A 144179-nucleotide genomic window follows, 5' to 3' on the forward strand; every position below is an offset into this window, starting at 1 on the left:
CCTAAAATGGAACGAGGTGGACCACCCAAATTTATAGTCATCTATATTAGGGTCCTATACTATAATACCAAACATATAAAATGGGCAATTTCCAAAATTAAAGGGGTGGGCCAAGGTACCCCTCCCAAAAATTTTAAAGGGATGCACAACCGTACCTATGTCTTATAATAGGAAATGGACCAATATACATGACCATATAACCATATATGGTAATAGGACCTCATCCAAGGTGATAAAATGAGCCAAAATACCAAACACGTGGTTGTAGTAAAATTTGGTAATTTTGTGCCCCTAAAAGGGAACGAGGTGGACCACCCAAATTTATAGTGAGGGTCCTATACTATTATACCAAATGTTTAAATTGGGCAATTTCCAAAATTTAAGGGGTGGGCCAAGGTACCCCTCCCAAAATTTTCAAGGGGTGCATTAATATACCCATGTCTTATAAAAGGTAATGGACCCCTGTATACGCCCATATAACTATATACGGTAATAACATCTCAACAAAGGGGATAAATTAGGTCAAAAACCTCCGAAATTTGAAATTTTGGCAATTTTTTACCCATGAAAGGGAACGACATAGACCCTCAATACTAATAGAGGTACATACTATGGTCCTAGGCTACCATACCAAATTTTTAGATTTGGCAATTTCCAAAATTTAAGGGGGGTGCTCCTAGGTACCCCTGCCAAAATTTAGGGGGTGGGCCAAGGTACCCCTGCCAAAATTTAGGGGGTGGGCCAAGATACCCCTGCCAAAATTTAGATGGGGTGGTCCTAGGTACCCCTAGGTCATTGACCCCGGGCCAGGGACCATGGGTCTTGAGGCAGGGACCCAGGGGCCAAAAGTGTGCTCAGGTGGGGCAATTACTACTGTTACGCTTACGTTTTTTTGATGTTGACAAATCAAACAATTTCTAACGGTAAAAATACTGTAGATATAAACAAATTCTTTACAAGATTGGTGTCACAATATTTGTGTGCCATTTCTTGGTGTCATTGTTGTTACTTCCATTCTATACTATAACAAGGAAGTATTGTACTACGGTCAAAATGCCCAATGTAAATCCAGATACGACCAAATTTGGGTGAAGACCAACCATTTCCGTATTGATGTCTGTGTCTGTATGTATGTACGCTCAGAGAATATTTCGTCAACGATAAATCACGTAAAATATTATATATACACACGGCGCCCTGCACAACTTTCTTTTGGTTCAATATTCGTGAAGTACCTGTCATTGAACATGCATTATCTTGCAAAGGGTACAAGCTACGATAAAACTCACTACACGAATGAATTTCCGAGAAAATTGTACATGAATTTGATGTATCACCTGCACCTATTACTATTTAAAAAAACCGAAAGTTGAATCCAATATTGTGGATGTAAAATGGCGGCCGGGGTGGGTCACATGTGTCAGAGAAGCAGTACTTGATCCAATTTGTTTTGCATATGCCCACATTCAAGTCCAGTTATATCTAAAGAAACTAAAAGCAATTTTCTGTCCGAGCGTTATAGTAGTGTATGATTGAATACCGGATATATGAAGGCCAATGTTGGGTAAGTTATTTGTAAAAATGTAACACGTTACAACTTACTTTACTTTCCCTTAAAATGTAACACGTTACTAACGCGTTGCTTGCCCCAAAAAGTAACCGTTACCCTACTTCGAAAGTAACGCGTTACTTTTAGGTCCGAAACTTTGAATAAGTAAACAAAATCTTATTACTACAGTTCTCCGTACTGCTATTATTATTATTAACTAACTAACTAACTCTATGGCCTATGGAACCCGGAGGTTCAATGCCGCGTTTACATAAGCTCTCCACTGACTTCTATCCTTAGCTAAGTGCATCCGGTTTCTACTTTGTACTTGAACGGGTTACTACATATTTGATCAATGGAGCACTTTCTGAAATCATGATGCTTCTTCAAATACCGGGAGTGGGAATAGCAGTGACTGACTTCTTTAGCTCTTAAGGACAATACGTAGTATGACGTGGGATCAAATATGTTTTCCTCTGAAAGGTAGCTGCAGATAATCTAATACGAGAGCTATACTTCGAATATTAACTTGCTTTCACTATACTGTAACGAATATAGGTTTATTGTGTAGAAGAATATTGCAAGAATTATTTATATCTCTCTCTTATATAGTGATGATACATGCTTACCATACGAGGTAATATATGCATCCATATTAGATTAACATCAAAAGAATTTTTATTATATTAACGTATAATGACATTACTTCCCAACACACTGAGAATAATACTAAAGATAAGTTGTGTGTTTTAAAAAATTCTTATTCTTATTTATGTTGCTGTAGCATTTATATTATTTAGGACCGTTTAAACGACGATATTTTAGGACAAATTTGTGTTGAATATTTCTTAATAAAATATTATTTAAATTTTGTTAGTTCGAATTATCTTATGAAGAGCAATGCATGAATTGTATGAGTATTCTATATGAAGAGCAATGCATGAATTGTATGAGTATTCTATATGAGACGATTCCCATGTATATTGTAAGCTGTCTGAAACTAGAAATACAAATCATAACTATGTAGCAATTTCGCCAACTAACTGAACGGGACGCAGACAAGGTTGGACAACGACAAGGTTGGATGACGACAAGCTTGGACAACGACAAGCTTGGACACTTCTCAATTTATCCTCTTGCGCCAGACTCGAACGAATTCCTGAGGTGTCCAAGCTTGTCGTGGTCGATCCCGATAAGCCTGGACACATCTCATTTTGGGTCGCTGACGACAAGGTTGGTCGACGACAAGCCTGGACACATTCCTAATGATATCCAGGTTTATCGGGGTCGATCCCGACAAGCCTGGACACATATCTTTTTGGGTCGCTGACTACAAGGTTGGCCAACGACAAGCCTGGACACATTCCTGAGGTGTCCAGGCTTGTCGGGATCGACTCTGAGATGCTTTTACATATCTTATTTTGGGTCGCTGACGACAAGGTTTGCCAACGACAAGCTTGAACACAAAAAGTGTCCAGGCTTGTCGCCGTCCAACCTTGGCACGGTCCCAACTGAACATATTGCCTTCATCAGACACTGTATAAACAAGATTGGATGGCATCTAAATACAACGTTGCTTTGTTCAGCGATTTGTATTTCTAGTTTAAGTGATTTAGGATAGCAATGGTAATATGAACCAGTTAGTGAAAACTATAATTTATTTGCATAATGGATGATAAATTAATATATAATAGTGGTTTGAAAATGCAGTTTAAGAGATCCATTAACTTTAATGATTTTCAGAACAGTGAAGTAGTCTTTAAACATAAAACAAGCTGCGAATGTATGAAATAGAGAAGACAAGTTGAAAGAATAAACATTTTAATCATAATGAACTTGAATAGCAAAAAGACTCACCGTAGCTCTTAGAAAATATTACGTTCATAGATTTCAAATTAATGTTATTTTCAATTCTAGGATGAAGAAAAATCCTTAGTTGTTGTTGTTCAAGACTCCTTTTAATTCGATCAGAAGCTGAAGTTGGTAACGATGTCAAACCTTCATAGATTTTTGGCCTTTGTACATAGTGGGAAACAAATTACCTAAATATAGCGATGTTCCTTATATAATTTGCGTAGTAGGTGAAGTTGCCAATGAGGTCAAACCAACAAAAATTTCTGGCTCTTGTACATAGTGCGAAACAAATTGAATATAGCGATGTTTCTTTTATTATCTAATAAAGTTTGTTATAAAGTCATAATAAAGTTTCATTTCCAAAATCTCACAATATTCAAGTAAGTACACTTAACATTTTAAACCAAAGAAATATATGTAGTAACTTGCTAATGTTCGAGTAAGTAAAATATGTATAGTCCATTGCTGCATTTGAAAGCGATCATTTTAAGTTATATTAGTTAAGATAAAAACAAATTAGTTACTCATACGTTTGAAATCATGGGAATGCATTTATGCCAAATAACAAGCTGCAGAAATGACAAAGACATGTCAAATCTAACAGGATTTAAACAGACCAGCCACGCTCTCAGTACCTTAAGTAACATCGTAAAAGGACGGTTTGTGCACCACACGATTGGTGGATAATGGATAAGTTAATATGAAATACATGGGAATTGTTACCATTCCTCGTCAATATCAAAGCAAGTAACGTAAAATCTACGACTAAACGAAAACTCACAGTCGTACAACGAAAGGGATGTTTTTCGAACAGAGAATTTGTTATTCGTACAGGGTATGTCGTCATGACCGTAACACATGTGTGCAAACAATGAACAGAAGGTAATGGTACATAGTAAAAACCGATGGCTTTAATACGATACAATTTTACATTACCCAATCTACCTCAGCATGACCAGTTTAGCGTGTTATTTAACGAGGGGTACGGTTAACTCCATGCCCTGTTTCACCATTTTGACACAGAGTTCTTGTTTATTTGTCACTGTGTTGAAAACCAAGGTGAACGAATGGAGGAGCACAGAAATAGTAACAGCCATACATATCCCACATTGTTAGTAACACCCCAGTTACTATGGTGAAATGAAGCCTTGAGGTACTAATCTTAATAACTATATTTCTCATCAGTGCTCCGCCAAACATTTTGTTTGCTAAGAATGACTTATCAACAGAGGCAGAGCTTATTCAAAATCTTGTGTAACAAGCAAGTAATCTATACTATACTTGCATTTCACCTTTCGGATACAGAATAATAAAGATATAAGAATCTGACGTTGATAACTTAAATTAATTATTATTTTAAGCTATGAGCAAAGCTTTATATAGCATCCTTGATAGTTTTACCGAATAATGAAAAAGTGTTATATTTTCTGTTTTTTTTTTTTTTTTTTTTTTTTTAACCAAAATAACTTTGGAGTATGTGAGTTTCTTAAACTTGTGTTCGGTATATTTCAACCTAAAATTATTCATATGATTAGTTCCAAATTAAATGAGTTTGTTCCTAATGATCCTAGAAGTGATGGTTGCTTAACCAAAATTATTAATATATATTACCAGCAATATTTTGGAATAATCAAAAATATGGAAAAGGATTAATAAATTACACTATTGATAACCTACCAAACCAATCAATAAGAAACAAAAAACAAGCCATTGACTTGAGTTTTGAATCGAAATTTAAGAGTAGAATAAACAGTGTGTTGGTCTCCAAATGTATGCTGTAAATATCTCTTTTGGTTTTTCGATACAAGTATTTAAAAAAAACACCATCAACCTTATTGCATTAATATATCCTTATGTGTTTCTAAACAAACTAAGGTTCTTTAAAATAATCAACAAGAATCCCATATCAAACTATTGATTTTGGTCGTGAATCGAAATTTGTAATTAAAGGGACAAGGATGAATTTTGCCACATCTGAAATTTATTTTATAAATCTCTCTTTCTGTTTTTCAAAACAAACGATTTTCTCTTCAAAACAATCCATTGTATACGACTGAGGCTCCACGTGTTGTTAAATACACTGTAGTGTTCTTGGACGATGTACCAAACTGCGTCATTGTACAAGCTGTCATTTGTTCGCAGTATATGTTTAGATGTTTGTGTTGTCTTTGATCCTATTTTCGGGAAGCAAACCTAAGATCCTGTACAACGCAAGGTGTATATACATAACTCTCTCTCTCTCTCTCTCTCTCTCTCTCTATATATATATATATATATATATATATATATATATATATATATATATATATATATAAGTATTATATTCTAATACAAGTTAAAGATTTCCTTGTATTATACATGCATACATGCATACATATGTGGTTAAGAATTTATACTTTCTTGTAATATAGCTTGCTTATAACAAATCAGATATTTCACATTTGATAAAATGAACGAGAAAATGTCCGTGTCTCATTAATTGTACCGGTGCAATTTAAGATCATTTTTTTAGAATCTTTACACATATTTTGAAGAGACAACTAAAGAAACAAACACTAAAACTTTTCTTTTTTTTCGTGCCTGTTTCACATTATGGGATATTCAATTGAATCTGTGAAACAAATTGAAATTAGCTTATACCTAGACTTCACATATTAAAATCACTTTTGAAGAATTAGAACTAATTGTAACAAAGAAAACGGGTAAACACAGTAGTTCCCAGCCGTTTTTGACTGGTGACAGGTCCGTAGCCAGCCCAAAAATGTAGGGGGGCCAGGTAGAAGTTAGGGGGGGCGACCCAATTATATTATACTTCATCACCATATTATAGTTCATTTGCAAGCCTACCGTGAAACTTTCTTGGGGGCCAGCCAAAGTTTAGGATGGGTCGGCCCCCTAGCTCCCTGTGGATACGGGCCTGCCTGGTGACACACTTTACTGAACGCCCACGACATCGCAACACACTTAGTTATTTTTATTAATAATAAGATACATTATGGTAATGCAAGAATATAACCGCCTTATGAGAGTCGTTTTGACGTAAGATTAGCGTCATACTAGAAACTTTACTGCAGGAAACTTATGTTAGTCGAACTCTTTAGTATGGTACTAATCACACGTCAAAACGACTCATCATAAGGCCCTATGTCTCTAAGAGGTAGTGACTACATATACTGAGCATTGTTACTAATGCCAGAAGTGTTGATTGGAACAGTCTGCTTCAAAATTGATTTTTATTAATTATTAAATACTTAATATCTTTTAAATTTAAGATTTCGCGACACATCCAATGCCGCTGCTTGATTGCAAACGACTGGGTTAAAGAAAGATTGATAATATGATGCAATGGCTTCGTTGCAGGTGTTGTTGGCTGCACGCCAATTGTGTAGGTGTAGGTAACAAATACAAGGGTTTCTTCCTTGATGAATGTGTTTAAGTTCCTGGTTATGGGATAAATATTTATCTTGTAGGATGCAGTGGTGAATGAGGTCTTTTTTTGTTGTCTTCAAATGTTTTGACTGGTTTGGGTACAAAACCTCGCGGCCAGAACCTCGCGGCGACAACCTCGCGGACCAAAACCTCGCCTGGCCAAAACCTCGCCTCCCAAAACCTCGCGGCCCAAAATCTCGCCAGGCCGAAACCTCGCCTGGCCAAAACCTCGCCGCCTAAAACCTCGCGGGACAAAATCTCGCCAGGCCAAAACCCCGCCTGGCCAAAACCTCGCCGCCCAAAACGTCGCGGGCCAAAATCTCGCGGGGCCAAAACCTCGCCTGGCCAAAACCTCGCCACCCAAAACCTCGCGGGCCAAAATCTCGCCGGGCCAAAACCTCGCGCCCCAAAATATCGCCATACCCAAAATCTCGCCTGACCAAAATGTAAATGTTCCAACGATGATAAGAATGACGGTATAAAAGACGCTGTTTCAGAAGAAGTATCACGGGTATTTGACCAAGTCCCTTGATACCATGTGAAAATTCTATTTCTGTATTAGAGGATTTCAATGTGAAGGTAGGACGACAGGATGTTTTTAAACTGGTTATAGGGAAAGAAAGTCTGCATAAGGAAAGTAATGACAACTAACGAGGTTAGTTTCGTGAACTTTGGAACATCCAAAAACTTAAAATTTTAACAAAAATCTAATAATATTTATGAAAATATGAAACAATATATGAGTTTTTACGACGTCCCTTGATTATGTCCTATAGGTTAAAGGAGACGTAGATGACCAGGATGAAGGAAATGATCGAATAAAGAAAGTGGGAGGAAACGGGAATAACCCGAGAAAGCCCACGCACACGATGTTTTGTATATTATTATTATTATTATTATTATTTGTAACGTGGAATTGCATATTAGGAAACACATTGGGTAAATTTTAAAGAAAAGTTTCATTCGCGGCGAGGTTTTGGCACGGCGAGATTTTGGGCGGCGAGGTTTTGGCCCGGCGAGATTTTGTCCCGCGAGGTTTTGGGCGGCGAGGTTTTGGCCACACGAGGTTTTGGGCGGCGAGGTTTTGGCCACGCGAGGTTTTGTCCCGCGAGGTTTTGGCCACGCGAGGTTTTGGCCCGGCGAGATTTTGTCCCGCGAGGTTTTGGGCGGCGAGGTTTTGGCCACGCGAGGTTTTGGCCCGGCGAGATTTTGTCCCGCGAGGTTTTGGCCGGCGAGATTTTGGGCGGCGATGTTTCGGCAGCGAGATTTTGTCCGTATACCGTTTTGACTATAATGTTGAAATTCAGACTGGTATTGTAGACCATAGGCATATTTAATAGATGTCTACAGTTTATTTCATTCACCATAGCTACACTGTCAGTTTCTGCTGTTCAAGTTAATTTTTTTCGTGCTTTATAACGATTCTCTCTTTATTTAGAAAATTTGATAAAGACAAATGCATTTTCTGTAGCTAAGTGTGTATAGATTTTTAGATAACTTTGATTTTCATATATGTTTGTATTTAGTTAAACTTATAAAGACTGATAATGTTAATATATTAAAAGAACGATATCTGCTCCACACATTAAATTTTATCTACTGCTCCAAAATACAAGGAGAAGTCACAAGCATTACGATATTCCCAGAACCAAACAGCAGGCATGTGTACATTTCGTGATCGACGTACGCTGAGTGCTCATTGAACTGCGATAACCCCGTCACACAACAAGGCGTAGCCAGTAGCCTACTGATGACATTACTACCCCACTGGGAGTATTAAAAAAAAAAAAAAACACGCTCAAGGCTACATGTTGGCGCACAACACACTGCTACAATAATGGATGGGCAGGATTTATCCGTATTCCAAAAGGACATCATTATTGTGCCCGAGTAGCAAGTGCGTCAGTAATCCAAACAGCAGCACTTTTTTAGATGTTCCCGTTCCAGCAATGAAGGTGTGCAAGGAGTGTCAAAAAATGGGGTAACGGCCTCCAAGAGGCAGAACTGCAAGAGCGTGCGGAAGGTCACACCGCAAGGAAAGCGGTGCTTCTAACGGTTGATGACAGCCAAACGAATCATTAGTGCCCTAGAATTATATGAGCGATGTAATAATAGAGCACAACACCCTATCTCACGCAACTATGCGGCGTACACGGGGCTTCACGTATGAAGTTTCACAGCAGACGTCCCATTCCTCACGACTCGTCGCACTTGTGCACAGGAGCATGCTAATTGGATCGCGCATGGTTGGAAAAGGGTGTGTTGGTCCTATGAATCACGGTTTGGGCTTTACCATTTGGCGGGCGCGTGTGTGTGTGGTGCCAACAGCACGAATCTATCGGTCCTTCGTGGATGATGCCATCAGGAATATATGAAGGGTAAGGGGAAAAAACAAGGAATGTCCATGTATATGCTTTTTCGGGTGCTTTGTCCTATCTGTTGGCGACTCTTGGTACTATTTGACTGTATATGCCATGCATGCCTAGATGTAAAAATGTCCATGTAAAAAGGGGCGAAAGATTTAATAATCCTATTCTTTTTACACGGTTTTCAATGTTAAAACGCCGTTTTCTCGAAAATGTAGTTTTGTGACATTCCTTCTTTTTTCCCCTTACCCTTCATATGGTTTCAGATCTTCGCTGAAACACATCAGCAACCTTTAGAATTCATGCCACGTCGTATAAAGGCTATCTTTCGAGCAAAATGTGGCCCAACAAAGTATTATATAGGTATTCGCAATTCAGTGAGCACTCAGTGTAAGTACAAAGTCAAATTAATCCAAACGGTAGTGCGGCAAACTACTATTTAACACGAAGGCAGCCACTACGTCAGTATCTTTTGTCAGCTTTTAAAGACGAGTGCTCAACAACTTCTGCTACATGAACTGTTACTGTATGACTTAATACTCGGGCATAACACTGTAGCGGCAACCGAAAACATTTGTAATGCGGAAAGTAAATGTGTAGTGAACCACACCACAGCAACTTGTTCTTTACAGAAATTTCGTGCAAGTTGTAAAATTGTCGAAGATTAGCCTAGGTCCGGCCACCCCATGGTTAACAGATTTTGAGGTCATATGACACGTCGCTGAGGAAAATCCATTCACCAGCTCTCAACGATTGTCAAATCAACTCAGTATGACCTAGTCCACTGTAGCGGGACATCTTCACGAACTCGAGAAAATCACTAGAAGCTGCCGCATTGTGCCACGTGACTTGACCTCAACTTAGGTACAGGGAAATATAGATGAGTGCTGGCATCTGCTAGAAAATCTGCGAGATGTGCGTTTCCTGAAAAGGATTGTCAAAGGAGAACCGGTGGTCAAAGAGGGCCGTTTTAAGCATAAATGCATGCATTGTGTATGATAGAACTACGACGGGGCAATTTACTTCAATTTCGTTTCTAACATTTGTTTCAATATCGAATTTTATTCCAAATAGTTGGAGTGAATGTATGCTCCACTTCGGCAAACATATTCTAAATTGTTTAACCGAAAGCGAGCCCTGCTGTGATAGGATAACGCAAAATCACTCGGCTCGAAAAATGGAACCAACAATTCCGAAACTTCATGGCATCAAACTGATTCCATACCGAACATACGTATAGTCCTGACCTTACCCCTTCGGATTTGTACCTGTTTCTGTCCTTGGCGAACTTCCTGAAGTTACGATGCTTCACCAACTAGATGGAGGCGGAGGCAACAATGACTAACTTCTTTGCCTTTAAGGACAAGATGTGATATCAAGGTAAAATTGAGGAATTGGCAGAAAGGTGGTTGGCTGCAGATAGTCCAACACAAGGGGCTATAGTTTGAATGTTAACCTGGTTTCACTGAACTGTAATAAACACAGGTATGGTGTGTACAGAATATTGCAAGACTTATTGTATTCCCTTGTAGTTAGAAGGACATACATTTCATATTTAAATAGTCTTAAATGTAGTGTCATTTACAATAATCAATAATTTATTGGTCTACTTTGTACAAAATGTTGCTACTTCCAAAATTACTTACCTGGTAAAATATATGGGAACGGTGATGCAATTCAGGACACGGTTTCTATAATCGTATCAATTAGCATACTTCTTCGTTTCATTACGTTCTTTGGGCATTATAAGTTTAATGATGTAGGTAATTAAGCTTATATATATACGGCTAGCTTATATATATATATAGCTAGCCCTGGTTCATTAAATATTTTTCTTCCATTAATTTACCGTGTTAATTCGCACGGTCATTTTTTTAAAAATCTTTTGTTTATTTCGAAAGTTTTTACCTGTTGATTAGTTAATGTATAATTATCAGTTAAAGTTCTTATTAACGGTTCTTTACAAATGATCACATTAAATATTGAATGTCCATGAATCAAATTTCCGCTGAGCCCGTTTCAGATGTTGAACACACCTTTGTTAATTGTACACTTATTCATATTGGAAATATAAATTTATATAATGAAAAAATAGTAAAATATATGATTTAACTCTGGACTATGGGCTGAAAAGAAAATTACATTTGAATCAATCAATTATAGAAGTAACAACATATAATAATTTATTACATGGCCTGGCAACCAAAAGAACGAGGTATAAATCCCTATAAATGTATTCAATTATTTCATCAATGTGCGATATCTAAATTAATGTATGGAAGCATATATTACTCATCTAACATCCAATATTTTTATCAGATATTAGAGAAAAATCCAATATGAGGCTCCCAAAATTATCTTATTTTAACCTAATTTCAGTCCTAAATATGCTATATTATCGGAAGAGAGAATTTTCCTTTAGAAATTAGAGTGAAGAAAATGGCAAGGAATGTTGTGCTATCTCAAATGAGTATAAGTAAATCTTATTATTATATAAAAATTGAAATAGGTAGAAGTGTTGTTAACAAGAAATTCTACTCCTTAGAAATCTCAAATCTCGTTGATTCAAAAAGTCTATTCAAGTATTCAAAACCTTGAACCTTACATACATAAAATACCAACTTTACCGCCTGTGTGAAGTTGGCCCCAAAAAGTTTGGGCTACAAGAGATCTTTATTGGGTCAGAAAGTACTTCATTTGGGCTGTTTGGTCTAGCAAATTTTAGTGTTTGGGCTAGCAACTTTTAGTGTTTGGGCTACTCTGGAAACAAAGCTACAGCTTCACAAAGCTTGAGTGCCAAATTCACGTTAGGCCCCCAAGTATTTGGGCCAGACGACATTTTTATTGGGCTGGATAGTACTTCGTTTGGGCTGATTGGGTCAGCAACTTTTAGCGTTTGGGCTATTATAGTTTTCGAAATATGGGCTATTAAACTTTTTGAAATGTGATTTTTCCTGTTTCCTTTGTCGGGGCCAACTCCACTAGTATGATATTTCTCACAAATACGTTTGTTGGAATTGACAGTACTTTGTGTGGACTAGCAGGTTAGGAAGTTTCAAGATTTGGGCTGTATTTGAAACAGAATTAGATCTTCACAAAGTTTAGGGGGCCAACTTCATATTATCCCCCAAGTGATTAGGCCTTTTGTGAATACGTGGATAATATATACCTGTGTTTGATGCAGAAAGCTCCAGGTTTGATTCCCAATGGAGTCTCAAGGAGCATACAGTCTTCTAACTAGTCTCCATTACATTATTATTGTTATCAACAATTCTTTGTAATTTTTTAGCCGAATACTCATCCACATTATATTGTATATAGGGAAAGCAATAACAAAGCAATCTTTTTGTTCTCAGTTCGTTTATTTCAAAAGACTACGATGAGCACTTCATGTTTCTAGGGAAGTGCTTGAAACCCTCTGCTCCACCTTGCTGCGCCCATTGCTTAAACTGAGAAAACAAAACGAAATACAAATAATGAATTTGAAGTATAAAGCTTTTCTCTATTTTTCCACCTATTTATAAAAGTATCAACGCAGGTGGGTCAAGTTTTTGCTGGAGTCTTGGCAGTCTTGGTATTCTTGTACATTTAGTCTTGGTTTTGGTCTTGCATATGCTTCCTCGGTCCAGGGGGTTAGCTAGGCTGGGGCAACCGGAGCGATGTCACCGGTCCAAAGGCGATCAAGGTGTCCAATGTTACGGCCGTGAATAAATGGGAATCGTAATTACATGACCTACATTTTAATGGTTTTGGCTGACCACTTCCAACCTCTGACAAATGTAAATTTAGTACTATCGTAGAAATTAATAATGACGTAATTCTATATCAAAACCTCTGGCATAGTGTGTGGAAGATAGTGATGAGCGCAAGAGTCTTGGTCTTGCAGTTTTTGCAAGAGTCTTGCATGCAAGACCAAGACCAAGACCAAGACCAAGACCAGGAATCCCGGTGCAAGACCAAGACCAAGACCAAGCGGTGCAAGACCAAGACCAAGACCAAGCGGTGCAAGACCAAGACCAAGACCAAGACTATACCTGCAAGACCAAGACCAAGACCAAGACTCTTGCGCAAGAGTCTTGCACAAGTACGGTACTATTTGATTTTTTTATAGAATGTAAAAAGGAAGGGGGGAAAAGCATTACATCTTTCACGTGAACTTCTTTGCTCCAGTAAAAACACCGCCGGAGTGAATGTGTTCCCAGTAGTTTATGCAATCCATGTGAGTCGATCTGCTCCTGTAACAAATAGTTACAGCATGTTGTTTTTTGAATCCGTTGTTCACGAGACGGCCGACAGCATAATTCTATGAATTGTTACCAGATATAATAACTTCAGTGTCTGATTTACTTTGGTCATCATTTGATCATTCACGACGGCCCATGATTGGATTTTGAGAAATCATACGAAGAATAATTATGTCTATAAGAAGTGGATAAGCAAAAATAAACTAGAGCATGTTATGACCACGGTAGCTCAGTGGCAGAGCGATCACCTCTGGTACATGGGGTAACTGGTTCGATCGCAGCTTGCGCTATGTGAACTTTTTTTGGTGAACAAACACCCTGTGCGTGGGTTTTTCCGTTTCCTCGTACTTTCTTCATTCCACCATTTGTCATCATCACTGTTTCCCTTAGCCTCAGTGTAATAATCTTGAGACGTTAAAGTAGATATTTCACTTCATTTCAACGGCTCAACATATTAGTGGTGTTCTTCTTCCAAAACTAAAGAAATGTAGTCTTGAACATCGGTAATTCCGTACACCATAGGTGCCGACTACATGGGTATGGCCTTGGCTCTGAGGCTCAAGCATCCGTTGGAAATTTTTAATATGTGATCATGAAAGTAATATTGAAATCACATTTTCATGACATTGACAAGAACTTGCAATGTCCGCATGTGACCGCAAGTTTGATTTCGTAGGTGGATGCTTATACGTTGAATAATTGTTTATTAATATAACTTATAGCCTCCTTAGGTATACGGCAGATCTAGGATTCAACGATATAACATTATACAACAATAAATAATCTATATTCACAACTGAGAGTGATTTCGTACTTATTTCAAATAACTTGAAATTTGATGCCGTTATTATGTATTTCTAATGTAGGTTAAAAGTATTTATATAAATTGAGTTTACACAAAAGACATGGACAGTTGAGTCGTTTTCAGTTTTCACTCAAATTATTCTAAAGTATTGGGGCCGCGGTGGCTTAGTGGTAGAGCGTTCACCTCTGGTGCTTGGGGTCCAGCGTTCGATCCCAGCCCCTGCCAAGTGAACTTTGTGGTGGACAAACACTGTGTGCGTGGGTTTTCCTCGGGGTTCTCCCGTTTCCTCCCAATATCTTCTTTCCACCATTTTCATTCATTTTCCATCATCACCGTCTCCTTTAGCCTAGCCCGCATAAGCGTGGGACGTAAAACTCACAAATTTAATTTCCTTTCATATTCTAAAATATAAAGAGATTTGATTATTATTATTATTATTATTTTAATTTTATATCTCTTTTTTGGTCAATATTGCAAAACATATCATCATCGTCATAATAATAGCTATTCTGCCATTATTGGCAGGTCACTTGCTGCAGCTGAGAAGCTTCGATGACCATGGACTCAGCTAGTCTCTTCGTCTTGACGTAGCAATTTTCTGTTTTAATATCTTTCTTCAACTACAGTCTCCTTTGCCCCCTCCCTCTAGCACGTCCCTCATAATACAGTTCCTCCTCAGCCAATGTCCTCTTCTTAATTACATCTAAAATTCTTCTTTTCTCCCCTACTGCTACTATTTCTAAAACCTTCACATTCGTTTTCCGTTCAACCCAGCTGATTCTCTCCTTTTTTCTCCATGCCCACGTTTCGAAAGTCTAATTGTTTCCTCGTTTTTGCATAATGTCCTTGTTTCTGCAGCATACAGTACATATTAGAATCACTAAAACAAAATTTCAATATTTAATTGGGAGTTTGTTCAATACAAAGATGAGCTAATCGTGGTTAGAAAGGAAAAAATCTGACGCCTTTAGAGTGTAAAAGTAATTTTGCAATTTATGGTATTTCAGTAATCTGTGCTGTCTTGGTTTTCTTTCATGCGTCTCACTGTCAGGGGTAGCTTCTCCAGTTTGGGAACCAGTGGAGTATTGGATCTGTTAAAACATATAAAAATATTACGAAATGTTGTTATTTATATTATAAGTAGTGAAGCGTGATCACCCATAGAAAAAAAAGTAAAGGTTATCGCCTATGTTGTACAGTATCATCACACTTACACGAAGGTAAAATATATTACATTTAGGAACATACATTGTATTTCCCTCACTATTGACGCAATGTAGAATTTATTATCTCTTATATCCAGAGTAAAATTTACTTATGAAAAGCATAGATTTCTTAAAAGCAAGACTTGCAAGACTCTTGCAAGCAAGACCAAGACTGGGTGTGCAAGACCAAGACCAAGACCAAGACTGGATGTGCAAGACCAAGACCAAGACCAAGACTGAGGGTTCCAGTGCAAGACCAAGACCAAGACCAAGACCACCCGAGTCTTGGTCTTGGTCTTGCATTTGCTCATCACTAGTGGAAGATGGCAACATTTCATCTTTCTTCACCATTTGGCGCTCTACCGATGCATAGTCCAAATAGTTTATATGATAAGAAAAATCCTCACCTATTAGATTAAAACCTATTATTTCCGGCAACAAAATAGCTGAAGGTCTAACCCTCTTTCAAGTACAGCATAGCTCTTAATAGTCCAAAACACTAAAAACTTGCTGACCCAATCACCCCAAACGAAATACTATCTTGATTATTTTCCAAATCTTGATTATTTTCCAATAAAGTAAATTCCAATTAAACTTTCTTGTTATTGTTAATTATCCCATATCGGACTCCCGAAGAAAACTCATCGAAACAACTTATTGACCGTGCCAATAGCGACTACTCTGTCATGACTCCGTTTTCTTTCATTCAGAAATAGAAAAGAAAGAGAAGAAAGTAGAAGGGTAAAAGAAGGAGGTAGAAAAAGAAGAAAGAAAAGAAATAGGGTATTTTAATAAGAAACAGATTACTGGATAATTCCGGAAATATAGTAAGAAGTCGAGAAAGTCCTTGAAAGATGAATCATTCTAAATGTTATTAACGACTAATCAATTTTGGAATGCTTCGGAATAGACACATGTTCCCTCATACCACCCAGACCTAGCTCCAGGCACCGCGATCGTGGGGTTGCCCAGACCTAGACCTGGAAATGAGAAAAGTGAAATCATTCTTTGTACTGTTATTCCAACCGGTGATTGATAACCATCCAGCATCTGAACTCTGTTCCCTAGGATCGACCACACATATGAATTAGCCAAGAAAGAAAAAAAAATCAAACTTATGAACTCAATATAAATTTATGTATCGTATCAATAAATGTTTCAACTTCCTGGAAGAAAGATGTCGTATTTAGGCTCATCCTGCTATTTTTGTTTCACTCCTAGAGCCGATTTAAACCATTAGTAGCGGTCCTTCATGACCTAGGTTATTTACCTTAACACATATATTAAAACATGACACATATATTACAGATGTTAATATGACAAATGATATCACTAAAATTACTTAAATTAAATCTATCATGCATTCACACGCTCACTCACTCAGGACAGTGTATATATGTTTAAAGGAAAATCAACTAGCTACAAGGGTACAAACAGTTTATTACATTCATAGTGAAAAGAAAAGACAAAACAAATAATTATGAAGAAAATATTAAAAGCACAAGTTCTTGGTTATATATTAATAGAGTACATAGTGTTATATTTTAGTAAATTTTTATATATTCAATCATATTGACATATGGAAAGAAAAAGAAAAAATAATTACATGTATCATATCTTAGGCATGCTAAAGCAAAATTATGATTTGCGACATACGCAAAGAAGACACTTATTTCACTTTAAAAAAAAATTGGACAAAGAGGAAAGAAAAGAGAAAAAAACTTTTAGATGTATTAGAACTTATATGAGTCTCTACCTCACATTGATCAATAAAATATTAATAATTTTGAGCGTTCAAATCACAAATCACGCACTAGTCGTAGTGTCCAAAACATTTCGCTCCATTTAACTTAGTTTGTGTTTATATATATATATATATATATATATATATATATATATATATATATATATATATATATATAGTGGTTTACAAAAACCATTCATCGACTATATTTGGTTTGTAACTCTTAACAGTTTATATCTGCAATCGCACACTGCTACGTTTATACCCATCTAGGGATTTCGAGAAAATCACTTACACCAGAGGATGTCTCTCCTCTTAGACGGTCTATTTCCAAACTTATTAATTGAATAATTTCAAGTTATTTATCCAACACTGGGACACGTCACGAGACCTTTCCTTTAGATCACTTTTATATATCTGTATACATGGTTCGGATTTAAAAAAAAGAAAGAAAAAACAATCTTCCACAGGTGTACGGAGTATGATGGTTCAAATGGAGGACGAAAAAAAACTGGTCAAGTCACAGGATACATATGCAGGTGAGAAGGATTCAAGGTGCACTTTCCACAATGATTTTAGGTTAGTTGTTCAGGGATAATATTCGTTATGATGTGGGTTACATTTAGACCTGCCGTTACTTTTCAATACATGCCATTACATAATTACAGAGGTTATCATTTACATTGATTCAGAAGAAAAGGGAAATTACTTGAGTGCACGGCGGTATTCTTGACAAAATCTACATTCTTAAATTCGTCGGAAAACTCACTGGTAAACTATAGCAACCAATGCACGTTTAGGGGGACAGACACGAGCCCTCTTACATATATTCATATAATACATTTAATATCATACTTTCACTTTAAAATCATATTCACATACTAAATACATATACATTTCGACGTATTCATTTCTCTCTATATATATATATTTATAATAAATGCGCACACATTTAAATTAATCACCCCAACAATAATTTTTGAAAAGGTTCCAAGTACAAGAAAACAAATGACTTCCGACATTACATATGAAAAAGAATTGAATTTTTTTCACCTGATACCGCGCGTCTATAAATTTTAACTTTTATATAATCAATTCGTGCTTAAATAATGAAAAAAAAACTTTGTGAGGCAGGCACGTAACACAGAGCATTCCTAAAGATATAACTAGATAACCTAAAATACAATTTCTGGGCCCAGATCAACTACGAGGTAAACGAAAACCAAAACAGAAAGGAAAGTGACCAATGGATTAAAAAAAAACTTAAGAGGGACGACGGTGAAAGAACGTAGTCGAAGTGTCGTCAACTACGAAGTCTTTGTTCATTTCGGCGATAGGTCAAAATGTGATGGAGGACCCAATCACTATCTACTTTATCCATGAATTGTGTATTGCAACATCTCAGCTGGTAATTTCAGATCAGAGTTGTACGTTAAATAAATCGTAAGCGACAAGTTCAAAATCGGGGGGGGGGGGTTAAAAATTAAACAAAAATCTCGAAGTAAGAAGGAAGAGACAAGGGAGAGAAAGCGGCGCCAACGAAATGAGAAAGATTAAAGTACTACTCACTACACAGAAGAGTGATCGAATTTAAATATATAACAACTCATAGCCAAAAATATTCACATATGCCGAAAGAGGGTGGTTTACTTAGATACGTAACCTAGGAGGGAGTCCCTGCTGCCAAGGATGCAAGTTCTGTGTCCATCAGGTCCCAATCCCACAAGAGTTTGCTTGTAAGATTGAAATCCGATCCCCGTATCCGGCCCAGACCAGCAGGATAAAAGGAGAGGGGGAAGGGACCAGGTAACTGCGTCCCCAATTTTGAAATCTCTAAGTAAGAAAAAAAATATCCGACCCCTCAGAAGAACTAAGAAGGTTCAAGGACAGTAAAGAAACTAGAGTAATAGCTAAGATATCCCTAATTAGTGATTTGCCAAAATAAAAAAAATTAAATAAACTGAATTTTGGATCGGTGATTTCTATGGCCAAATCTCACCGATAGCTCCCCTTCGCAGAATGCGCTAAATTCTGAGGCATCGATTAATTTCCATCACTATCTAGTTTGGAAACTAAGAAAAGAAAACGAAAGTACTCAAGGGGGGAGAGGTCGATGCCCGGGTACGGGATAATAAATTTCAATAACTAATTGTTTTGATTCTGTAACCCTGTCAGAGCTGTCGCCTCCATGAACATTGTAAGCTAGCCCGAGTAGGTATCGTGAAGAAAAAAAAAATCTCACGGAGCAGGATATTCTATTTTAAAACCGACCAGAAAATATAATTCACTACAGCCCCGTTCTATAGCTACTATTGTCTTTTCATAATTTATTATTCAATATGTCTAGTCAGCGATTATATGATGCTACCTATTCTATCAGATGGTATTACTATGGTTGATTATTATTATAACACATTAAACTACAAAGTATTACCATAGTCCGACTATATATCGCCCTCCGGTCCGCGTGATATTATGGTGCAGGGGTCAGAACCCGAGATGTTTGTAGCTACACGTATCTATTCAATATCTATATATCAACACTCGGCGAAGTATTCACTGGGCTACTATATATTTAACTATATGGGTGTCCTATCTTCTATATTCATTTACTACAATATTCATATACTTCATATTCATATAATATTCATATAATCATCTTTTTCAGTTACTACGACGCTATATTTTACAAACACCCTGTCTCCTCTATCTACGCCCAGCCTATATACACATTTCATCATAACACTTTAAAATCTATAGTCACTACAAACATTTCCCATTCCGATCACCGCACGACAACCTCACTCGAACTCAAGACTCTTTCACCACACACACAATACTATGTAATACCTGGTAGCTTTATTAGGAACGAAAAAAAATCCTACGTATGTTCACTGAAAATAGAATTATCCGCGATAATATTTAATGTTTACGAAATTCTGCAGCAACAATGAAATTCTGCAGCCACGAAGGAAAAATGAACATTTAATATAATTTCAAAGCGAAGAACTAGCATCATATCGCCCGACTTCTGTTAAAAAATTACGTATTGTTTATTTACTTAAATATTTCGATTTCTAGCCTAAGCAGAATGTCGAAATTTTCAGAAAATATTAACTTTAGGTCACTTGACCTAACTGTACATCCATATGGGCTGTGAATTATACCTTCTAGGTTTTATTTCGAAAAGAAAGGTCAATTTCATGGAAACTAAATCACTAAGACATCGACATACGAATGGCGGTTAGTACTGACTTTCGACACTAGAGGCTAGCGACGATATAATCAACCCTTGAACAACTGAATGTGACCTTGTACACGGAATTATTGTACTATATTACGTTCCCTTTTAAATATTGTGTATGAGTTCACTTAATGACGGAATAATAAAAATTTTATTGCATAGTAAATACTACACTGTCCATATTTAATTATCTCACACACTCTTTCATCACTTAACTACCACTACCACTGATACTACATTACAAATATACACATACTACAGGGTGCGGCACGTAAAACCGGCCCGTAAAGTGAACACATAAAATGAAATGTAATGTATTGAATATGATTAACTACAACACATAAATGAAATGTAATGTATTGAATATGACTACTCACCTTCACAGCAGCCTTCACAGCAGGTGCTGAAAGTGTCCTCCGCCCACTTCAACACACATGTGAGCACGATTGAGGAGATTCATATATACCCTTGTCAGTTCTTGTGTTGTAATGCTATTGGTGACATCCTGGAACCTGGTCTTGAGTTCTTCAATTGTGTGTGGATTTGTTTCGTATACTCTTCCCTTTAACAGTCCCCATAAGTAAAAGTCACACGTGGACAAGTCTGGTGACCGAGGAGGCCACAAGCCTTTGATGATTGTCCTCTCTGGTGTAAACATCTCATGCACAAGGGACAATGATGCAGCTGATGCGTGGCATGTTGCACCGTCCTGCTGAAAGTAACATAACTGACGCTCCTCTTCGGTCAAGTGTGTATAAAACTCCTCCAGGATTCCCATATACACGTCACTGTTCACTGTCGTCTCAAAGAATATGGGCTCAATAACGCGTGTGGCGGAAATGGCACACCAAACACCAATCTTCTCATCATGCAAGGGTACCTGGTGGATTGCGTGTGGATTTTCTGTCGACCAATACCGGTTGTTTTGGAAATTTACGTACCCAGACAGGTGGAACCACGCCTCGTCACTCATGATGAGCATTAGTGGATCCAAGAAACCACTGGCAACATTGCTCAACAGCCATGAACAGATATGCACCCTCTTCTGCAGGTCAGGCTCCTTCAGTTCTTGCACAACACTTATCCGGTACGGTTTTAACTTCAGTCCTCTTAAAACACGTCTGCAACTTCTCTCACTCGCATGAACCTGTTGACTCAATCTCCTGGTTGACTTTCGAGGACTTCTTGTCATTATCTCCTCCACCTGCATCTTTAATTCAGGTGTGCAGACAGATGGTCGTCTGTTCCTGGGAGCATTTTGAACCGATCCTGTACGTCGCCACTTTTCAATCAATTCCTGAATCACCATTGCTTTTTGCTGGCACAGAACGTCCTGGAAATTTCTCCCGAAACAAATTCTTTGTTTTCACAAAAGATCCAGTGAGAATAAACCCTTCAACAACGGCAACACGCTCGGGTATCGAATACGGCATTATCACACACTGACACTCACCCGGCTTAACACAACGAGGCCTTTTTCTCAACTGGTTTCGACAATTTTCACTGGCTGTGGCTGCATCTGACTGCTGCAGGTCACGTAAGTCGACCCGACCTCGACACGCCATCTCTTGGTAGGAAGGTAGATTATTTAAGTGTTACCAAAAACACAATATACCAGAATATTACGACGGGCCGGTTTTATGTGCCGCACCCTGTACTTAAACTACAAGACACATCATGCCAATACACACCAATCATCACTATCATTAATACATGTTATACTAATAAATATACACAGACAACATTCAGATTTTACCATTTTTAAATCGGCTCGAAAGGAAAGGGAAAGAAACGAACAGGGCCAACTGGCCCTTGTATTTACTAAATCACATTCTTAAAATCAACCTGTTTAATCAATGCCCCGAGGGGACATATCGAAGTGTTGACTAACAATAGGACCCCTGCCCTGAAGGGGCAGGAACCCGGAACAAACTACATGTTCAACTCATCCCGCTGGAAGCCGTACTCCCAATTTGGGAGTCAGATAGGAGCCCTTACTGTAAATTTACAAGTGCATTATTCTACCTATCTTAACTACAACGAAATTAAATACCGCCATATATGTTAAAAAAAAAGAATCACTCGCTACCTACATAAACAAATCTATATATGGACAGGTCTTATAACCCTCAATTAGCAGGAAAATTGGAAGGTGAAAATATCAGGGGAAACACTAATCTTCAGAACCGGTTTTAGGAAAAAAAAAAACGGAAATCACACTACTTCTGAATCCTGTCCATAGCGATCGGAAGATGAAATCATGGCGTCACTATATTGCACTTCCTATTTCAGCTTTTTAGTCCAGTTTTTTACTATGAAATTTAATAGTTCATGGCTCCTCGAGACTTCCAGTGATTTTACGTGTTAAATAAAATCCAAATGTTACCTTGTTTGCAGCTTTTCTAGCTCCTTTTCGACTTTTTGAGCTAGAAGATCCGAATCCGGCGTCTTCAGTGAAATTCTTGCAGGGAATGGGAATAATCGCGCCCTAATATCATCGCGTGGGTTTATCCTCCAATCGAAACAAAGCATTTTGGCGGTGGGGCTTTGAAACGAATAAAATTTGGTAAAATCTGGATTAAACTAGATTTTAGAAGGACCTAGGTATCTAAAAGAGAGGTGAAGGGTGGTCCTGAAAATTCTGTCGAATTTTAGATTGGTTATTTAATCTGAAAGTTTCGTCCAATAGTGGACCTATGTTTTCAGATAGCACTGACACCGTAAGAATTGTAATAATCCATTTACATATCCATATACAAGACTTATAACTAATTTAAAATATAAATAAAGGTATTGACTCCCAAAACTATAATTCCTAATAAATTTTTTACAGTTTTTCATGTTAATTTGAAATAGAATAACGAACAATATTACGAATTATATGAACAGCCAGAATTTTTTTTTGTTAAACGTCAAGTACAGAGGGTGCAAAAAATTTTGGGCACCCTCCTATTAAAAACATCATCACATTAGACTGTAATGGCATATTACAAATATGTAATCTTCGGATGCCATGATCCCTGTTTTTCTTGGCAAAGCCACGAACTTTTTAGCACCTCCTCGTAGTTCCGAATTCAAGCTACACTTATCTCTCTCCATTCATGAAGGAGAAACTTTTGTTATTCGTCAAGCTCTAATATATATCAAAAAGGAAAATATTCATACAGCTTGTATCTACTTGGATTCACTTAGCGTATTAACTGTATTAACGAAATTCACTGGAATTCAAAAACTACTTGGAAGTTACTAAAAATCAAATATTTGTATAATAATTTATGCAATAACAACTACAGAATATTTTTACTTTTTTTTTTATGGTGGCTTTTAAAATACTAATATTATTGATACGACAGCTTTACTTTTGAACAGAAAATCATCCGTACCCTGCTAAAATATCGGATCTAAAAAATAAATATCTCGTCAAAAAATTTTCGCCAACAAATACAATATTGGAAATCAAAATTCATATATTTAAACCAACATGAAAAAAATTATATAGGTCTATAATACAAAACTTCAAGGAACATCCATGGCATTCAACTAAAAATTGGTCTCGAAATCAATCAGTTATATATTACATATTATATTCGATACACCATTTACACAAGGAAAATTATATCAAATAAAGAATACTTATCATTGCTGATGTGGCAAACTAATTGGAACGATAGAACCAAGGGCGCCCATGTTGTGTTTTTCAGGATGGGATTTTTGACACCGATTTCTCGAAATGGGATATAGGGAATTTTCGTTAAAATTGGCAGTATTTATGGCATTTTTCCGCTGACACCAAAAAAATTTCTATGGGTAAGTAGATAAATAGGGCCTTATGCAGAGTCGTTTTGACCAGTGGCGGCTGGTACTATATGTTGCATGGATGTGCACCGGATAATTTTAATACTAAAGATATTTTTAGGTATTAAAGCAGTGTATCAGTAAAAAAAATAAACCTTTGCTCTTGAGCGCAAGACAGTATTGATGCATTTCTAAAAAACTGAATTAAAAAAACTGAAAGAAAGAGAGAGATTTACATTTCCAGTTGCAGCGAACGTTGCCACTGGAAGCAGTAACGTTGAGCATATAGCGGCGAGTGCCTATCTCTTAACATGTGGTGCCTGCTTGCAGTTGCAGCTCGTTCCGCAACTGGTGTATCGTCAGCTTCTGTAATAGTTACGAATTCCTCCGCTTGGCAGCGCTTGACTCAATTGATAGGGTAACACAGACGCTTGGAAGAAAGAAGTTATTTACAAAACAAACTCGCAAGAACAAATACGCGTCTGGTGGTAGTATTGTTTCTTTCTTTCTTAATATCGGGGGAGTTTTTACCCTCCCAAAGTTGGGTGGTTGTGATTCTAAATATTAATTATGATTAAAGCAAAGGAATTATCAAGATATAAAATAATTCTGTATTTTAATTTTGTGCTCGTATCGTGCAGTTTTTAAGAATGTTTACTGCCTCAAGAACTGTCCCTATCGGTTCTCTTTCAAGCAAGATGTTTTCCTTTTTCCTGGGGGGTATTGTCCTATTACCAGCCATTAAATCAAGAGATTCCAACATGGAACACCAGGAAGTATGTCTAATGAAAAACTGAAGTATAAATGTAGTCTACGGGACTTAATACTGTATTTATGATATTTCTTCCCACTCCACCCAGTTAAGTAATTTGTAATTAATTTCTCATCAATACTTTTTACGGCCATATGCTAAAGAAGATGATGAGAATGAATGAAATGTTGGAATGAAGAAAGTGGGAGGAAACACACATACACGGTGTTCGTCCAACACGAAGCCCACTTGACGCGACCTGGGATCGAAGCAGGGGCCGCAAGTAATTTAGAATATAGGAAATAATTTGTGACACTGAAAGAATAATAATCTTACTATGCAAAGAAGTATACATATTCTTTTTGTGTTTAAGAGGTTGCTTGATTTTGTTTTCACAAAATTTCTCCAATTTAAAACATCGTTACAGTTAAGAACTGAAATAAAGAAGACACAACAGTCAAATATACATGTAATATGATGTACAGAATGAATAGTAAACCAAATCAAATCAAATGAACATTGATAATAGCAGAAATATCTAGTCCTTGCAATCGCAGTTCGTTCTTTTTTTCTACTTTGAGATATATACCTACCATTCCCAAAAGAGAAATTCCTATTTTCAGCATTAAATTCAGTGATTTCAAATTCACGGTTAATACCCATCGATTGAAAACTAACAAATCATTCCAAATATTAATATTTAGTAAATCATTTCTCGAAGGAGAAAAAGTCCTACCACTGGTCTAATTCCTAACTCTGTGTCTTTCATGCATATGATCCCGTGTTGGATTTCCGACGAAAAGCATAAAAAAATAATCTCAAATCATTCACTTTCAATAATCATCTGTCTTCTTTAGCCTAATTTGTTGGAATGTTAAACTATTTTTTAATTATTATTTTCGAAGGAAAACATCTTAGATTTCATGCCTCTTTATAATAGAACAGCAGACAAAAATACGTGGTTTCTGTAAATGGACTTTTTGTACCTTATATTCATACAAAGAAATGCTAACGAAATGCGCATTGTCGGAGGAGAGACGTGTTTCTGTACCCTAAAGAGAATAAGGCGGAAAATATTTGCGATAGCGATGCTTTTTATTCAGAAAAAACTTGGCGAGCAGCATTCAGATTTCAATGAAGTCATAGAAAAATTTGAAGCTCGAAAAGAACGAAGAAAGACCTTTTATTTTAAAATAATGCATAGTTTATTTAATTAAATAATTTTTGTTTAACTGCTTGCTTGAATATATGCAATTTCCTTGCTTTTTTTCTTCTTTTGGGGTTAACGCCATCATTCATGGCTTACAGCACATACTATATATTCGATTTATCTCTTGTTCAATAACACAAGTATAGATGTTTTGAACCTGGGTGCATAAGTAGTTTATGAACGTACATTGATAGTGGTTGTTTGAAATAAAGAAAATAGCTTATATATTAAATCAATATTAGAGAATACACTTTAATAAATAAATATACAAATATAGCTTTAAAAGACTTTCCTCTTCATATTTCCTGAATATTTTTTGGATAAAACTCAAGAACGCTGGGTGAGAGAAACACTTGCGCGTATTTGCATACTTTTGATATTGCAACCAGTGCATCTACAGAATAGGAATCTCTACTGGTTTTGACGCGTGATTAGTGCCATATTAAAGAGTTTTATTAACATATGTTTACTACAGTAGTCAGGCGTTTAGTATGTCGCTAATCATACTTCAAAACGACTCTGCATATGGCGGATAAAGTCTTGAATAAACGTGAAACTAATGCTAATTGTCAAATTTTATTACCATAAAATGCATATTAGTGTCAAAGTGATTTATGCAGTGATTAGTGAATCTCAAGAAACAGGGGCGGATCCAGAGGGGGGCGATCGCCCCCCCCCCCAGAGAGGAAAGTTTCTTATTTTATATATATAAATAAAACCCATCCCAAAGTTTGGAGCCCTTAAAACTAGTAGTATGACAACCCCCCCCCCCCCAGAAGTCGGTCCTGGATCCGACCCTGTCAAGAAAGGAGAGCCAAGGAATATTAATTGTATTCTGATATTTAAAAAGAAAAAAACAAAAGAAAAATGAAAGAAAGAACAGAATTAACGGAACAAAGTAAATTGACAAACGTCAACTTCCAAAACATTGAATACGAAATGACTCAAGAATGAAGTTTGTCTAGTTTTATTACGTTCAATGGAAGATCATGGCACAAAAGCATCATTCAAATACTACACTCATCAGCATTTTCTTCATCAACATTTTCAATTGTCTCTTTCAATTAAGGAAAATACGTATTTATAAGCTGTTTGATACACGTAAACTATCGGAATGTTTGGACTATTCACTCATATATTGAAGGAAATGACTGATATATAATAATTGCAATGTTCATGTTTTCTACGTTTGGAAAATTTTGTTAGCATGGGAAATTCAAGAGCAAAATGGGAATTTCTGCTTCAGGAGATGGGGTTTTATAACGTTTTAGGCTGGTATCACTGGTGGCATGGCGGCTTCCGTAAGAAAAGTATCAAGATATTATTGCCAACTAAACAGAGGCTTTTCAACATTTACCTATTTTATTCCTAGGAGAGAATGTTATCCACAATGCATTAGATACTATTGTAGCATCGGAATAAGTAGTCCGAAGAACGTCCTTGAATTTGAGATACCATTAAGCAATGGGTAGGTAGAGCAAATTTTTGTGCAAGGGTGTAAGTGTAAACATAATACAGTACTAAGGCTATTAACATATTGAAAGGGTACAGATCCATACATAAATTCATTGCGTATAGACTTCTTTTTCAAGAAATCGACCCTTTATCTTAATCATTTTTGGCTTATAGACTTTCATTTCTTTGTGCAGATTCACTTTAGGAGGATTTCAGTGTGCGTACACAATAAGAACTATTATGCAAAAGACACTAAGCAACGGAGTATGTTTAGTACAAGGGGTCCACAAGCAAATAAAAACTAAATTTACAGGATAAATGAATGATGCAAGTACTTAGACGTAACCAAATGTAACCTAAGCTAACCTAAACGGAGTACGTATGTTTAGTACAAGGGGTCCAGAAGCACTTAAAAAACGAAATTTACAGGAGAAATGAATGATGCAAGTACTTAGAAGTAACATAACGGAACCAAATCTAACCTAAGCTAACCTGAAGTAACCTAAACTAACCTAATATTAGTAAAAATAAACGAAATTCAATCATTTTTTGGAAAATTATGCGGGACCCCTACACTAATATAAGACTAATCTAAACTAACCGAATGTGAGCAGAAATTACCAATATTGTATTTTTTTTTTTTTTTTTTTTTTTGAGAAAAGAGCTGGACCCCTTCTGCTAAACATAGGCCACCTAAACTAACCTAATATTAGTAGAAATAAGTGAAATTCTATCATTTTTTGGAAAATTATGCGGAACCCCTACACTAATATAACATAAACTAAACTAGCCTAACCTAACCTCACCTTACCTAATCTAAACTAACTTAACCTTCCCTAAACTAACCGAATGTGAACAGAAATTACCAAAATTGTATCTCTCTTTTTTTTTTTTTTTTTTTTTTTAGAGAAAGAGCTGGACCCCTTCTGCTAAACATAGACCTAAGCAACTTGTGCTAGATGGCTGTAAACAGCACGAATACTATCTAACCGAGTCGGGTTAGGAGGAAAGGTGTTAGAACACAGGTCCCCAGGCCCATATCGGGGCTTAGGGGGCCGGAACCCCTACATTTTTATTGACCCCCTGAAATTTTCACGGTAGGCTTGCAATATGGTTGTAGGCCCGCTCCCCTCGTTCTTTGACACTGGAACTGGACTAGTCACTACTACTGCTACATCTATTACTGGTACTGCTACTACTACTGCTTCTCCTATTACTGCTACTACTTATATCGAGAATTCAACCAACTCCTGCGGGTCTTCTAACCAGTTCCTACTACTACTACTACTACTTATACTAAAGCTTCCTTACCACAACATTTACATCTTAAATCTTTATAACATGCGATTTCGATTCATTATGAACTACGATGTATCGTTAGAATCACGATGATTCGTTAAAAATCACTGGGGGGAGCAGGCTGTACTCAATCCGGAATACTAACCGAGTCAGGTTAGGGGGGAAAGTGCTAGAACCCAGGCCTATACCCACGGTTGGCTAGGGAGCCGGAACCCCTAAATTTTCATTGACCCCGTAAAATTTTCACGGTAGGCTTGCAAATGAACTACAATATGGTTGGATCGGGCCCCCCTTCCTACCTTTTTGGGCTGGCTACGGGCCTGGTCCCTCCATATATGTTAGTAGCTAGGGTGGTTTCTTTTTGTACCAAAGTTTAATATTTAATTCACAGAGTATTGCGGAGCGAGCGTCAGCGAGTGAAGGGTTAGAGCCCCGCAGGGCACTTGTTTTCTGTCTTTATTACAGCTAAATGGGAAGAGGGACCTGTGTTCTAGAACCTTGCCAGGGTAGGGGCGCAGCAAGATGACCGAGAGGGGGCGTGTCCGTAGGCAGCACATACAGTAGGTATACACATAAACGAGGATAGCATAAAACTCTTACCTTATGAGTTTTATTCTGTATTTGTACGTTACTAAAGACATTATAGGTAATATCCCGGCATGTTTTCATTACTTGCACATTTGTGTTTTAAAGTAACATAACTTTTGCAAATATGCGGATCCCTTAGGTCTCGGACAGTTTTATGGTTGCTCGTCATGAATTAGCACACTGATTTCAGATACTTCACTCTGTTTACTGTGGTTAATGGTTACCTTATGGGCAAATCCGTGCTGAACAGGTTAATGTATTTCTACGTAGATGGGCATCTCACAGGTAAGAACACAACATTGGTCTACTAAAATATTAGTACAAATTTGTTTATTATTACAAATAAGTAAATCTGCACCGAAAGTAGTAGGTAGGGGTGTCATGCAGAGTAAGAATTTTTCGCCACCTCATGATGACTAAAAATCATAGTTTTTTAAACATTGGCCTCTACTATACGGCGGGTTAACGTATAAACCGACACCCTCAGTCCGTTCTTATCAAGCAGAAGAAAACTGAAGTCCATGCGCTGAAGCAGTGTTTCCTTCATCAACTTTCCTTGATCAAAAAAATTGTAAATGTAATTGGGAGATGTGCTTTTTTAGTCTTCTACGTTCTTATGTACTCATAATAAACCTCGCAACGAATACACAATCTTTAATAAAGCTTTCAACTTTTATGCGGTAGGTTTGCTTCCAGTTCGCGGCAAATGGGTTTTGTGTTGGACAAACGTCGTGTGCGGGTATTTTCTCGGGATTTTCCCGTTTTCTTCGGTGTTCCATTTTCTTCATCCCACCATTTACATCATTATCATAATCACCAAGAGAAACCATATCAAAAATAGAAAACGTGTTTTATAGTTTTCAACGTGAGTTGAATAGTGTGCTAGGCTCATAGAAATAGTTACGACATCATTGGCGTGTGGGTGGGCCCGTGACTGGACATGCACAGCGATGAGGGCAGCCCCTTAGCGATGGAGTCCCTAACCTCTCCATTGCATGAGCCATATCTTTAATTTTTACATACTTTATTGACTACTGACATTGATTCCAAACTGAAAGTTCCTATTGCGAGCCGTCTCACCATTCTCAGCCAGAGATGTCATGTCTTTATCATGTATAGTGAACGACAATACCAATTTTTACAGCAGCGGGTCACGATTTATTTCTGGCGTTTGTTTCAGCAAAGATCGCATTCAACGGCTGTGAGAAAAATAAAAACTAGCTCCACATAGGGGTCAACATACTACCCGCTCTACTCATTCACCCATCTGCAGGGGCATCACACTACAAATGTGGTATCTAAGGGAATATATCAGAAGGCCTGGTAACACCTAGAAAAAACATATGTCAGTACGTTTGAGAGATCAGTAGTGGCTTTGCCACCATGAACCAACGCAGGATAGTAAATAAAATATATTTCAAACACATACTAGAAACATTTGCCTATAAACCAAAAACCGAGCAAGGCAGCAACACCAAAATTCATTCCTAATTATATCAAGGCATGCTCTTTCGGGACAGGACGTTTGGGCGCAAAGCCGTTTAGGCGCCAGACGTTTGGGCGCGAGGTACATAGTAAAAATCACAATTTACGACATATAAAGTAAGCTAGGCACTGAAAACTAAGCGCGAATCAAGATATATACATTTCCTACACTTCTATCTTTATCTCACCTCATTTATATATCTATTTTCTATCTCTATCTTATTTATTCATCTAAATTAAATAGTTTAATGCGTTTGTGGCATTTGTTGCCTAACCTCGTCATGGATTGATTTTTCGCTTGTTCACGATTCTTGTACTTCTGTTCTAATGTTGATCTAATTTTTATATTATATAAGAAAGCTAGGAAATTAAGGAAACAGACGAACTGTTAATAATTCTCTTAATGTTAATTAAAACATATTTATTTAATTTTTGTATTTTTCAAAAAAGATATTAAAATTTGTTTTCTTTCGTATTACGTTTGCCAAACTCTTCTCTTCCTTAAGTCCAATAAAGAACTACCAATAAAAGATTTCCGCGCACTCGAGTTGAGGGAAGTGGCCCCGCGTAGCGTAGTCGCTAACGCTCTCACCTTCGGTGCGAGCGGTCCCGGGTTCGATTGCCGGTGGGGGCACTCGGTCGAAAAAGTGTAACACGCTCTTTCTGGCCAGCCACCCTGAATGAGGTTTTCCTGGGTTTTTCTCATTCACACCAGGCAAATGCCGGGGCGGTACCTAATTTATAGGTCCAGGCCGCTTCCTTCCTTCCCCAATCCTTTCTTCCTTCCCTTTCCCCGGATAGTGTGCTCCCTCAAACGTGACAGGCTAAATGGCCTTAGATGCCGAGAGCCCAGAAATCTAAAAATCCTAAATCCTAATCGAGTTGTGGGAAAGATATTTCGCATACAGGGTGTCTAACATATTGAGTTTAGGAACTGCAGTATGCCTTATTTCTGGTATCACTTTTTTTTTTTATTAACATTCCAATATAAAAGTCAAAACTTAACACACTTTTTTTTTCGTCCCATTGTAAGCATTTAATCTGCATTAAAGAAAGTGGCGAAAGAAAAAAAAGAACGATTTCAAAGTGAAAAATAATAGTTAAGTGTACATATATTGGTCATTTAGCCACTAGAAATGTGTTTGACACTCACACTTATTGCATAACTACCAGGGTTGTCAAAAACCATGGTTTTTATTGAAAAATTCAAAAACTTTTTTTTTTGGTTTAAATAATTTGCTCTATATATTCATATCATATATGAACAGAAATAAGTCTGTTTCGCCTTGATGTTATTATGCAACAACCGGGTTATGCTGGAAGGAGTCACATAAACTTAAAGCGGAATAAAAACCGCTTCTCGAGTTACATCCGAGAAAAATTGTCCTCCATTTGAACTCAGAACCAGGACTAATTTTCCACAAATGCTATACGTCTGCCGACTCAATCACGAAGGAATCCTGATAAAAATACGTTGTACTGATCTTTACATGCTTCTTAATATACTGTCAGAGTCATTTCAGAAGGACAAAAAGATAAACAGTTGCACAAGTGAAACCATTATACAGAATTACATATGGACAATTTCAAAGTACTACGGAGTACAGAAGAACTAATTTAGATCAAGTTAGTTAACAACGACTTTTATTGGTCCAAATTAAAGAAATATAACGACTTAATTTGCATATCAGTAAGAAAAGTGAGTAAAGATACGAATTATTTGAGTCCACTTTGGCTCAGACTCATTTATACATAAATAGATACCAAAGATACTTCTCATTTCACTAAATGCCTCTCGTGGGGTCTGTATGACTCCCCCCCCCCACACACACAAAGTACGGCATTTCGATGTATTTTATCAATAGTAAAGATTGAAACGAAACAATATTTAGAATTTTTCTTTGATTGCAATTACATAACAATAATAACAACTACAAAAAAAAAAAAAAAAAAAAATAACAAAACAAACATTTATAAACTTATATTTGGTCTAGGAATTAATTCGTGCGGTTGGTACGCACACATTGAAGCTGTAGTACAAACACAAAATACATAAATACCGTAAGAAAAATATTGTACATCGCTAGCCACCACTTTCGCCCATCTGTCAGGCAATGTACGGATTCCGTGGCGAAAGAAGTCCTCATCCTTGGAAGCGATCCAGTCAGAGACCCATGTTTCGATATCTTCTGAAGAAGTAAACCGCTGTCCAATCAAATCGTTGTTCATGCAATCGAACAAGTAGTAGTCCGAAGGAGCAACGTGTGGTGAATACGGCGGGTGGAATAAAACTTCCCATCCGACATTTTCTAAATAGGTTTTGACCAGTTTTGCGACATGTGGGCGAGCGTTATCATGTTGAACAATAAGTTTATCATGTCTGTTCTCCCATTCTGGTCGTGTTCTGGCCAGAGCTTGCTTCAAACGCATTAATTGTCGTCGATAACGTTCTCCATTCATAGTTTCACCCGGTTGCAGCAGCTCATAGTACACCACACCTTTCATATACCACCATATGCACAGCATAACCTTTGCACAGTGAATATCTCGTTTTGGTTGTGATGGACCTGGTTCACCTGGTTTCACCCAGGCCTTTTTTCGTTTAGGGTTCTCGTAATGGATCCACTTCTCATCACCCGTAATAATTCGATGCAGAAACCCCTTTCTGCTCTGTCGTTGAAGCAGCAATTCGCAAATGGTTTTTCGTCTTTCAACGTCTCTGTCTTTCAATTCATGTGGAACCCAATGTGACATCTTTTGAATCATTCCCATGGCTTTCAAGCGTTTGGAGACTGTTGTTTGATCAACGCCTAATGCTGCTGCAAGTTGTTCCTGCGTTTGACACGAATCCTGCTCGAGCAATGCTGTCAATTCTTCGTCTTGAAATTTTTTTGGCTGTCCAGCTCGCTCTTGGTCTGCCAAGCCGAAATCACCACTTCTAAACCGTGCAAACCACTTCTGACACGTTCGCTCAGCTAGAGCATGGTCACCATACACTTCCACCAAAATACGATGACTTTCAGTCGCACTTTTCTGCATGTTAAAGTAATGCAGCAGGACACCCCGCAAAAACACTTTATCAGGCACAAATTGCGCCATGTTCACTTAACTACAAACTGGTGTTGTTGACGCTTTAATCCACTGCCCTATACTACGAACGATACGCGATGACAGGGGTTTGTAACACATGTGTGGATACACGGAACTGTGGGACGCTCCGTTCGTTGCGCCATCTCTTGTCCACCCGCACGAATTAATTCCTAGACCAAATAAAAGAAAGTTGCATTTGTAGTATAACCTTTTTGAATAATGAATGGGGAATTTAGGTCTGAATATAATACGAATAATATACGGGAGTGAAACGTGATAACCTACAAATGTATGTTCATCAACATTTTACAAACACTTACACTTTTACGAACATTTTTCGTTTTATGGTTTAAACCATTTTTTTTTTTTTTTTTTTTGAAAAAAACAGCTGGTTTAAACCACCTTGGTTTAAACCAGCCAACCCTGATAACTACAATGGAAGGCCTGCTTTAAGTTTTTTTTAATAAAATAGGCTCACTATGTATGTAATGCAGTCAATCATATCTAGTCTGGTCTACTTACCTTTGGCTTAAAAAGTTATCAAATAAAAAGCACACTTAACTTTGGTTGAAACTTAAATTTATGAAATTTAATTGTTAATTCAGTTTTTAGAATTTTTAAAATTCCAGTATTTCTAGTATGTAAAACAAAATCCAGTATAATTCAAGGACTTCCACTACAGTAGACACCTTGTGATATCTTGATTCGAACTTAGTACTCAGCGCCTAACATTATGACTTGTAAATTTAACTCTCGCCCAAATGGCTTCGCGCTTAAACGGCGGCGCTCAAACGTCACGTACCGTGCTCTTTGCATTGGTTATGGTTACAAGTTGGTGCGAAGTTGGCAACATGGCCATTTTTGGGTAACAAAGTAATCCATTTTTCACATACTTTAATTTTTTCCCATTTCTAAGGCCACATATCCATGTGCCAAAGGCTAAATGTTATATCTATTCTAAAGTACGTATGTGATGATTTCTCTCTTTCAGATATCAATCTACTGATTTGATTTCATACAACTTTATGTGGGTCTAAATATGGCACACACTTTTTAGCCAACGTTGTTGATTTATTGTATAAATTCCGAAACCCCAAAGAAATTTCTGACCTGGACCTTCATCTACTCCAAAAGCTCTCATAGGAAACAAATTTTGAAGGTTGTCAGAGCTTCCAGTTCAAAATGGGAGAAGACGTTTTCTACTCATTGTTGCTGAGACAGGAGTCATTTTGAAAACGCTCTACTACCATAGCCAATATAGATGCCCAACTCAAATTTGGCCATTCTTCATTATTGGTGTCAGGTAACATTTTTGCAAAATTTGAAACAAATCCGAGATAATGGAGTGGGAACTTTTTTTCAAAATTGGTCCACTTGACATGGAATGACCCTGTTAGATGTCCAAATAGAGGACAATTTCATTCGGATGTAAGCCAAGAAGCGGTTTGGATTCCGCTTTAAGCTTATGTGATCCCTTGCAGCATAATCCTGTTGTTGCATAAAGACACCAAGGCGAAACTGTTCCATGTGTGATATAAATACATAGAGTAAATTATTTAAACCAAAAAGAACTTGGTTTAAACAAACAAACAAACAAAAAAAAAAAAAAAACTTTTTGTGTGTGTGTTTGTGTTTACATGGTTTTTGCCAACCCAGTTTGGTGAAGATCTGGTGTATTAACAGATCGGTTATTTTCTCCTTTCATAAGTATAAACAGAATTTTTGTTCACAAATCTATATTGTTTTGAATTTGTGGTATATATAAAGTCAACAATCTATGCCTACTGTATTACTTGTTTCGTGATTACACTGAAATTTCTATATATAGGTTCGTTAAATTCTAACGTTATCTTTCGTTTGGATTCTGTAGTGCATGTATGTGAGAAACTGAAAATACATCGACAAGTGGATGAAAATACTGTAGGTTATCTGCAAAACAATAACAAATTATAATAAGTAAAATTCTGTTGATGTCAAGTGCACTTACACTAAAGTTAATTACAGAGAAAGGGGGAACTCATACACAGAGTAGCTCCCAAAAATATAAATATGGACTCGATGAAGTATCCGAAATATTGGATATTATTTCCTTTGTTTTGCATACAAGTGAGAGTATTTTCAAGTATGCATACAGTTATCAAAATTACAAATTAATTATATATATATGCCATAAAAAAAAAACTTTCAAATAGAGTAATATATAAATAGCCATGGCTTTGTAAACATACACATTCATAACATAATTAACAAAGACATTTATACGTTGTCTTCAAAGAACTCATTTAGCAAGTAGCAAGCATGTGAATACCTATCTATTAAGAAGTTATGAAGATCGAACTTTAACATAGAATACGATTTATTTTGCTTTAGAAAATCAGGTAACTTATTGAAATTTTTTGTGCAGTACAAGGAATACAAAGTAGATTAGTACGTTGTATTTGGTAATATGTATTCCATACGATCTATTAGAATTCAGGTTAGTTAAACGCTAACCAAAATTACAACTCCGAGGTGATCTGTTGTCATGAATTTAGTACTATTACTACCATTGTACTGTACTACCATTGTTTGTCAAAACATCCTTTGTCGAAATTTAATTCATATTGGTTAGTTCTTACATAATTCAAAGGCTTGTCTTTCCAGAAAAGAGGGCGTTTTGTGAAGAATTTTGAAGTCATTAATGCTATATTTGAATTATGTAAATCACTTGATAACTCAGTAACAGTTATACCTTCTTTGGCATCTCTAATGTGTTCTTTGATTGTACTGTCAACGTTTCTCTTGGTCATACCTATCTATGTTTGTTCACAGACGCACGTCTACTTACATATATCTGAATGCACTTTTGTACTTAAGAAATAAGTTTTAAATTTCGTTAAATGCTTTTCTAAATTTCTCGGTGCTGTGAGAGATAACTTAAAACTCGTAGTTTTTGCCCCACCTTCTGTAATTTGTATGGCAGTCTAGGCCAAATTGGAAGGAAATCCAATTGTTGGAATTTTTTACGTGTATTTATTCCTCTTCCATTCCTCCTTTTGAAAATTTGTTCCGATTTATTGCCTCATTTTTCCAGCCTATTCCTTGAATAATCATTTTTAACACGCAGATTGTGTACTACTTGTAGCTGTCAATATTCATGTAGACATAAAGTAACAAAGCTTTAACGTATTCATTTTCGTTTGCGTACTAGTATATCAATGTGCAATAATAAGTTTTAAAAAATAAATAACTGAGCACATCTTTTTTAATTGTTTACCCCAGTGTTAGGCAGCTTTTGCTTGGTACCTTTTGCAAGGAACGACAATTCGACGAAAAACAAGATACCACCGTGTTATATTCCTGTGTTTTACTTTGATACTTTATTTCCGAAAATCCTGTTTTTGGTATTTTTCTTTTGGTTTACTACGAAGTTGTCTGCAGTTGTTTCCTGTAATATTTAACACAAATAATGAAAATATGAAATTGTAATAATCTTGAGTACAAAACTCTCATTGTTTTTATCGCATCCATTTTGCTTTATTGCCACATCCCGAATCCAACTATTTCCTATTCATAGGCTGAAGAAACCCCTAAATATGTTAATATTTTTATTTTCTGGGAAATGTAGATCCCGTGATTTATGATTGAATTATAATTCAGTGTGATCCCTAAGTTTATCTAACATGCCAACATCCTTGTTTATTTCTGTTTGCCTGGTTTTAATAAAATATGACTCATCGTACGTAATTCTTTCAATTCGTAATGACTCCTTGTGTAAAAGTATTTTTGCCTTGTTTATGGAACATTTAGTTTCCATTAGATATCTTATTAAGCCAGACACTTTTATGTTTTGTTCCATTGAATCCATCAGATGTTTTTTTATTGTTATTGCTATATTTAATTTTGTCATGCCTATGTAAGCAACTTTGCATTGACATGTCACCAAATAAATGCCTGAAAGGTCTTGGTTGTCTAAGTAATAACTTCATAATTAGTTAAATATTTTACCAGATAATACGTGATTTTAGTGCTACTCTAAATCCAAAAGTTACCACTACCGTAAACTCAGGTTACTTGGAAAATCTGGGGCTATGTGAAAAACTGACATTATTTTTGTTACATGATATAATAATAAGAGAACTGTGACAGATATGTCGTTTTCTTGCAGACCAATGAAAAGTAGGCACCTAAAAGAGGCAATATCTATGGTCATAAGTGCTGCGTCTTACTTATAGACTGGTATAAAAATTCTCAGCAATTGATAGGTTTTTTTTAATTTTCTGTAAATTGTCCCTGTGTTTCCGTAATGAAAAGTGATTTTTACCTGGTTGCGCTAAATGTAATTGATTTAAGAAGTTTCGTAATGAGGCGAATTAGTTTTACATTTCTACTTCCTTTCTGGGAGAATCTGTGGCTTTTATTATTTTTTATTTCCTTCCTTTTTTTCTGTTAAAAATTATGATATTAGTCAGGGGATAGATAACGATGATGATAAAGTTTTGCGTGAACCTACCTACAACCGCAGAGAACAAATTGTTTTTTTTTTTATGACTTTGTAGCAAACAATTTCAATATGTGAATTTCTACCAGTAGGACCTAGCTTGGCATTTATTTTTTGTCCTTATCGTACTGTGTTACATTATTATTATAACAGTACCATATGATATTTTTGCAGAGAGTTAACGTGAATGTATACTTGTAAAAATGTTACCAGATAATTTTGTAAACCAATGTAAGGTAATTACTGATCTGATATATACATAAAGTTCATAAAATTATGTAGGACATGTTTTAGTCTCTTAAAAAAGCCTCAAGAGCTTACGCGTGTATTGGCATTTACCAAAATTTCTCTTGCATATTGTGAAAAAAAAAAAAAAAAAAATTAATTGCCACTGTAGTTAATTTAGATTGGTTTAACAATTTATTGTTAAAAAAAAGAGTATATTTTTTTAAACGTAAAACAGCCTAGGAGCACATTACTATGAAACAGGGTTGGCAAAAACCATGGTTTTTATTGAAAAAACAAAAAAAAAGTTTTTTTTTTTGGTTTAAAACCGTTTTTTTGGGTTTAAACAAGGTTTTTTTGGTTTAAATTGCTCTATGTATTTATATCACATATGGACAGAAATAAGTTTGTTTCGCCTTGGTGTTATTATGCAACAACCAGGTTATGCTGGAAGGAATCACATAAACTTAAAGCGGAATCCGAACGGCTTTTCGGCTTACATCCGAAAGAAATTGTCCTCCATTTAAACTCGAAACCGGGACTAATTGGGCATAAATGCGATACGTCTACCGACTCACTCACGAAGGACTCCTGATGAAAATACAGTGTGCTGATCTTTACATACTTGTTAATATAATTATCAAAAGTTATTACAGAAGGGGAAAAAAAAAAGTTGCAGAAGTGAAACCATTATACAGAATTACATATGGACAATTTCAAAATACTGTAGAGTACAAAAAAACTAATTTAGTCCAAGTAAGTTCACTACGACTTTTATTAGTCAAAGTTAAAGAAATACGACTTAATTTTCAAATCAGTAAGAAAACTGAATAAAGATACGAATTATTTGAGTCAACTTTGGCTCTGACCAATTTATACATAAATAGATACCGAAGATACTTCTGATTTCAATAAATGCCTCTCGTGAGGTTTGTGTGACTCCTCCCCCCCCCCAAAAAAAAAATACGGCATTTTGATGTATTTTATCAATAGTAAACATTATTAAAACGAAACAATATTTAGAATTTTCTTCGATTGCAGTTGCATAACAATAATAACTATAAAAAAAATCACATAAGAAACATTCATAAACTTATATATATATAACTTGCTTTTGTAGTTGAATCTTTTTGAGTAATGAATGGGGAATTTAGGTCTGAATTTAATACTAGAATATACGGGAGTGAAACGTGATAACCCACAAATGTGTGTTCTTCAAGATTTTACGAACACTTACCGTTTTACGAACATTTTTCGTTTTCTGGTTTAAACTAACCAACCCTGCTATGAAAGAAACATGGGCATGTTGCATATGAATCTTCTCTTGAAAGTGTGATCTTGCAAATAGTTCCTTCCAAGTAGCCTCAAAAGCGGGGCTACTTGGGGACAGCACATTCTGGCTGCTGGGAGTCTTCAATCTCAGTAAAATTTTGTTATGACTTCAGGAAAAGGTAACATGGACTAAGCTCTAGAAACATCACAAGAAGAAGAAGAAGAAGAAAAAATAATTGCAATAAATAACAAGGGGTAGCATGAAAAGAAAAAAAAAAACTTTCCAAGTAACCCCAGTTTGCGGTTCCTTTTGTATCCTATATGTAAATTTTGGTCAAATTGGGACGGCTATTTACTTACTTATTTTGGTTCCTTTGCCTTGTTCTTCTGTTCTTCTTCCCTATTACTCTTATAAATTCTTAGTGTATTTTTTTGCCATTTATTTAAAGTCGATCAGGAGTAACCTTTTTGTGTATTTTATGTGCCTTGATTATTTGCGCCTGAATGTCATTTTCTGGGGATAGTGATATATATATAGTAAGGAAAACAAAATATCCAAACGTTGGCATTAAGTTTAAATGAATGGGCTGATTTTTCATTAACGTAGAAAACCGAGGCACTTTGTTTCCTGTAAATAGTCGTGTGGAATTTATTACCTCATTTTGATCTTTATTTCCGTTGTAAATTTTAATTCTTCTAACAGCGTTTCCAAGTCCTTGCCGTTCCTATAGATAAACAAGGTATCATCTGCGAACCTATAGTATTTAACAAATTTAAACCGATTCCCCTCCCCCTCCATATTTTGGTTTCATAGTAATAATGATGATGTTGACAAGCAGCAGTGATCGGGCCAAGGACCCATAGCCAACCAAACCTTCTGTTTCCTTATAGTATTTATCAGGCTTATAGTATTTATCACCATAGTTTAAACCAGTTTTTTTTTTTTTTTTTTTGAAAAAAAAAACTAGTTAAAAAATGCTTTAAATAATGTGAACTTCATGGTGACGTTTCCATATATCAAACTTATTTCTTTTTCACCTTTTAATCAGGGCGTACTATGTCAGGACTCATAGTGGTCTGGTCTCTTTTAAATAGTTGAAAAGTGACCAAAATCTCATCAAAAAATAACTTTAAACCTTGATGTTAAACTTGGGCAAAATTGAATTTTACATTTTTTTTTCCAACCAAAATAGGGCCGGCTGGATCATAGGTGAAATATGTAATGTTTTAATATGTTAAGATTAAAAATTATTTTATTTAAGTTTGTCAGCTAATTATAAAAAATGGATTACTTGTGTTTAGAGGTTCATTATTAATTTCATATTTTGCACGGTTTTGTATTTCAACTTTGATTTGGATGGGGTAAGGCCATTGGCCCCCGAAGAAAATCTTGTAGGGGAGCCATCTCTCTGGTTGCTATATTACGTTACAAATTCTTTTTATTTGTATTAAGAAAATCTTAAGAAATTTAAGTTGTTTTTGTGAGCCAAAAGGGAAGCGAGCCCCTTTTCCCCCCTCCCTTCGGGCGCTTATGGATAAGGTCAATTTTCTGTATTTTTAATATGTTCAATAATACAAAATTAAAGTAATATAATTAATACATAGCATCTAGATTACCATTAACACTGGTAATAAAATTTTGCCTTGTACAATTGGTTTGTTAAAAATTTAGTCTTGGCACCACATAATTGGTAAACATAGGTATGGTTTCTACCAACATTCAGCGTACGATGAAAAGTAAACTGTAAACAGGTAATATATGTCATTCCTTTTAAACACAATAAAATCAAAGCAAATAATGTGGATTATGTTTATACCCTTAGTATGAACTTTTAAAATAAATTACAAATGTTAATTAAAAATGCATTTGCATACAAAAATGAAATAAAAAGCAGTGACAAAAATGTATGCACTAACAAGATTTTCATATTTTCACATACACCTATTCCTTCTTCATAAAAAAGTAAGTTATTAAGGAGTGTTTCCTACCCACCATTTTCTGCAAGTCATCGGTCTGTTTCTGTTCATCTTGGAAATATTTTCTTACTTTCTTCAACCCCAATGCAAAATATAAATCACACGAAAACATGACTTTAGCCCGCGAAAAAGTAACTTTTAGTGACAAACTTGAAAAAAAAAGTAACTCTTAGTTAAAAAAGTGACTTGCTATGAGCCCTGCAATATTCAATTCTCGGTTGAACCACAGTCCTTCTTTCAAGTGTAAACCAAGTAGCGGTTCAAATATCACTTTAAGCGAAAGTCTTTTCCTTGATAACCTCGGTATTATGTAAGGATGTTAAGCCTAAACATACGAAATTAAACCAAATCGTATATTTTTGCTTGCCTCAATGCCTGTGGTTTCGTAAAGAAGCCAGGGTTGCTGAAATATATTGATAGAAATTGGCAAATTTATCGACTGCCTACGTAGCTTCCAACATTAGCTTGGATTGGACTTTGTTTTAATTTTTTTTGTTTTTTGAATGATATCTACGTATTAAATTTGTAATTTAATACCTCATTTTTAGCGTACTTATTATGATACATTTACCTTAAAATTTTACATGCAAAGCAATAATGGGATTTTCCCGTTATTGCTTTACATTTAAAGTAATAACAGGATTTTCTCAATGACTAAGGCAGGAGTTTCCCGATTTATATATAATTCTGTATAGTCTTTTCACTTGTGTAACTATCTTTTTGTCCTTCTGAAATTATTGTTGGCAATTATATTAACAAGTATGTAAAGATCAATACAACGTATTTTTTATCAGGAGTCCTTCGTGAGTGAGTCGGCAGACTCATCGCATTTGTGGGCAATTAGAACCGGTTTCAAGTCCAAATGGAGAACAATTTCTCTCGGATGTAAGCCGAGAAGCGGTTTGGATTCCACTTTAAGCTTATGTAACCCCTTCCAGCGTAACCCCTGTTGTTGCATAATAACACCAAGGCGAAACAAACTTATTTCTGTCCATATGTAATATAAATACATAGAACAAATTATTTAAACAAAAAAAAAAGGTTCTTTGTTTTTTTTTTCAATAAAAACCTTGTTTTTTGCCAACCGTGATATTTATTCTTAAAGATAAAATATCTAGTTTGAAGACACAGTTCAAGATTTTTGTCATAAATTTCTAAATCACTGAATTTATTTTCATGGAGCCGTTGCTGAGCACAAATGATTGTTGTACCAAGAGAAGTTGATCTGAATATATCTACTATGTCTACGGATATAAACTTTAATTTATTGACTTTATTTAATGACCATAAATCCTTCTTTAATTCGTAACTTTTTGTAAATGGTATATTTGAAATGTTGCGTGTTGTTATATATTTACTGAGCATTTTGCTATCCTGTAAATAGGATGAGATTTCCGCGAGATTATTGGCCAAGTTGGTTTATGTAATTTGGATAAACTTGGCGCATTTATGTGAAGAATTTTTGGTAAAGCTTCATCCATCCAGGTACTTTAATAACCAAGACTTTTCCATCAAGGTACTGACCTTCCTTATGACTTCTGGTAAAAGGTTAATTGAAATTTCAGTGTAACTCGAACTGTTAATTTTGTTTATTTATTTATTTATTTATTTATTTATTTATTTTTTTTTTTTTGAATAATAACTTTTGTATATTATCGTATATGCGTTACCTTCGTCGAATCTATCACACGAACATTCGTTAGTTTTGTGCCAGTTTCTGTATTCTTTAATCAATGTTAAGGTTTTAGGTATGTTCCTTTTGGTATTTCTATTGGCTAGGAAATTTTCTAGAACGAATCTACATTCTTTTGTAAACGAATTTTTGGTTCTGGATTTTGAAATTTTACTTATTGTTATACACTAACAAAGATTTATTTATATAATACAATTTCCTTAAAATGAAATCTATTCTATTTTCTATTGCTGTAATGTTACACATCCAAACGAAAGCAGCAAACATTTTTAAATTTTTCACAAATATGTCATTTTAGGCAGTGTTGTAGTCTGTACCCATATTTTTTAAACTTCCAAACTATGCTAGGTGGGCTCAGTGGTAGAGCGTTCACCTCTGGTGCTTGGGGTCCCTGGTTCGATCCCAGCTCGCGCCGTATGGACTTTGTGGTGGACGAACACCATGCTCGTGGGTTTTCTCGGGGTTCTCCCACTTTCTTCATTCCACCATTTCATTCATTTGTCATCATCACCGTCTCCTTTAGCATAATCGTGAGACGTAAAACTTAAAGATTTCATTTCATTTTTTTTTTCCAAACTATGCTATGCATAAGCGTCGGAACTCGTATAGAACGGCTTTGTCCGTCCGTCTGCCGATAGGTATCTGTGCACAAAACGGTAATAGATCGAGATGGCACTAAGAGATGATTATTCCGAGCACACTACCAAAACCGGAAGTGATTCAAATTTAATATTTCTTCCGATTTCAATACTGATATCGACAGTAGAAATGGTAAGAGAGAAGCGATTTTTTTTTTCCAGTTTATTCAGCTCCCAAGAGTAGGCTCCATCTACTTCACTAACCTCTATTCCATACGGAAGTAGTTCAAATTAACGATTTCTGGTTTCAACGTTTATTGCTATAGAACGCAAAATTGTAACAAATAGCGAAAAGCGATTTTTTGCGAACGGTTCAACGTTTCAAGTAACGTGCCATGACAATACCGTACACACTACGAGAAATAGAAATGGTTTAAATTTATGGAAGTGGTTCAAATTTAATATTACTTCCGATTTCAATAGTGATTTCTACAGAGCAAACACGGTAAGAGATATCGAGATGTAGTTTTCTGTAATCAATTCACTGTCCCCAAGAATAGCTTCCATCTTCTTCATTAAACATCTATTCAAAACGGAAGTGATTTAAATTAGCCATTTTCGGTTTCAACACTTATCGCCATAGTACAAAAATAGTAATAGATAGCGGCAAACAGTTTTCTGCAGTCGATTCACCGTATCAAGAGAGCATATCGTCACAACCTGTAACACTTTACCAAAACCGGAAGTGGTTGAAATGTTACTACTGCATCCAGTTTCAGTACTTATTTTCATAGAGCAGAAACTAAGAGATATCGAGATGCAGTTTTTTTTTTTTTCCAGTTAGTTCAGTAACTTATTAGTAAACGACTCAGTTTAAATTTTCTTTATTTTACAGAATCATAATTAGCAGTACGGAGAAATTATTATGTATGAATTCCAGTTAGAGCTCTGTGTAAAATGCGAATGAAAGTGTGCCAATAATTTGTATCGTGTTTGTGAAAAGGAAAGAATTGAATATTAGTTCTTAATACTTTTGGCAAGCCAAAACAGTAGAAAATCTATTGAATGCCTCCCGTTAATCACAAGTGAAAAATTAGTATTGTTTATAGTCTCAAGGTGCAATCGCATAATATATTTGTACCATTCAGGAAAGTTCTGCATTTCAGTGTGTTTCCGTGAAATTTCAAAATTTTGAATGTGGAACGGATGTTATTCATAAAATATTGTATAGTCTGTCTGGAGTTATTTGTATATATATATATTTATTAATATAACAATCGTTTTTCTTTCGGTGCTTCTATACCACAACGATGGGTGCTGTGAGATGTGATGAGTTTGCTGTAGTTGCTTTAAAAAATGACAGTGAGGAAGGTGTTAATTCCCATTGAAACGTTTGGCAATGACTAAATGATAGACGTTTACCAAGATTAGTCCAAATCAATATTTGTAATCATATATCAGTTTAGTACTTTAAGTTGTTAATGCTGATAACTGTCAGATAAATTCAACGTTTAATATGTGAAAAAAATTATAATGATTTAGAGGGCATAATAATAAAATTGTAGGCTTATTGATAAGATTTGCAATAGTTTTACATTATTATGGATTGATTATACTTTACCAGTTTGAAAAAATGGGTAATGTAACTCAAAAGTTAATGATTCTTTTCTTTCAGACGTAACTTGAAGTTGTCATCCGGTAAATTAGCAAGATTTGCAGATGGCTCGGCTGTAGCTGAAATTGGAGATACCTCGGTAATGGTAACAGCTGTTAGCAAGACGAGACCTTCTCCGTCTGCATTTGTACCTTTAGTAGTGGATTATAGGCAGAAGGCGGCAGCGGCTGGAAGAATACCAACGAACTTTCTAAGGAGAGAACTCGGTCCTACAGAAAAGGAGATTCTCACTAGCAGACTAATCGACCGTTCGCTACGGCCACTTTTTCCGGAAGGTTATTGTTACGAGACGCAAGTGATGTGTAATTTGTTAGCTGTGGATGGAGTTCATGATCCGGATGTTATTAGTATCAATGCAGCTTCTGCTGCGTTATCCTTGTCAGACATTCCATGGTATGGACCGGTTGGGGCTGTGCGAGTGGGGCTTATTGACGGTGAAGTGGTGATAAACCCTACTAGAAGAGAATTGTCACGAAGCACTCTTAATTTGGTTGTAACAGCTGCGGGACAAAGTTTAGTTGTGATGCTTGAAGCATCCGGTGAAATGGTTCTTCAACAAGACTTCTTAAAAGCAATTAAAAGCGGTGTCAAAGAATGTCAGCAAATAGTTCAGTGCATTCAGCAGCTGCAAAAGCAACAAGGAAAGGTGAAACGACAGGTTGAAATGCTTCCCCCACCCCCGGAGGAAGTGATGAATGCTGTAAGAGCATTAAGTGAAATACGATTGAGGGAAATCTTTCGAGATTTCACACACGATAAACTTTCCAGGGACACTACCGTGAGTGCAGTTCGTACTGACGTTATTGAGAAATTGCAGGAAAATTTTCCCGATAGTGCAGTAGTGAGTGATGCTTTTAATAGAATATGCAGAGAAGTATTTAGAACATTAATTTTCGAAGATGGATTAAGGTAAGAGTAAATGTTTACTATTTAATACCTATTGTAGTTTATGTATATCATGAAATTACTTAATGAAACAGAAGGTTGCATATTAATAATAAAAATAATAATAAAAGTCTTAACACTCAACTGAAGTATCCGAATAAAAACGATTTGCAAACAGTTTCAGCGATAAGTTGTCGCTATCTTCGCTGTGCTTTTTCTTAATAATAATAATAATAATATAATAAAAACTACGTTGCTAGAATAACCATGTTTTTACAAAATCATCTTCACTGTTTATCAGCTTTTAACCTTAAATAGATATCAACTACAGGGTTAAGTTTTAATATTTTAGTAAAGATACAACAGTTACAAATATGCTTTTCGAGAATAGATAGTATGGAAAGATGTATTGTTCGTACATAAAAGAGTTAAAGATAAAACAGTTCGCATATTCTTCAACACAACAAAATTATGAGTTACTCAATAGCTTATATCCTTCGATGCACAATTTATTTAATTATTATCATCAACCTTATAAGGTTTCAGTTGTTACTGTTTTACAAGCGATGGTAGCAATTTCATATACGCCATTCAGGACATTCGCTATTTCTTCCATCTCTCAATCCACAATATTTTTTCCCAGTTCCAAATTTTACATATTATGTTGACGACACGAATGGACCTTTCACACTAATGCTAAGTATCGATGTAATATGTGAAACTTCGCCAAATCTATGTCTGTTAAAAATCCGCCATGTTGTACCGTAACCTAGATTTAAAGTTTCATTTGATGATGAACTAAAATGTTAGATTTTCTCACTGCTTGACGATCGTCCAGATCCTGAATTTTCACAGCATAAATCTCAGATTTAAAAGTCTCTCTGTGTGTGAAAGTTTGTAACAGTGCTGTTCATTTCACAAGCTCCTCCGAATCTATTTTAGGGAAACGTCATCCAATCAGTGGCTGTGATTTCTGGATAATTATATCCGACCTGACCAACTTTGTAGCCACTTTATAGTTAGTTTAGTTATACAGAAGTAACATTATTCGTCCTGTTGTCGAGATAGTGGTTTTCTGAGTTTTAATTATACATGTCTAAAATTTAAATTTTGAACGCTTTTTCAAAAATGAGAGAACAGTTTTTAGTCTTCACAAAATATCTTTAGTACCAAGCGGAAAAAATTATAAGTATTTATAATAATTTGCGTCAAAAGAGATACTCATGTATTGTCCTTGCTACTGTCTTTGTCACAAGTATTAGATCATTAATAAACTCGTGGTTTACTTGTTATATACATATCTTGACTTTTATGGTGAAGGGCTCAAATTGAATTCAATGCTAAACAAATATAATTCTCTTAAAGAATTACTTCTGTACACCAATTTCTGGGTTTAGGTAATTGAAACGTACATGGAAAAGAATAAGAATAGTTAAACATGTACAAAGTAGTTACATCAAATACAATGAAACTGCGGTTATTGACTTCCAACAAATTAAAATAATGAGAAATTGGATTAAGCGTATGAAAATTCGTTGTGGTGACACATGAGCTCTGAGTGATGTAATTCATTTGATAAAGACAAGAGCAAGAATTGTCGAAACAGACAAGACTAATTTTTTGTGGCATAATTCAAGGTAGTTGTAAGTACTTGTCATTCTTTAGATTTTAAATAAAAATCACTCTTTAAATATCAATATAATACAAGCACATTTAGTTCTGTCATTAATTCTTATGATTGTGATTGTTACCATATTATAACGATTTTTATTATTAGTTGTAAAAATAATTATTATCACTGTACTTGTCTGTTAAGTTTGTTAAAGAGTAAAAGTGTAATGCGTGATAATCTTATTATTAATGTAGGTAATATTGTACAACACTAGGTGCGATGGACGACTTCCAGATGAACTGCGAAAAATCTTTTGTCAGGTGGACATGTTTAAGCCATTGCATGGATCAGCATTGTTTCAGAGAGGACAGACCCAAGTAATGTGTACCGTTGCATTGGATTCTCCAGAGTCTGCTTTGAAAATGGATCCAGTATCAGTGTTGACAAGGTAAGGATTTCAGTAATTAAACCAATTGAGAATGCTCCAAGAGCATTACCAGAACGAACTTAAAATGAATTAATTTTTCTTATTAACTTCTACAGGCTTTATGGCAATTGTTCTATGTACTTTATTATTATACTCATTAAGCAGTTCTTGTAATATATGTATCCATTTATAATTTCCTTGAGTATTAAATTTTTTCCGCATGTTTTGTTTAGAGTTTTGTTACTAGTATGTTAAAATGTTCTACGAGATGTTGTTTTACAAAGACATGCTCAAAATGGAGGGCTCAAAATTGAAAACTCGGAAAATATCATGTCTGTATAACTTACAATTTTCCTTAAAGAATGGCTCCTTAAATCTCCCGAAATCCGCCCCCCCCCTTTTTTTTTTCGGGAACGGTAAGAGTGACGAGAAAAATTCCATAACTTCTTTCAGATAGTTTTTGATGCTCTATCGAACGGAGGGCTCGAAATTGAAAAATTCACAAATAACAGACACATACAGACATAGAGAATTGGGTAACAAACTTTTTAAGTTCGTTGAAAATATAAAAAAATTAAGAGGCCGCATTACGGCGAAATTTAAATACCGCTAATTTTACACTAATTGTGTGATATCTTCAAATAGATAAAAGATAATCGAAATGTGGAACAAGAGTGCCCTAGACAATATTATTTTACATGAGATACCGTTATCACGACTCACTTATCTGCTTTCGATTTCCAGCTATTTTGAAAATTGGCATTTAGTTTCGCGTTTCTAAATGACTTTAAACGGAAAGTTACTAGGTGACTCGTGATAACGGAATAATATTGTCTAGGGTGCTTTTGGTTCACATTTCAATTATCTTTTATCTATTTGAAGATATCACATAATTACTGTAAAATTAGCGGTATTTTAATTTCGCAGTGATTAGGCTTGTTAAGAAACAAAAACTTTTAAGGCTCTTTCCTAAGCCCACCCCTACTTTTTAAAATTTTAATGAATAACTTAGTGAAAGATATAAAAAATATGGAAAATGAGCCAGATAGTATCTTCAAAATGCTATTATATGAACTAATAATTTAATTTCCTTTTAGCCAATCGGTTAGCATGCGCGCCTTTAGCTTGGGAGACCTGGTTCCATGCCCAGTGGAAGCTCATGTAGTTCGGATTTCACGTTAAACTATAGGTTTACCTCATATAGACTCGCTGCTGAAAGGAACGCTAAAGACAAATTGAAGTGAAATAAAAAATGAACTAATAATTGTTTTTCTATTTATCTATATCTATCTATCTATCTGTCTGTCTGTATGTCTATATCTATATATATCTGGCGATCTAGGTGAAACTAATTTCCGGGCGTTCTAGTGTTAAGTTATTAACTAAAATTACGAAAAATTGGAGTGAACTTAAGAAACGAAGAGCCTTAATAATAAAGAAATTTGGGAATTGGAATTTATTATGTTCGATACATTGTTAAGTTATAAATTCTGCTCTTTTAATTATTATTATTATTAATAACTAGCAAAATACCCGTTCTTCGCACGGGTCATTGTGAACGTAAATGACTGAATTTAGATTTAAACGACATCGGAAATGTCACTTTCATGTCACTCAGCGACCCCGAAAAGTATGGATTCGACACTAATATAGGCCATTTTCGATCATTTTTAAATACCGTATACGCTCACGTAATGTCCGCACCCTAAGTTTAGAGATTTTGGGAGGGGGGGGGGGGAGTAACCCGCGTAATGTCCACACCCTAAAAATCACAGCTTGAAAATCTAAGTTACGTCTTGTATTTCTAATACGGTACCAATTTTCGTACTTATAGAACCAGACACTCTATTTAAAAGCAGGGTTGGCTGGTTTAAACCAAGGTGGTTTAAACCATGGTTTAAACCAGCTGTTTATTTTTTAAAAAAAAAAAAACAACTTTTTTTTTTAAAAAAAAACAACTGGTCTAAATCAAAAAACGAAAAAATGTTCGTAAAAGTGTAAGTGTTCGTAAAATCTTGATGAACACACATTTGTGGGTTATCGTGTGTCACTTCCGCATATTATTCGTATTATATTCAGACCTAAATTCCCCATTCATTACTCAGAGAATATACTACAAAAGCAACTTATTTTTTATAAGTTTATGAATGTTTCTTTTGTGATTTTTTTATAGTTTATGATTGTTATGCAGTTGCAATCAAAGAAAAATTCTAAATATTGTTTCGTTTTAATAATGTTTACTATTGATAAAATTCATAGAAATATCTATTTTTTTTGGGGGGTGGGGGGAGGGTCATTTACTGAAGTCAGAAGTGTCTTTGGTATCTATTTATCTTTAAATGGGTCAGAGCCAAAGTGGACTCAAATAATTCTTATCTTTATGCACTTTTCTTAGTGATATGCAAATTAAGTCGTCGTATTTCTTTAACTTGGACTAGCAGAAGTCGTAGTGAACTAACTTGGACTTAATTAGTTCTTCTATACTCTGAAGTGTTTTGAAATTGTCCATCTGTAATTATGTATAATGGTTTCACTTATGCAACTGTTTATCTTTTTGTCCTTCTCAAATGACTCTTGACAATTAGACAATTATACAGGGTGTTTCAGAACAACACCGACAACGTTTGGGAAGTAATTCCTGACACCAAGATAAAAAGTATAGACCAACTTGGGTGCACAAATGCTTTCTTTCGGTTAGGCTGCCGAAAACATGAAAAAAGAACTTTAGAGATCCATAGCTTCAAAACTATGGAACGTACAGTAGCCGGTTCAAGACTTCACTTAGGAACTAGTATTAGTTCTATCCTAATATCCGACTTTCAGAATCTTAAGGTACTCACGCAACAATTTTTATGGAGGGAGTTTGGTTACTGGCATATAATCTGTAGTACTTACCAACTACCTCTAGAAAAATAGTTGCGGAAGTACCGCAGGATTCTGAAAGTCGGATATTTGGATAAGGCATACACTAGTTCCTAAGTGAAATCTTGACCCGACTACTGTAGGTCCATAATATGGACCTCTAAAATTTAGTTTTTCATGTTTTCGGCAGCCTATAACTCCAAAAGGAAGCATTTGTATACCCAGGTTAATCTATACTTTTCGTCTTATCTTGGTGTCAGGAATCACCTCTCAAACGTTGTCGGTGTTGTTTTGAAACACCCTGTATTATAAGTATGTAAAGATCAATACAACGTATCAGGAGTCCTTCGTGAGTGAGTCGGCAGACATATCGCATTTGTGGCTAATTAGTCGCGGTTTCGAGTTCAAATGGAGGACAATTTGTTTCGGATGTAAGTCAAGAAACGGTTTGGACTCCGCTTTAAGCTTATGTGACCCCTTCCAGCATAACCCAGCTGTTGCATAATAGCACCAAGTGAAACAAACTTATTTGTGTACATATGTGATATAAATACATAGAGCAAATTATTTAAACCAAAAAAACCTGGTTTAAACAAAAAAAAAAAAAAAAAGTTTAAGCCAAAAAACGGGTTTTTTGGTTTTTTCAATAAAAACCATGGTTTTTGCCAACCCTGTTTAAAAGTTTCCAATAAATTATACAAAATAATTGTGGATTACTTTATTTTGTGTGAAATATAATTTTAAGCTAAATAAAGTAATTTATATACTAGCTACATATTCTTTATGGATTTTGAGTCAATCCCTTGAACCAACCTTAATAATAATTTCCAGAATAATAATTGAGTACCGGTACCGGTAATTTCTAGAATAATAATTGAGAATGTGCTTTTTAAAAAATAGATAAAGCACATTTTCATACTTCACACTATTTAAAAGAGAAGCTTTCCTTTATATTCGTGAATCGTAACGTCGGCGCTAGAAAGCCGATCAGCAGACGGGAGATAAGAACGAAGTGCAGTCCAAACAGGTTTTCTGCGCACCTGCATCTTAGAATTCGAGGAAATGCTCGCTTTGCAACGACATTCCTTTCCCCTCCTTCCCTCCTCTAATGAATCGCGTATTTCAAGCTTTGTTTTCATTCATTGTAACAGTGCCGATCGACTGTCTTGCTAGTAAATGGCATGCGTAGAATAAGGTATGGGGAAGTACAGCAGCTATACAGTGGCTTTTAAATTAAAACTTGTTGAATTTGCGCAAGAAAACGGAAAAAGATCTGCAGCAAGAGAATTTAGGGTGGATGAAAAATGCGTGCGCAACTGGTGCAAGCAACGCGACGAACTGACAACAACAAACAAAAACAGACGCGCGTTTCGTAGTGGAAAGTGCAAGTTTCCGAACATCGAGCAAAAAGTGGTTTCATATGTTCATGATATGCATACCCAGGGCTATTCGGTGACGCGGGAAATGTGCCAAATAAAAGCTCTTGCTGCAGCACGAGAAGAAATTTCTACTTCGCAATTCAAGGCAAGTGAAGGCTGGATGCGAAGAATGATGAAGAGGAATGAGTTTTCCTTTCGCCGGCGTACAACAATTTATCAAAAAATGCCTAGCGATTACGAAACAAAGTTAATGGACTTTCAACACTTCGTAATCGCAAAGCGCAAAGCTAATCAATATTTAACCCCGCAAATTGCAAATGCCGATCAGACACCCGTTTATTTTGATGCTCCGATAATTACACAATAAATGATCGCGGGGTGAAGTTTGTACTGATTTGCAGGTGTGAATCCGAAAAGCAACGCGCTACCGTTATGCTAGCCATAACTGGAGGAGGAGGAGAAAAAAAAAAAAAAAAAAAAACCTTCCACCGTATGTGGTTTTCAAAAGAAAAACCATGCCGAAAGAAAAACTGCTACCTGGAATTGTGGTACGAATTCAAGAAAAAAGGGTGGGTGAATGACGCTTTAATTCAGGACTTGTTACAGAGTGTGTGGTGTAAGCGACCTAACTCACTGTTATAGCTACGTTCTGTTCTTGTTTTGGACAGGTTCAAAGGGCATCTCACAGAGGCAGTGAAGCATTTTAAAACTTTAAGAACTGATCTTGTTGTAATTCCAGGAGGCATAATATCAGTTCTTCAGCCCCTTGATGTTTCCATCAACAAGCCGTTTAAGATTGCATTCAGGCGCAGCTACCGTGATTGAATGGCTTCTGGTGGAGGGGCTACAACGGCAACTGGGTGTCTAAGAAGGGCGTCAATCTCGGAAGTTTGACGTGGATTCTTGCTGCGTGGAAAAGCATATCCAGTAATTTCATTGTTAAAAGTTTTAAGGTAACTGGTATATCAAACGCACTTGATGGATCGAAAGACGATCTCCTTTGGGAAGATAAAGTGAACGAAGTAAACACTGATAATGACTCGGACTTTACCAACAGTTCGTCAGATGACGAGTGAAAAAAAAAAGTGCCGGGATTGCTTGTGTATTAACATTTGTTTCTTTCGAGTGGAAAAAACTGTTTACAAGTAATTTTAATATTTTTACATTTATGATTGTGTTGTGTTTGTAACTTTACATCAAGTGTGTGCTGACGTGCTTGAAAATTATATTCGAAGAGAAAATGAAGGTAAGATTTAAATAATTTATTTATTGATTTTAAATGCCATAAATTTGTTTCAATTAGTGGTCCTTATTTGCTTTTCGGTAATTATTTACCGACATTATGTAGGAAGTTCAAAATGAAATTTACTTCGAAAAAAATGTGACTGAAAATTGTGCGTTTTTTGAACGACCCGCGTAATGTCCGCACCTGCATTTTGACACCGTGATTTTAGATTTAAAAAAAAAAAGTGAAGACATTACACAAGCGTATACGGTATCTCCCTGTCCCCTAAATTGCACAATTAAGGTGAAATGATAAAAGCCCCCAGGCCCGAATCTCATCTATGTTGAAAATTTGCCCGAGGTCGATTCAAGATTTCTCAAGAGTTACTAAGTCACAAACGTAGTCACTTTCATTTTTATATACAAGGTGTCTCAAAAGTCCGCTGACATAGAGCAACTATGTTATTATTAGATTTACAACAAAATGTAAGAGGGGAAACCTTTTCCAAATATGTTTTCAATCTAAAGTGAAGAAATTTTTTAAATCGTGCTAGTCGTTTGAGCTGTACACACTTTATGCTCCCAATATTAAACGAAAATTCAACTTTGTCATTTATCTGGACCTACAACATAAGTGAATGAAGTGACTGTGTTTTACGCTAACGTGTCGATAGCCAGCCCCCATTTCAAACATGCCCCATCGTGGATTAATAGTGGCTCTCCAGTTTCCTTCCATTCTCTGCCTTTCACAATTTCATTCATTCTCATCACCACCGTCTCCTTTATCCCATATTGCATAACCGTAAGATGTAAAACCATGAGATTTGATTCTTTTTATAAAAATAATTGAAAATAATTTATTGAAATACATAGGTAAACATACTTACAATCCATTTTTTTTAGTTTCAAGTAGTTTTTATGATAATCATTGACGGAGATATGGACCCTGTGAACACCAGGCGTATAGGGAAATAATTATATACAAAAATATGCAAATAACTCAACCTACAGGAATGTACAATCTCATTTGTACAAATTATCTAGTCTTATACTAATTACTTAGAATTTCAACTAGCCAAATATAAAGATAATGATTTATTAATTTTGATCGGTAGAATCAAATCTTAAATTGTTCCTTTAATTGACTTTCCTGTATGCGTGAGTTCCATTTTTATAGTCTGGTTACCAATTTTAGATTGTCTTTGATATGTGGACTTATGCGTATGGTACTCTGTCACCTTAATATCTAAGAGATATTTATTATCAACAGACGTAATTACTCTCGCGACGCATCTGGCAACAACTTGTGGAGATTATAATCTTCCTGAAAGAAACAGACAACATAAAGTTTTGCACTCACATCACCCGAAAGTTTACTGCAAAGCCAGGATGATAGATCCATTTTCGAAACACGCACTTTTATTACAAACAATATCTTTTTTTAATATAAACTTTACTACATAAGAAATTAATATATCACAATAAGTGAAGATAATTTCACATCAAACGTTTTAACCTGTGAAAGTTAACTTATAATAATAATAATAATAATAATAATAATAATAATAATAATAATAATAATAATAATAATAATAATAATATAGAATATCATATGCGGGTGAAGCCTTTGTATTTCAAGTAGAGCATTTCAATATGTGTGGTGGGATTGAAGAAAACGCTTGAAAAAAACAGTTGGGATATAGCAGGTTTTGAATCTCAGATCTTCCGTTTACGAAGCGTGGAAAATAACTGTATCTACATCTAGTAGGTTCTGCTTCATTCAACTGCTTTTATCTCTGAAGATTATATCGTTGGACAGTTTTTCTACAGAATGAGGTCAAAATATGAACTTTCAAGAATTTGCAAGCTGAATGTTGATGTATCGTGTGAGGCTTGTGATACCGTTTTAAGCATTAAAGCACTTAAAATTAGAAAATCTGTTGGGAAAATCAATCAAGATCACTCAATCCTAGTTTTTCTCATTGAAAGTATTTCCATTCAGCTTCTTATCATGTATCATGTAGCGATAATTTCATGATTGTTCTGGAATGAGCTTGAAGCAGCAACAGAAAAAATTAACGTTGTACAGTCCGCAGCAAAAAACCTGCAACATGAGCATGTAAGTTTATTATGAAACTACGGGTAACAGTGGAGGGAATCAACATAACGTCTAAGTGGCATGGATCACGCCAGGAGAAACCTTGGCGTCCTCCCCTGCACACTTATTTTGGAGCAAAGGACTTCGTCCTTTCACAATAAACTTACATGCTCATGTAGCAGGTTTTTTTGCTGCGGACTGTACAACATTCATAGTCCACATGAAGTTTTATATATGAGTCATTGAAATATTATGTGCTGAAAAGATTTAATACCTTTTTAATGTGACTGAGTGAGACGTGTTTTTTTATGGCTGTTATTTTTTAACCTTTGTTCTGAGTTTCTCTCTGACGACATGTAAACTACACAGAACTTCGACAGTATGCATGTTTGGAGCTCCTGAACAATCTCGTTTGGCTTCGGGGTTAATGATGCTGGTTTAATTTCCGCTTTATTCCATTTTCATTGCCTTAGGCAATAAAAGTTAGTGCAATTAAAATGCGGACAATCTTTTATTGAAATACTAGAATAAGTGAATAATTATTTAAATAGTGAAAGAAGTTACTTGAGGAAAAATTATTCAGATAATTTCAGTAGTACTACTTACTAGTCGTAGAACGAATAATTAATATGTCAGTCAGTAATGTTTTACCCTCCCTCTTTCTTTCTTCCTTTTCTTGTTTTTTTAGTCCTATTTAAGTAGGTAGAAATCAGATTGCAGGAGACCATATTAACTTTTTAGCTTGTGTAAAAGCAGATTTTTAAATGCACATCTTATTCTAAATAAATAAATAAAACTTAAATCCTGGAATAAAGGAAATTTTTGATTAATATGAATCGAGATAGTGCAAAATATGTGGAAGTAGTTTACAGAAATGGTTTTATTCTCTTTAATAAGAAGAAAAAAGAAGGAAATGTATTGTACTTGCTGCACTGTTAATTTCTGTCTTATTTCAGCGGTGTTAAGGAGAAAAATTTCTTCCTGCACTATGAATTCCCTCCATATGCCACAAAGGAAGTGGGCAGAATAGGTCCTGTTGGTCGACGGGAATTGGGTCATGGTGCTTTAGCTGAGAGAGGATTGCGACCAATTATTCCAGAGGACTTCCCATTCACGATAAGACTGACTTCAGAAGTACTCGAATCGAACGGTAAGTTTAGATCATTTGATTTATTTATTTATTTATTTCGTTCTTGCGAAAGTATGTAAGATAAAAATGTATTTGATTCCAAGTTCTAGAAATAATAAACCAACAGAGGTGATAGGTATTTACGTGTTAAAGTTCATTAGGAAATGTTCATCACATCACTTTGATTTCTAAATCTTGCTCAAATTAATCGACTTCTACTAAAAAGAGATATATTTGTAAAGTAAGGGCGATTTGTAACGATGCTTCAACACAGTTCACTTTACGTATGGGCCTCCATGTAGAGTGCTTGTGTTCGATGGGTAGCCTAATGGGTAGAGTGCTTGTGTTCGATGCACATAGTCAGAGCTCGCTACCGAAAGCACGATAGCTTTTGTACAAACTCAGATGTTGCTTTGGATCCCACTTAAATAGATTCCAAACTTTGTTATTAGGTGTGAATCAAGATCACAATAACAATGTGTATATTTCATCAATAGAATATAATGTTATATCCTAAATGTAGCAAATGCTAAGAGTATTAAATACACTTACGTATTATTATTATTATTATTATTATTATTATTATTATTATTATTATTATTATTATTATTTCATTAAAGGTGTAAGGAAATATCGAAATAATACAATTACGGTACATTAAATATTAGACGTAGGAAATACAAAAGTACTTTCAGAAATTATTAGTGTCAGTTCATATCCTTAAATAAATGTCTCTTGCTGTGTGAAAATATTTTTGTATTAAATTTAAACTTAATCATAATTAAATACTACAATCGTACGTCATAGAACATGCATGCGCAAGTTGAAACAGGGGGTGGTTCAATCACAGAGAACTTACTGGCATTAAGGGCCGTATATGTTTTTCAATGGAGAAACTCGCTTATCGTACACTAACATCACAGGGACATAAAAACTGTTATAAAGGTAACCAACATACTTACTTACCAAAGAAAAGCAGAAAAATCTATTCATTTACAGTTTTAATGGTAAACTTGACCCTTTGTGTTCTAGACTAATCTCTCAGGTTTGGTGGTACACTGAATGTTCCAACGCAGATAATATTTTCAAGGTAGGCATCAGTTATCCAGGGGGAAAAAAAACAGTTTATTGTAAGAGATTACGTAAGAAATACATTTTCAATAATAGGTCAGGCGGGCCGGATGAAAGGGTTTAATGGGTCGGCTGTTGCACATGGCTGTCATAGAATTTAATTTTCAGGAAGCAAGGCACATTTAAATATAATTTAAGAAGATATAAGAAAAATCAAATCATTAAAACTCCAGCTCATTTCAAAGGAAAGAGAAGACTACTGAGTATAAATCAATGGACTAGAAAGTATGATGGAAAAGGTACCAAACATTCTTACAGTTGAGTTTAGTGCGCGTAAATGAAAAATATTTTTTTCTTTTATTTGTTGTCTAGGTTCTTCATCAATGGCGTCTGTATGCGGAGGCAGTTTAGCATTAATGGACGCGGGTGTCCCAGTGACGAGTGCTGCAGCTGGTGTGGCAATAGGTCTTGTTAGTCGTTACAAAGGTTCCGACACAAAACACATGGAGGACTACAAATTATTAACAGATATCTTGGTATGAAGTCGATCTTCGAGTATTAATCTGTAATATAGTCGGTTTTAGTTTTATTATATTGTTTTCTTACATACATTTTAATGATGAAAGGGGGTTATTCCATGTGAAATCAACCAAGCCCAAAACCTCATGGTGTCAGATTTCAATAAAATCTGTAGGCCTTTATGTACACTCATGTCCAAAATTATTGTCGCATGTCTATAAATATGTTGTTGTTAGAATATAATTTGATAACGAATTCACCTGGTATTTCTTGCAATGTTAGTATGTGTATAATCGGCAGAGATATGTATGTGGCAAATTTTATGTCAAAAAAGCAGTAAACAAAAACAATAAATCGAAAATAAAATTTTCTTGTCCATTTAGTAACGTTTTGCTTTATTCATTCTAATTTTCGTATTTATAATTCTTTTTCTATGAAATGTACCACAAATATACATTTCCCGATTATACACATAGTACCAGTATTAAAACTACCCTGCAAAATCATTATCAAATTATATTCTTACAAGAAGAGAGTTAAAGATATACGACAATCATTTTGGACATGAGTGTACATGTAGGTCTCTATGAGAGATGATCATGCACCAAATTGTAGCCCTGTACCCCCTGGAAATATTGAGTGAGATAGAAAATTAATATACCATTTTGAAGAGGAAAGAATAGGCTACAAAATAAGTCAGGAACATTTATTTGAAAATCAAATATGATTTTTCGGGAAATCCGAGAAAATTTTGGAGCAGTGATATCTCAGAAAGTTCCCATTTGATTTCCTTGAAGTTGGGTACCAAGGTAGCCCCATATGTTCGGCATAAGTGTGCCAAATGTCAACTTGGGCCAAGAATGGGCCTGGAGTCTACAATGATTTTCGTGTGACCATGTCGGAAGAGACACATGAGGTGCCAATCTCTTTAGCTTCTTTTTCTGAATTGGGGACGCACCAAATACCTGGAAAATCTGGTTCAATACGTAAATTGTTCCGTCAGGTGATGTGAAAGACTGATCAGGATTTGCACTAGGAGACTGCCCATCAGACGATTCTTGGTCATCACTTGCCTGTACGTCAGCTGCTCTGGAACGGCGCCTACTTAGTTCCTTCCTGCACTTGTTGCACACCTTGCTCAGGCTCTGAGTTTTGAGTTGTGGAGCCAGTTCTGCCATCCAAGCTTGCACCGGGCGAAGTCCAACCCTCACTTTACTGCTATGACTGCCAAATCGATTAGTACAGTAGAGACTTCGCGATGCTGATATAGTGGAATTACCTAAGCAACAATGCAGCTTTTGAATGCACACAGGTAAGCTGCACCTGGATCACGGGACTATCCATTATTGATACTCGGAAATGCACTTTATAGTCACTGTGAACTCACTAGCTGTGCCTTAACACTATATAGACACTTCCAGCTAGACTTGTCCAGTGTAGAGCTAAGAGCTTACTGGCATGCAGTGTCAATGCACTCTGCTTTTATACAGGTTACGAAACTGCCAGAATGTTCCAGACAGTTCTAGAACTTTGTAGAATGTTCCAGATGATTCTAAAACTTTCCAACATGTCCCAGGCGGTTCTAGAACCTTCTAGAATGTTCACATATTTACGTCAATGCAATGTGCTACGATTGATAATGGAATGTTCCAAGATCCCCACAGGATTTCTGAATTACAGATTGCAACAGAAAAATATTACTGCTAGGTCAGTTACACCTTACTTCACCAGTACTGACGAATTGACAAGTTGTCACATTGCACCCCAGGTGTGTCTCCCGACATGGTCACTCACACGAAAATCACTGTAGACTCCAGGCCCATTCTTGGCCCATGTTGACATTTGGCACACTTATACCGGACATATGGGATTACCTTGGTACCCAATTTCAAAGAAATCAAATGGGCACTTTCTGAGATATCACTGATCCAAAATTTTCCCGGAATTTACCGAAAATAATATTTGATTTTCAAATGAATGTTCCTGACATATCTTGTAGCATATTCTCTCCTTTTCAAAATGGTATACTCTCTCTAACTCAATATTTACGGAAGTTATGACAATTAAATCTAACAAGGTTCTACAAAAAAAAAAAAAAAAAAAAAAAAAAAAAAAAAAAAAAAAAAAAAAAAACTGTACAATACAGGGGGTACAGGGCTAAAATTTGGTGCATGATCATCTTTCATCTTTCATAGGGGCCTACATGTACATCAAGTTTCATCAAATTTTGAGATTTTTTTTTCCTGAAAATTTTGTTGATTTCACATGGAATAGCTCAAGGGGAAGTGTACCGTACTGAGGATGAGTAATGTACGAAAATAACCGGTTTAAAGATCGTAATCCTGGTAATCATACCAGGTTGGTTGGCCTTTTCACAAGCTTATTCACTACGTTCGGGGCTTTAATGAGAACAATACATGTTTTGTCGAATTACGTGTAGCTGTGTTGGTCAGTTGTATTGCTGACTTCACTTTCTGTCTTCGTTTCGCAGGATTGTGTTCAAGTAGAAATTATTCTGTTTTCTTTTTGATTTAATATAATTATAATAAAGAAATAAATATAAAAATAGAAAACATAATATTCTAGATTTACATACGTGCATACATAAAGTACGTGAAATACAACGGCAAGTTGTCTATCTGTTTTATAGTTGAGAAATGTGTCATTAACATGATTCAATATTTTATATATATACAGGGTAGGCCATTTTAATCAATCCACGGAAATATCTGAAAAATGATAAAACATAGAAGAAATGTTTGAAGTACACGTTATATATTGCTAAGGGGGAAAACCAATTCCGCCAAAAGTACCCCTCCCCGCCCCGTAAATGGGGGTAACGGGGGGTAACTTTGAAATGTCAAATGGGAACATGGGTCGAGTAATACCTTGTTCGAAAGGTCTTGGGAAACTAAGTAAAACTGTACCAAAAGATGTTTCATATGGAGCACCAGTTTCAAAAGGCCGCCATGATATGGTTCGGAAAGTCCAGTACCCGTAGTGTGAAAACCATGGAAGGTAAATGAATTGAACAAAATTGAAATACGTAAATACCATAGGGCATATCGTATGGTGTGGTCCCTGTGATCCCAGTGGCCTCCCTGAAGGGATCTTGGGGGCTAACTTCAAGATTTCAAATAGTAACATGAGTCGAGTGGTACCTCGTTCGATAAATCTTGCAAAATCAAACATCTTGCAGGAGAAAACAATTGAGGTGAAATGGCAGTGTTCTCAAAAGGCAGCCGAAACACAGTATCCGTGTCAGAGAAAAGGTTTAGTACCCGTAGTATGAAAGCGATTGGAGATAAATCAACAGAAGAAAAACTGGAGTAGGTAACTGACGTAAGGCACATCGAGAGGTGTTGTCGGGGTGACTCCACTGAAAGGTATCCGGGGCCAACTTGAAAATTTCAAATAGCAACTTGAAGCGAGTAACATCACGTTACATAGACAAATGAATATCAAACAGCTTCTGTAAGAATATTTTCGACATGAGACGCCGTTTTCCAAATGATCGCCAAGACATGGTGAATGTGTCTAAGAAAACGTCTAGTGCCCATAGTATGAATACGGTTAGAGATAAATGAAAATAACGAAAATTAAATAGGAAAACCATGGAGGCGTTCCAAGGCTCGAGAATGATACAACAGAGATAAAAATGTTAGAGAAAAATTGCCATAATGTATAAAGAGAAATCCAAGTCCTGCAAAACAATCTCTTCCTGCTCTCTGTATGTGAGTGGGGTGGAAAGTAACTGTGAAAGTTCAAATGAGAACTCTACTTTAATTCACAAATTAAGGCTACGCTACATATAGGTATGGTGTGGTTGAAACAATTGTTTGTAAGGATGACGTTGTAGTGACTAAAAAAAGGTGAAATTTTATTTGAATGGTAACGCATATCTGTATGGCTGAATATGATTTGATGCGAAAACAGAAGGAACGTTATTCGAAAGAAGTCGAATAATGCAGTTGCTGGAACTTACAAACGTGTGAATTTGCTAATCTCCGTCGCCACAGAAACTTTTATGCAATGCGTGCTGGTTATTCGGAAAGCATTTCGGGGATATACGTACACACTGTTTCGTCCCTCAAGCTCACAATATGACATGAGTGCTAATAGTTAATCAAAATGTAACTCTGGCCATCCGCATTAACTCAGTGCACCAATTCTCTATCCCTAAGTCTGCCTTCCAAACAGCATTGGGAGGTCAAGCATACGCCCGAACCGTTGTCCGGTCGGACATTGAAATTTTGAAGTTAGCCCACAAGACCCCTTCAAGGAAGCCGCTAGGATCACAGGGATCACATCATTCGATATGCTCTATGATATTTACGTATTTCAATTTTGTTCAATTCATTTACCTTTCATGGTTTTCATACTACGGGTACTGGAGTTCCCGAACTATATCATGGCGACCATTTTGAAACTGGTGTTCCATATGAAACATCTTTTGGTACAGCGTTACTTAGTTTTCCAAGACCTTTCGAACGAGGTATTACTCGACCCATGTTCCTATTTGACATTTCAAAGTTACCCCCCGTTACCCCCATTTAGGGGGCGGGGAGGGGTACTTTTGGCGGAATTGGTTTTCCCCCTTAGCAATATATAACGTGTACTTCAAACATTTCTTCTATGTTTTATCATTTTTCAGATATTTCCGTGGATTGATTAAAATGGCCTACCCTGTATATATATATATATATATAATGTAGGAAACATCTTAGAAAGAAAATGCACTAACATATCTTAGCGTGTTGCTGTTCTATTACATGACAATAATTTCAATGTCTTGCTTATCCTCTGACGTCACCTTCCGCCTAATAGTTCCTTGAACTCAATTAGAAGCTTCAAGATATTGTTTGCTGGACAAGAGAATTAGCAACACACTGAAATTATTGCTATGTAATAGAACTCCAATATGGTAAGGGATGTTACTGTAATTCTCTTATTATCTTAGAAATTCTTGGATCGCATTTTCTTAACTTTCTAAATTACAGTAAATCTTCTGTCAAGTATCACGTCTTCGTATTTTTTTTCTTGGAATCGATATGAACGTCTCATAATGTTAATATATTTTAAACCCCTATTCGTGACCACTTCTTACCCAAATCATGGGTCGGTGAAGAATAATAAAACATGCACTCTCTCGTTAGCGTTCACTCTTTGCTTTCGTCTATGCAACAATCATTTTGTAACGTTAATTCTGTCGTGAGCAATCTGTTTCAATCTGATGTCCAATTGGGAATCCATTTGTTCCAATCGGGTATCAAAGTTATGTGCTACTCGTTCCAACTTAGTATCAATCTGTTGTGACATGGAATTCATTTGTTGTCCTAGCTGTTGTAAAAGTTTAATTACATCTGTTAAAGTTTCAGTTTCAGGAACATCAACTTCTTCATCTCCGGTATTCGCATTCATTATGGGTCTTCTGTAAATTTTTCTTTTATTACGGGGGCCGCGGTGGCTCAGTGGTAGAGCGTTCACGTCTGGTGCTTGGGGTCGGGTTCAAACCCTGCTCCCGCCAAGTGAACTTCGTGGTGGACAAACACCGTGTGCGTGGTTTTTCTCGGGGTTCTCCCGTTTCCTCCCACTTTCTTCATTCCACCATTTCACTCATCTCTCATCATCACCGTCTCCTTTTAGCCTAACCGGCATAACCGTGGGACGTAAAACTCAAAATTTCATTTCATTTCATTTCATTTCATTTTCTTTTATTACGAAGCAATAAATAATCCGTGATAGTTTACTAATACTTCTAACTGATCTCCAAGTTCCTGGGTTTCGGCACCATATAATATGTAACGTTAATTCTGTCGTGAGCTAATATATGCCCTGATTCTAAATGTTTATGCAATACACAAGATTATCCGGAATAACTCAACACAGTAATGCATTTCAAATATATATATTATTATCTTTCAACTTATGTCTTGTTCGACACTTTAAAATATTGTACATTCAGATTACACAAGATGGTTCCTCGTTACATCTATATTTTTTTAGTTACTATAGCAACGACATTAAAACAGGTAAATGAATCGCCATAGCAACGACAACAAGCAAAATCTCAATATAATACAAAATATTTAAATTATTTCTTTATGTAATTTCTTCTTCTTCTTTTTCTTGATAGCTTGTGCCTTTTAAATAGCTCCTTTTGCCCGTAAATAAAAATAATACTTAAAAGTACATAAGAAATATACATTATCGTTGTAATTTTGACAACAGCGCAGCATTCCATACAGATCAAGTAGCTACAATTCCTTCGAATTACTGTGAATCTTATGAAAGTACCGTATAAATTTTTATGTTTTTTTTTTTCTTTCTTTCTTTGCCGGAATGGCTATTTAACGAGTCAGATGAAAATAAGAGTAGTAGTAATAAAAAAATAAATAGATTTGAAAAGTCATTATAGTGCATATGACAACGAATTCTATGAACAATGATTATAAGGAGCGTATTCCTGACATATTCCATGTGCTTCCAGGCTTACTTAAGAAGGATATTGTTCGGAAAAGATTTGTCATCAGAGAGCTACAATTGATTTCTTCTTTGTGAAGAGTGAACTTAATTCCAAATAATAGAACACAGAGGTTCATATACTTGCAATGAAATAAAAGATGTGAAAATTTTAGTTCCAAAAGTACAGTTTTTCATTACTGCACGGTTTGTGTTTCATATCGTATCCATAGCAAAGTACTATGTTGAGGAAAATTTAAGATTTGTATAAAACGCAATGAGACCAATTGTTTTCTGACGCGACTGTACGTCGCAGCGCAGCGTACTGTACTTCTTCAGCGGGTTTGATGGAAAGGGAAGTAAGCTTCAAAACGTATCTAGTGTCAGTCGCCTACGAGCTTCTATACTGTTTGTATCGTGGTTTAAGTGGGCCTCTATCTGTAGACTCGATTGAAGCTTAATAATGTAACGTTCTATCGAACAGCGCTACGCCATTAAATTCTGTGTAGATCTCAGAAAATCAGCTAGGAAGACGTTCGCCATGATCCACCAAGTGTTCGGAAATGAAAGTGTATCAAAAGGTTCTGCTTTGAGATGGCACAAGTGCTTCAAAGACTGTCGAGGAAGTGTGGAACAGGAACCCCGCGCAAGACGTCCGTTCATGAGCAGAACCGACGACAGTGTGCAACATGTGTGTGATATATTCAACTCAGACTGGCGGTTAACTGTCTGAATGATCGCAGGCCGCTTAGGAATTGATAAAATGACTGTGCACCACCAGTACCAAGAATTTACTGAAGACAAAAATCTGTTGCAAGCTCGTTTCAAAAGTTTTAATAGACGACCAAAGACAAAATTGTGCGCTTCTTTGCAAAGATCTTTTGCAGCAAGTTCTAACAGTCTGAGTTTTTGAACAATGTGATAACCGGCGACGAAACATGGTTGCTCGAGTACGACCTGGAGACAAAATGCCGAATAGCACACAACAGCATTCTCTTTAAATAAAATAAAAAAAGCTCGAATGAAAAAAAGCTCGAATGAGCAGATCGAAGGCCAAGGCCTTGCTTATTGTCTTCTTTGACGCCAAGGATGTGGTCCACCACAAATTTGTACATGAGGGTGCTTTTTACGTGGAAGAGCTACAAAGGTTGAAAGGAAGGCTCACCAGGTGAGGCCAGACATTGCCGTTAATTGGAAACTGCATCATGACAATGCCCAGTCACAATTGTTTCATAGTAACGATTACCTGGTCCGAAACGGGATTGCAACGCTTCCCCATCCCCCCTACAGTCTCGATCTGGCCCTTGCTTTTCTTTTTATTCCACCGAGTGAAGACAGCCCTCAAATGACACCACTGTGTGACTGTAGCAGAGATCAAAGCGGCTTCGACGCACTGCTTTAAGGACATTCTGGAGAAGAACTTCCAGAGCGTCCAAGCTTAGGAGACTAGTTGTCAGAAGTGTGTTGACGCCCACATGTTCTATTTTGAAGCATTTTAATGATTTGTAGCGATATCTTTAATTCATTTATTTCCCCGAATTTGGTTTCATTACTTTTTATACAAATCCTGTAAAAGCCTCTATTAAGAATCTCCCTTTCTTAAAGACCAGTTTTCAATTGAACGAAGTGTTGCTTGCGTAAAAGAAGATTAATGCTTTTTTTTTTTTTTTTGTACGAATTTTATTTTAAGAGATTCTTAATCCTACAATGAGATTCTGTATGTTGTATATGATTAGACCAATACGATCTATATATTTTCGTAAAAATTACTAATTTTTGCGTAACTTCTCAAATGTGGTTGATTGATTGAGTGTAATTTTGTGCCCTTTAACTTCACTGAGGCTATATAAGTCAGACTAAATACCACGGGGTAGGATTTAACCATAGGGTTCGAACTCGTTACTATTCGCACAGAAAGCACGCGTACGTTCTCTACTAAGGCACTTTCTTACGATAACTGTGTGGTGTGCCCGAAGGAGTGCTTGTCACATTATTCTAAAAATCTCCATTTTAGTTGTATTCAGCATTGCCTCAAACACAGATCGAAATAGTGACGCAAGATACATATTCCGTATGTAAACATGTCTTATATTGTGTTTCATTTTACATTTTGGATTTTTTTTTGGGAGGAAAAGGGGGGGGGGGGCGTGGAAAACCTGCACATGCAGTAAAGACTGCAGTTTAAGAATTTTTACATGCACCGGATTTGTCATAGATTTTTTCTATATGTTACCTTTCCCTGTAAACTAAGTTTTTATAAAGCTTATTTTGTATATATGTTGAAACACGTGATTTGAAATATAATTGAAGACTCGCTCATTGCAACTCATGCTTCTGTAGTTGCTATGACGTCATTAGTGTCTCTAAATTCCGTTCCTTTCAGGCGCATCTTAAGTTTTGGGAAATTGAGGATAGTCAGTGATATCAAACTTCAGTTCACACAGTTTTTGCATTATAATGGCTGATTTGTGGCAAAGAGCATTGTCTTGCAAGAAGATGATGCGTTTGGACAGTTTCTCTCGCCTCTTTCCCTTCAATGCGGTATGCAATTTTTCCAGCTGATTCACGTATCATTTCAGCATTCAGTGTAATGTCTTTTTCCAGATATTCGCTCATCATTACCCCCTCATAATCCCCAATAATGACACTCGTCACTTTCCCAGCGGATTTTTCTCTGCGACATTTTTTCGACCTTGGTGCCCCACTATAGCACCACTGCATAGACTGAGTTTTGGTCTCGGGATCATACACATATAATTGCGTTTCATCAACAGTTACAATTTGGTTAATAAATTTGAAAGCATTCGCTGTAAAACTGCGCAACCCACTGTGCACAGTCCCGTCTTATCCGCTTCTGACCAGCTGTGAGGAGTTTGGGCACCCACTTTGCAAACAATTTTTTTCATACCAACTACATGCACGATGTAATACACACGCTTCACACTGTTCTCTAGGATCTTTGCAATACGTGACAGACCAGTTCGTCTGTCTGCAAGGATCATGTCGGGGGCAATCCAAATAAAATCGACCAATTTCCAGGTCAAAGGTTGCTGACAAAATTTATTTGTTTTTTAATTTTTTTTCTAAGATTTTACAACATTCAGGGAGTTAAAAACGAGTATTCATTTATTTTTTAGCCACGCAGGCTTGTTTGTAGCGGCCATTCTGTATAGGTTCGTGTGCGTATTTTGCACTTCTCAGAGGATTACGTTAAACGCTGTAACTTTTTAGATTTTAAAGATAGTGAGTTCAAACCAAAACCATATGAAAAATAATGGAATGGACAACATTCTATGTTCTGTGCACATTCAGACGTACTTTAGAACGTCGAAAAAAAGTTCTCAACACTGAGGTTGGAAACCTAGAAAAGGCCATTTTGGAATGTACAGTTTGAAAGAAATAAATGAGACTCACCTTCAATTTTTTACCTACATAGAAACAAAATATTAGACAACGTCCCAAACAAGTTTCAGATCTGAGAACCATATACTTGATTTTTTGGACATTTTTAAACATTGCGAATTTTCGAAAATGGTGTATTTTCACCATCAAATATCTCAGGAAGGACGCAAGTGAAAAGTCCCAAATTTTACATGTTGCTCACAATAATTTTACCCGTTGGAAATCCTTATTTTTCGAAACACTTCGTCACAGTTTCTGGTAACAACTTCTTTACAGATTGGCTTATCCAAATGACCGCATCTAGAACTGGGACGCGTTTAGCTAGTTCAGAGGCGGATGATGTAGAATTCATATTGCCGAGCAAAGATCGCATTAACAGCTTACGATAAAGTGTTTTAACATTCTGAATGATGCCCATGTCCATTGGTTGTGGTGTTTGGAGGGAATCAAGCAAGTCTGATGGTGGAAAGTTCGATATGAGGGTGACATATTGCGTTATCCAGAAAAAGCAAAACATGCCTGTTTTGCTTCTTCATTCTGCCCTTAAATGCTGTTAACCATTGTTTCATGATTTGTGTTGTCGTCCACGCCTTTTTGTTGGACCTCCAATCAACAGGTAATTTTTGTAGGTCCATGTTCTTGAAGCATCGTGGCTTAGCAGCCTTCCCGATCACTAAGGGTTTTTCCATTTCCCCTGATAAAATCACATAAAAAACAGTCAATCTTTCCTTGCATAATTTCCCTCCCGAACATTTCTCCCTTTTCAAGCATAGCGATTTATTCGGTAACGTGCGGAAAAATAGTCCCGTCTCGTCGCCATTTGCTATGTTTTCATTGTCATACCCTTCGATTATGGAAGATAGTTCAGCAACCCATTCATCAAATGTTTCACTACTTACATCACACGATTCACCACAAAGTTCGTTAAAAACTACCTGATGTCTTTTTTGGAAACTTTCTAACCATCCATTAGATGCTTTGAATTCAGTTTTACCTAGTTTTTCAGCTACCGTTTTAGCGTATTTCTGTAACATAGGGCCCGATATGCGATGATTTTTCGCTCTGACACTAACAAACCACTTCCATACAATTTCTTCTCTTCTGAACCCTTCCTTGCAGGTCTTCACGACACGTGATAGAGACTTATGACTCCTGCTTGGCTGCCTCAATTCCTTCTTTCCAGAATCGTGTTTTGTCAGTTTTCTCCTTCTCCCTTTTTGTCGGCTATCGCTAGCCGCTACACAAGCGGAACAGAAGTACGCCGACACAAAGAAAACTGGCAGCTGACTTGCTCCGTAGCACTAGCCGAAAATTGTGGGGGTGAATATGAGTAATGATTGGGAAGGTCAACACTGTCCAGAAAGATTTAACATAAGAATGAAGAATTTATCACAAGCAGTGTAACGTATATGTTTACCCTCTCACAGAATGTCTAAAAAATTTCTAAATGCTGTTGTCCCACAACTCAGATTTCCGCTAAAGGTTTATTTTGCTTTCTGTTGTCCGCATAACACAGTTTCGCCTAATGAAGAGACTTTTACACGTTTTTTACTCCAAAATTCATGAGACCGTGAAATATTTCCATTTAAGACAGTTTTCCGTTTGATAAGGGGTCCGTTGAAGGCAGGTTTTACTTATTTGAATATTAGTGTCGGACCAACACTGCTTCAAGAACGTTGTTAGGTTTACTGATAAAGCCAAAATTGATTTTTTTTTATCTTAAAGTTGTTAGAAAACAAAGATTTAATTGCAACATGTTTGTAGCTATGTACAAGATGTAAATTAATTCTAAGATGTGTTATGTAATCTATATCACATGTTTGAGAGTGCGTGAGTGTTCGTTTGATAAACTTGAATGTATTCAGCATGAATATTACTTATATATATATACATGCAAGTGCAATAATATTTGCTTTCGTTCCAGGGAATAGAGGATTATATGGGAGACATGGATTTCAAGTTAGCTGGAACCAAAAAAGGCATTACTGCTCTTCAGGCAGATATCAAGATTCCTGGAATCCCATTGAAAGTCGTTATGGAAGCAGTGCAGAAAGCGACTGAAGCTAAATCCAAGATAATCGACATTATGAATGAAGCTATTTCGAGTCCAAGGTAAGATGTCAGAAATATTCGCATTACACAAACATTCTTTTTTATACAGTGGCCCATTTTAATTTTTCCACTGAAATATCTCGAAAACCATTGAACATAAATGAACCGAACAAAAACTCAAATAGGAAATGCCATAGGACAAATCGAGTGGTGTTGTCGCGATACCCCCCAGGGCCGCCCTTCATGGGGACCCAGGGCCCAACTTTGAAATTTTAAATGGAAAGATGGGACGTGTGATACCTCGTTCGATAGACCTTTAAAAACCAAAAACCGTTGTGGCAGATTTTCCATATCGGTCACCGCATTCAAGATGGCCGCCAAGTCAATGCCTATATCAGATAAAATGTCCAATACCACTAATATGAAAACAGTTGGATATAAATGAACAGTCAAAAAGTGAAACAGAAAAATGCCATGGGGCACGTCGAATGATGATGTCCATAATGACCTTTCATGGGGGCCTAGAGCCCAACTTAGAAATTTTAAACGGAAATATGGGTCGAGTGATACCTCGTTCTATAGATCTTCAAACACTAAACAGCGTTCTGTCAAAAGATTCTTCATATGGGTCACCGTTTTCAAAATGGCCGCCAAGACATGGTACCTGTATCAAATAAAACGTCCAGTACTACTAATATGAAAACGGTTGGAGATATTTAAACAAAATTAAACTCGTATAGAAAATCCCAGAGAGTATTTATCATTCCACAGCTCGAGAATAATGGAACGGAGAAAAAAATGATTGAAGTATAAGTGACATAATGCAAAAGAGGAAATCTAATTCTTAGAAAATTATCTTTCCGATCTCCCTCCGTAAGTGGGTGAAACGGGAATGAATGGTAAAATCTCAAATGAGAATCCCACTTTTACTTGCAATAGGTATGGTTTGTCTGGAACATTTATGTGTACAAGTGACTGGTTCTACTTTCAAGGGTAACACCCACTTGTATTGCAAAGTGTGATTGGATGGGAAGAAAGAGGCAACTGAAATGAGAAACAAAGGTTTTAATAATACATTTTTGGAACTTGCAAACATTTTGCCTTCCCCCTTCGCCTCTGACAATTTAACGCAATGCGTGCAAGATGTTTGGAAATCATCTGCATCAGTAATGTACCGTTTCGTTACTAAGGATCACAAATTACCGCTGAAAGTTATTCGGAATGTAACTGTGGACAATATCTCAGTGAACCTCATATTCTATCACATACAAGAAGATGCAGAAGAGAAAGAATCGAACGAATATCATGCAGACGACTGTTGAACAAAACCAACGTTTGTACACATTGTTCTAAAATCGCATTGTTCTTTGTTTCGCATTTCAGTTGATTCATTTTTTCATCAAATCACTGCCTGTAATTAAAATGGAAGGTATCATTTAACACGAATTTTAATTACTTTTTTCCATTACAGAGATATCTATCTCATAAAAACACATTTCAAATAATTTGTTGCGTAGATTCACTTTGCAATAACTAAGGTTGGAGTGACAATTTTCTAGGAATTAGATTTCCTCCTTTGCATTGTGGCACTTTCACTCTAATCATCTTTTCCTGTGTTGCACCATTCTCGAGCCGTGGAATGATAAATACCCTCTTTGAGTTTCTATTCGAATTTTTGTTTTGTTCATTTATTTTTAACCGTTTTCATTCTCTGGGCACTGGATGTTTTATCTGATACAGGTCCATGTCTTAGTGATTATTTTAAAAACTGTGACCCATTGAGCAATCTTTTGCCACAGCGCTCTTTAGTTTTTTAAAGATATATCGAACGAAGTATCACTCGACTCACGTTTCCATTTAAAATTTTGAAGTTGGGCCCTGAGCTCCATGAAGGGCGGCCCTGGGGTGCACTGCGATAATACCATTCGATGTGCTCCATGGCGTTTTCTATTTGAACTTTTGTTCGGTTCATTTATGTTCAACCGTTTTCATATTAGTGATACTGGACGCTCTATCTGATACAGGCAACATGTCTTGGCTGCTATCTTGAATACGGTGGCCGATATAAAAAATCTTTTGCCACAACGCTTTTTAGCTTTTTAAGATCTATCGAAAGAGGTATTAATCGCCCGATGCTTCCATTTAAAATTTTAAAGTTGAGCCCTGGGCCCTTATGAAGGGCGGCCCTGGGGGGCACCGCGACAACACCATTCGACTTGCCCCATAGCATTTTCTATTTGGGTTTTTGTTTGGTTCATTTATGTTCAACCGTTTTTTAGATATTCCTGCGGAAAAATTAAAATGGACCACTCTGTATATATAAAATAATTATATCATACTGTAATCTAGCCTTGTTAATTTTCCAATAATACCCACTGGTATGTTTCGGGTAACGAAATTATTCTTATTCTTAGGAAAAGAAGTAATATACATTATGGTTCTTAAACATCAACAAACAGAAGAAATTGTATTTTTTTATTAGCAACTTCCTATAATGTTCTGTGTGATATAGAATTTTATTTTAATTCTTGACTTTTCTGTATGTAATTTCCACCACCACATCATCATATATTATTATTATTTACTCCAGAAACAAAGTGTTTTTTTTGTGTGTGTGTGTGTGTGTGTGTGTGTGTGTTAGAAAGTGACGGAGACCCAGAACTATATTTCTGAACTACTACTATATGCTGCCGTGTAACGTGGGTTGCTGACACCACGACATGGCGCGTCCTCAGGTTGCGAATCGAGGAGAATGCCTCTAGATATAGATGTTAGTTGCGAATATACTGAATAAGCAGTCGCAGACAGACGACAAGGAGTGGTCCTCCAGCTTGGGGGTTTGGGTAAGGCTAACAACCTCATTCTGAAAGGGAAAAAAAAACTTATTCAGAAACATTCACAGAAGCCTTGGTCAAGGACTGATAACTTGGCACGACTTCAACAAAAGAAAATGGACATGAAATTTGGAATATAGAATATTAGAAGTCTTTATAGGGTAGGTGCGTTAAAATCCATAATGGGTAAGTTAGAGAAATATAGGATGGACTTAGTAGCGGTTCAGGAAGTTAGGTAGGAAGGAAATGGAACTGTAAATTCCAGAAGTTTTACGTTCTTTTACGGGGAAGGAAATAAAAATCACCAATTAGGAACAGGGTTTTTCGTTCAAAACGAATAATATCAACAATTAGCGGGTTGAATTTGTTACTGACACTTTCTTTTATTACTCTTAAGGATCGGTGGTGTGATATTATTGTTTTAAATATACATGTCCCAACAGAAGATAAGGATGACGATATAAAAGACAGCTTTTACGAAGAAGTGGAACGGATATTTGACCAACTCCCGCGATGCCATATGAAAATTCTATTAGGTGATTTCAGTGCGAAGGTAGGACGAAAGGATATTTTCAAATCGATTATAGGTAACGAAAGTCTACATAAGGAAAGTAATGACAGCGGTGTTAGACTCATGAACTTTGCAACATCCAAAAACCTTATCGTGAAGAGTTCAAAATTCCCACATCGCGACGTTCATAAATATACTAGACCTCACCAGATGGAAAAACACATAATCCAATTGATCAAGTTTTAGTAGATAGAAAAAGACAATCTAGCAAAATTGATGTCCGGTCGTTTAGAGGGGCTGATTGTGACACTGATCAGCGATAATAAGAGAGAGATTATCTTTGAACAAAGGAAATAATCAATGTCTGAAAACGGAGAGATTTTATTTAAAGAAATTAGAAGAAAGCCAGGTAAGAGAGGAATACCAGATTGAAGCTTCGAATAGATTCTCGGCTTTAGAAAATTCGGAACGCACTAGTGTTGAGGGTACTTGGATTGAAATTGGAGATAGCATTAAAATTTCAGCGGAAGAAAAATTGGGACACGCGAAAACACATAGGAACAAACCACGGTTCGACCAGGAATGCATTAAACTAATAGAGAAGAGAAAACAGGCAAAATAATGTTGGCTACAAAATCCGAATGAAATAACTACACAAAATTTCGTAGACATCAGGCGGAAAACTTCCAGAACTCTTAGAACAAAGAAACGCGATTTTTTGAAATCTAAAATTAAGGAACTTGAAGATAATAGTAAAAATAGAAACATTCGGGACATGTATAAGGGAATCAACGAATTTAAGAAAGGATATCAAGCTCGTGCTTTGTATTAAAGAAGGCTGACGGAACAGATCTCACGGATACAGATAACATTTTAAATAGATGGAAAGGATTCTTTGACGATTTGCTTAACACGCAGCCAAAAACTAATATGCATGGAGAAAGTGAGATACACACCGCAGAACCGTATGTTTCAGAACCCAATCGAATAGAAGTAGAAAACGCTATAAAGAAATTAAAGAAACACAAATCTCCGGGTGTAGACAAAATTCCGGCTGAGTTAATTTTAGCTTGAGGCGAAAAATTGTAGAACAAGATAAACAAACTCATTCTCCTTATCTGGAATAAAGAAGAATTGCTACAAGAGTGGTAAGAATCAATCATTGTTCCAATTCACAAGAAAGGCACCAAAAATTACTGTAATAATTATCGAGGCATTTCTCTTTTGCCAACATCCTATAAATTCTTTTCAAACATTCTATTAACAAGACTGACTCCATGCGCAGATGAAATTATTGGAGATTATCAGCGCGGATTTAGACAAAATCGATCAACTATCGACCAAATATTTACCGGGGGGCACGGTGGCTCAGTGGGAGAGCGTTCACCTCCGGTGCTTGGGATCCCTGGTTCGATCCTAGCTCGCGCCGTGTGGACTTTGTGGTGGACAAACACCGTGCTCGTGGGTTTTCTCGGGGTTCTCCCGTTTCCTCCCACTTTCTTCATTCCACCATTTCACTCATCTCTCATTATCACCGTCTCCTTTAGCCTAACCAGCATAAGCGTGGGACGTAAAACTTAAAGATTTCATTTCATTTCAAATATTTACCATTTGACAAATACTCGAAAAGAAGTGGGAATACAATACCCCGGTACATCAACTATTTATTGATTTTAGAAAGGCTTACGACTCGGTTAGGAGAGAAACATTGTACAACGTTCTTACAGAATTTGGAATACCGGAAAAGCTAATTAAATTAATTAAGGTATGTTTAAATGAATTCCAAAGTGAAGTCCGGGTAGGAAAATGTTTTGTCCATGAGCTTTCACGTCGAGAATGGCCTGAAAGAAGCAGATGCGTTGTCGCCATTATTATTCAGCTTTGTCCTGGAATAGGCTATAAGGAAAATCAAAGATAGCAACCAGGTCCTAGAGTTGAACGGTGTTCACCAGGTTATGGCGTATGCTGATGTAAATATAATAGGTGATGATAGGAGAACAGTAGGAAGAAATGCAGAGATCTTATTAAAAGCTTCAGGGACATGGGTTTAGAAGTAAATGCAGAAAAAACTAAATACATGGAAGTGCGTCGGGACTGTAATACAGCAAATTATAGATGCGTTAAAACATTAAATAATACTTTTGATAAAGTGGATAGTTTCAAATATCTAGGATCAATATTAACAGACAAAAATCATATTCACGAAGAAATTAAATGTTGACTAAAAGCAGAAAATTCGTGTTATTATTCAGTTCAAAACCTCTTGTCGTCGCGAATTCTGTCGAGGAATTTGAAGTTTAAAATATATAAAATGATAATGATGCCTGTTGTTCTGTATGGTTGCGAAACATGGTCGCATACTCTGAAAGAAGAACATAGACTGAAAGTATTTGAGAACAAGATCATGAGGCGAATATTCGGACCCAAGAGGAACGGGAATGGGGAATGGCGGAAACTTCATAACGAGGAACTACATAATTTATACGGTTTACCCAACATTGTTAGGGTCATCAAGCCTAAGAGGCTTAGGTGGGCAGGTCATGTTGAAACGCTTTCGAAGTCTTGACTGAAAGATCAATCGGAAAACGACCATTAGCAAGACCTAGGCACAGATGGGAGGACAATATTAAGATGGATCTCGCAGAAATAGGAATACAAAGTAAAAATTAGATCCAGTTGGTTAACGATAGAAGTTAATGGAGAGCTTTTGTGAACGCGGCATTGAACCTCCGGGTTCCATAGGCCATAGAATTAGTTAGTTAGTTACTACTATATGCTGAGGAAAACACTACTATACGAAATATGATCGAAAAGACCAAACTTTCTAAATAGCGGGCTAGTGGCTGCTGGTGGCGTACCTCGGTTACCGCGCGTACATAGTGGCATATCTTGGAATATCGCTTTTTATTGGGTTCCATTATATGAGTTAGTGTCGAATAATAACATGTTGAGTGACGTAGTGCATAAGCTGCTTGTCGGATTAGTGAAAAAGCAAGAGTTTTACCGAGGGCAGAAATTCAGTTGCCGAAGGTCCAAAGACTAAACGACCTTCCACGTTAACAGACGATCAATATGCTAAGATTGTGCGTGTTGTAATTAGGGAAAATTGTCATTTAACTGTTTGTGAGATTTGCCATCAAATCTTGAGTGAAAAACTGGCAAATTATCTGGGAAAATATCGCACTTCCGGTGTGCCCCACGCAACTTGTTCTCGAGACTTGGCCCTGGCAGACCTTTTTCTACTTCCCAAACTTAAAACCCCTTTGAAAGGACGTCGTACACAGTACACAGAAGAAATTCAGAAAAATGCGACGACAGAACTACATACCATTGAAAAAGGTGATTTCCAGCAGACATTCTGGAATTGGGAGAAACAATAGTAATAGTATAGCAATAGTAGAAACAATAGCAAAGAGGGGAGTACTTTGAAGGAGGTAATGGTTGAAAGTTTGTAGAATTAGCAGTGAACCGAAAACAGCAAACGTTCGGTTTTTTTTTTCTTTCTTTTTTTTAATATTTTTTATAACACCTCGTGCTCTCTAAAGATATACTTATTATAGATTTTATAATATAAGCGAAACAGTTTCAAGGATATTACATCATTATATTTTAGAAAACAATCTGCTTCATGTTAGCTTTGCTTTGCTTTAGTAACTTCACAAAAGAAAGCAAAATCCCTGAGCAAAGCTCGCCAACTACTAAACATCTTGGCAAAACTGTTACAGAATTGAAGATTTTGGGGAAAATCCTCGTGAGTTGGTTACAGAAAAAACAATAACACTCATTTTAGCTGAATTGCGGAAACAATTCAAGATAGAAAAAATAGCATAATGAACACTGGCGCAAATCCCGGGAAGGATGAGGGGACATGTCCCCTCCAATCTTGGAACTGGGGGGATTCCTTTCCCCCCAATAATCCGATTTGAAATGTGTTTTTTGGGAAGAAATGTGATGATTTGTGTCCGATTGCCACAAAGGAAAGTGAGATGAAATTGATATCCACCCAGAATAAGCTTCATCTGCCCGCCTCCCAATGATGAAGATAACTCTATCCTCCATAGCATTGGTTTTCAACTTCATAAACATTTAGAACATCTAAACAAAACAAAACAAAACAAAAAAAGAAGAACGGTTTTATCGTCCCCCCAATGTTAAAGACAGATTTGTGCCACTGATAATGAATATGCTGTTGCTTCAAACTTGAACTCTTTCGACAATTCAGTTCACATGAGTGTTATCATTGTTTGTTTGTAACTAACTCTCTTGGTTTTAAAATGAGGGTTATTATTGTTTTCTCCCGAACTCTTCAATTATTATTTTTAATTAAAATTGCTTTGTTCAGAGATTTTTATTTCCTTTGTGAAATTTGGAAAACAGTGTGGCAATTAACTTATTTATGTATTGACAGAGAAATGATTTATAGATCAACGGTAAGGTACATGGAAGGTGCCGTGAATACTTGTCACCTTCCGAACCTGAAGAAATGGAATTTAATTGTATCAGATCTGCAAACGATTGAAAATGTTCAAATATGAATGGATCTAACTATTTCTTCATAGCCTCTGCATCATCGAGCATTGCCTGATTTTTTTCTTCCTTTGTTATTGATCAGAGACACTTCAAACTAGCATGCCATAGCAAAATGGCTCTTGGCCGCATCTAAAACAAGTCTTTCCTCAAGCTAGACATGCACCCTTCACGTGCCTAAATTTACATTTGGTGGAGCGAAAGGTTTCTTAGGCGAAAAATTTACCGACCGTGCCACTGAACTTGATGAGGTTGACGATCTGGAATGATGAGCTTCTGAAAGTCCGATGAAGAGTATTCATGTCAGATTGAACAGTCTCAAGCACTCTCTTTTACTTTTTGTAACCACTCCTAAACATATTGCATCCTGGAAATACAAATCCTCGGAAGTTAATAGCTGACGCTGGATGGAATCACCGGCTATACGGAAAACAAACTGATCTAGAAGATTGTGGTCGAGACAACAGGAATACTGGCAATAGGTTGCTTATTTCTTCAGATTTAAATAAATTCTATCACGATCTGTTCTTCCTGTTGCAATAACGAGCATTAAGTGAACGTTCTAGTGCAGTAGCGACTATGATCGAACACTTGTATGTACACGTGATTTGTTTTAACTACATTTTGTGTACAAAACATTTTTGTCTATCTTTCTGAACATAATGTTACAGTGAAAAAATGTTCTTTAATATTATTAGTATGTGAGAAGACACGTTCTCTTTTAATAAATACAGAAGGCTGTTCGGTTTATTTCGAACCGAAATAGAAAAGCCAGTGCCATCTGAAGAATGACGGTAGAACGATGCGTCTGATGTTGTAAGAAATAGTATGAAGTTATAGGTTATTGAGTGTCACCAGATGGCGCCTAAGTTAAACTGTTACTAAGAAGGATGTCATAGCCGTTTTCTATACTCGCTTTTCATACATTAATGAAACGTAGGGAGAATGGGTTCACACTCGGGAGTAAAACTGCGAAGGCTATTGTAGCTCGTTTCACAAATCAAGAGCCCGTGACGAGTCACTGGCGAAAAGCACTGGGAAGAGGGCTCCAAGAAAACTGATACCTGCAGTGTTGTAGGAGCTGCGCCAACTAGCGTGTCAGGGATATCCATTGACCTGACGTACGTAGGGCTAGCGACTCAGTTTGGCAGCTTCAACTCTCCTCTTCGGCTGAGGTACATCCGTATACCTGCTCCCGCGCCACATTGTGCAACGAAAAACGAGCCGTAGGGAATTGTATGGAAAGCAGTTGACAGGGCAGACTGACAGTCATCGCAATGGACGAAGCATACATCGATCTCATTGCTGCTGGTCACATTCGTGCGTTGACATACCGTGACAGCATGCCAAGGACCGCTGCAATTTTATTCGCCACTACCGGGAAAGTTTCCCACGTACATTTATGGTTGTTTCGGGATTCGATTATGCGGGGAAATTGATGATATGCAAGATTGATAAAAATGTAAAAGTAAATGCAAGATATTGAGGAATCAACTATGACACCTGTGTTTCGGATCGACATTTCACAATTGTAAAATGGCGCGGATGCCAGCCAGATGAGGTTCCATATGGTCAAGAGTTCAAGTCATATCACTAAAATATCTGCGTTTTTATCAGGAAATAGCACGGGAACTAGGAACTCGTGTCACTCCGTTTCAAGACATTCCTGTGAAGAGCCCCGATGAAAGTCCAATGAATTTCAGCGACTTTGGTTTGTTGAAAAGACGTCTCCAACACCGGTGTCCATGCACTCTCGCTGGTATCTGGAAAGTTTACAGGAAGGAGTGAGACTGAATACTCTTACCCATGCCTGACCAGAGTTTACTGCAATGGAAACTTTGATGTTGGGCGATAGACCACAGCACAGGAGATTCAATAGAATACCATCAGTAATGGGGGGTGAGGTTTCTTGTAAGGTGAGTCTCTTCCAAATCGGTCTAATATCAACCGATCAATCTTCTATAAACTTCGCCTTGACCCCACAGATGAAAGTTGCATTGAAGAAATTCAAATGATTGAGTCGAGTTAAAGTGGAGTATAACTTGTAACATAGAAATATTAAGATAGAAATAGATGCATGTAACATCTTATTCTGTAGACTGAGTTTATAGCTTTTATCACAGTATTGTGAGCATGTTGAAGAAAACTCTACTATATATCTTTTGCGGTGAGAATTAGTCTTTTTTGCTTTCCTCATTTATAGCTTTTGTTCATTGCTACTTTCAGGAAGGGAAGAAAAGCTAATTGGCCAGTTTCTGATAAGTTGGAAGTTCCTGTGCATAAGCGGGCGAAGTTCTTGGGAGTGGGAGGAAGAAATATAAAACACTTGATGGCTGAAACTGGTGTGCAGGTAATTTGTTTAAACAGTATTTAACATAATGTCCCACAAATGAAGTTTTCTTTTCTTATATGTGAGGTATCTAATAATTATAACAGGCTTTCCAATGCTCCTGTATTTCCTATTTTTCATATATATTTGCGCCTCTTCCTATAAACTCCTATATTTCCTATATTTTTGTTGCATTGCTACTTCCGCTTGTGAAAATAAGAATTTTCAGCTTCATAAGACTAAGTTGTCATACTCAATGTCGCAGGGACTTGGCCCCTATTTACGTGAAAAATTATTGTACGATGTTAAAACTTCTGGTAACTACTTCAATCTTGTTGTAGATGAAACAGCAAACGCAGCAACCGATAAACAGTTTGATATTCACATTCGATATTTTTCTTCTTCAACTAATTGTGTTATTACCTGTACAGTGTATTTTTGGGGCACGGTACATCTTTAGATCTTTTTCAAGGTATTGCGGAAACTATTAACATCTAAACTGCCTCATGATAAGATCCTCATGCTGGAAAGTGATGGACCTAATGTGAACGCGTCTCTTCGGCGAATGTTAAATGATTGGTGCCAAGATCAAGGGTTACCAAAGCTTCTGGATATTGGTTCTTTTACTTTGCACACAGTTTCTAATGCATTTCAAATGGAGTAAAATCATTGTCGTGGGATATTGAAGATTTTTGTGTGGATGTATTTCAATGGTTCAGAATGTTGGCGGCTCAACGAGAGGACTTGCTCTTGCCCAGTTAGTATTGGATTTAGGAATCCATTTCTTTCTGCGTCATGTTCCGAGCCGATGGTTAACTTTTTCTCCTGTGTGCAAACGCATCGCGGAGCAACTTCCAGGGCTACATAGTACTTTCTGGGGGATCTGCCAGCACAAGATAAAGCATGTCATGTTAGTCGTTACAGAAGGATTAAACAATTTCTGAGAGACGTGTACTTACAAACACTGATTTTCTGATGCAGATTCTTTTTACACGTTCCTTATGGTTGTTACTTAGTACTGGTGAGCTAGGGACGAAAACACTAAGAAACTCGTATAAAATTTTACAACGAGATAATTACCCATTTAGTTATATTTAGAGTAGAATGTATGTTCGTGTAATAATTGATGCCTTTCCATATGATATTTTTTTTTTTTTTTTTTAATTTCTACCTATTGGATAATTGAAATGTTCCTTCACGAAACATCCTATATTTTTCGTCGTGATTTCCTATATATATTTTCATTAGCATTGGAAAGCTTGCTATAATGATTTCACTTTGAGAAACCAGGCCAAGAATGGTGTATAACACAGATCATAATTCTATCACCTCGACCACTCAATCTATTCCATAAAGTGAGATCTGAATTACTGCTCGGATTTTCTGTTGGTCCCTCAGCGAGAATCGAACCCGAGTTATGCCTCACTTACTCTGCTACAACGGCCATTAAGAAAATTATTAGTTTCGAAATGAACTTCATGCTCATGGAGTTCGGCAGTGTTACTTCGAATACCACTAGCGTTGAAGAAAAAAAAAGTTAATAATCGCATATTTAGGTGCTAGACGTGTCGTTCCATTCTGTTTGTCTATTTTCAGCATACTTTACCGATCATGGAGCCTTGAATAAGTATACTAGAGAAAGAAATTTCAGTAGTACTTTCAGAAATTGAAAAAATAAGTCTGAAGATTTACAAAATTAAATCGATACTTAAACGTTGTCACAAGTCATGGTATATTCGAATAATAGTGATTTTTAAAATTTTGTTATATGAAAAATAAGATGAATTAATAAATAAAATATTGTCAGTTAACTAAATTGATCTCATTGTTGTGTATTTTATCGTCTATCACTCGTTACGCGATCTGCAATTTTGAAATACGTGTTCTTGCATTTATGCAATATCGAATGAATGAGCGGGTGGCTGCTAGTCCAAAATATTTATAGGCTCGTGGGTTCGGAGCCCATTCTAAATAATAGGCTACATATTTTATAATCTTGGCATTACATGTAGACAAACAATAAAATCAATTAAGTGTGTAGTTATGGAGAGCTGTAGCACAACATAAAATATTTTTGATTTCACGCATTTAATTTTACTAAAATATTTCCTGTTATATTATTTATTATTTCATTTAAATATATAGATTATATTTATAGGTACAGTGCGCTTGAATTGGCCAGGGAATATCTTGAGAAAAGAGAAGGCAAAATGTTCAAACACGAGGCTAGCCAATGAAAAGTACGAATATACGAGAGAAAGAAATAGTCATTTCCACATTTAATTTAGCATCTAGACTTGTTAAGTTATCGAGATAATTAATTTGTCGAATAAAGTTCACACGATAGCTTTCATTCGAGCCTGGATGAAGTAGAACATGTAGATAGTGATTAAAGATGTTAACTTCAGGTTTTACAATTTATGAAGATTTGTGGCTAACCAGATGGCTTATTTCAATAGTATATATAAATATATATTGTAATTCTGACTGTAGATCGGAGTTCAGATCTTCCCAATTATCTGTATCTTTGAAAATTATGTATCTTCTGGAAATGAAATTGTGCCTTTCTTGACCGAATACAATCTCTCTTACTTACTTAGTTAAAAGGTTAGGCCTCTCACTTCATTATCAAGAAGCTCGGTGCTCGTTTGCATAGCCGGTACTTGTGATACAGATTTGTAGTTTTCTTAATTTGGATCAGCTGAATGTTGGTACTTTTCTTATAGGTTACTAGTGTTGTTTGACTTTCTAACACTTCTTTCCATTTCCCGTTGTGTTAAATAAATAAATGAATGAATATAATTCGGTATAAATTCATATTTACCTGATGGTCTGGTTGTCTTAAGTAATAAATAATGAAAACATGAAAAATGCAACTTATGTGATTAATACGGCATGGGACCACTATTAACCTGCAAAGCAGCTCGGATTTGTCGTGAAATATGTCATAAAATGGTTGTCCGGAGTAATATTATACTATTCCTTATGAAATGCAACATTAGGTTCTTTAGCGTGGATGAAGGAGAATTTGCTCCGAATTCCGGGCTCTAGAACTGACCACAGGTGTTCAGTAATTTTTAGATGTGGGGATTGTTCGGATCAAGTGAGACGTTGTAATTCATCCCGATGTTCATAAAATCACGCCTCCACAGCTCTAGCATTGTAAATTGTCGCCTTGGAAAATTACATACTTCATTGGGTGGGAAAAATATCTGGATTATAGGACGCATGTGGTCATGTCACCTATGTCCACATAATCATTGGTAGTGTGAGCGTAACCACAGGATGTACGAAATAGCAGGAAGTTAAAGCATCGTAGAGAGGAGACAGCTTCGAGCACTTACAGTTTGGCCTGTTTTAAATTCAGAGGTTTTCCCATTTTACATAAGCACTTTCTCTCCTTTTCAACACTCCTTCGCTCTACAGTCAGTCTGTCTCATTTAACTTTGGCACGACCAAGCTCGAAATTGTTACGTAGACATTAGAGTAGGGTAAATAAGTTACATACGGAATAAATTATATATATATATATTTGGTAAGAAAGCTGTTGTGGATTTCTTTCGACTTGTTAAGAATTGGGTAGGTAAAGTTCGATTAGGCTAGGTCAATTTACTTAGGTTAAATTACCTATTAAATATTAAATTTATTAAATATTTTGAACTGTTTTCTACATTTTCTGTAATAGTTTTTGTTTCATTGAGCTACAGTCTGCGTTCCTTCATAAAAGCTCTCTCTCTCTCTCTCTCTCTCTCTCTCTCTCTCATATTCATAGTCAAATATTATTACACGTAATTGCACATTTTTCTGTGCAGCACTTTCGATTTTTTAAAATTACCATTTATTAGCTATCTGCCCAAAATAGACCTACTATAACCATTGACATACTTCATTCCCTGTCTTGTTCTAACATCAGGAACTTTCAATAAAATGTTTTGTACTATATAAGCGCTGGACAATTTATTTTCGAAGTTCTGTATTAGTGTCTGATCACGTAACATGCATCTCTTTTTAATAATATTTGGTTTTCAAAAGTAGTGTTTTCTAAACGTCTTTTGTATTCGCTCTAGTTTTTGAAAATGAACTTGGCTTAGAATTCCATACTGAACATGCATGTTCTAATTTTGGTTTTACCAAAATCTTATTCAATGAGACATATACGTCAGTATTATTATTATTCTTATGCTGAGTTAATAAAAACCCTAAAAATTTCATGGTATCTCTGGTTATTGCCGTTACATGTTCATCAAATAACAGTTTTTCGTCTAATACTACACCTAAATCATAATTAACTTTTTACAAGTTGATTCCGTCTATACAATATCTGGTTACTACATAATTTGTTTTTCTCGTATATACATAGCTTTTGTTTTACTTACGTTTATACACATGTTATTGTCATTAACTCAATTCGCTACTAGATTTATAGTGCTGTAGATGCTTTACATCAGTATAATCTCTGATAACCATGTACAGTTCAATATTGTCTACATACCTCAGAATACTAACGTCATGAATTAATTCAGGCAAATCATTTATAAAGATCGAGAATAGTAAAAGACCGATCGAAGGTCCCTGTAGTACTCCTCTTTGAATTTTTCCTGCATTAGAGTGTGTACAATCAATCTTTCCGTTCTTCCTGGCAAGAAATTCTGATACCGGTTGTGAAATCTTGGAATCAATCCTGTAGCTATAACTTCTCAGGTAAAAGATAATGTGGCATAGAATCAAATGTTTTGGTAAGGACTATATAGATAGATAGATATACATACTCGTATTACATCCAGTTGTGAGCTTAAAGATGTAGCCTTTGGAATTTGTTGGGCTGTTTGAAGAAGATTGGTGTCACTTGATTTATTTTATTTATCTATTTATTTTTAACAAAATCATGCTGGGGGGCGCGGTGGCTCATGTTCCTGGTTCGATCCTAGCTCGCGCCGTGTGGTGGACTTTGTGGTGGACAAACACCGTGCTCGTGGGTTTTCTCGGGGTTCTCCCGTTTCCTCCCACTTTCTTCATTCCACCATTTCATTCATTTCTCATCATCACCGTCTCCTTTAGCCTAACCGCCATAACCGTGGGACATAAAACTTAAAGATTTCATTTCAAAATCATGTTGACATTTTACTTTAAAATGAATATATTCTTGAATAATAGATTTGGATGTTTTACTGAAGGCTTTTATCATTGTAGCTGTGATAGTAATAGTGTTGTATATTGTATTTTTATCACCTAATTTGTAAACTAATATAATTGAACGATCTTTTTCCAGTTATTTGGAAATATTGCAGATGGGGGGATGTATATTTTAACAAGTTTTGATACTAAACTTTCCGTACAACCTTTTATTACATAACTAGGTATGTTATCAGATCCTGCAACATTCAAGGTTTTAATTTTCCTATTGCTTTAATTACGTCAGTCTATTTTATGTAGTACATCTATCAAATTTTACAAATATTTACAACTTACAGTTCTACGTCATTTACTTACATTATAATGCTGACAATTTTACTACTTAAAGTAATCTTCGTATATATCTCTCAAACCTTCCGCCATTATAGGTGTGTCCACAATAAATCATTACTAATACGAATTGTATTTGGAACATTCTGAAAAGTTTTTAAAATCACGCCAAAAGACAGCTGTGTTATTCATTAAACGTAAATCCTCGTTTTTATAATACTTTCTCTTTTGCTCAAAATATTTTCTCGTAACCACTTTTCTAAGTTGTGAGAATTTCAAATAACATTTTAGCTTTCCAGCCTGCTTATATTTTATGTGATTCTTTCTTTTCTTATTCCTAAACTTTTTAAGTTCCGTTATATTCCATTAGAAACTTCAGTTTTTATTACCAATTTAAAAATAAACTTTTGGCACATTTCCATTATGTTTTACATTAAAGTTTTGTATAAGAGTGTACATAGATTATTAGTGTTATGTGTTTCACTTAAATAAATTTCGTCATTAATTAACAAAAATGTAATGCATTTGCAATTTGCCATTTAATGCTTCTACTTTCATTTTCAAGTGGTATGAGGTTTACAAACATTTCTTTTTCTCAATTCAGTCACAAAAATGTTGAAATCGCCATTATGATTAATCTTGCATCACTGTCCATTAAAGAAATATTTTCTAAATCTCTTTAAATACTTCTATGTTCACATACTGAGATAAATAGTGCAGTCCTAATATGATTGGTTTATCGTTAGGAATTATTAACTTTACCCATACAACTTCTAAATTATTTGATGTTATACTGAATGAAACACTATATATGGTCCGTAATTAGTCAAAGGCAGATGCTGCGTCTTTTCTTGTAGAAAGTGCCGAAATTTCTATCTGTCCTAATTGCATTGGGATCATTAGAGGCTCATAGCATAGTATCTTTCGTAATGAAACCATGAATCGGTAAATGAAAGGACATCACACTCTGCTATGTTTACTTGGTTTGGAAAGTTTGGTATTTTTGTATTAAACCCCCAAATATTTTGATTTCCCTAGTTTTTGGCCTCTAAGTTTACATGCCTGGTACTCATTTTTTTAGCTGTATAATCACCTCCTCCCGACGTCACTGATTGTGTATCATTTATATTTGTGCTATTATTTTCATTGTTTACTGAATACACATTTTTCTAACACACAATTTTCCTTAAAATTTCGTAGAAAATACCCCTTCAGGCCACATATTTTCATTGTTTACCTTTTGTTAGTCATCGTCTTTAAGACTTAAATAAAATAAAGTATGTATCATAATTAGTCTTAAGTTGTACACACTTCAAGACGGTTACACCACTTCGTTCTTTAACGAAGTGCAGTAAATCGTCATAGGTAACTTTGGGTTGAATCTCGTTATAAACAAATAATGCTTGTTGCTTCACTTGGCTTTTAATAACTTCAAGTGCAGTATTTGATCTCCTTGTACCACTTTAGACTTAGCCGTGTTCTGTAAATTGCGACGTGACTGTTCTCCATTGCTTGACCTTCAGAAGCATTGGTAACCAAGGTTTGAAGTGATAGTACTGACCTGTATTTACTGCTGCTATCGGCAAAACAATCGATGTTAAGTGGTGGAAATGCTGATTCATGTCCTGGGCTGTTATCAGTTGTGTTTGCCTTCTCCTTTGCAACCTCAGCATAGAGTTTGCTGTTTAGGTTCGATGACAGCTGATCACGTATGTTTTTGTTTTCAGTCCTCAAAATATTTATTTGACTTTTCATGCCACTGACAGTTCTTTGAGTAGTTTGGTCATATCACTAGCCAGTTTGTTAAATATATATATATATATATATATATATCGCAAACTACAGTTCAAACATTTATCGTTCACAACTGTATTTGGATCATTCAGTTTCAACGATTCAATATTAAAGCTTCACTAGCTTCGTCACCTTCTTGTAAGTCCTCAGTAAAGTAAATAATGTTCTTTGTTCCTTGGTGTTCCTGTTCGTAGAGACGTGTCATCCGATATGGTGCGTCGATATCTGTTACATTTGAATACGGAAATTTACCATGAATCTTCATATTTATTTTTACCTATTTTCTACACATGTAGCAAGCTAAAACCAGTTGTTTCCCCCAAAAAGCTTCCTACAAAGATCGCACATGTCCTGCAGACGCCATCTTGGACGTAATCATCATCATCATTACTACTACAACAAAATAATAATAATAGTGATTAAAATCCGATCCTTTAATAAAAACAATATGATAGTTAAAAGTAATTAGAAGTTTAAAAATATTTAATATGTTTTAAATTGGAAAGAAACTTCTCGACGTGGTTGCAGAAGACCTGGAAAATTAAGGAACTTATTTGCAAGAACTTTGTGGTAACCGTACTGTACTAATGTATATTTTAGTTGGATTTTATCTGTTACAATTTACTTCCTCGTACTCGTGTTCTTTTTTACTCTTATTTTTATTCTGCATTCACTAGGTTTCTCAAATCGATGAGTCTACATTTAATGTGTTCGCACCAAACCAGGCTGCAATGGATGAAGCGAAAGAAATGATAGAAGAATTCTTAGCTGCTGAACGAGAGCCGACGCTTGAATTTGGAGGAATCTACACAGCCAAAATAGTGGAAATTAGAGATGTTGGAGTTATGGTGACTTTATATCCAACAATGTCTCCTGCGTTACTTCATAATTCTCAGTTAGATCAACGAAAGGTAAGCACAACAGTTTTTATTTGTTTGTAACTCAGTACTTCTTTTCAGCATTGAGGCTGTATGAGATGTGTACCTGCAGCATAAAGTGTAATCCGAATCATATGTACACGTCAGGAATCGAAGCCGAAGGCGCTAGTCATTTAACTGCAATGAAACTCGAATCGGCACGTTGTAGAAATATGAAAGGCCAGTGAGTTCCGTGAACGATGCACTGACGAAGTGAATCACGATGATTAGTGAAATGAGTTCTTTCGTGAATAGAACAATTTGGTCTGGTTCTGAACACTCTGCGGTTGGTGACAGGGGACTTATTTTATGATATTCAATAGTGGATGATTATTCTTTCCAAAATGTTTGTATATTTGCATTCTGTGTCAATTAATATCTAGTACTTGCATTCACATGCAGTTCACTTACTGTTTGTGGGAGATGACAATGCTCTTTTTTATTGTTTTTAATAATAATAATAATAATAATAATAACTAACATAACTCCTAGTTATCCTAGGAGTCATCCGCCTAGGTTTATAAAAATACAATATTAAATTTTTACTTTAAACGAATATTAAAGCTGAAATTGATGAGATGTACTAGTTATGTGTGCTGAATTTTAGGTTTATTTATAATGGTCCTCGCTTTTTGGATTGTGTGAACCAGTGGCTCTCAAAGTGGGGTCCGCGACGTCTAAAATTGAAATGCGTTTTAATAAAATGGAACTCTCCACTGTTATGCAAGAAGTATTTTTAAGATTAAGAAACTAGAACTGTGGGACGTACGAGTACAAAACAATAACTATTTATCATTTCCAGGGCTCAAGGATTTTATTGATTCTTCAGGTTGAAAACTCTCTGCTCAAATGCACAGAACGCTTGTAGGATATTTGAAAGCATTAGTTGCAAGTTTTTGAGAATATTTCCTTGTCCCACAACCTGGTAAAGGCTGGATTGAAAATCCTTTCACTAATATAAAAATCCATGACATATGAGGTATGAATCTGTCTAACACATAACAAAAACAGCTATTGGAACTATCCTGCGATATTTCATGGAAAAATGTTTTCAAAGAAAATGAACTTTGTAGCTTTTGGTTAAGTTTGCGCTCTAGGTATGAAGAGTTGTCTAAAAATCCATTGCAACATTTGATGCCTTTCCCTACCACTTACTTATGTGAGCAGATGTTTTCTGCTCTCTGCAGCATTAAAACCTTAAAACGAAATTGTCTTAATGTGGACTCGGAAATAAGATTGATGGTTACAAAACTTATTCCAGCTTTCAATGCAATTATGGAAAAACACAAAGTATTTAATTCCTCACATTAGTGACCCTACATTTGAGAACTTTGTTTATCAAGTGGATTACCTTTAAAAAAAATGATTATCAGTCTTGAAAGTTACTGTATTTTCAATTGAAATTTCGTTCAGTGGGAAACAATCATGTTGGTAATTCTAATTAGTATATTTTTAATACCATATGTAATTTCAGATAGGATTGCAAGGGGGTCCGCAGATCACTTTCCGAATGAACTGGGAGTCCGCGTTATCGGAAAGTTTGAGAACCACTGGTCTAAACGTTTGAGATTAAGGAGAAATCATATTTTCTGTGAACGTAATGAAGAATAAATCTATATCGCCAGTTAACAGACAGGTTTCTAAAACATTCTTCATGAAATACACAAATCCGAATTAAATTTAAATTTACGTAGTTAGGGGATATGAACTGAATACACTGGCATCGTTAGCTTTTATAGAGGGAAACATACTACATTTTACATGTAGAAGTTATTTTTTAACTGCATACTATGGTTTGGTTTGGCCTAATTTGATAGAAAAAATTTAATAATTTATCATACTCATATAGTGCAAAAAATTGTAATTCAAAAGCATACATGAACACAAGGGCTAACCCAAGAGGATTGAGAGATATATTTTCGTGACGTTCGAAAAATACATTCAAAATACTGGATTATAATAATATGAGAACAAACAATACTAAAAAAAAGCTATATGTTCTGAATAAATATTCCCCTGTTTTCCTTCACGAAATAAAATTTTATGTTTGTTCCTGCAGGTACGTACATCCTCCAAGCCATAACACAACAATTCTATAAATTCGACTGTTTTCCCTAAAAATACGAGGGCAAGTTTTTCAACTTTCCTTAGGCCACCAAAGAAGAACCACGTAAAATAGCGAAAGGCAGTTAAGCCAGATCTGTTCATTGGAGGTCGCACACCCGCCAAACGGAAAGCTAGACTCTGATGTTCAATCATTCTGGAAAAGGGAGCACCGTAAAGATATCGAATTGAATAGAAAAGCCCGCCAAGTTTGAACTACATGATATTATTAGATTTCTCCAATTCTTTGAAATCACGAGATAAGCCTTTAAATTTGTTAGTCTTTTTTGCTGGTCCGGGGTTTCTATGATTATAATTGCTTGAGTAGTTCAGAAACTATAACCCTATCCCGTTCACGAACAATATGATTTACATGTTCATCTAGTCGCCTTCCGCCACAGATTTCCACTGTTGCGTACTCTCGTCGTAAGTCTTTCTTTAAAGTCTCTGTAGCAATTGTACACACAACAATTACTTATATGAAGTTCCTGTCGTAATGCTTAATTATTCGAAAAGGAATAGGAGCTGTATTCTGCCCTTTCGCCTGGAGAAATCGAATTACATCGTGTAGTTCATACTTGGGAAGCACTTCGATTCAGTTCTATATATTTAGACGCTCACTACTTCACAATGATTGAACCCCCAGAGTCTGTCTTTTGGTATGGAGGTGTGCGACTTCCAACGAATAGATTTTGCGTATCCACATTTCACCACCTTACGTGGTTTTCCTCGAGTAGTTTAACGGAGGTTGAAAGAAAAATAAAACACGCCGTTGTATTTCACCTTCAAGTAACTCAAAGATCAAACGCAGTCATCTAATTTTATAGTGATCAGTATCAAACTATGTCATTCTTTGAAACAAAAATTGTGACAACTTCTTTATTGTTAACACTGTCTAAAAAGTAACTGGTTTATACTAGCCTTGCTATCTTAAACTAGAGATACAAATCACTGAGCAGAGCAACGTTTACTTAAAAATAATAAATGTATAACAGTTTTGCCAACTAACTCAACATATTAGCTAACTCACTAACTGACATTTATTATTTTTTAAATAAACGTTGCTTTGCTCAGTGATTTGTAATTCTAGTTTGTCACATAATTTAGTTTTTTTCTGGGTCATACTAGAAGGCACGTATGTCGTATGCAGAATCTCCACTTTTGAAAAAGAGTATAAGATAAGTGATTTACCACTGACTCCAGACTTTGGCAAACATTTTATATTATTTTTCATGGAAATGAAATTAAGTGCATATCGACAGTTCCGTGACAACTACATACGAAAAACATATAGCGATGGTATGGAAGCATAGTTATTGTACAAGTTAAAAGAATCTCAGATGAACAAAACGGGAACCTCGTGTCACCTTCGTTTGCCACATTATTGTCAACATTTAAGACACTTAAAGACACTTTTCTTGACCTACCATCATAGGCCATTCTTCATCAAATCGTTATAGAAGCAAAGTGATAGCTGTTCAGGATTCGAGAGTCCATATGATCTGTTTTGAGCTTGAAATATAAACAAACCCTTTTATTTGACAATTGAAGAACTTCATGGCTGCAAATCTTTTTACTACTGAAAATAACCCTTCTGTAGTTATAGTATGCGTAACACTGAAACAGAAGTTTCACTTCTATCTTCTACTGCTGCTTAGGGGTGAAATTTTGGAAAAGAATCAGCTTTTGTTAGTAAGTTCTCACTCATAGATCAGTTCTGGATATCGAGGACGTTGACATCTTTGAAATGTTTAATTCTCGAGCCTACATCACTTACTTCTTGACGAAGGGTCTTCAAATTGCCATAGCCTTAATCAGAAAACCTACTCATATCTTTGGACGACTTCTTCTTAGAATGGCCATTAACACATACAGATAAATATTTGTGTAATGCTTATTCACAACCAACTCACGCATCTCAAATTCTTAATAAACACATTTTCTCTACTGTGGTGTATTTTACAATGATTTAATAATTGTGACACCTACTGGGCAGTTTATGGTTTTGAATGTTTGTTGTCTATCATATGTGTATAACAACACTATGGTAAAATTGTTATTTTACCAGTATGGGTGAGCTTATTTATAAAAGCTTTCGGAGCTTTTCAATTATGAAATCATTTTAATTGAAAGTATTTTTGTATTCATTCCAGATTAACCATCCCAGTGCTCTCGGATTGGAAGTGGGGCAAGAACTGCAAGTAAAATATTTTGGAAGGGATCCAGTGTCAGGTACTATGCGGTTATCCAGAAAAGTACTACAGGGACCCGTATCGGCAGTCATGCGTAATCTTGGCAGCAGTAGTTCTAATGGTACAACGTGAAATTTTTATCAAGATCACAATATACAATCACGAACAAGTCCAGGAATGCGTGTTTCAGAAATATGCACATATAGAAATTCAGCAAATAGTGATGAAGAAATGTGTGCAGTGATCGGTACTTCATAAGAGAAAAATAGTGGAAACTGTTTTCTAAAATCTGATCAAAGAAACTGTAATGAAGTAACTTGTGTTATATATATAAATATAATAATTTGATTTGATTGTCTGTTTACCACTGTTCCTAGTCGATTCTCTTAAACAACTAAAGAAATGTCGAACAATTTGTTATTGTACATCTGTCTGCCCCTCTTATTCTCTCTGATTCAGAAAATGATACTTCAGATAAGCCCATAGAATTTGTACTTGAAAATGTTGCATTGGATGTTGAATGAGAACCAGACGAAGCAGGACTTTTGAAATTTATAACGTGATTGCCACGTATACCAAAAGGAAGTGTAGCAATCGGTCTGTTAATTAGGAATTGTCACTACTATGGTTTCAGTTCTACATAGGCTTCCGTAATAACTGAAATTTACCTGTGCTTTCAGTGCAACTTATTTCCTGATCAGCATTGCGGGAGTGTCTCTAATATGAGTAGTCTTACCTTGTATAACGAAATAACTGAATTTCAGCTGCATTAAGAACTAGATTATTGCGAAAGCTTTCTTTTGGTCACCAGCACATTGATATCAATCGAAAAAACAAAATGTCATGTCAATTTTATATTCTTCGCAGATTTTTATTATTATTATTCTAGAATTAACAGAAAGGTATACTATAGTTATCAGGAACTTCATTCTAATTTTTACTCACAGAAAGGACAGCAAATTAAAACAACGATAAGCCTATGAACTATGCATCATACTTTTTCCAAGAATCCTAGTTCATTATAGTTTAGAGAAGTGAGATGTTTACCTTTTTCTTTCAGAAAGGTTTCACAAAACGACAAGAGCTTACCACGTATTGTATGACTCCAGTTTAGCAGCATTTTAGAAACCATCGACAAGGGTGTCAGTGCATACTGAAACTGTTTGATTGAAGTTAAACTATTTCGTGATACAAAATAAGATTGTTCATATTTGGATTATTCATTATGTATCCCATAGCATCTATCGGCAATTCTGGGAATGTGTTTCCATGCTTTCTATTAAAAGAATGGAAAAGGGATAATAGTTATCTGTTAAGACAAAAGAAAATAATGAAATTATGTTAATATAGTACAAGAACAATGGAATCTAGACCTGCGTCTAACAATTTGTTGTTTAGTGTTCGTAGCAGATAGGACGAATCGAAGGATCCTTCTATTTAGTCGCTCTGCGATAAATCTGCTGTGGGAAACAGTATCTCCTATTTAGTATCCCACCGGTAGACCAACTGACACATCATGGCATTTGCCAGAGGTAATTCAGCGGAACAACAACTGAACTCTTCCATTTCCACTACACGGCGACTCTCCAAGTTGCTTAGTTGTGAAAAAGGTTAACACTGTGAACCACACAACGGATTCCCAAACACAACTACACTCGACTTTCAACCTGTTAGTAACTACAGGCTACAGGAACATACCCCTATTTTGGCTGTGCTGAGACTTTCAAAATGAGGTCAGTAAGCCCTCTATAGACAAGAAGTCAGTGTGAATTTCATTCTAATGCTTTCTACAGATGTTCTGAAATGCATTTCCACCAGTGTCGTGTAACTCAGCGCGAATTCAATATGAGGTATAGGCAATTGAGAAGAGATTATCCATGTTTCGTAATTCGTACATTCATAAAAAATACTAACGAATCACGTTTTATTATGATAAATCATGTTGAGGCTGTTCACCTCTGGTGATAGGAGTCTCGGGTTCAAACCCTGCTCCCGCCAAGTGAACTTTGTGGTGGACAAACACCGTGTGCGTGGGTTTTCTCGGGGTTCTCCCGTTTCCTCCCACTTTCTTCATTCCACCATTTCATTCATTACTCATTATCACCGTCTCCTTTAGCCTAACCGGCATAACCGTGGGACGTAAAACTCAAAATTTCATTTCATTTCATTTTGAGGCTATCTAATTTTTAAGGATTCCACTTAAACAATGGCTAATTGGAGAGCCTTCTTCTCTGGGTCAGTTCCAGCTCGCGTCAAGTGGTCTTTGCAGTGAACAACATCATGTGTGTAGATTTTGTCGGTGCTCTCCAGTTGCCTCCCATTTTTTTTTCGTTCCACCATTAATTATCTAATTATCATCATTATCATCATCATCTCCCTTAGTCTCGGTGCATAATCGTGTGACCTTAAGCTCAAAATAATAATAATGTAACAAACCGTATCGCAACAGAAAAACTATGTTGTGCAACTGTGTACTCCTGCATCCTAATTAATTTTTTGTATCATAATAGGTCGTGTCACTCGGGAGTTGTTTTCACTTTTTTACGTATCAAAGAGGAAAAGGAATGAAAGTTTAATATTGTTACCTGTCATTTTTTTTAAACCGCTGGTCATTCAACAAAAAATTTAGTGAATGAGATTTCTTTTTATACAGAATACGAACATATAACTTATATGAACAAATTCTTGATATCTGATGATATGATGAGTATTTTGTACTTTTTTTTTATTCAGTGGATATTAGCACGAAATTTGGTTTATTTATTTATTTATTTATTGAACAAATTCCCAGATACAGCATAACTTTGTAATTTTACAAAGAAAAATGTTAAACAAAAAACAAGACAAAGAAACAAACAAAAAACAAAATGACAGTGTCAACAAAGAGTGTAAAAGTAATATTATTTCGCGAAAACTTGTTTAATTGCTCTTTTCAAAGACCGGGTAGCTCGGAGAAATATCCACATCAGTTGTTAGATGATTGTAAGCAGGGTTGGCAAAAACCATGGTTTTTATTTAAAAAACAGTTTTTTTTTAACCAGGTTTTTTTGGTTTGAACCAGGTTTTTATGGTTTAAATAATTTGCTCTATATATTCATAATATATATGCATAGAAATAAGTTTGTTTCGCCTTGATATTATTATGCAACAACCGGGTTATGCTGGAAGGGGCGGAATAAAAACCGCTTCTCAAGTTACATCCGAGAGAAATTGTCCTCCATTTGAACTCGGAACCAGGACTAATTGGCCACAAATGCGATACGTCTGCCGACTCACTCACGAAGGAATCCTGATTAAAAAAAAAAAAAAAAAAGACGTTCTACTGATCTTTACATGCTTCTTAATATAACTATCAAGAGTCATTTCAGAAGAACAAAAATATAAACAGTGGCACAAGTGAAACCATTACACAGAACTATATATGAACAATTTCAAAGTACTACGGAGTACAGAAGAACTAATTTAGTTCAAGTTAGTTAACAACGACTTTTATTGGTCCAAACTAAAGAAATACACCGACTTAATTTGCATATCAATAAGAAAAGTGAATAAAGATACGAATTATTTGAGTCCACTTTGGCTCAGACTCATTTATACATAAATAGATACCAAAGATACTTCTCATTTCACTAAATGCCTCTCGTGGGGTCTGTATGATATGATGAGTACATATCATCCCCCCCACACACAAAAGTACGGCATTTTCGTTGTATTTTATCAATAGTAAAGATTGAAACGAAACAATATTTGGAATTTTTTTCGATTGCAATTACATAACAATAATAACAACTACAAAAAAATCACAAAATAAACATTTATAAACTTATAAAAAAAAAGTTGCTTTTGTAGTATAATCTCTTTGAGTAATGAATGGGGAATTTAGGTCTGAATATAATACGAATAATATATGGGAGTGAAACGTGATAACCCACAAATGTGTGTTCAAGATTTTACAAACACACACTTTTACGAACATTTTTTGTTTTTTGGTTTAAACCAGCCAATCCTGGTTGTAACAGTTCGGTATTCTGTAAAAAAGAGACCTGTATAATTCCCAACCTAGGACGGGCAAGATAGAATAGGTGGGCATTCCGGGTTCTGCGGGAAGAGACACATAAGGATAGTTCCTGAAGTAATATTTCCAATTTTAAGTTTCCATTAACTATTTTATGAAGACATTTCAGGTCAGAGTTATTTCTGCGTACTCCCGGAGTCTGGATATTAACATGTCGCAAAAGTTCCTCTTTAATAATATTCGAAGTGCGGGAACACGAAAGTGATAAAGAAATTAAGAATAGAATTGAGTCTAGAGAAATGTGTAGGTGTAGCTATGGCTGATATGGGAGAGCAGTATATGATGGATTCTTGCTCCACAATGTATTTTTTTGTTCTCGAGTTTAGTATGGCTAACGCAGAAAGAGCAATGTAGAGGGGAAATTTTATTAAGTCTTTGTTTTAATTGTTGTACACACAGCACGAAATTAGTCCAGGGTCATTTTACAACAGTCACTTTTGTCTTTCACGAATTCAGTATGATTGAAGTAATGGGAGTCATAAGGGTATTCTTATTAGGTTACTTTTTCGTTTGTTAGAGTTAAATATTGCTTTTTATTTTATACCCGTTCATGATACAATATTTTCATATAATTTTCGCTGTTTATCTGTTTACTGTAAAATTAATTAAGTTATTACAAGTGTGTTTGTGTAGACACACCAGTTCATTATGTATTTCTTAATTAAGACAGTGGTTCAGTGCTGCCTCGTGACCTTTCTTACGGCGCTGTTAATGGAATAGCTATAAACTACAGCTTTCTACAAGTGTTCTGCCAGAATTCCCTCGTCGCTGTGTGGATAGCGTACGCGCATTTGGCTCGGGAGACCCGGGCTCGATTTGCAGCAGGAGCTCATGTGGTTGGAATTCCACGTTAAGGTATAATTCCACGTCTCATATAGCTTCACTGCTGAAAGGCACGTTAAAATCAAATCCAATTTCAAAGTGATCTGTAACCTGTTCGAAAACTGCGTTCGTCTATACTAAAGCTGAATAATATATGTCCTTATCCTTTTGCGAAAATTTTGAATAAACTGTTGTAAGAATTCGTAATATGTTCTTAGAAATAAAAACATTTAAGCTTGCACACTAAAATTATACAGTGTTTTCAAGTTAAAGAAGTTACGAATAAAGAGTTAATTACAGGATATTGAATAAAGCCAAAAAATAAATAAAGTTATTTTTTTAAAAAAAGAAACCCAATGATTTATAAAATGCACCTAAAAAGAAAATTTTATTTTATTATATATATATATATATATATATATATATATATATATATATATATATATAGGCAAGATATAATTTTAAAAAAATAGGACTACGACTAAAATCATTGGCCGTGATTTAATATTTTATCCTTAGAAAATTTTAGCACTTAACCTAAGGAGAGGCTCCCAATGCTTTTGGTTTAACTCTCATTTTCATTTTACCACCACAAAAATAAATTTTTTTAACGAATTTTATAAAAGCGTTGTTTTTATTTTTAATTACTTTACTTCAGGGCATATTGCTATGAACTTTGATACATTCATAGCGTTACTTGATACACAGAATAGGAATGCGTCTCAATCACTTGGTGGGAATTAAATACAGCAGACGAAACAAGAAGGGGAAAAATATGTTTCTTTTAAATTACAGGCGTGTAGGAAGAAAATACGCTATATGAGGGATTCTTGTTACATAGAATATTAATACTTTGTTTCTTTTCGAATCCATTATACTTGATGTAGAAGTAGGAAGCACAGCGGGATGGGTGAAAATTCAATATAATTAGGTTTCCTTTGAATTGCATTAGGCACAAAATTTGTTATATTGGGAGTTTTTGCTACATAGAATTCGAATTTATTCCCAGTCGATTAGTAGTTGATTTCACTGGCGCAAATCTTGGGGGGATGAGGAAACATGTCCCCTTCAATCTTGGAATTGGGGGACTGTCCCCCCAATAAACCGAGTTGAATTTTTTTTGGGTGAAGAAATGCGATGATTTGTGTCTGATTGCCACAAAGGAAAGTGAGATGAAATTGGTGTCCCCCCCAGAATAAGCCTCAAATCTTCACGCCTCCCAATGTTGAAGACAACTCTGCTCTCCTGATTCTCCACAGCAATGTTTTTTCAACTTCATAATAATAATTTATATATATATATATATATATATATATATAGGAACGCTCTTACCCGTCCCCCCCCCCCCAATGTTGAAGACAGATTTGCACCGCTGGTTGATTTCGCTAGAATTTGGTATATCACCTAATAGTAAATCAACTATCATTACAGTATACTTAGGTAAAATAATCTGATCAGAATATTAATAAGGGAACTCGTCTCACTAGTAAGAAACTTCGTTCAGTAGTTAATAGACATTCTTCTTGTCACATTTTCCGCATAATGTATCAAATTGTAAGAAAGAGAATGACCAGATTAAAGTAATAAATTTCATATCTAAAATAAACCGTAAGTTGCTAATGTACACAAGTGTGATCCAAAAGTTACGTTTTGGACTTACATTAGGCTTAAGAGAAAACTGGTTCTTAAATTCTAATTCAGATAAGATGCTTTATCAAAAGCTTAAATTGTAAATATTTGGTATATTTTGCAATATGCAGGTTAAATCTAATACCAAATGTAATAAAAAATGTAAGTTTAATAATATTTGTATATTAAACTGTTACCTGCCGCAAACACTTTTACTATTTCTATTTTTTAGTGTTTAAATTCAAACCGTTAGTACATAATGAATGATGTACAAATAATTGGTTAATACATGTAGTGTTCTGTGTCGGCATCGTTGAATACGAAATATTAGAACCAGAAACCACTGTTATTTGACCTTGTAAGTATAAAATAATAATATACAGGAATAACCCTAAAAAAAAAGACAGTTTTAATATCATGGCAAAAATATTACATTGTTGGAAGAGTATTCGTAGAAGTTCACATTATGGCTAAATTACAACGTTCTTTGCATGACCTTTTGGTAACACGACACGTTCCATGACTTTCCTCTTTCACAGACAAGTTTCCTGAAATTACTTCCTCCAATTGTAGACTGATTGCGTTGTGGGTGGCTGTTTATTTATTGATTGTGTTCTAAAATGATGCTGTATGATAGTTTTTTTTTTAAAAAAAAAAAAAGCACACAAGAATCTCTCACAGCGGCCATATTGCTCGACTGACGTCAAGGAGACTTACGTTATGCTGAGGTCTTAAACCGAGGATTTACGTGATCGCAACGCAGTATTTACGATCAGTTTGCTACAAACGGCATAAAATATAATTTGTGATAAGCTTAACACGATGTGTTTAATTCCAGACAAAGTAAAAACGAAAATTAAAAAGAAAAACTTTGTGTTGTGCTGCGATCGTAGAGTTTTGAAAACATGGTATTTAATCGGCCCCTTACATTTCTTGACAACCCAGAGCCTCATTCTGAAATGGTCTTCGCAAAATTTTGCGAAACGTAGAGAGCTGACAAATGGGAAGAATGTAAACAAACTGGGAAAGGAGTATTGCCAGAAATTTCTCAGTGAAGAAAACCCAAAGGAAACTTGCAAAAATAAACCCATGAATCAGGGACTTGTTCGCTCTGTGTCTATGGTACAAATGGAAAATTCCATTACAAAGATTAAAAGTCTTAAGGCCCAGGTCTGAATTACATCCTTATCGAAGCATGAAAAAGTTTAAGTAAAGATGAGGTGCAGTAGCTTCCTTATTGGATATTGGAAATAGGAAATATGCCAAAAGTATGGAGAAGCAGTGAGTTCTGCCGGTTTTGAAGAACGAAAGTGATGTGCAAGAACGTGACAACTACAGGGGAATAAAATTTATGAGCCATGAAAATCTGGGAGAAAATGATTAAAGCAAGGTTGTGGGAAGAGCCAGAAATAGCAAAGAACTAATTTTGTTTCATACAAGGACGGTCGACAACGAATTCAATATTTGCACCTAGGATACTAGAGGAAAGGTATAGAGAATACCAGAAGAATCTTCATATGGTTTTCATCGACCTAGATAAAACATATGTTAGAGTAATTTTTAAATAAAAATCTCGACTATAAGTAGCGCTTACTGGTGAACTTTATCAGAATAGTGTATCAAAAATATAAAATATTGCTAAGGTTATTTTATTTATTTATTTATTTTTTATCTTTAAATCATACGAATTTACAAGCAAAATAAACAGTTCCCTACCAAACGAGAGTACTCGGAAAAATGTGTAGTACGGATTCTTTACTAGATAGCACTACATACTGAATATTATAACTGTAACTTTGAAATATATGGATGAGATCGGAAAATTACTCCCTTGCCGAAGAAGTCTGTTTTAGCCACATATTGGATGTGGGTGTCCACAAAAGTGGGCATTGTTGAATTTACAAAACCATGCCTTTCTGAAAAAGAAATAGGTTAAAAATGTCGCAGATTGGTGAAATTATTCCAACTCCAGCTGGAAATCGCAGTAAGTGTAAGAGAATATATATATCTCAGAAAAATTGATCAGATTGTGATCAGAAAAATGGAAACACCTGAACGAAATTGCAACTTACCAGATTAATATGGTGTCGGGCCACCTTTCGCCTTCAGAACACCTTAGGCATAGATGAAGGCATAGAGTTCGTGAATGGTAGCAAGTGGAATTTTACACCATTCCTCGTGCAGGGCATCGGCCAGTTCTGTGAGAGAGGATTGAGGTGGAAATCGTCGCCGGAGTCGTGTTTCCAAGACGGACCACAGATGTTCAATTATGTTCAGATCTGGGGATTGGGCGGGCCAGGGGAGGTGTTGAACTTCATCCCGATGTTCCTCAAACCACGCTGCAACGTCAGCTGTGTGAATGGGTGCATTATCATCCTGGAAGATGGCATCATTGTCCGGGAACAACATCCGGACCATAGGATGCAAGTGGTCTCCTAAAATTGCGACATAATCGTTGGCAGTGATTCGTCCGCTAAGTGTGACCACAGGACCCAATGAAAACTATGATATGGCGGCCCACAGATCACCGAACCGCCGCCATGTTTCACAGCTGGGCGGAGATACTGCAGATCATAAGCTTCTTCGGGCGTTCTCCACACATAAACACGGCCCGTGGTTGGAAATAGGGTGAAGGATGACCCATCCGACCATATCACACGTTTCCTCAACGGTCCAAGTTGCATGGTCGCGGCACCATTTGCGGCGTGCGAAAGCGTTATGGTCCCTGATGAGCAGTTTGGCCCGTGCAACACGACCCCGCAAGTTCATGTCATGTAATTCGCGGCGAACTGTGATTGCCGAAACAGGGTGGTGGAGGTGCTGATTGAGTTCCTCCGTCACTTGCTCCGCAGTGGCACGACGGTTCTGCGTGACAATGCGCTTTAATACCCGGCGTGACCTGTCACTCATGATTTTCTTCCGCCCACTGTTCCGCTTCCCCGATGTGGTTTTCCCGTGTGTTGTGTAGGCCGTCATCACCTTCGACACTGTCCCACGCGACACACCTAACACAGTAGCCACTGCCGTCACACTCACTCCACATAACCGCGCACCAACAATTTGCCCTCTTTGAAAATCTGAGAGGTCTCCCATTTTACACTACTTCTGTCTGCTGCAGCCACTGGACACCAAAGGTGGCCATTTTCCACTGGGCTCGCGCTCACCTGTCTCAGCTGGGCTCGCACTCACTCGGGCTCGCGCTCATCTCTCTGGACTGGGCTCGCACTCACTCGCGCTCACCTATCTGAGCTGGGCTCGCGCTCACTTCTCTCAACTGAGCTCGCACTCACTCGGGCTCGCGCTCATCTCTCTGGACTGGGCTCGCACTCACTCGCGCTCGCGCTCACCAGTCTCAACTGGACTCGCGATCACTTCTCCCAGTTGGTCTCGCGCTCACTTGCGCTCGCACTCACTAATCTTATCTGGGCTCGCGCTCATCTCTCTCGACTGAGCTCGCACTCATTCGGGCTCGCGCTCATGTCTCTCGACTGGGCTCGCACTCACTCGCGCTCGCGCTGACTTCTCCCAACTGGGCTCGCACTCACTCGGGCTCGCGTTCACTTCTGTCCACTGGGCTTGCACTCACCCGGGCTCGCGCTCACTTGCCTCAACTGGAGTTGCGATCACTAGAACTCGCGATCACTTCTCCCAACTGGGCTCGCACTCACTCGCGCTCGCGATCACTTCTCCCAACTAGGCTTGCGCTCACCCGGGCTCACGCTCACTTGCCTCAATTGGGCTCGCGGGTATATGATGGGTATAAAGAGGTATTAAAATCTAGACTTTGACTAACAGTAGGCCTAATTCAGTAGAAAATAGAGCTATTAATGCTATATATCAGTTGTCAGATATAAAAATAAAATAATAAAGATGTTGCAGGGTTTAATGTATTAAACGTGGGCGGACTTTGAGGAACTTGAAATAAAATGCTCCAGTTATTTAAATCTGGGTTCTGACTACTAGTAGGCCTAGTTCCTCAATAGAAAATAGGCTATATGACTAACGTCATATAGGAGTTATCAGACATCAGAATAAAATATTAAGTGTGTTGCAGAGTTCAAGTCTTAAGGCTGTCATCACACTTGCAGACCAATACTCATTAAATGAATCTCTCTCTTATTTACTAAGATCAAAACAACTTATGAACAAAAAAAAAAAAAAAAAAAAGCTTAGTGTTAGTAAATACGAAAGAAACTTGTTTGAGTGTTTGTCTGCAAGCACGACGGCAGCATTAAGAAGCAAAGCCTATCTGAGTATGATGATTTCGTAAAATTAAAAAAAAAAAAAAAAATCACCAGTCCTGTTAGCAAGAAAATTCTATTATGTAAGTACTCATGCCTTATCATGAAATTATTTTAATGCAGTTGATGAATTGTCAGGCTTATAAGAAAAATTTGGTTCGAAAATTTCCAGGGCCAAAATTAGGCTTACTGTCGCCCATGCTTCACACATTAAACTTGCAACATCCCTATTTTATTCTGATATCTGATAACTGCTATACGACATTAGTAGCTCTACTTTGTACCGAGTTATTTGGCCTATTTGTAATTGTAGTCAAAAGCTAGATTTTAATATCCAGGGCATTTTATTACAAATTCCTCAAGGTCTGCCCACGTTTAATACAACGCAACTCCGCAACGTCCTTATTATTGTTTTTTATACCTGATAGATAAGTCATATAAGATAGTAGCTCCATTTTCTGCTTAGGAAGTAACTAACACCTGAATTTCAATATTCGGTGAATTTTATTACAAGTCCTTCAAGGAAGCTTATGTTTGCTATCGGTGAGCTTTTGTCCATCACTGTAATATGAGACTGTCGGTGAGCTTTTTGCCGGTGAGCTTATGTCCAACACCCACATTACGCATAGCTATCTCTTGCTTTTAACTAACACACACTAGGTTTTAATTTTTTATTTATTTATATTTTTGTGAGAAGACAACTTTAGAAGTAAAATTAGAAGTAGAAATTTAGGGAGACATTACAGGTATTCAACATTCGTGAAATTACAGAACTTATAATAACAAGAGCTAAACGTTTCCCGAAAATCTGCTAAACGTTTGGTAAAGGAAGTAACAGGACCTGATATCAGTGACTCTGTTTGTTAAAACCATTTTATAATAAAACAGCTACCTCTGCGGAAGCTAAAAGCAAACCAAAAGGTAAAAGGGAACTTTATCTGATCCCTTTATATCGGTTTGAATGTTACACAACGAAATGATAGTACTTCAAAGGGTATTGAAATGTCAATGGTCTCATAGGCTCCAGTAATACTTGCAGGAGTTCCGGCCTATCCTACAGGGATGTGCTAATCAAAGCACTAAAAATTAGAGATTTTTGAGAAATGTTGGTAGTGTATACCTCCAGAGCAATAACTTTTATATATAGAGAAAAGGAAAAGTAGAAAAATATTTTCTAAATTTTTTAAAATGTACTTTTAATCGGAGGGGGCTTGAAAGAGAAGTAACACCGATAAAAATTAAAAGACTTTTTGTTGCTTCAAACTAAAAGAAGAAAACTTCCCTACTATATTAATTGTTGTATACAACAATCAGGGCCGGACTTCAGCGGATTGGACCGATTGTTCCCAGTTGGATCCCGCGCTAGAGTGTAATCTACTATTCAGTACCGTCTTAGCAGCATAATGTTCCCCTGTGGAAACCAGTGTGGCTCCTATGACTAAATTCTGCAAGTAATACATGCAATTAATACATTCTGCTCGCGGGTCCCTCTGCCAAGTGATCATCAAACTGTTAGATGGCTCTGTTACTCTTGGCTCGTGAAATTAACATATTGTAATACATGTACATCCATGAACATAAACAAGGGAGCGTATAGCCTGTTGGCCTCTATCTAGAATTTCAGGGAGTGAATAGTTTGTATTAACAAACAAGCAATATTTTCTAAAGTTAATTCTGGAGTAGTTTCTTTTTTCTTTATGTTTCCAACTTCCGATGAAAAAATAGGCCTATTAAGAGATATGACACCTCAATGAATACCAGGATGATATAGTCTTAATTAGATTTCTTTACTTGTTTTTCTGGAACCGGGAGTCCCACAATAGTGTTCCCATTCGGGCCTGCATCTTATAAGTCCATTAGATTACTTTTTCCCCTTACCTTGAAGCAAGAAAACTTTAATTTTTTAACTTTGTGACTTCCCTCAGGAGCAACCACTACTTTTAATTATGTATTTGAAAGGATATTGTCCTGCTAAAATACATTAAATATGAATATTTATTAATTTAGGCCAATTTTAAGAGTATTAAAACTGAAAATTTGAAAGTATGCGTTGATTATAGCCTGTATTTTGTTAAAACAACACCAAAGAAAATTAGAAGTTAATGAAAGCTCAATAAAGATGTTTATGAATGAAATTTACGTCATAACATCAGTTTGAGTCCAACAAGGGTACCTTTTTTGCGTTGGCCTTTTCATGGGAATGCACTTCTCAATATGTCATAAATTACTTTATAGAATTTTTCTACTGCTTTATTTGGATCCGTATATTCGTTTAGATATTGCCAATCTATTCTCGCTAACTCATTATAGAGATTATCATAATTTCCTTTCTTAAAATTGAAACCAAATATGTTTCTTTTTTTTTTATTCTAGATGATTTAACATGCGGAAAGCTTATACAAATAGATGGGTGGTAATTATCTTCTTTAATTAATGTGTGTGGTTCTCTTATTACTGTTACATTGGAAAGATTACTTATTACTAAATCTAATGTTCTCCCTAAGCTATTTGTAACATTATTGAGTGATTCCATGTCATGATATAACATAAAATGATAGAGACTTTGGGATTTACTCGTTGACTGCAGAAAATCAAAGTTTGTTCCAGTTATTTCAGGCAAATTCATATCACCTACAAGGAGAATAGTGCTACCTATCGTACAATTACTTTCGATAAAATGAAAAAAAATATTCGTATAATGATAGATGTGAGTTTGGTTCAAAATGCACAACACAGATATAAAGCGGTTTGTAATTAACCATAGTTTTCACTAGAATGCCTTCTGGGTTCTGGTCAGTAACAGTCACTTGACTCACTTCCAGGTTCTGTACTGCCAGCACCCCCCCCCCCCTTGCTTTACCACTTGTATTATAGTCCCTATCTCTACGATACGCTAGGTATCTGTTATCGAAATACTCTGAATCAAAATAATCACAAGACAACCAGGTCTCTGTTATTGCTACGATATCATAATTGTTCAATGAAATGTTGCTGGAAAACTCACATGCTTTGTCCCTAAATGATCTCGCATTCATATAATACATTAGAAAATTATCATTTTTTGCGTTATCTACAACACACTTGCTGTCATTATTACATAACACATCACTGCACTCACTTTGAGAAGTCTTACCTTGTTGAAGGTCATTCTCCCTTGTTTGTCAAGGGATGCTTCTTCCTCCAGGGCGTGGTTGACCTCTGCCCCTTCGAGCTGCATTCATTGTTTGTCTCAAAGCTGGAAACTCTTCATCACTCATCCTCACAGGCTCTGCAGGTGATCACACACTACAAGAAGCACCTGCAACTGCTTAATTTTTTGAAGTGTCTCCATTGTTCACACTCACTGAACACACACCAACTGTATCACTTAGATTTTTGTCATCTGTGTTTCGTAGGTCCTCGATAGTATAAGATTTCCCATCAATATACAACTTATCGAATTGCATTCGCACCCTTTGTCCGCGTGCCTTGGCTTGAACCCGGTATTCATTGAGTTCTCTTCTAATGGCTCTAATACTATAGGAAAAATCCTGACTTATACGCACAGGTGTCCCCTTGGCACGATATGCATTTTTCAGTATGGCCTCTTTCCTTTTGTAGTATGCAAATTTAACAACGATCGGTCTATTTTTGCCCTTACCCATTCTGTGAGCTCGGTCTATATCAAGCGGGTTCAGTTCAATTTGGAGTCTGTTTTTAATAAAAGTCAAACAACATCAAAATCGAGTTGTAACCAGGGGTAAAAATTAATCTGAAAAGGTTGAGGAACGCATGACATGTCATCCCTTGTGCCTATCTTTGTCCACTATATTTTTTAGGAAGTGGAGGGACGCCATAGATATTTTTGGAAGTGGGAGATGACGTCCCCCGTGTTTTCCTTCACTTCTAACTCTGGTTGTAACAAACGACACGCCATTGTTTCAGGGTACGGTAGCTTTCGAAAAAAGACTTTAATGAAAGGAGGTGTGTGTGTGTGTGCGTGTGATTTTATTTTATTTTATTTATTTATTTATTTTTTGGATGTTGAATTGTTATCTTTCTTTTTTTAATAGCCCATTGACTTATATGAGGAAGTATTTTTCTTTTAAATAGACGAGATTTTACTCATTCAATTTTAATAATTTCTTCTTCTGGCCTATTTAAGGGTTCCTTGCTTTAAAAATATTCAATGTTATATTGTTTTAGTTTTTATTTATATATATTAAAACTAGCAGCGTTCACCCCGCTTCGCTGCGGTCACCCCGGAACGCAATAAACTTTGTTACTTAGATAATTTTTACTTTTTCGCTTTCAAGTGATATGATAAAAACCATAGAAGATTGCAGTAAATCTTAACATTATATCGCCTGTCATTTATGTTAACCCGCCCCGCTTCGCTGCGGTCATCCCGGAAGTTTTCGCTTTCAAGTGATATGATAAAAACCATAGTAGATTGCAGTAAATGTTAACATTATATCGCCTGTCATTTATGTTAACCCGCCGAGTGACACGGTCATGCGGGTTGCATATAAATACGTTTATTTTTACCTATGATGAACTAACAAAGGATTTGTACGTTATGGACACTTGAATGGTCAATTATCTCAAGACACTGGTAATTAAAAATTAAAGTGATATGATAAAAACCATCTAGGGTCCAAATCCTAATAACCCCCCAAAAATAAAAGAAATTGGTTCAGCCGTATTAGCGTGATGAGGGAACAAAGGATTTGTGCGTTCTCTTTTATATAATAGATTACATAATACAGTGGTTAAATTTCGCATAGAATACATTTAAAGATCTCAAGAAGAAGTAGTCAGTAAAATTAACTGGCTTAAATTCTTTGTTTCCTCATATAAATTAATGGGCTGAATAACCATTATGATGCAAGTTATCAACATTCTTAAGAGCTACTCTTGTTTATTGGGATTTAAAAAAGCTATAATTAAATAATACATAATTATTTCGCTCGATTTTTCTATGAACGCACAGCTTCATTAGCTGTTAGTAAATAAATTTCCTACTTCGCAAGGTCAAGTAGTTTCCTTATTCTATGATCTCGCACACACACACACACACACACACACACACACACACACACACACACACACACACACACACACACACACACACACACACACACACACACACACACACACACACACACACACACACACACACACACACACAAAAAGCTTGGGTCATGTAAGTTGTTACTAAAACAACAAAAACAAATACCTGCCTCAAATACCATTCTCTCATAATATCCATGAAAAAGTCGGTTCTCTATCGAAAGGTGTTTGAAGTCCTCTGGACAATAAAATGACAGCTCAGACCTCAAGAATGTGATTTTTCATTTTGTAAATTTGTTTAATTCTTCCTTTACAATTCTGCACATGGAATGAATTTCCTATTTTTTGACTCTAAAGCAAATTAGTCCACGTGAGTGTGAAGTGAGCGCGGGCTCGCACTCACTCGGGCTCGCGCTCATCTCTCTGGACTGGGCTCGCACTCACTCGCGCTCGCGCTCACCAGTCTCAACTGGACTCGCGATCACTAGCGCTCGCGATCACTTCTCCCAACTGGGATCGCGCTCACTCGTGCTCGCACTCACTAATCTTATCTGGGCTCGCACTCACTCGGGCTCGCGCTCATCTCTCTCGACTGAGCTCGCACTCACTCGGGCTCGCGATCACTTCTCCCAACTGGGCTCGCGATCACTTCTCTGAACTGGGCTCACGATCACTTCTGTTAACTGAGCTCGCGCTCACTCGGGCTCGCACTCACTTCTCTCGATTGGGTTCGCGCTCAGTAATCTCAAGTGGGCTCGGGCTCACTCGGGCTCGCGCTCAATTATTGAGCCCGAGCCCGGTTGAGCGTGAGTGCCGAGCTCACGAGCGTCGGGCTCGCGAGTTTGGACACCTATGCTGGACACTGCTGTTCCACTGCGCCTGACGTAGTATGGAGACCGACCTAACACACCACCACCAGCGGTCCGGCGCTGCGGGCGCCACGACACAACTGCCAACCCATATATCTGACGTGTTGCCAACTACAGGTGTGATCAAAAGTATCCAGACACTCCCAAAAACATACGTTTTTCATATTAGGTGCATTGTGTTGCCACCTACTGCCAGGTACTCGTTATCAGCGACCTCAGTAGTCATTAGAAAGCGTGAGAAAGCAGAACTGGGCGTTCCGCGGAACTCACGGACTTCGAACGTGGTCAGGTGATTGGATGTCACTTGTGTGAGAAGTCTGTACCTGAAGTATGATGTATGATGTTGCATGAAGTATGATCGCATCCAGGCGAAACCGAGATTATCGAAATCGTTCTAGATTGTTTACCAACGGGTGATGCTAAATTGTTGCGAGCGGTTGAGCCTAAAAATATACAGCATCTAATTGTCAAAATTGCAGAAATTGAAGGACATCCGGAACAGATGGAACCGGTGACAGACAAGAAGTTTAAACGTTTTCATGTGCGCCAGGTGAAAGTCGTAAAGAAGTCTGAGAAAACGACGAAACAACTGACAAAAGATACTTCGTCACAAACTGAAGATGACGAAGGGAAAAAGAACAACGGAGAATCAAACGGAAAAGGAGAAAGGAGGGACAGATTCTCCAGAAACAGAGGCCGTAGAAAAAAATTCCAGCCGCGGAGATCTTGGTCCAACAATGGGAAACAGAATTGGGGAAGAGAAGATAATGGAAATCGCTACACTCCATACGGTGCGAACCAATCATTTCAACCGGGAGCTATGAACTATGCATATTGACGTGCATCCCAGTCGTGTGCGCCGAATTTGACGAACTTAGCGTTAGCGCAAGCTTATCCAGTATATGCCCCGAATTAGCCTCCTGGAGGGGAAGTAGCAACTCCCACGTCCACTCCTTCCCCAGCGGTGAACATGGCTATGTCCACTGGTTGGCCTTCGCAATATCCGACGTCTATACCACCGATGGTAAAGCCGCCGGAATCAAATGGAAACAATATGGGAAGTGCATGTCGCAGCCCTGATTAGGGGAGAGTGCGGACTGCGAGATGGATTCCTCAACTCCCTAGAAAGAACAAAGTAATTTATCGGGAAGTCAAATTTATAGTTTGGCCAGAACCTCGTTAACACTTTATCCAGAACCTCAAAATTCTAAATCAATTGTTTCGGCTAATTAGCAGCGCAAGATTTGTGTAATCATTCCTGGTGTGATGCACTTGGATGTACTCCAGCGAAACGTTTCCTATCGTATTCAGCATCCAAATATTTCAAGGATAATTTCATCTGGCCAAAGGAGTCTTCACAGGTAAATAAAGAGAAGCAACTTGTTATATCCATTCCAGCAGTAGTACCGAAGAAGGAAAGAAAGCAACTGAAACAACAAGATACAATAACCGAAGAATCGTTGGTCATGGTAAAAAAACATCACATTTCTTCAATACCCAAGAAAGTATTTGCTAAGTTCATGAATACCTATGTCGGGCCATATTTGGTAACGTCTTTATCTAGTAATTAAGCTAGGTTACATACACTGAAAGGTGAAGACATTGGAGTACAGAGCTTCGACAATCTGAAATTATTTCGATGCTCCGACCAGAAGAGGCAAGAATTATCAAAAGAATAGATAGAAGAAAGTTCTCTTCAAAAAAAAAAAAAAAAAAAAAAAACGAACTAAAGAAAGAACTTCGTAGACTAGATTAGGATGCTAGCGTATTAGAATATAGGGTGTTCGTATATTCATGTTTAGAATTAAATCAAATTTAATATTTAGGTTCCCTTTTCTTTTCTTTTCATTTTTATATCTTGTATAACACCGAATATGTATTGTAGTTGTGTTATCGAAAAAAAAAATCAACTTATCGAGAACTCATTAGTTCAGATTTTTTTCCTCTCCGAAACTCCCGGAGGATGTTACCTTATACTTTGGTATAATGTAACATGGTCCGAGAATTTGGAACATCCTATATATATTCGCAGAATTTTCGTTTAGTAGAGATTTCAAAAATATATAGCTCAATTTAGTGCAGAATTATAGGAGTAGGTCGCAAAATTTTCATAGATTTTGCCCAAAACAATAATATTCATTTATATTCCATAAAATATATGTGTAGTGTTATCATTTCACAATTTCGCTTATTTAATCGAAAATATTGCATTATTTTAAGAAATAAGGGTATATTTGCTAGTTTTAGTGATTTTATTTTATTTTCCAATGATATCTTGGAGTAAGGGATCTTCTTAAGAAAATCAAAATTTTTATTTCGTAATTTCTTCAAAGTTTTAGTTCAGAAAAGTCAACCATAATGTCTTCTTGATACATCCCTTTGTTTCAGTAAGAATTATCTGTTATTGGATCATCCGCAATCACAGCTGCGTTTGAGATTGTGCGGTTCTTTTGATGTTCAGTAGAAAAAACTAGCGTCTTATAGTTACGTCATCAAAAATATCCAATTAGGGATCTTCTTCCTATTATCTTTGTCTTTTACCGGAAGCAGTGCTAGAAGTTGGACGTAAAGTTATCCTCGTCTATATAAAACATGAGAAAGTAGAAAATTTGAAAGTGACAACAAGTAAAAAAATGATTTTGGACTCTCACATCTTTAAAATAGTGAAGTAGTGCAGTGAGAAGGTTGATCTGCTCAATGGACATTGGATTTCTTCAGTAAGAGCAAGTCTTTTCACGTCAGAACGAAAGTGGCTGGGGCTAGCCATTTTTTCCTGCGTTTAGAAATGCATGGCCGTGTAGCTGTCATGATTTTTTTTTAAAACACCTTATTAACCTTTCGTTTAAGAAAGATGGTGTAAAATCTCAAGTCTAGAAGACCTCAGGAATAATCGGAACTACCGAGGTATTCAATTTTGGATTATTATTATTATTATTATTTGGAGGAAGACTAACCAACCCAGACAACACGTACGTGTACGACACCTGTACACTATCCATGCATAAGCCGTACATGTGCACATGTGCATTTGAGTGGATGAAGCACACATACATAACCCGTTACGTGCACATGTGCATTTGCGTGCAAGAAGCACACGTACAGGACCCGTGCTTAAGCCGTTATATACACATGTGCTTTTGCGTGGAAGAAGCACACGTACAGGACCCGTGCTTAAGCCGTTATGTGCACATGTGCATTTGCATGGATGAAGCACACATTTATATAACCCGTGCTGTAGCCGTTATGTACACATGTGCATTTGCGTGGATGAACCGCACGTACATAACCCATGCTTGAGCCGTGCATGTGCTCATGTGCATTTGCGTGAATGAAGCACATTTAAATTGCCGGTGTTTAAGCCGTTGTGAACATATGTGCATTTGCACGGCTACTCGACGTGTGTATGAGACGTCCATAATACCGTGCAAGTGTATACTTTGACTTTCATTCTCTTACTCTCATTCTCATCAACAATATAACCTCCATTTTTGGTAGGTGTCGTTTTTCCTCCAAGCGGTGTTACAGAGACTTTTCGACGAATGACAGCTGAATGATTGTAAAAACTCAATAACGTCCGCTGAGCTAAGACACAAGATCAACAGGTGGCAGCACTGTACTGATGTAACTACTGTCAGACAGTTCATAGGTTTACAAAATTAATTTCGTGACCGATTACAGCAGTTAGTTGTTACTTGGCAAACATGTCAAAGATACTACCAAAAGCTTTGCTCGTTGCAAATAATAAACTCCAAAAGTAAAATTCTCACTGACAATTATTAGTTACTTGTGATATACTTTTAAGGTGATGTCCTTAGTGTTTCATCATACTCACTCAGAATTCAGAATCGATCATCGATTTACAGATCTGAGGTCGATTGCTAACGCTCTACGAGCATTCACTAGTACTTTTGATCATTTAGGGAGGATTGTACTGTTACAGACAATCGACATCCCCTTGCAGTGCGTATTGCTGACTCAAGTGGGAGCCCGTGGCCATCATCATATTTGTTTTTTCATCTTTTTTGTGGAGGGCCAGTGCTTGCACTGACCGACATCTCCGCGAGGACGTATTGTTGCCTCAAGTGAGAGCCACAGTGGGCTTCTTCTCCATCGAGAACGCTTGAGAACCTCATTTCATCGTCACCTTCATCTTCTTCGCCGCTGTCTTTTGCGCCCATCTGGATGGCGTCAGGTGGCCATCCGGGACTACCACAGCAACCTCTTGGGCCGTCTCTGAACCCCACGTCAGTGGGCCAGGGGACTGACCGAAGGCATACATCTGCTTCTCAAGGCAAAAATACTGGTAGATCCCGATCACGCACACCAGATAAACATAACGCTTCCTCAACTCAGCCACCGTCTAAGCGTCATCACACCGTGAGTGAATCAGAACAGTCTGTTTCGTCCATGAACCTCGACGACGGTAATGAATTTCCATCTCTACAAGATTCCTCGAAACCTCGTCTCCATTCATTCTTACTTACTAATTTCGATACCAAATTTGAAAACACCAAGCTGGCTTTCCAACAGCTCATCAAATACCTACCCCGCGCTTCAGTCGCTCAAATTGTTCGTACACGAAACAGGATAATCTTCAAACCCTATGAGGCAACATTCTTAACCACTGTACGTAACAAATGCAGCTTTGAAATTTTTGGCAAGCATGCTCAAATGAAGCGACTCGACTCCAAGGAGTTTAAACAGACGCCACCACCACGAAAACCACCGGCTCTGTCAGTTGTTATTAGGGGGGTTGATCCTTCCCTCACAGACGACGAGATTCACGAAGAACTCACTCTCGAGGGTCACTCCATACTTAAGTGTATCCGCATTAAAAGCGATCATGGAGCCACGTACATGGTACGAGTTTTAACTAATTCACAAACTACCATTGATGACCTGTTAACTGTTACCTGATAACCTGTTACCATTGATGGCGCTCTTATCTATAAAAAGAAGCATAGAGTCCAGCCGTCCAAATCACCGCCACCTTTACCACTGAGATGTGAACGCTGTCAGGCGTACAATTCTCATCCGACTTCGAAATGCACACAACCTAGCAAATGTGGATACTGTAGTGGTGCCCACGACACCAAGGCTTGCACTAACTTAGCTAAGCCCCCTCAATGTTCTACATGTCCGGAGCAGCACCCGACTTATAGTTATCGCTGCAAAGCACGGCCTACAGCTGAGCCTCTAAATCCGGAGCTAACCGTTCCGTTAAGACCTGTTTTACCACCAACTCAGCAAGCTCTACCACCACCAACTGCCGACGAAGCTATTACTATCCAACAACTACTTTCATTTTTCACTATCGCTATGCAAAATATCCATCCTTTTCTTCGCCAACACATTCTCGGCGTGGTCAACCACTCTGCTCGCCTCATCTTTAAGTGTTCCTTTCAAGCCACATACTCTGGCCCACACGTTTATTTTCATGTTACCCCACTTGAAGAACATGCATCACCCGAAAATTCCAACCCTTCTGCTGCATCGTAATTATGGGTATTTCTCTATTATTTGTTAATATCCGGTCACTAGCCTCTCACTATACCCTTTTTGAGCAGCTTCTCTTAGAAGAAACCATCCAAGCCTTTCTCATCAACGAAACTCATCTTACCCCATCCATGTCGTTCAAAGTACCTCGATATACATTTCTTCGTTGCGACTCTGCGATAGCAGCACGCCGAGCAAACGGGGGTGTGGCCATCGGCTTCTATCCTTCAATCAGTCATCGCCAGTATCATCCATCCTTGCCTAATCTGCCAGAGTATCTCATTATTACTCTGTACTTTCGCTCTCTTTACCTTACCATAGCCACCATCTATGTACACCCTGGACATCCAATCCCTATTCATTCTTTCAATATATATCCAATACCTTTAAATACTATATCATCATGGCCGACGTCAACATTCATAGCCGTCCGGATAATCAAAAACAACGTTTCTTTGATTATATCACTACTCATACCACAGGCAATATTTTTCATATCCCCAAGCCCACTCGACCTATCACTGAAACCACACCAGACGTAGTAATTTCCTCTATCAACCTTTCACAACGGTGCACTCTTGAGGTACTAGATTCCATTGGTAGTGATCATCTTCCCATCAAGCTTCACATAGATCAACCACAGGCTCCTACTCCTCGAGAATTACCAGAACCTCGTCGTATTCCACGCTTCGACCAAGCAAACTGGGACGATTATCGTTCAACCATTACCGCGGACTTACCCCATATTGAGCCGCCTACTACAGAAGAGGATCTATATAATCGTATCTCCGACATCACCAGCTCTATCCGTCATGCTTCTGACCTCCACATACCAACCACTGCACTAACCAGGTATCAACCTCGCTTACCACCAAGCTACTTACCTCTAATACACCGTTCCCGTGAATTCTTCCGTGAGTTTCAGCGCACTGAGAACTTAGAAGCTCTTCGACATCATCGGAAGCTCCAGCGCACAGTCCGAAATTATGTCAAGGCATATAAACTCCGTAACTGGGTAAAGACTTGCAACACCTTAGCAGAAACTTCCCACCCAACTAAGTACTGGAAGCGTTTTAATATGCTAACGGGCAAGCTTACCCGAACGCCTTATCCATTGCTAATTAACGACTGTCCGCTACATACTGACGAAGAAAAAGCCAACGCTTTTGCCGACCACCTACAAACTACATTCACACCCTTTCCACCAGACTTTCCCCGGAGGCATCCTACTGACATCTTAAACTTATCAGCACCATATCTACAACCAAGTGAAACGCATATCCTCCCCGGTAATAATAATCTTACCGCTCCTATCTCTACTGCTGACATCTCATCTGTTGTAACTCGCAAAAAGAATACAGCTCCTGGTCTGGATCGGATAACGTACCGCCACATCAAAGAAGCACCTTACTGTCTTCTTATCCTTCTTTCTTATATATATATATATACGTTCATTCTCCGTACCGGCTACTTTCCCCCAGACTGGAAAACCTCCTCTACCCTCATGTTTCTAAAGCCTAACAAACCTCCAGCTTCTGTTGCATCCTACCGACCGATTCAACTAACCTCCGTATTTAGTAAAATCCTAGAACGCATCATTGTCATCAGACTTCATCTTTATCTTACTACCCATAATCTGTTACCTGTGCATCAGGCTGGTTTCCGACCTAATTTTAGCATCAATGACCAATTACTCAGACTCATAAATCTCATTACGAACCATTATAATACTGCACGTCCGTCTTGCTTCATTCTTTTCGATCTCGAAAAAGTTTTTGATAAAGTCTGGCACTTAGCTCTCATGTTTAAACTTCACCGCTTCCGGCTTCCACTCTCTTATCTCCGCTTCATCTTTCATTTTCTTTCTAACCGCCTCTCTTACGTAACCATCAATAGCTCTCTATCGCATCACTCTTATTCACTCTTGTGTACCTCACGGCTCCGCTCTTTCACCCCTTCTATACCTTTTGTTTGTAGCTGACATGCCGGCACTTCCTCTCAATGTGCACACTTTTCAATATGCCGATGACTGCTTTTCTCTGCACAGCCCGGACCATTCAACAGATTAATTCTTCTCTAAGTATAGCGATTGACTCCTTCCTTCGATGATGCAATACGTGGCGACTTCACATCAACTCCACTAAGACGCAGGCAATAGTTTTTATTCCACCTCGCAAGCGCTCTCGAATACAAAAAAAAAAAAAAAAATCCGAACCTTCTTAACATCAGTGTCGATGGCACACGAATTCAAACCGCCAAACAGGTTACTTACATAGGTCTCACTATAGATCATCACCTAACTTGGCGGCCATATTTGAAAGAAATCATTCGCAAGGCCTACAATCGACTAAATCTACTTAAACGTCTTATTGGCACCACCTGGGGATTACAGCCTAATACAGTCCTGAATACCTACAAGGTATTTTTACGTCCCATCTTGACGTACGGCCACCCTGCCTGGGTTAGTGCTTTGCCTTTTTTCTATGCCAAATTGAAAGTACTCGAACGCCATGCTTTCCGTTTAGCTTATCAAATCAAGCTCCCGAGTCCAACGCAGGAGTTGTATGACCGCATAACTTTTCCTACCATACTTCATCACATAGAAAAGTTAAGGCTCAAATTCATTACCACCCGATTTCAGTAAAGACATCCTTTACTTCTGGACACCATGGACATCGACCGCCACTACGATCTGGGATATAATTTCGTCACTTGCCCTCTATCTTTGCTCTTCTCCCTTTATCTGAAAACAATTCCACCTGACCACCCCGATCATTTTGTCGCTTCTGCCTACTCTTCCGACCATCTTCTCCATCACGTCTCGCCCACATATGTTGCACTGTGAACTCATCATACTAACAGGGCTTCACTCGTCTTCATCACTGTCCAGAGTAGCCCCTGGACAAGAAGATAACCAGCATTCGTGTTTTTAACAACTTGTTTGTGTTTGTCCTGTCAAGTGCACCTCATCATCATCTTTCCCAGCCCTAATGATTATGATCACAAGATCATAATGACCAAGTGGATACCATACTTGTATAATATAATGAAATAAAGATGAAATATAATAAAGTGGTATATATAAAATGATGCTCCAGTCTTCCTACATATCCCTTAGACCAGCTCCAATATCCTCTCTGCCCCAATAATTTCACCTCTCAACCCGGATAGAGGGCGTAACCCTCGCAAGGGAGCTAGCCTTCGGTTAGCAAAAAAAAAAACTTAGTGTTGTAGATGGTGTTACTGCGTAAGGCACCAAATATATAAACTTTTTTTTCGTTGCATCTCGAATAAGTTTTTACATCATCTCTCCACTACGAGGAAATCAGCTGTGTCCAACATGTAAGTCATCTGCGTACTGCGTGTAAATCCTCTCTGTCCTACAAGTAAATCATCTGGGCACTGCGTGTAAATAATCTGTGTCCCTCGGCATTTTTAAGCTACCTTTTTGTATCCAAATGGATACCCAGTCCCAGCACTTGGATACCCAGGCCCAGCAGTTTGGATACCCAGTGCACTTGATAAATCTTTAAATTACTGGAAGAGTACTTGAACAATAAAGGACCTATCCGGTTTCAATGATGTAAACAGACCTTTTGGGAGATGGCTGAAATTCAGCTTAAATGTGGAAAAGTATGCAGATTCTAATTTGAAAAGCTAATTGTCATAAAATGGATGGAACATACTCAAAAACAGCACGGAACATTAACATTAATGTCAATGGAAAATCTACGAAAAAAAAATCATCCACTTATCTCAAAAACCAAAACAGGGAGATGGCTGAAATTAAGCTCAAATGTAGAAGAGACTGCGTAGATTCTATATTCCTAAAGCAATTTGTCCTAAAATGGATGGAACATAGTCAAAAAAGCACGAAACTTAACATTAATGTCAGGGTAAAATCAATGGAAAACAAATATTTCCTCCACTTATCTCAAAAACCTAAAGAGGGAGATGGCTGAAAATTAGATTAAATATTGAACAGACTATGCAGATTCTACATTCAAAAACAGAAATTGTCCTCAAATGGATGGAACATAGTCAAAAAAGATCACGAAATATGGAAAAGTCAAGTCAATGGAAAATCAGTGAAAAAATGAAGTTGTCCAGATATTTCAAAAACTGTAATATGGAGTAAGACTATCCATGTCTTTGGATTGATTATTTTAACAAAAGAAACACTGACCAAAGCTTAAAACCCACTTTATTTTAAACTATAATTTGTAACGGTTTCGGATATCTAACATATCCTTCTTCAGAGACTATCGACAATAAATGAAAATACAGACATATATATCGTCATTGTTATGACAAAGTTTAAATTCTTTTAACAGACATATATATATAGTCATTGTTATACTATTTTTTCTTCTATTTGCTGAGGCCTTCAGCCAATCCCGTAAGTCTTCTTGTTCACTTTCCAACTAATCACGTTCCGCCATTTTTGGTTCTTATAAGGGCTTTTTTAAAATTCTCTTCTTGTCTATGCTATCCAAACTTCCTTGCCATAATTCATTAATAAGTAAGCCTCCTGTCCAGTTCATCAGTTTATCTCTTCCTACCTTCTTTATCCAATCTGCTTCTTTCTACTTCCTTATTATCATTCTTTTCTCCACCTCAAATACTTCCGTCTTATCCCAATTAATTCCGTGATTCGTCTCCTTAACATGTTTATATATGGCATTGATATCTTTCTTCCTCCTAACATCATCTTCATGTTGTTTTAATCTTCTTTTCACTCTTTTTCCTGTCCCTATGTATGACATATCGCAGTCCTCACACCATACCCTGTAGATGATTCCTTTTTCCTCTTCGTTAATCTTTTTAGTTCCTTTTCTATTCTTCTTCTTTATTGATCTTAATAAATTTTCTTCACTTTCTATAAGTTCTGACCCCTCCATTCTTCAATAAATTCTTCACTTTCTCCGTTTCTTCTCCCATACTTTCTATACCATGCCATTTTTCACTCTCATCCTCTTCATTCTTCTTTCTCCCTCCCTTCCTCTTCCTGCATTCTTCTTCCTTCTCTAACTCCTTCTTGCTGTAACCGTTCTTCTCTAATTGTCTGTAGAATTTCTGTATGCTCTCCTTCCTTCCTTCCTCTTCGTCCTCCAGCATTTCTATTCTTATTATCATATTTGTTATGAAATTTCTCTTTGTATTCCTATCCACGTCGCTCCTCTCATGCCAGTATATTCCCGCTGAGCACTCTTTCTGGTAACCAGCCCTTTTCCTTGTTTTATTATGGTCATGTCTAAAAAGTTTATTCTTCCATTTTCTTTCAACTCCATGTCCGGGCTTATGCCTTTTTCTTTATCTTTCACACTATCTTTGAAGTTCTCTAATTGTGTCCTAGTCCCTTTCCTCAAGCCTAGACAATCATGCACATATTACAAAACATGATCAAGTTCTTACCCCCTTCTTCTTTCATCTTTTTCTCCCATTTGTTCATAATTATTTCATAACAATGACTATATATATGACTAGTAAAGAATTTAAACTTTTTCATAACAATGACTATATATACAGTATATAACTGGTAAAGAATTTAAACTTTGTCATAATAATGACTATATATATATGTCTGTATTTTCATTAATTTCGATAGTGTCTGAGGAAGGATATACTAGATATCCGAAACCGTTACAAATTATAATTTAAAATAAAGTGTGTTTTAAGCTTTGGTCAGCGTTTCTTTTGTTAAAATGTAATAAGGAGATGGCTAATAGAAAGCTTATTACAAACACATAGTGGAGAGCTTATAAATGATGTATAGCACATAGAGTAGATATGGATAGAACATTGTCAAAAGTCAAGTATTTGAGTAAAATCAATAATAATGATAAAGTATATGTATCTTCTTCAAATTACCTAGGTCACTCCACGCGGAGGTTACGTGCTTGAAATATCTCACATCTTGATGTGGAATCTCCAGACTCGATTTAGCACGCAACGAGTCTTTTGACCTGATAACGTGACGAGTCCTTTGGTGCTTATGGCAAACCGAATAGGCTCTTAGTTGAATTACTTGGTTCGTTTTCCAGAGATTCCCAATTCGCCCAATTCCAGTCTTCTCAAAGATTGTTCTCTTTAACGTATCCGGTCTAAACATTTTCTGGCAACCAAACATTTCATGTCTGCTATGGGTAATATCGATAATTGAGATTTGTTCAGACAATTTTTTTTTTGACATAATTAATAGATGGCACAAACTTGTAAGAAAGTAAGAGATTGTCCATTAAGTACAAAGCGCTATTTTTAACAATTTTTGACTCTCTTTGTTGCACAGTTACCTTCAGTGGCGGGCAGGCTGAGCTTCAAAATTTTAGGATTTCTATAGGAAACGAATCAAATGTTACTGATAATCTTCAAGCTCCTTCTCCCAAAATTTTGGGATTTATATACACGAAATATTCCTAGGAGAAGCCCCTACCAAAATATCTTTATAAATCTGTCGCTGTTAGCTTTGTGCCCATCCCCCTTTTCCCGTACACTCAGATACTAGAATCTATAATACTGAGTCACTGTATACTTTTCCGTTTTAATTTCAGCGCGAGTTTTCTTAAATATTGCCAGAAAAAATCCTTTTCTTTGGTAGTCAGTCAGTGCCATTTATTCGGTGATAGTAGATCATGTTTAAATTCAGTAGGTAATACAGGTATTAAGACTGCTAGTGATATTAACGGCTCCGTTAAACCTATGGTAGCTAGATGAGAAACTTACTCCATTATATTCTAAACACGTAAGAAACCAAACAATGCAATTGAAGTGTGAAAATAATACTAGAAATTAACCAGTTGCAAGTGGAATAACACGCTTGAAAACAGGAGAGATTTAAACCATAAAGACAAAATTTTGATTACATTGTTTCTTAAAAAATAAAATATTGGTAGTAAAATTTAGTATTGAATACATAGCCTACGTATACACCTAAAATGATTTCGTTAGGGAAATGTTTAGTCAGGTTCACATATTGTGATTTCTTTGTTGAGTGGTTTGTGTCTTGTATTGTGTGTTTTTTGTCCTCTCCATCTCTATTAGTTGCGTTTCTTTATCCTTGTCCTGTCTATGTCCAACTTAAAAATATGGATGTAAATAAATAAATCAGGGAAAATACCCAATCATGATAGCACAGTATGGTTTTATCTTTAAATACCGACCTAAGGGCGGATCTGAGCCAAAATGTTAAAAAAAACAAAAAAAACATGTCCGCTCCTGTATTAATGGTGATTTGTTAAATCGGAAATGAAACGCCTAGCAGAAGTCTGACAAATACGTCATTTTGTATGTCATTATTTCAAAAGTGTACATTATACAAAACAATTGCGCTTTAAAAACTCTGTGCGTTTGAATTTTGCTGTGTGTGTGGAAAGGGTCATTTTGCCTGGATACCCAGTAGCGATTTCTTAAAAAATGCACTGCCTCTAAACAATACGTTCTCTAGAAAATTTGAAAGGTATAGCTGTGAAGAAAATAAATGGGCATTTTCTTAGTGCGACCGGAAACGGAAGTAACCAAATTCTGAAGAAAATTCATTCTTTCATTTTTTTTTTCAAAATTTCAGTTTGGAATAGTTTTTTTTTTCGTTGCGCTAAATTCAGTTTGGGAGTGTATTGAAAGTATTTTATTTTGTTTGGTAGGGCCATTACAGACCTAATTTTAAGATTTCCATAGTCCTTATTGCCAATTCCACTGAGAGGTCGACTTTCAGTGTCGGTAGTTTGTGGTTTGCAACCTTTTCCTCAAAGGGACGCGGATGACGAACTGCAGATCTGGATGCCGGGCTGCGAGTTGAGATGGAAGAGGATCTGAAATCATATTCTTTGTGGATAAACTTGAGTTCTATTTTCCGGAGACAACTGGCTTGGTGAATGGGTCAGTGATTGTTGGAGGCACGCCTGCACGGGCCCTGTAGGTTCGCGGCCACCAGTCAGTGATATATTTGCACAGTCCAGGGTTCAAAGGAAAGTGAACATCATATACAAAAAACACATACATACATTTTATTTTATTTATAATATATATATATATTTGTAAAAAGTATGTAAGGTCAAACGTCACTGTAAGGGAATTGGTCGACGTAAGAGTAACACTCAAGGTCAAAAGTCAATTTGGCTGTCGTGAAAAATAGTTGTTTATTTCTTACAAATTAATTTCGAAAAATCTATTAAAAGATCGATCAAGTAAAATGAAAATTGTTTTATTAAAGGAATACAAACCACATTGACAACAAGGTACAGTCGTGTCCAAACAATTTATTATGTCATTCTGCAAGTACTAGTATTGTGGAGTATCCAGTCCCTTCTCCAATATCCAGTCATAATTCTTCATATTCGCTATACCTGGGTGTTAAGAAAAAAAAATTTAAAATACACGAACATTACAAGTTACTTCACGAAAACTTAAAATAATTTAAATGAACTAGTCGCTAATATAAAATGAGATCAATTGAACCGTTGAGATGCCAAACGAATTAACTCCATCTAACGATATTTTTCAGTAGAGAACATTTTAGTAACTTAGATACAATGGGCCTTATGCAGAGTCGTTCTGACGCGTGATTAGAGCCATACTAAAGAGTTCGATTAACATATGTTTCCTTCTGTAGTCAGGCCTTTAGTATGACGCTAATCATACTTCAAAACGACTGTGCATAAAGTAGAATGTATTTAAATGAGAGTGATCAGAATGTTTACGCCTTATTATTACACTATGGAGTTAATCGATTTTCCCTCTAGAAAGAATGTATCTTTTCCAAGTCAAAAATGTGTAGAACAACAAACAACAACAACAACAAATGGGAGTTAATCGGTTTGGCTTCTGAACGCATCAACTAATATAAAAAACTATTAGGAATATTAGTTCAATACTTTGACTTCATATTGGTTATTGATAGCTTCTATAAATTATGTTCACTGAAAATAAAGGGGCTGACGAACATGAAATCTTTTCTGTGCTAATTGTAATTGCAGATTTTGAAATTCATAATTAATAAAAAGTTTGTTCCATTAGGATATTGGTTCCCAACCTCTTTTGACTGGCGACACATTTTACTGAAAACCCACGCCATCGTCACATAGTTGTTTGATTCTTTATTAATAATAATAACAATGTAAGATTATGTTTCTATAAAGTAGTGCTGTGTAGTACTGAGCATTGTTGGTGCGTTCACTGATCAGTCTGTCTCAAATTTGATTTTAACTTAAGTATTAAATGCTTCATCAGTTTTTAGATCCTATTTCTAAAATTGGGCGACACAACCTATAGGACTGTTTAGTATCAGAGATGGCATTACCAGAGGCGGATCTAGAAGATAAAAACTGGGGGGACAACCAGAACCCAGACTATGATAGGGATATCATGAGTTTAGTATAAACTTTCAAAAATATATAAATAATAAATAGCTTCTATTATTTTGGTCACTCAAAAAACTTGGGGGCCTATTCCCCCCGCCTTCGAGCTAGATCTGCCTCTGGGCATTACTAATGTATTTGCAGTGCAGAAACTATGAACGAAGATAAAAGGCAGGAAATTTTCGTGCTTAAATTGAATAACGAATTGTGCCATATTGCAAAGCTACTAGCTACTGGATATCTTTACACATGAGATATCAATACCAAGAAACTCATTCTTTCAATATACTGGACTTTCTGGACTTCTGGAAAGACATCTATTACGCCATATTACAGTGGTATATATATATATATATATATATATATATATATATATATATGTGTGTGTGTGTGTGTGTGTGTGTGTGTGTATGGATTGAAAAATACGAAGTGCTAGATCACCATGACAACAAGAAATATGAATCTGGCGCCTAGCTAATTTAAGGCCAAACCATGTACGCCTATGTATCAAGTTGGTCGCCATTGGCCACTAAATATTTCAGTTTGGCGATAGACATTTTCATAAATTAGGCCTTGCGAGATCTTGCAACAAAACTCTATGATCCTGCTACTGGATTCAGACTTCAGATTTCGTGTCGTGCCTATAGTATATAGCAAAGCATTATATACTGTAGAAGTCATTACATATACCGGCTTGTAAAGGTCAGAAATATCGCGTTTGAATCGAATAACTGACCACGCACAGGGTCAATTAGCACACTCTCACACCCAAGATTATACTTCAGCTGCCCTTCCCTCAAAGAAAATATAGTTGTGTTGTAAATTGCAATGACCAAATGGTAGTCGCAGTGATTCTGCATTTAATCGCGGCTACAGAATATTTCATTGTTGAATGCACGTTTATAGGCTGGATCACTCTAAAAGATAACAATGTATTATAATATGTAATGCAGAAACATCCACACAGGACATTTCTAGTCAATAGATCAATTTATTTTGTAATATAGAATGTGGAAGAGAGGGAGTAAAGTATGTGGCCCTTGGGTCCAATCTAATAAACCTAGGTGCTAATTCAAGCTTGACTACTATCTTTGGCACTAATGTGCACCATTTGGCTGGCTAGAATAATATCCTTTTCAGTTTTCTTTACATGGTATTGAGAATCGGACGAAATTTGCTAACAGATACAGAGAAGTTGTATTAGACTTCCTTTCTCTACAGTTCATAAAGATGGCCGACTAAATGGAGCTCTATCTATTCGGTGATGTGTGGTTAGCCAATCACCATACGTCATTATTCTTGACTCTCTGGACCGAAGTTTGATAGCTCTTAATTCAGACAGGTGCCCAATTGCCTCATGATCCTGAATCATCACATGATAGTTTTAGTGACCCTCTTCTCATTTACACCAATAGCACCAGTTTCAACATGGCCTCTTTCAAGATGGCGGATATTGTTTTTATAACTTTTAACAGATCATATCTACCATCTCGTATCCATGTATGCTCATTTAGTGTCGTTACAATGACCAGTTTTAAAGAAAAACGTGCATTTTCTCACCATCCTTAATGTACTGACGTTCGACTTTTGATCTTTCTCGAGCCTTAGTGTCATAATGTCTTGGACACTGCAGGTACTGTACATTTTGGCTTTGTAAGTTTCCCGAGGTACTCTCTCTTTATACAAAGTTTCATTACAATCGGGCTCTGATATATACCTAGGGTTCCTTGCAAGCTGGAGTTCAGTAATGTAAAAACTGTATATATTTAATTTAAACATACATTTTATTGTTTAGTGTTTTCAATTTGCAATCGAAGTTCGTAAATTTTGATAAATGTGGCACAGAGAAAGAGATCGAAAAGATGAGGGATACTTCTATATAATAATTGTTGAAATCTTACATAGGGTCAAATCTAGAGCTTCTAGGATTTTTTTTTTAAAACATAACTTATCCTTCTTTCTCTTTGTGATAAATTACAAGGGGAATACAGTCAGTGAACCGAATTCGGAAGCTCCCACCGTGCATAGTTATGGAACACAGCCTCTGTTGCCGACCCGAGCCTGTGTCTTTGCTTGGCCACCAAATATAGTGATGTTTATTCTTAGACGATGGGCCACTTGCCCACAAATTCGTTCAGATCCGGGCAGTAGTTACCGAGAAATAAAATACTACATACAACAAGAACCGAGCCAAACCTTCCACGAATTATAGCGATCTTTGTTCTTTAAACGATGGGCTATCTGCCCACCAAATTTCGATTTTATTCAGCCAGTAGTTACCAAGAAGTAAATTACAACATATAAGGCAAGTCGAGACGAGCCTGTCACCGACCGAGCTAAAGAGTAAGTCCTAATATTGAGATCACAAATCGAACATACTGACCTTTCCACTTTCAATATCAATACACTAAGAGGGGGTGGTTGAACCGGAGTGAGTCCGCCTGGTTACGCCACTGCCATAGTGTAATAATAATGAAATATGACCAAAATCGTTTTGATGAAAATATTATATTATAGGTTATGCTATATTGTAGAGTTCTTCAATAGATCATTCATGAAATACTAAAAAGTTCATTAAAATCATTTTCAAGAAACTCGGCCTCAAAAGAAATATAGAAAATACAGCATATGGCATTAAAATCGAATAATTTTTATTGAATGTAAACTGAGAAAAGACTTTTATCAAACTATTTATCTGCGTAAATTTGCCAATCAGCAGTGGCGAATTTACGATTTTGTTTCGTAAGGGGGGGGGAGGGTCTTTGCGAACTTTATTCCTGGAAATGTGAAAATTCTGCAAGATATTTCACTTAATTTAATATTGAAAATAAAATTTCGGTGGGGGGCTTCAGCCCGGAAGCCCCCTTAAATAAACCACTGCCCTTCACGGTGTATTGCTCCCCTCCCTTATCCTCTTATTCTTGACCATAGGACTATTTACTCAAGGTATAAAGAAGGAACATGTTAAGTTTAAGTTAAAATTAGATTAATTTTACAAAAGTTACCCTTGCTATTTATATAGTATGTTCAATATTAAAGACTTCTTTAAGTTCGTTTCAATAATAGGCATTGTATATTTTCCTGTCAAAGGCTTTTACTATTATTATTATTCAGTAAGTAAAACAAACTTTTGTACGAAAAGAAATATCAATATTACATATGGCCTCTAGCAATAGAAAATACAAGCATTTTGCATAACGAACTTCTGAAAACATACCGGTACATATCCACACACAATAATCGTGTAAAAACATTGAAGCTTTCGTAAGTTTATTGTGAGATGGCAGGGAGAACAATTCTCACTTTTAAAGAAGTTCCTTTTCTTTAAAACGGATTCAAAAGTAAATTATACATATTATTTGCACAGAAATAACCACATGACATTACTCTCTTTCAGAAGTGGACAAGCTTTTGCTTGCGCTCACATCTGCAATAATGGTTTCAAGTTCTTGCAGTATTTTGAGGTTGGTTCTCTGTCAAAATAATCGACGTTCCGATCCTATTGACTTTTGTCTTCTGTTCTTTATGTTCATTCTTATTCTTTTTGAATAGGTTCTAGGCCCCAGAACCTTATTAAATAAATAATATTTTCGGCAGTTATTTGTTCAAGTTCTTGTAGTAGGCCTATGCCTATTTTGAGGTTGGTGATCTGACAAAACAATCGACATTCTGGTTCTACTGACTTTCATGTTCTTTTCTTTATGTTCATTCTTATTCTTTTTGAATAGGTTCTAAGCCTCGAAACCTTATTAAATAAATAATATTTTCGGAAATTATTTTTTCAAGTTCTTGTATTTTGAGGTTGGTAATCTGACATTCTGTTTCTATTAACTTTGACGTTCTGTTCTTTACGCTCATTCTTATTGTTTTTGAATAGGTAGTAAGCCCCGCAAACTTATTAACTAAGTATAATTCTCGGCAATATTTTTTTAAGTTCTTGTAGTATTTTGAGGTTGGTTCTCTGACAAAACAATCGACATTGTGGTTCTACTGACTTTGATGTTCTTTTCTTTATGTTCATTCTTATTCTTTTTGAATAGTTTATAAGCCCCGGAACCTTATTATGTAAGTTATAACACTTACTACTGTAACCCTATGTTCTATGGAAACCGGAGGTTCAATCAATACCGCGTTCGCAAAAGCTCGCCACAGAATTATATCCTTAGCTAACTGCATCCAGTTTCTACTTTGTATTCCTATCTTTGCGAGATCCATCTTAATATTGTCCTTGTATATTTTAAGCTTCAGATTCCTCGACCGAGTTCGCGACGACAAGAGATTTTGAACGGAATAGTAACATGAATTCCCTGGTTTTAGTCGACATTTAATTTCTTCGTGGATATGATTTTCTTCTGTTAATACTGATCCTAGATATTTGAAACTATCCACTTTATCAAAAGTATTATTTAATACTTTAACGCATCCATAATTTGCCGTATTACGGTCCCGACGCACTTCCATGTATTTAGTTTTCTCTGCATTTACTTCTAAACCCATGTCCCTGCAAGCGTTTAATAAGATGTCTGCATTTCTTTCTATTGTTCTCCTATCATTCCCTATTAAATTTACATAATCAGCATATGCCATAACCTGGTGAATACCGATCTACTCTAGGCCCTTTTTCCTATCTTTGATTTTCCTTATAGCGCATTCAAGAACAAAGTTGGATAATAATGGCGACAACGCATCTCCTGGTTCCGGATATTTTCGACGTGAAAGCTCGTGGACAAAAATTTTCCCAACCGGACTTTACTTTGGGATTCATTTAAACATATCTTACTTAATCTAATTAGCTTTCTCGGTATTCCAATTTCTGTAAGGACGTTGTATAATGTTTCTCTCCTAACCGAGTCGTACGCCTTTCTAAAATCAAGAAATAGTTGATGTACAAGGATATTGTATTCCCACTTTTTTCGAGTATTTGGCGAATGGTAAATATATGGTCGATAGTTGATCGATTTCGTCTAAATCCGCACTGATAATCTCCAATAATTTCATCTGCGTATGTGATAAATCTTACTAATAGAATATCTGAAAGGATTTTATAGGATGTTGACAGAAGAGAAATGCCTCGATAATTATTATAGTCAGTTTTGTTGTCTTTCTTGTGAATTGGAACAATGATTGATTCTTTCCGCTGTTGTAATTCTTCCTTGTTCCAGATAAGGATAATGAATTTGTGTATCTTGTTCCACAATTTTTCGCCTCCAGCTAAAATCAACTCAGCCGCAATTTCATCTACACCCGGAGATATGTGTTTCTTTAATTTCTTTATAGCGGTTTCTACTTCTATTCGGTTGGGTTCTAGAATATACGGTTCTGCGGTGTGTATCTCCTTTTCTCCACGCACACTAGTTTTTGGTAGCGTGTTAAGCAAATCGTCAAAGAAATCTTTCCATCTATTTAAGATGCTATCCGTATCAGTGAGAACTCTATCATCAGATTTCTTTAATATCTGATAGCCGTTGGTAGCACGAGCTCTATAGCAATTCCTAAATTCGCTGATCCCCTTATACATGTCCCGGATGTTTTTATTTTTACTATTATCTTCAAGTTCCTTAATTTTAGCTTTCAGAGATCGCCTTTCTTTGTTCTAAAAGTTTTGGAATTTTCCTGCCTGTTATCTGCGAAATTTTGTGTAGTTATTTCATTCGGATTTTGTAGCCAGCCTAACTTTGCCTGTTTTTTCTTGTTTGTTAGTTTAATGCATTCCTGGTCAAACCATGGTTTGTTCCTACGTATTTCCGTGTGTCCCAATTTTTCTTTTGCTGAAATTTTAATGCTATCTCTAATTTCAATCCAGTTATCCTCAACACTATTGTACGCCGAATCTTCTAAAGCCGAGAATGTATTCGAAACCTTAATCTCCTATTCCCCTCTTACATGGCTCTGTTCTAATTTCTTTAAATTGAATCTCTCCGTTTTCTAATGACGAATATTATCTTTATTCAACGGTAATCTCTCTTGTATTATCGCTGCTACCAGGTAGTGATCAGTGTGACAATCAGCCTCCCTAAACGATCGGACATCAATTATGCTACATGGCCTTCTTCTATCGCGATCAATTTGATTATGTGTTTTACCGTCTGGTGATGTCCAAGTGATGTCCAAATATTAACTAAGTTATATTTCGGCAATTATGTTTTCAAGTTCTTGTATTATTTTGCGGTTGGTTCTCTGACAAAACAATCGACGTTCCGGTTCTATTGACTTCCATGTTGTGTTTTTTATTCTTATTCCTATTCTTTTTGAATAGGTTCCAAACCTCGAAACATTATTAAATAAATAATATTTTCGGTAATTATTTTTTCAAGTTCTTGTATTAAGCCTATGCCTATTTTGGGGTTGGTGATCTGACATTCTGGTTTTATTAACTTTGATGTTCTTTCTTTATGCTCATTCTTATTGTTTTTGAATAGGTAGTAAGCCCCGCAAACTTATTAACTAAGTATAATTCTCGGCAATATTTTTTTAAGTTCTTGTAGTATTTTGAGGTTGGTTCTCTGACAAAACAATCGACATTGTGGTTCTACTGACTTTGATGTTCTTTTCTTTATGTTCATTCTTATTCTTTTTGAATAGTTTATAAGACTCGGAACCTTATTAACTAAATAATAACACTAACTAACTCTACGGTATATGGAAAACTTCAGAAAAGCTCTCCACTGACTTCTATCCTTAGCTAATTGGATCCAGTTTCTACCTTGTATTCCTATTTCTGCCAGATCCATATTAATATTGTCCTCCCATCTGCGCCTAGGTCTTCCTAATGGTCGTTTTCCGATTAGTTTTCCAGTCAAGACTTTGATAGCGTTTCTACTTTCTTCCATTCTAGCTACATGACCTGCCCACCTAAGCCTCCTAAACTTGACGACCCTAACAATGTTTGGTAAACCGTATAAATCATGTAGTTCCTCGTTATGAAGTATCCGCCATTCCCCATTCCCATTCCCCTTGGGTACGAATATTCGTCTCAGGATCTTGTTCTCAAATACTTTCAGTCTATGTTCTTCCCTCAGAGAAAGCGACCATGTTTCGCAACCATACAGACCAACAGGCATGATTGTCGTTTTGTATATTTTAAGCTTCTTATCCCTCGACCGTATTCGCGACGACAAGAGATTTTGAACGGAATAGTAACACGAATTCCTTGCTTTTAGTCAACATTTAATTTCTTCGTGAAAATGATTTTCCTCTGTTGATACTGATCCTAGATATATGAAACTGTCCATTTTATCAAAAGTATTATTTAGCATTTTAACGCATCCATAATTTGCCGTATTACGGTCCCGACGCACTTCCATGTATTTAGTTTTGTCTGCATTTACTTTTAAACCCATGTCCCTGCAAGCGTTTAATAAGATCTCTGTATTTCTATCTATTGTTCTCCTATTATCCCCTATTAAATTTACATCATCAGCATATGCCATAGCCTTTTGAATACCGTTCTACTGGAGGCCCGGGTTTCTATCTTTGATTTTCCTTATAGCGTATTCCAGAACAAAGTTGAATAATAATGGCGACAACGTCTCTCCTTGTTTCAGGCCATTTTCGACGTGAAAGCTCGTGGACAAAAAATTTCCTACCCGGACTTTACTTTGGGATTCATTTAAACATATCTTGATTAATCTAATTAGCTTTCTTGGTATTCCAAGTTCTGTAAGAACGTTGTATAATGTTTCTCTCCTAACCGAGTCGTACGCGTTTCTAAAATCAAGAAATAGTTGATGTACCGGGATATTGTATTCTCACTTTTTTCGAGTATTTGGCGAGTGGTAAATATTTGGTTGATAGTGGATCCATGTCGTCTAAATCCGCACTGATAATCTCCAATAATTTCATCTGCGTATGGGGTAAATCTTGCTAATAGAATATTTGAAATGATTTTATAGGATGTTGACAGAAGAGAAATGCCTCGATAATTATTACAGTCAGTTTTGTCGCCTTTCTTGTGAATTGGAAGAATGATTGATTTAATTCCGCTGTTGTGGTAATTCTTCCTTGTTCCAGATAAGGATAATGAGTTTGTGTATCTTGTTCCACAATTTTTCGCCTCCAGCTAAAATCAACTCCGCCGGAATTTCATCTACACCCGGAGATTTGTGTTTCTTTAGTCTCTTTATAGCGGTTTCTACTTCTATTCAGTTGGGTTCTGGAATATACGGTTCTGCGGTGTGTATCTCCTTTTCTCCACGCACACTAGTTTTTGGTAGCGTGTTAAGCAAATCGTCAAAGATATCTTTCCATCCATTTAAGATGCTATCCGTATCAGTGAGAACTGTACCGTCAGATTTCTTTAATATATAAGCTTGAGGTTGATAGCCATTCTTAAACTCGCTGATCCCCTTATACATGTCCCGGATGTTTTTATTTTTACTGTTATCTTCAAGTTCCTTAATTTTAGCTTTCAAAAAATCAGGATTCTTTGTTCTAAACGTTTTGGAAGTTTCCCGCCTGATATCTGCGAAATTTTGTGTAGTTATTTCATTCGGATTTTGTAGCCAGCGTAATTGTTCCTGTTTTCTCTTGTTTGTTAGTTTAATGCATTCCTGGTCAAACCATGGTTTGTTCCTAAGTATTTCCGCGTGTCCCAATTTTTCTTTTGCTGAAATTTAAATGCTATCTCTAATTTCAATCTAGTTATTCTCAACACTAGTGGACTCCGTATCTTCTAAAGACGAGAATGTATTCGGAACTTCATTGAATCTCTTCGTTTTCGGATAATGAGTATTACCTTTATTCAACGATAATTTTCCTCGTATTATCGCTGCTACCAGGTAGTGATCAGTGTCACAATCAGCCTCTCTAAACGACCGGACATCAATTATGCTGAATTGCCTTCTTCTATCTACTAAAACGTGATCAATTTTTATTATGTGCTTTTCCGTCTGGAGATGTCCAAGTGATGTCCAAATATTAACTAAGTAATATTTCGGCAATTATTTTTTCAAGTTCTTTTATTATTTTGAGGTTGGTTCTCTGAGAATAGAATCGACGTTCTGGTTATATTCACATTGATGTTCTCTTTATATGTTTTTTTTATTCTTTTTGAATAGGTTGTAAGCCCCGGAACCGCATTAACTACGTAATATTTTTGGCATTTTTTTAAGTTCTTGTATTATTTTGAGGTTGGTTCTCCGACAAAACATCGACGTTCTGCTTCTATTGACTTCGATGTTCTCTTTTTATGCTCATTCGTTTTCTTTTTGAATAGGTTCTAAGCCTCGAAACCTTATTAAATAAATAATATTTTCGGAATTTTTTTTTCAAGTTCTTGTAATAGGCCTATGTCTATTTTGAGGTTGGTAATCTGCCATTCTGTTTCTATTAACTTTGATGTTCTGTTCTTTACGCTCATTCTTATTGTTTTTGAATAGGTAGTAAGCCCCGCAAACTTATAAACTAAGTAAAATTTTCGGGAATATTTTTTGAAGTTCTTGTAGTATTCTGAGGTTGGTTCTCTGACAAAACAATCGACATTGTGGTTCCACTGACTTTGATGTTCTTTTCTTTATGTTCATTCTTATTCTTTTTGAATAGTTTATAAGCTCCGGAACCTTTTTATCTAGGTAATAACATTAACTACTGTAACCCTATGGTCTATGGAACTCGGAGGTTCAATGCCGCGTTCACAAAAGCTCTCAATTTGATTATGTGTTTTACCGGCTGGTGATGTCCAAGTGATGTCCAAATATTAACTAAGCAATATTTCCGGAAATTATTTTTTCAAGTTCTTGTATTATTTTGAGGTTGGTTCCTTGACAAAACAATCGACGTTCTGGTTCCATTGACTTTGATGTTCTGTTTTTATGTTTATTTTTATTCGTTTTGAATAGGTTGTAAGCCCCGGAACCGTATTAATTAAGTAATATTTTTGGCATTTTTTAAGTTCTTGTATTATTTTGAGGTTGGTTCTCTGACAAAACATCGACGTTCTGCTTCTATTGACTTCGATGTTCTTTTCTTTATGCTCATTCTCATTCGCTTTGAATAGGTTCTAAACCCCGGGTCCTTATTAACTATGTAATATTTTCAGCAATGGGTGCCGCGGTGGCTCAGTGTTAGAGTGTTTATATTTGGTGCTTGGGGTCCCGGGTTCGATCCCACCCCTCGCCAAGTGAACTTTGTGGTAAACAAACACCGTGTGCGTGGGTTTTCTTGGGGTTCTCCCGTTTCCTCCTATTTTATTCATCCCACCATTTCATTCATTACTCATCATCACCGTCTCCTTTAGCCTAACCGGCATAAACATGGGACGTAAAACTCAAAGATTTGATTTGATTTCATTTTTTTATTTTCGGCAATTATTTTTTTAAAGTTCTTGTAGTGTTTTGAGGTTAGTTCTGTGAGAAAATAATGGATGTTCTTGTTCTATTGACATTTATGTTTTGTTCTTTATGCTCATTCATATTCTTTCTAAAGAGATTCTAAGCCCCGCAAACTTGTTAACTAAGTAAAATTTGGCAATTATTTTTTCAAGTTTTTGTAGTGTGCCTATTTTGAGGTTTGTTCTCTGACAAAAATTCTACATTCTGGTTCTATTGACTTTGATGTTGTGTTCTTTATGCTCATTCTTATTTTTTTTGAATAGTTTAGAGCCCCGGAACCTTATTAGCTAAGTAATATTTTCGGCAATTATTTTTTAATGTTCTTGTAGTATTTTGATATTTGTTCTCTTACAAAACAATCGACGTTCTGGTTCTACTGATTTTGATATTACGTTCTTTATGCTCATTTTTATTCTTTTTGAATATGTTCTAAGCCCTTAACCTTATTAACTAAGTAATATTTTCGGCAATCATCTTTTCAGTTTCCTGTAGTATTTTGAGTTGGTTCTCTGATAAATCAATCGACGTTCTGATTCTATTGACTTTGATGTTCTGTTCTTTATGCTCAAGCTTATTCTTTTTGAATAGTTTGTAAGCCCCGGAACCTTATTAACTATGTAATATTTTCGGCACTTTGACAAAATAATCGACGTTCTGATTCTATTGACTTTAATGTTATGTTCTTTATGCTCATTCTTATTCGTTTTGAATAGGTTGTAAGCCCCGGAATCTTATTAGCTAAGTAATATTTTCGGCAATTATTTTTTAAAGTTCTTGTAGTACTTTGAGGTTGGTTCTCTGAGAATACAATCGACGTTCTGGTTCTATTGACTTTGATGTTCTGTTTTTTTTTTGTTTTGTTTTTTTTTTTATTCGTTTTGAATAGGTTGTAAGCCCCAGAACCTTATTAGCTAAGTAATATTTTAGGCAAATATTTTTTGAAGTTCTTGTAGTATTTTGAGGTTGGTTCTCTGACAAAACAATCGACATTCTGATTCTATTGACTTTAATGTTCTGTTCTTTATGCTCATTCTTATTCGTTTTGAATAGGTTGTAAGCCCCGGAATCTTATTAGCTAAGTAATATTTTCGGCAATTATTTTTTAAAGTTCTTGTAGTACTTTGAGGTTGGTTCTCTGATAATACAATCGACGTTCTGGTTCTATTGACTTTAATGTTCTGTTTTTTTTTTTGTTTTGTTTTTTTTTATTCGTTTTGAATAGGTTGTAAGCCCCAGAACCTTATTAGCTAAGTAATATTTTAGGCAAATATTTTTTGAAGTTCTTGTAGTATTTTGAGGTTGGTTCTCTGACAAAACAATCGACATTCTGATTCTATTGACTTTAATGTTCTGTTCTTTATGCTCATTCTTATTCGTTTTGAATAGGTTGTAAGCCCCGGAACCTTATAAACTAAGTAATATTTTCGGCAATTATTTTTTTCAAGTTCTTGTAGTATTTTGAGGTTGGTTCTCTGACAAAACAATCGACATTCTGGTTCTATTGACTTTAATGTTCTGTTTTTTTTTGTTTATTTTTATTCTTTTTGAATAGGTTCTAAGCCTCGATACCTTATTAAATAAATAATATATTCGGCAAATATTTTTTCAAGTTCTTGTAGTAGGCCTATTTTAATTTTGGTCCTCTGACAAAGCAATCGACATTGTGGTTCTATTGACTGAATGTTCTGTTCTTTATGCTCATTCTTATTCTTTTTGAAGATGTTGTGAGCCCCGGAACTTTATTAACTAAGTAATATTTTCGGCAATTATTTTTTCAAGTTGTTGTAATATTTTGAATTTGGTTTTCTGACAAAATAATTGACGTTCCGGTTCTATTGATTTTGACTTTTGTGTTGCTTTCTATCGTTCGTATTCTTTTTGAATAAGTTCTGAGGGCTGGAACTTGATTAATTAATTAATGTTTTTGGAAGTTAACTTAGGAGTGAGGCAAATGGCGCGGCACAGCGCAGTGCTGTACCTATAACGTAAAAATTTAAAGGATAAAAAATATCGTATTTTGACTCGTTTTTGCTTGTAATTAGCTTCATACTAAGAGTTTGATTACCGCATGTTTCATGCCATAGTCAAGCCCTTGACATGATGCACAACCCATGTGAAAATATCCCAATTAAAATTATAACCTTTAAGCTTGCTACCTTTAATGTTTCATTTATAATTATAATTATCTATTCTATGATATTCAATGGCTGCCTCCTATGAAAATATATTGTTCAACACTTTGGTTACCAAGCCTAATGTGCAAGCTTCTGGTATTGGGCCGATTATTAGAAAATACAGATTATATATATTACTTCCAAATTTTCTTAGCTCTCAGCCCTAAATGAATAAGACATGAAACAAGAAGCAGAGATCGGGTGACTCCCAAGCATGGTTTGAATTTCTTTATGCCATCATCGATATATTCTTACACTGTTCAACTCTAAAAACTGATAAATATACGATGGATATATGCATGGGAGCCCTAATGCGGGCAGGGTGGGGCCCGGGCCCCCTCTTGGCTCACGAAAATGAATTAAATTTCCTAAGATTTTTTTTAATACAAATAAAAAAAATACCAAACGTAATATAGCAACCAGGGAGATGAGCTCCCTTCCTAGAAAATTTTCTTCGGGCACCCATGAACATGTTTTGTAATCGAATACGAATGATATTGGAGAGTAATTAGAAATCTTTGCCAGGTGATTTCTCTTTATCTATGTGATCTTTGTCTCCCTTGTTTATGAAAAAGAAGTCTTATATGTAGCATAACGTTAGTTTGTGGTTCTCATCATTAATTCAAATAAATTTTGATACGTCGACTAGTCTTCGTTTGAAGTATTTTTTAAATTCAATACCGAATTGATATGGGTACCAAATTACACTATTAATACGTTTCTTTGGATCTGCTGAATGTAAAATATGTGAACATGGTATTAAAATGAGCAAATTCAATAAACTTTTGCATGTATTGGAGCAAGGATTTTTAACCTCTGCATATACAGTTACGCACGATTATTTTGTCTTATAAGTCATTGATCACATCAGAAGAATAGCTAATTCATTTGCACCAATTTTTGAACTGTCATTTCGGAAGAGTGAGTATAGGCTAAAGGGAGAAAATTATCATTACGGTACCGTATTATATATTTTTCAACTGTTACACATAATAGCACAAAATTAAATATACGCTTTTTTGTTCTATATTATGCGCCTATATTTATTAACAAATTCATTATGAAAAATGCGAAAGCAAGTGAAACACACGAAGGATGGTACAAAACACTTTGTCTGCAGTAACGCGAGGGAGCATTTGTTCTTAAGTAATAAAAAGGCGTACTTTGTAATAACCAATTTCACTGTGATTTGATGATTGGATACCCTTTCTTCTCTAACCAAGTTGTGTTGACAATCTGGATTATAGTTACAATGCTTATACTGTTGGATCGGAAATTAGGCTGATGAGAAAATAAAATGCATTTTAACATCAAAACCGAGTTTTGACTCCACCATAGCCAGTCCCAAGCGCGTGTTTAGAAAGAAAGAAGGTCTCTTTTTGAAAAAACAACAACAACAAAAAAAAAAAAAACAGTTGTGATCGATTCATTAACAGAACGTTGTAGTTAAAAAAAAAAGTCTAACGAAAGCGCCCTGTGGCAAATTCTAAGGGCGCTGTAACATGGATCTCAGATGTTACACTCATGTAACAAGATCGTGCTATTGCAAACTTGTTTTTGCAACAAACAGGGTGGAAGGTAGCCTGTGCCACACAGACTTCATGATGAGGTATCATCATCAGAGCGGACAAGGAGCTGAGAGTAGAAGCAGTCGGTATAGGTAGAAGAATATACAAGAGGGTTCGGCCATATTACTTGAGGATGTAATTTTCCTCAGTTGGAAGCCCGAGGCGTCCGTTTCTAGACCAGAAGAATGTGAAAATTGGAAAAACTGGTGATATAATTCTTCAGGCTATTATTTCTAGATCACTACTAGACTCGTGACCGGTACAATTCCCGCTAGTAACTTTGATGATCTCTTTTGTATGTGAAGGGGGGCGCGGTGGCTCAGTGGTAGAGCGTTCACCTCTGGTGCTTGGGGTCCCGGGTTCGATCCCAGCCCCCGCCAAGTGAACTTTGTGGTGGACAAACATCGTGCTCGTGGGTTTTCTCGGGGTTCTCCCGTTTCCTCCCACTTTCTTCATTCCACCATTTCACTCATCTCTCATCATCACCGTCTCCTTTAGCCTAACCGGCATAACCGTGGGACGTAAAACTCAAAGATTTCATTTTTCTTTTGTATGTGACTATTATCAGCTCAAGATTGTTATACGTATGACATCCTGAGAAAAGTATGGTCACACTCCAAGTTAAGTGAATCCATAATTTCATTGGCATATTGCTGATGACATCACTGTAAAATTAAGTTGTTGAAAAGATATAGATGCTGATAGGCTTCCATAAAGAGGAAATCTAAGGAACACAGTATAGCACAGAAAATTCTATCACTGACCCAGTAATGTGTGATGTGCGAAGTCCAATGGGGCAGAAAGTTAATAAATTCCGGGAGTGTTGTATTGTCATGGGTACTTTCCGATGTATAATTCAGTTTTTGCATCATTGCTGAAAAGTGCTACAAACATGGATTTGTTCTTGTCTGGGGATGAATCATAAGCTCCACTGTGAAGGTCATAAAGTACGACGATACGTAGCCTGAAGGCAAACGAACTGTGTATCATTTACTAAGCCAAATTCAAAACTGATCCGTGAAGTTGACACTCTGTTGTTGCGCGAAATTAAGCCAGTGACGGCTTTACCATCTATCATGCCATTTACAAAATATGGTTTATAAGGAGGATGTTCATGCGGTGATATTTGCCATCTGATCCGGCCTGCGCTACCTGGATGGAGATTAGTGGAGATTGTAGTCATTGTAAATGAGGCATGAATGTATCTCGCCAATTGCGGAAAGGTTTGAGTTACTATACAAAGTCGACGCAAAAGGAACTAATTTCGTTCGTGAGGTCATTGCACCGAAAGTTATCCTGTTTCATGAGTATGGCTGATTTTGTTATTGGAGATCACGTTGCGAACAATGAAAATCATTTATGTGTATTACCAAGAACATGATTTGAAGGGTATGTATATACAATAACGAAATCCTCACACTGTTGTAAGTGAACACCAACCGAGTGGAACTGTGTCCCGATGAGGCGTAGTCACACTGTCAAATCATTGCTGGCACTCTACAGACAGATGGAAGCTAGGACATCGATTAGAACGATTCCCAGTGAAAAGTCACGAACCCAACCCAGTAGACTTCTTTGCATTAGGATTTATAAAATATAGTATTTCTTTTCGTAAGGTATGTATAGTTTCTGGCCTCTCAACAAGAATGGAATAAAAATGCTCATTTGTACACCTGCAAAATGTCTTCTATAGTTGAAAGTATCAGGAAGTCGTCAAGACTATTGATCGTCGCATAGAATATAACCAGTGGTGGATGAGTTTAATGTCGTAGATGAGTAAACAATTCAAAGTCGTATATGGAAGCCTATCAGCCTCTCTGTATTACCTAAAGTTAACAACATGTTAAATATCCATATCTTGACATTATAAAAACTACCAAGCCTTTTATTTTAAATATCTATTAGAAGAATATACAGATATTTTCAAAAAAACAGTCATTGAATACATATTTAAGTTGTATAAGAAGAATTTTCCAATCACAAAATATTTATTTACGAAGGGGATTAGGATTAAAATCAGTTTAAATCCTTATATCCTTGTACGTAGCAACTGAAGGAACAAACTTTTCATTCTAAGAATGCATTTTAATATAGTTCATTATTTTCATTTCTGTATATAAAAGTGTCTATTCTTAACATGGAAAAGACATTTTATGAACACAAATTCAAAATTAAAATATCATTGAAATGACCAGTTTTCTCCTTTAGAAATTGAATTTTCGAAAACACTAGAACACGTTTCTACTTATTTTTGTGTGTGTGTGTTTGTGTTTGGAGGAATTTAAATAAAAAGTTTCATCTCCGTAACTTGAGGGATTCTTTGACTCATAATTTTTGGCATATAATTTGATCCTTTTACTACCTTAGGATAAACGTAATCAAAATGAAGTAATAAAAAACCAGCTCATGTCTCGTCCTATGTTTACATCTATTATATAGCTATTATAAATCTATTATAACAGCTCAAAAAAATCTGAATTAAGGCTGTGTCCAACACTCGGAATGCGATAGGATTTCCCTATATAATAACATAGCATATTTCTTTCCAAAATTTTATGAAAACTATTTATTTTATACAGTTCAAAATTCGGCCAAATGTTTATTAGTATTAATATTGCATGTTTATTTTTACTTTTTCTTGCTAAGGTAATATTAGAGCGCACTAATTAAAAATTATTTTTCTTCCATTTAAAAGCTGTTTAAGATATTGGCTACATTTTGCAACAGTACAGAACAGCAGACAGGAAGCTAACCAGGTACATTTCTTTCATTCTCTGCCCTCGCTAGGTCACGTGTGTGAACTTAGGGTTGTCCGCGGAGAAAAAGAAACCGATGGAATGCAGATTGACAGCAGATAAGAGCAAAGTCTGTTTTCTTTCTCTTCATAGTGTAGATCGTAAAGATTTCTTTGATTCTACGTAAACATCTCCGCGAATAATTACCTGTACAGGAATATTGCAGCTAACAACGTGCGAAAGTTTCAGAAAATCTGTCTATGTTGTTTTCAAGTGAGGGAAGCCTGTTCATCTTATAAAATCAGTTTCGAACTGTAGAGCGTAAGGCAAACTCACTTATTTGTTGCATCAACTGACAAAAGTTTACATATAGATCAAAGAGAAGTCTTGGGAAAAACGGACGATATACTAAATGCTGGTACTTACTGTCTGTTAGGTATATTTATATTAAAATTGTCTATAAATCTAGAAATGAGTAAAAATAAAGAACGGTCCGTACGATTCTTTTCTCTGCGTTTTGAATGGCATCGAGAACCCAATTCTTTTCCTTTTTGTAAAAATCAAACTTGAGACTACAGGGGCCTATGTCTCAAAACTACTAGTCTTGTAATACTAGTGAAACTTCTCAAAATCAAATATTTTACACTTGTATATACTGTAAAAAAGCGGCAAATTAAAATTGTCAGCAATAGTACTTAGAAATGAATTTTACTATTATTCTAGTATTTTTACGTCAAAATATTTGATGGATTCTCAAAAAACATTACAAGACGAGTAGTTTTGAGAAATAGACCGCTGCTGTGTTAGACACACACACAACTGACGAGTAAATTTAAATGTATTAATTAATATTTATTTTAGAAAACAAAATGTCAGATGGAGCCGAAAGGCCATTTTATACCGAAACATTAATAACAAAGGCAAGGAAATGTGGAAATCAGGCAGAGCATATGTCGGAAGTACATCATTCTGGTGATATTCGCCTGGTGGGACAGAAGAAAATCGTGGCTGAACATTATTAATAATAAAAAATTGCTTCTTGATATCACTTATCGATTTAGCTCTATGGAGTTATGGATTTGATTTTAGTTTGATTTCAGCTTCGCGTACCCTTCAGCAGCGAGGCTATATGAGACATGGACCTACAGCGAGGGAATAAAAACCACACGAGTTCCCACCGGAAATCGAACCTGGGTCTCCCGCGCCAAAGACGCGTATGCTATCTACATAGGCTCGAGGGAACTCTATGGAGCTATAGGGATCAATATTGAAACTGGAAGAGTAAAAATATTTTACCATTTCCGGTTTCAGTGGAGAGAGATAGCTGAAGATGGTATTTTTCTTGAGATGCTCAATCGATTTTCGAAAACTGTCGCTATCTACTACCAATTTATTTTTATGGCGATCAATGTTAAGACCGAAAACGGTTTATTCCTACCACTGCTGATTTCAATACAGGATTAACGGAAGAAAGAAAAGCTTATTCTTGAGACGTTGTTTGAATTCCCGAACACTTCTCGAGCTCTCTGACAGTTTTTGCTCTATGAAAATCAATATTGAAACCGGAAATAGTAGTAAATTTCTACCACTTCCGGTTTTAATAATGATATAGGGGTATAGGTGGTAAATTTTTTTGACGTTGAATCAATTTCCGAAATCCTCTCGTCCCTAGTTATTTCCGTCTTTGACTTATGGCCATTAATGTTGAAACTGGTTGTGGTCGGGTTTTACCACTTACGGTTTAAATATACGGTTGTTGGAGGAGACGGACACGGAACCTTTTCTTGATGTACTGAATAAATTCCAGAAAATTGCTTCTCGATATATCTTATCGTCTTTGTTCTATGAAAATCAATATTGAAACTGGAAATAGTAGTAAATTTCTACCATTTCCGGTTTTGATAGAAAGATAGGGGTAGAAATGGCACATTTTCGAGAGATGTTCAATCAATTCCCTAAACTCGCTTGTCGCTAGCTATTATAGTTTTTGATTTATGACCCGTAAGTAGTCGATCTTTATCACTTCCGATTT

General features: G+C 36.4%; 1 protein-coding gene across 1 annotated transcript; it reads left to right on the forward strand.

Annotated features, from left to right (window-relative positions):
- Positions 1-27456: 27456 nt before the first annotated feature.
- Positions 27457-98508, forward strand: PNPase (polyribonucleotide nucleotidyltransferase 1). Its single transcript, XM_081730840.1, has 9 exons — positions 27457-27664; positions 46014-46922; positions 48785-48958; positions 57457-57650; positions 59073-59236; positions 71008-71195; positions 81234-81357; positions 89271-89504; positions 93767-98508. The coding sequence occupies exons 1-9, from the start codon at positions 27486-27488 to the stop codon at positions 93935-93937; spliced, it is 2337 nt and encodes a 778-aa protein (XP_081586966.1). The 5' UTR covers positions 27457-27485; the 3' UTR covers positions 93938-98508.
- The last annotated feature ends 45671 nt before the right edge of the window (positions 98509-144179 follow it).

This window comes from Thermobia domestica, chromosome 11 (assembly GCF_964235325.1).
Source record: "Thermobia domestica chromosome 11, izTheDome1.hap1.1, whole genome shotgun sequence".
NCBI lineage: Eukaryota > Metazoa > Arthropoda > Insecta > Zygentoma > Lepismatidae > Thermobia > Thermobia domestica.

What these genes read in the sequence shown, in the direction of transcription:
- PNPase (XM_081730840.1), top strand. Translation starts at nt 27,486, where the DNA reads ATGGCGGCTTCCGTAAGAAAAGTATCAAGATATTATTGCCAACTAAAC. An exon ending in CCAGTATCAGTGTTGACAAG is followed by an intron (nt 48,959 to 57,456) that starts GTAAGGATTTCA and finishes GTCTTATTTCAG; the next exon opens with CGGTGTTAAGGAGAAAAATT. An exon ending in GAAGCTATTTCGAGTCCAAG is followed by an intron (nt 71,196 to 81,233) that starts GTAAGATGTCAG and finishes TGCTACTTTCAG; the next exon opens with GAAGGGAAGAAAAGCTAATT.